Raw genomic sequence first — 144179 nt, 5'->3', positions numbered from 1 at the left:
GTATAGTGTTTGATGGTTGTATTTCATAATACATAATACTAACATAATTTAAATGATATCATACATGTTCATAAAATACTGTTGCATACCTAATGTTACCATAGATGGTAATCAGTGATGCATTACAATTTTAAAGGAATGGGATATGAATATAATTTCAGGGTCTTTGACAAACTTGAATTGATAAAAATTTCCAAAGATGGCATCGCTTAACTGATAAAGTCCACATTTCTTAAAATAAGTCCCATGGTATTTAAGACACAGAGGCAGAAGCTAGAAAGGCATGATAAGATTTACATTTTAATATTTCTTAAAGACTCAAGTACATACAGCTAGGAGTTACAGGAAAGCACTTTGATTTGAGCTATGATTTATCAAATGATCTTGAGGCCTCTAGTGTTAATAATCATTTTGCATATTGCTCTTCTCTCTCTGAAGTTGTCTTTTTAATCAGCATTTGTACAGCTGCATCATCATAGCAATTTGTTTATTGCTCTTTCAAGCTGGAAAATTACAGGCCTTCTCTCTTTTTATTTTATTTTTTAGAAGCAGCTTTGTGTTGGCACTGTCAAGATTTACATTTTAAAGAGTCAGGCAGGGAAAAGAGAGAAAATGAAAACCTGCTTCTCTGAGACCTCTCATTTTCTACCCTATGAATTTCACAGTGAAAAGAATGTCAGCTGCTGCTCCTTTTCACTTCCAGAAGATTTCAAGGGCATGATTTTAACAATGCCCTGTATTTCTTATATTCTTCTTCAAAAATAAAAACATGAAAATATCTTATAGTAGGGTTAATTATTTCATTCCGTCAAGTAAACATGCAGAACCAATGCCTGGATACAATGTCGCAGTATTTCCTAACAGAGAAATCATCTATATTTCAGTCCATTAGGGCGACCAGGGATGCTTTAGAGGTTGTGCTGTGAATGAATGATGGTGTTGCTTCAAAGGGGTGGCATTTATACCACCAACGGCATGGATTCCTATTTTTATAACAACAGTTTTCCAGCTGGTGGAGAGAGTGTCTCATTCTAACAAAGTTAGTGTATTATGAAAATTTTCCAGTGGATGGAAATAAAGTATCTCACAGGAGAGATGCATCTTTCCTAATCTGAACAGTGAAGGGGTTGATTTTGTTCACCAAAGGTGAAGCTTGTTGGAGGCAGGAAATACTTGTAGAAGAAAGCTCTTGGGTTCAAGTTTTGATTGGTTTAAGTTGCACAGTGGCAAAGCCAAGAGGGCAATTGAGTATGCTCAACTCAAAGGAGGGATTTAGTTTAGAGATGAAGATGTAGGAAGAAACACCATCCAGACAATGATGATGATGTGATAGTCGATAAAACATCTAGGTACAGAGTACCGATCCACAAGAGAAGTCCTAGCATTAGAGAAAATTCAAAATCTAATGTGAAGGAGAGGAGGAATTAGTATACAAACAAGGAAGGCATATGAAGAGACATAAGAGGAAGGGATAACCATGTGATTTCAGGAAAGCCAGGCAAGAGAGAGCTTCAGGAAGGAAAGGATATCATGAGCATGAACTTGCTGAGAGTACAGACAGGTTGAATGAGAATGGCAAAGCGTCCCTTGGAGCAGGAGTCACAGTGAAAGTCACAATGACGTGTAACTGAATTGTGAGCAAGTGCAAATGCTTTGAGACACTTAGCTGTGGAAGAAAAGATAGTGATGATGTAGCAGCTGAAGGAGAAAAGGGACCAGTGAAGTGTTTTCTTTTTTAGTTATGAGAAATCTTTAAGTGTTGGGAGACAAATCTTCATGGGATTCTCACATTTTGGCATCTTGAAAACAAAGGCATTGACTGTCTTTTCAAGAATGTTTGTGTGGTGAATATCCTTGCAAGATAGAGACAATATGTTCCTCTGAGAAAAGAATAGGCTTGTTTACTGTCAAGTAAGCATGACAATGTCTCCCTCTGGGACAAAGCTCAGACAGGCTTTGTGCCTGTTATAAAACATCTGGATTCCCTCAGCTCAGGGTTCCTGAGATGCATCCCATTACAAATGCAGATATGACTTGAGTCTCTTCACATTGTCCTATGAGAATCAGGGCTCAGGGGACAGAGGCCAATAGACTGATGCTTATGCCACTTGCTATGCTGTGAATAATGAATCATTGTTTCTGATCCAAGAGTTTTATGCCTTCTTTTATCAGCCATAAGATTGTGTTGAGCTATTTGTTTGCTTGCAAAGTGGGTCAAACCTTGAACTTTCACAGTTCCTAACGGTGAGCATTGATGGTAAGGAATTTGTAGAAAGGAAGGGGAGGGATCCTTCCCAGGGTTTCTGAAATTTGAAGAATCAATTCCAAAATTTAGAAGACTTCCCACAATTCAGCAAATAGGTTGTAGCGCTTTGCCATATTGTGTTGTCCATATGTCATTTTTCTTTTCTCAGCTAATATGATACTAATCAATTTAACAAGTTTCAAATCCAGGGCAAAAGAGAGCTAAAACCTCATGTACTAGAATCATGTGATTCTTATATTTGCAATATGGTTTTTGTTATCTTAGTTATAGAAAGGGTTTGCCACTTACTGATATTTCTTAAAAGTAATTTTTCCTCAAAGTCTTATATCAGTATGTATATACTTCTTTTCATTTTTCCATCAGTCTGATTACTACAAAGGAGGCCTTCTTTCATATACTGCACACTCTTCTTTAACTCTCCATTGTGTGGAAAATGAACAAGATAAAACACAAAGACACATGGTGTCTGTACATGTCATTTTTTCTCCTTGTAAAACTCCCGAATCAGACTACTCTTGTAAGCCTGATCCTTCAAACTCATTTTTCCCTTACAAAATTTATCATTTCTCTTGAACCAAGGAGTACTATCATTATTTTCAGAAATAAACTTTTTGTTCATTTTCATTCACAAAAATAAATAATTTTGTGTTTTTAATTTTAATTTTTTTTAAAAAAAGATTTTATTTATTTATTCATGAAATACACAGGCAGAGGGAGAAGTGGGCTTCCTGTGGGGAGCCTGATGCAGGACTCGATGGCAGTATCTCGAGATTATGCCCAGAGCCAAAGGCAGACGCTCAACCACTGCGTCACCCAGGCATCCCCAATTTTGTTTTTTAAACATTTACCTTAAATTGACAATTAAATGAAATTTCAAGGATATTTTAACCTAGAAGAAATAATTTCCAAAGATAAAATGTACTTTGAAGTAATGGTTTATCTATATACTTATAGATAGAAAGATAACATAATTCCATGATTATAAAAGCCATCATTCCTCCTGCCAGTTCCTTGGCTGAAGCTCCTGTTGTACTGCTTTAAACTCTATTTTACAGTAACATAACTTCTTCTAATTGAGCATGCTATAAGAGGGTTTTGTGTGCCTACTACAATAAGCCAAGCAGCATTTGCCATTCCCATTATAATCTCAGTGGCACATTAGATTTTAAATTAACCTTGAGAAATTCTACCTTTAAAAGGCATTTCTTAAATGTGAAGATCCATCGTTATGACATCTTTTTCTCTTTTATGAGAAACAATATAGGATTCACAAGTTGAATTCCTATCATTGCTTAACATGGATGTGGTACATGCAAACACAGTGTGATCCTGTTGAAATAAATACACGTGCTGGCTTATATGGGGAGGCTAATGGTTGGAGGGTTCCATGGGCTTTGTTTTTCAATGCGTGAATATATCTTCCATCTCTATCTTTGGGGGCTGGGAACTCCCAGTTATTTCAGAAACCACTTTTGACATTAGAGGATAGAACAGAAGATCTTAACTTTTTGTATTATGACTTTTGTTTGTTTGTTTGTTTTTGGTACCTGACTCTTTTAGCAGTTTGGTGAAGATGACAGATCCCTACTCATAATTTTAAAAATGCATTAAATAAAATATGTATAGTCAACAAGTATAATAAATACAGCTGATGCTCTGCCAAGATCCACTTAGAATCTTTTACCATTGCCATGTGCCTATCTCTCAGACTGTATGCTCTGCTTCTTGACACAAGCTTTGAGATTCTCCAGAGGATTATCCTTGGCCAGTGGGGATTCCTTGTCCACAGAAAGAAAGCTGAGAGTGTCTGACAGTGTCTATTCTTTGAGCTCCCTTAGCTAATGACTGAATGGTATCAGTTTGAAATCTAGGTCTATCTGTTTCTAGTTGAGACATGCTCTGACTCTGATGTTCTCTACAGAGCTCCCACCAGGAGCAGCCAAGGCTGAGACCTCACCTGAAGTCAGATCTTTGCTTGTCTTTTCCCCGTTCCCTGTGCAGCTTCCCCATTCCTTCACCAGTCTCTCTTGGGAGCTCATCCTTTATAAACTACTGACACATACATCTCATCTCAGAGGCTTTTGTCTCGAAACCTAACCTAAAATATAAAAGTAGCTGGGAATCCAGTTGTCACACTTAAAAAAATGTGTCACAGTATGTGGTTCTTTATTACTACAACCAAATTCAATGGGAAGTGTCATAATAATTACAGCAATTTTGATGTATAAATGAATGAATAGCAACAATGGTATTGCTAGTACTATGGTGGTTTGTTGCCTATATCCACAATTGGAGGAAATACCAGATTTCAGTTTGATTCATGAAAATATAAATGTAAATCCCCCCCATGCCAACCGAATAACAGCCCTCAAAAGTGTCCACCTCCTAATCTTCACAATCTTACATGGTAAAAGGAAAATGATTGACATGATGCTCAAGATCTTGAGGTGGAGAGGTTATCCTGGAGCCAGTGTAACACAAAGGTCCTCACAAGAGGAAAAAAGAGAGTCAGAGTCAGAGAAAGTGATATGATGACAGAAGCAGAGATGGAGAGACCCAGCCAGTAGCTGAGGAGGCCAGCAGTCTCTAGCCACTGGGAAAAGGCAATGTAATGGCTCCTGCAGAATTTCCAGAAAGAACACAGCTTTGCCAACACCTCGATTTTAGACTTCTGATCATCAGAGCTGTAGGAGTACAAACTGATATAATTCAAAGCCACAAATCAGTGAGAAATTATAATGGCAACAGTGAGAACATTCCTATGCCACCCAAGTTCACAGACCCTTGCATTGTGCTCACTGCCTTGTAGGTCCATAGACTTCAGGTTAGGAGCCTTTTCATAGAGGTTAATTCCTTGGGGAATTAAGATCTCAGTTCCTCACATTACAAAATAATGGTTGGTCTTTTTTTAACTTAAGATTATTTATTTATTTATTTATTTATTTATTTATTTATAGCACACAAGTGTGGGCAGGGGAAGGGGCAAAGGGAGAGAGAGAGAGAGAGAGAGAGATAATCTCAAGCAGACTCCCTGCTGAGCGTGGACCCCCCCCCCCCAACCTGGGGCTTAATCTCACAACCCTGAGATCATAACCTGAGCTGAAACCAACAGTGGGACACTGAACCAACTGAGTCACCCAGATGCCCCAATAATCGTTGGTTGTAATGATGTGCATGATCTTGCTATTTGATTTATGAATTGTGCTTTTTCAAGCTAGTCTGGGGACATTTGGCACATAGCACTAAAAGGAATATTGAGAAAAATTCCTTCCACTTACCTCTGCTCCCTCCTCTGCAAACTATGGAACACAAATATTATTGGCCAGAAAGGCAGAAGAGGCTAGAAAGGCTGGTAGCTAAGTCTTCGTGTACGGTAGCTAAACACGTGGCCTACCACATAGGGTGGCCTGAGAGAGTGGGTTGTCTGCCAGGTCTTGGGGGCAGTGTCTGGTCCTAGGGAAGCAGGAATAGTCATTGGGTAGAAAAAGACCTCTTACCCATGAAAAGGATACTCAGTCACTCACTAATATTGATTTCTATTCAAGGACCTTATAACACAATTGAAGGGAAAAGAAAAAGATGCAGAAGCACACAAGGAGGCAAAGCAGAGAGTTTTCCTGAGCCAAACTGTGGTTACTAGAGATACACAGGATTTTAGAAGGGAGAAGAATCATAAAGGATGGTTCTAGAAAGCTTAGTGGAGGAGGTGAGCATTGAGCTTGTTCTTAGTGAATGCTTAGAATTTGAACAGCTGGAGAGAACATCAGAAGGGCACTGTAGATAGAAACAAAATGAACCAAAACGTGGAGGTGGGAAGGGGGCTCTGTGCTCATTTCAGCTAATCATGAGCTAAAATAATTAACTCAGAACTGCTCCCTGCGCTCCGCACTGGGGTTACACTGTTATCTACATTCTCAAGGAGTGCTCTGGTGGTGGAGGAGGGCAGACAGAGGTGAGAACGATTTGCTCCCTGGAGCCCCGAGGATGAAGGGCCAAGACTGGAATGGATGGGCTTTGGGGAGGGAGGGACATGTAGGCTGGGTCAGTGCTGTACAGGGGAAGAGTGGAGGTGGCATCATGGGGGAGTGACTATGGAGTATAAGCCACAAGCACTGAGCCCAGCATGTGTGTACACTGAGCTGCATGGCTGGAGAGGTGGGATGAAAGGCTGTGGGGGAAGGTGTGCCTGCAGGCAGGTAGAAAGAGGGCAAGCTAAAGAAGCACATGAAATTCTACGACTTGCCACTATATTTCATTAATCCTTTAGTGCTTCCCTGAAATAGGTCAGATCCCTCGACCACAGTCCGTGGGGTTTATCAATTTTTGTGGTCCAGAATTTTGCTGCATTACTAAAAGTCCATTTCCAATTTATAAGAACTAAAGACGAAGCAGCTATGTATTCAGCCTCTCCTTATTGAACCAGGGAGTGAAAAAAAGCCTTCAGAAAAAGAGGAGAAAAGGAGGAAATTTCATGAATTCCTCAAACCACAGCCCCTATAAACAAATTCTTCTTCCCCTCAGCCCCACTCCACTCCACTTTCCCAGTATTTGGTGGGTGGTTTGGGAGCGGAGGTTTTGTCTGTTTCTATTTCCTTTTCCCCAAGTACAGTTGACTCAGATGTGAGAGATGGGTTGAGTGGATAATTTATGCTTGGAAAAACATCAAAAAGACCATGAGTAGCTCATTCCTCTGAAAGAACCAGTCAGTTAATTGGAATAGTCCCACTACTTTGATGTGAGGCAGGGGGATCTTAAGTAGTTCAGGACTCTTCAATGTGCAGAATTTTTCAGAATGAAGTCTAGTTGAGTGATCCCAAACAGCAAAAGTGGCTAAACCATTGGGAAGTCCCGGATCAGCACCGTTCCAGATGCAGTGCTCCCGTTCCATCTCTAAATCCCCTCAACCGTGTCTTTAGGGCAAGATGGTGGCCAGAGCTGGCCAGCAGAAGGGGCCTGATGGAGCCTTGGGGGCCAGGGCCTCCATTGGAGCCCCTGTTTGGTAGTAACTGAACTCCTCTAATGGACTCAGGCTACCTCTAGAAAGGCCCTCCCTGTGTGAACTGGGCTCCCACCATGCTGGACGGCTGCAGCTCTGGCTTCTGGGGGGGTGGTGGGGGTTGATACAAGATCCTGAATCCACTGATGTGGTGTCATCTGTTCATGCCTCCAGCCCTAGGAGGGACAAACCTCCGTTTTGCCTTCCTGTCCCCTCTTTATGTTCTCAGCATTTTGCCCATCTGCGTAAATGAGCAATAGGATGAAATTCCTCTGTTTAAAATATCTAGAGTGACTTCTACTTTTCTGAATGACCCCTGGATGATTCCCCTGTGTCATTTCTACCCAGTCCCTACTCGCTAGCAGGTGATACTCCACCAGCCTTCGTACTGAGTTTAGACAGGTTAAGGAGTTCTGGGTGGAGGAGAAGAGGGGCGGTTTATAGACAAGGCTGAGATGCAGGCAGAGCTTCAGAAAAAGGGACTTTGCCAACCTGTTTGACCCTCCAGTTGGTTTCTCTGGACTGACTGTTCCCCAGGGAAGGTTTCCTTCTGAAGACACAGTATCGCCACTCTCCTGCCACTTGCCCAGGGAGTCTGCAATTTGAGTGAAAGCTCTAAATTAGCACAGAGCTAATGAGAATCTAGAATGTTCTGAGGAAAGGACTCATTCTTATAATCAGCTCTTATTTCACCACTTTTTGGAGAAATGATGGAGTGGTGGAGACCATGGTGCCCACTCAGAATTGAAAAGGGTCTGGTTAATCTCCCATCTTCTGCCTCTATCCCCTGCTTATGATTATGGAATCATCACAGTTAGGAAGGTTCAGAGAAATAGGCAGTGAAGAGGTATGATCTAGACATTATTTGAATCCACCTGAAAAAAATAATTCATTCTAGGTAAGTAAGCCCACAGAAAGGTCAAGAACCTTCTAATATTGTTTTTCCTTCTGGGTCTCCACAGGGCTCCATTTGTGTGACCATAACATCTCAGTGGGTTCAGAAGCACGTCCAATTTTACTCGGTAATATACAGAAATGTGGTTTCTAAAAATACTCTCATTTACGGAAGGGATAAAGATGATGATGTCAGCTGACTTACATTTCAGGCAACAGGAAGTAGTTCTGCTTACCTCAGCTTTTGAGAACACATTACTCTTACTGGTAAATTCTCTTTGAAAACTAGTATTCTACACACACACACACAATTTTTTTCATATTAGAAATTGCACTTCTCACTTATCTGAATCTTCCCTTTTTTTTTTCTCATTTTTGCTGAATACCTCCACCTCAGTGTCCATAGGAATCCAGATCTTTGAGGAGCACTTGTAGGAGACTTTGTAACTTAATTAGTACAGATCTTTCTCTCTTCTACTCTTCTTCCTGCTGACTGTGCAATAAAGGCTGGGCCTGAATCATCTCTTGTTTTAAAATTATACCTAAGCATGGCTCTCTCCAAGTTAAAGAAAAAAACAGGAGGAAAGAAGAAAAAAAGAGTAATTTTCTGTGATGTTTGAAGTAAGGAAACCTGTATCACGTTAATAATTTTTATTTCTTTCTTGACCAAGGAATCCAACTGTTCTTCTATGTCACTTAGTGACTTAATTGTCTTAAAGACTCCAGGGATTCTCATGTAGCCCTGCCTCATATTAAGTTCACAGAACCTACATTTCTTGCTGTGCTTTTATTAGAAGAACTGGCTGTCTTTTTGAATAGATGTTAGATTGTTCTGTCTTTTATGTTGTTGTTCCATGCAAGTGTTAAAAATGCCAGTTTAAAAGACAGGACTGGCAAATTGTTTAGTTAAATTGTGCGTGGCAGATGCCTATGAATTCTTCACACCCATTACAGTTTCCCTGTAAAGTGCTATCGTCCTGAGGAGATTACACTTTAGATATTTGCAGTGTTTATCCAAAATGATGCAGAAACATTATGTGGTCTGATTGGAAGCCATCCCTCGCTCCCAGCCCTCCACAACAGCTCACGGAGTATGATTAAATGCTTCCTTCCATGGACACTTTGGTTTTATCATCCTTTCATTCTGTGGAACCATCAGGAATATAATGTGCATCTAAACAATGAGAGATGTCACATTTACTCAGGTCTAAATGCTTGATTAGTGTCTAGTGTTATAGAATGATTGACCTATGGTCATCCCATTTTGTGTACAAGGTATTAAATATTTTTGATAAGAAATACAGTATTTAAGAGGCAAAACACTGAAACTTGAGGCTCTATTTGAGGAATTTTTCATAATCTGCAATGACACATTGGTCTTTTGCTATGACCAGAGGAACATAGAGATTTTAATAATATTGCCTCTTTATTATAACCTTTTCAGTTGAGGAATTGCTTGATGATGTAAATAAATCAGTTAATTAATCTTCACCCCAGAGAAAAGACGACCATCATCACATACCATCAGAGTCTAGGATATTGGATCTGGAAGGCCTTTCAAAATTCTATAGTCATTGGATAAGGGATCCATCTTTTTAACCACATACAAGAGAAATGACAGATTCCTGCATGTCACCTTCTCTTGGGCCACTCAAAACTTCCAGCTTTCAATTCACTCTGCAACTCAAAAGCTTTTAGCACAATTAATAACTGGTTGAGGGGGATATGATTGTGGGATGTTCCTAAATTGCTTCTAATTTTTTAATTTCCTTTTTTAGTTTGTTAAAAATTGAGGTAGGGCACCTGGTTGCCTCAGCAGTTGAGTGTCTGCCTTTGGCTCAGGTCGTGGTCCTGGGGTCCTGGGATAGAGTCCCACATTGGGCTCCCACAGGGAGCCTACTTCTGCCTATGTCTCTGCCTCTCCCATGAATAAATAAATAAAATCTTTTAAAAAATTGAGATGAAATTCACCTAAAATGAACCACTAAAATGTACAGTTCTGTGGCATTTTGTACATTCACAATATCATGAAACCACCAGCTATGTTAGTTTCCCAAACATTTTCATCACTCCAAAGGAAAAGCCCATTAAGCAGTTAGAATACATTTTGTTTGTCTGTTAATCTGTTAATCTGTTGTTAATCTGTTAATCTATTTGGGGTTGTTTTCACCTTTTAGGTATTGTGAAGAGTGCTACTATGAACATTTGTGTACAAATATTCACATTTTTTTTTTCATTTTGGGGGGTATATACTTAGGAATGGAGTTGCTGGGTAATACTATGACTAACTTTTTGGTGAATTGCCAGGCTCTTTCACTGTACCTGCATCATTTTATATTCCCACCAGTGATGCATGAGGGCTCCAATTCAATTTCTCCATGTCCTTACCCATATTTGTTATTTTTTACCCATATTTTTCCTTCCTTTTTCCTTCCTTCCTTCCTTCCCTCCTTCTTCCTTCATTCCTTCCTCCCTCCTCCTCCTCCTCCTCCTCCTCCTCCTCCTTCTTCTTCTTCTTCCTATCCTAGTGTAAAGTCGTATTTCATTGTGATTTTGATTTGCATTTCCCTAATGGCTAATGATATTGAACATCTTTTCATGTACTTGTTGGGAATTTGCATATCTTTGAAGAGATATCTATTCAGATTCTTTCCCAGTTTTCTAATAGGCTGTTTGTCTTTTTGTTGCTGAGTTGTACATATTCTTTATATATTTTGAATATTGGACCCTTATCAGATATTTGCAAATATTTTCTCTCATTCTGAAGATTGGCTTTTTTACTTCCTTGATAGTGTTCTTTGATGTACAAAAGTTTTAATTTTGTGCAGTCAGATCTATCTACTTTTTCCTTTTGTTCATGCTTTTGGTGTCATATTTAAGAATTCACTGGTAAATCTAAGGCCATGATTACTAATATTTTCCCCCTTAGGGAAAATGGAAGGATTAAACTTTTCTTCCTCTTAAAATTAGGTATTGCCAGGTAACTTGCTTTGTCTAATCAAATATGAAGTGTGTCCCTTTTGGATGGAAGTTTTAATAACAAGTAGAGAATCTACCATATTTCCCATTTCTTGCTTTGGTAGTTATGGGAACACATGTGTCAAGAAAACCTCCATTGAGGAGTATTACTCAGCCATAAAAAAGAATGAAATCTTGCCATTTACAATAGCATGGACAGAGTTAGAAAGTTCTTTTCTAAGCAAAATAAGTCAGTCAGAGGAAGACAAATACCATATGATTTCATTCATATGTAGAATTTAAGAAAACAAATGAGCAAATGGGAAAAAAACAGACAGGCAAAATAAGAAACAGACTCTTAACCCTAGAGAACATAATGATGGTTCCCAGGGGGTGTATGGGGGGTAGGTGGGTGAAAGAAGTGATGGGGATTAATGAGGGCACTTGTGATGCACACAGGGTATTGTATGGAAGTGCTGAATTGCTATATTGTACAACCCAAAACTAATATAACACCTATGTTAATTATACTGGAATTTAAATAAAAACTTAACACCTGGGTGTTAAGACACCTGGGTGGCTCCATGGTTGAGCATCTGCCTTTGGCTCAGGTGTGATCCTGGGGTCCTGGGATCAAGTCCTGCATCAGGTCCCCCACAGGGAGCCTGCTTCTCTCTCTGCCTATGTTTCTGCTTCTCTCTCCATGTCTCTCATGAATAAATGGATAAAATCTTTTAAAAAAAACTTACAAAGAAGAAAATAAAAGAAAGCTTGCATTGAAAGGAAATGGTTTAAGGCATGAGGAACAAGGACAAGAACATAGTTCTCTTCATTTCTCTGAGGGGATTGGGATGCCCCAAGGCCTAGATACCCTTATGGAGGACTTGGAATTTTGCCTTTGGAACTCATTTTTTCAAGGTGTGAATTATTGAATTAGTTGGGTTTTTAATTTCATGTTTCTATAAATACAGGACCACATGGATGACAGATCTTCATCTGCCAACCAGTGTTCAATAACACTTGTCAATATGTCAAGCACATGTAATAAGCTTCGTAAGATTACTGCCAACATAAGTTGTAGGGGAAAATCAACTCTCAATGTTCCAATAGAAGCAGAAAATATTGTCTCATAAAGTATATATGTTTTAAAATTTAGAAGAATTTTAGGAATTAACTTAAGTAGGGCATTTGGAAACTTTATGAAAGCTAGTGTTGAAAACATAAAATACAGGGGCGTCTGGGTGGCTCAGTGGTTGAGAGTCTGCCTTTGGCTCAGGGCATAATCCCGGGGTCCTGGGATCGAGTCCCACATCAGGCTCCCTGCAGGGAGCCTGCTTCTCCCTCTGCCTGTGTCTCTGCCTCTCTTTTTGTGTCTCTCATGAATAAATAAATAAAATCTTTAAAAAAAGAAAACATAAAATATAATTTGCTCCAAAATTTTAGGGTAGACTGATGGACAGCTGAAATTTCTGGAATGTTGTAAAATAAGAAATGGATAAAATAAACTATACGTATATGTGTGTTTGTGTACAAATATGTGTGTGTTTTGGTTTTCCTTGTACTTTGTTTTGAACTTCAGAATCAGGTTTATTATGTCTGCTCAGTTTAAATTATGACACTTGGGGACACCTGGGTGGCTCAGTGGTTGAGCATCTGCCTTTGCCTTAGGTCATGATCCTGGGGTTCCAGGATCGAGTGCCATATCAGGCTCTCCTTGGGGAGCCTGCTTCTCTCTCTACCTACCTCTCTGCCTCTCTCTGTGTCTCTCATGAATAAATAAATAAAATCTTAAAAAAATAAATTATGACATTTGGTTTAATTGTAATGTCTTTGTAAATGATTTCTCAGATTCCTTTTCCATATATGAAAATTTCCAAAAGGTATATTTTGAGTTGCTGGGCTCTAATTATGGTTACAGGTCACTGGAGGGCCACTGTGAGTCTAACAGACTGCTATATTTTTTGTTGATGTAACTATTTATAGTTTTTAACATGCTTTGAAATAAATCTTGCCATGTAATCACAAGCGTGTGTTGCTATATATTCACATAATATTTTAAATGATTTTAATAGCTTACACAACTTAAGTCAATAAGCCTGATTTTAATAATGAAGATATATTTGAGCAATATATAACAACCAGAATACTATGTTACGTGCTCTGAGGAATGTAAATTATTAGAATTTATAGACCTCATGGAGCCATTTGATATTTCTAGATTTTATGTATGTATAGGAGTGAAAATTAAGAGAAATTCAGCAAGAATTTATTGATCATAAAACACAGCTGCACTGAAATTGACTGTTCAAACTTTTAAAAATTAGTTTTCAGTATTTCTGTCTCCCCTTCACTTCTCCTTTCTGTCAATGATGTGGTCTGCACCATTGTTCACCCCTGATTCCTACATTCATATGTTGAAGTCTTCTTCCCCAGTATTTCAGAATGTGACTGTATTTGGTGTAGGACCATTAAAGAGGTAACAAGGTAAGATGAGGTCATTGGGGTGAGCTCTAACCCAGTATGACTGGGGTTCTTATAAAAGATGAGGACACACACATGCTTAGAAGAAGGAAGAGATTGTATGAGGACATAGCAAGAAGGTGGCCATCTACAAGCCAAGGAAATGATCCTCAAGAGGAGCCAAACTTGCTGACACCCTGATCAAGGACTTCAGCCTCTAGGACTGTGAGGAAATGAATTCCTGATGTTTAAGCCAACCATTTTTTAGTGCTTTGTTATAGCAGTCCTAGCACATTAGTACAGTCCTCTTACCTCTAGGAAAAATGTTAACTATTCACATAATATATAGAGCTACCCATGAATTAAATTTTGCCCAATATTCTGGTTTTATTTTCCTTTATTGCCTTTCTCCTAACCTGTGCTCCAGCGGCTTCAAACATTCTCCAGTTCCCTGATGCAAGATGTGAAATGTCCCCAAGTCTTTACATATGCTTGTCCCCTCTGCTTGAAAAAATACTTTATTTTTCCAGATGCAGTTCAGGTTGCTTTTCACCTTTCTTTAGGGGATCCCTGTGACCCCAGTGTGGTGTTGATAACTTTTCTTCTGAGGTATACTTAAATCTTGCAAGTACACATAATAGTTCAACCATTCTCAAGTGTGGATGCTATTCGACACTTCTGTTCTTGGAATCTATGCAACGATTAATAAAAGTATACACAGCACTTGGATTGTGAAAAAACTTCCATGTTTTTTTGTCAATCTTCTAACATTCTTTTTTTTTTTTTCTTTGAGAGAGAGAGAGTGAGGATCTTAAGCAGGGGCCTGGGTGTGGAGTCTGATGTGGGGCTCGACCTCACAACTCTGAGATAATGACCTGAGTTGAAATCAAGACACTTAATTGACGCTAACCCAGGCACCCCTCAATTTTCTAACATTCTTAAGTCAGGACTCATTTGGTTGTATTTGAGAAAAAATATATCAAATATTCATTTAATCATAAGGCCAAATGATATTACCAAGCTACTTCAATAGTTGTGGTTAAAAAAAATTGTTACTGGAAAAGGATGTCATTTTTAAAGAGTGCTCTGTATAAAGACAAATTTCATGGTGTATTAGCAGAGATTCCTGGGTGCAGATGAGAGAAACTGAGTTAGGTATGGTAAGGAGAAGAGGAAAGAAGAGGAAAGAAGTTGAGTGGCTTAAAACAATAGCAAGAAGGTTAAAAAATCAGTCTTGAGAGAAGCAGAGGCTGGGCAACCAGACAGAACCACGCCTACTTCCAAGGGCAGTCTGGCTAGGATGCTGTTGGGGTTCATGTCTTAATGATCTCGGAGACCCTGTGCCACAAATGCAGGTTGAGTCTTGGGTGAGAATATATTATTGGTCAAGTGTAGGCCATGTGCCTATGCTCCATGTTTCAGGCAACCAGTGATAAAGAAGTTTCTGTCTTGAGGGATACAGAGGGGAGGGCTCTGTCTTCTGTAAAGACTCATAATGAAGTGTTCTTTCAAGAATGAGAGTCTTTGAATTAGAGTAGCACTCCCCTGGCAAGAAAAAAAAAATTTACTACAGCCCATGCCTTTGACTACTCAATAGCTATATATACCTTTCTTCTGTCCTTGCACTATGGAAGTAAGTTGTCCTGCCTAAAATAATACCTTATATAACTAGAATTCAGCACTTCCCAGTGGGATGCAATCTAAGTTATCATCATTTACTTCAACCAACTCCAAGTTTCTTGGGTGATACACAGTCTTCTATGTTCATTGCAATGCTCTCTGAATATTTTACAACTTATGATCTTAGTTTCAACATTAATATCACCACAACACCTTATTTACAATGTGGAGAAAAAGAATAGGAAAGGAAAAGTAGATCACTTAAAAAAATATGAACATAACCGTGACCCAGCAGGGAAGGAAATATAAGTAGAGACTATATTCTCCACAATCCATTCTGTGTTCCGCCTGTTTTCAGCCAGTACCTCAGCTATTGCTCACTGATTGGGATAAATCAACTTTTCTTCACCAAGGATCCTCAATGCTTGGTGAACTGGCCTACACACAGGTAGAGCACAGGGCATGGTTGTGTGAGGACCTGGGGGATCATCTGGATTCAGTCCCCTTCTTCTTCCCATTGTGTAACAGCATTCCCATATTTCCCCCAGCCAGCACTAAAACTTTTCCTCCCCTGCTGTCTTTTCTGTTTCTGCCAAATGGCATGAGATACACAAATGGCCAAGAACTTGGAGACATTGCTGTCTTCTGCCAGCAGCATTCCTCTCTTAGTAAGCCTCCAAGCAAGAGGAGCACTACACTGCAGCGACCAGAAATACAAATATTTCATTGGGACTTCAGGGGAGAAAAAGCCTTACCTCTACCATCTTAGGGTCTCCAACTGAGCTTGAAAATTAAATTGACATAAAGTAGGTTAACAGGAGAAAAGCACACAGATTTTTACATGTACATGGGAACCTCCATAGGAAAGTGAAGCCTCAAAGAGGTGCTGAGCTAAAGTGTCTCTATACTGTATTGAACAAAGAGAAGTAACTGTGGAAAAGTAGCAAATGTACCAGAAGCCTAAAGGAAGATAAAGTCAGAATAGATTTCTCTGGGCCTCAACGCCCCATCTGGTGATGAAAGTGTTCCTTTCCTCCTGGCACAGGAAGAACACCTTTCACAAGGGGGTGCATCTCCTGCTTTCAGGAAGAAAACAGATCAGAGCATTCTTCTCGCACTTGCTATTTTTCAAGTGCCTTGGGCTTAAAATAATCCTTATGCCAAAGTGGCACTTTTGAATGGCCTAATGGGCTACCCTTTAGATGCTAAGTCTAATCATGAGATGTGCCACCTTATTCTTATCTGAAACCTATGCATTTTGGCTAACAGTGAGAAAGCGCCACATACTGAGAGCTGGTTTAGTGCATATGTTGTACCCACAGGATAGTATCCCAAACTCGAAAAATGTTTTCTCCCACCTGGGGTCAGAACTAGTCTTTAATATGTGGTTTACCAATCTACAGAATGTCTGTATCTGGATGATAACACACCTGATAAAACCAGAGTCATACACACATCAGTGCATTGTCTATTGTCTTTTATTTGTAAAATTGATTTGTCAGAAACAATATAAGATAAATCATCATGACAATGGGTAAGAGATTTATAAAGCCCAGGGACGGTGATGAGAAAAGAATTATGAATGCAAACTGAAGCACAAAATAAGTAATAATTCTAGTGCAGGAAAATGGCTTTGTTCCCTGATGGAAGGTGTTCCGAGTAGTCAGTTTGCCACTGGGAAGCTGGCTGTTTCCCAAGGTGTGATAACTATTAGAATCTCAGTTTGGTAAACAATGCCAGCTACTTGGGTACTTCGCATGGTGAAACTGTCATTGAATCTGTGCATAACCTCTCTTCCTGCCACTTCAGTCCCTCGCCAGGGTCACATTGAGCAAATGATGGGGTGGTTGGAGAAGAATACTGATCAGTAGCCATTGAGTAAGACTTCTCATCCAGCTGGTGAGCAACTGCACAGAGTGCAAGTATTCTGACACTCTTGAACTCTTGTGTAAAGACAATTCAGTCTCTTTTCTAAACATTTTGTCCCTAGTTCTACTGTGCTTCTTCTAAACCCCTGGCTATTTGGCCAGTACAGTAATCAGTGATGAACCAGTCCATCCCTATGTGAGGCCACTTCTCATTCAGGAAGTATGCAGCCTAAAGTTCTCTTCACTGAGGGGATGTTCCTCCTCTACTGCTGTTGAGAGCCACCAGGGAATGGTGCTGCAGTGCTCGTTGGGGCTGTGATTCTATGCAGAGCCATCTATTTCCTCCGAAATCAGTTGTTCATCTGGAATTCCCCCTGAAGATGAAGGTGAAGATTAAAGAACAGGTAATAAGGTGGTAGGACCAGGCCCTACTGGCCTGGAAGTGGGTCCTCCAGGTTTGTTAGGTATAAAGCTTACTTAAGGTGCATTAGATATTCTTAGTCGTAGGAAGCTCAGGCCACATACCTGCTGATGTATCAGTCAGGAACGCCTCAGTATGAGAAAGTACAGAGTCCAACCAAAGGTGACTTAAGCCCATAGGACTTTGTTTCTCTGTGGAGAAAGAAGTTCAGTGGGAGACAGGCCCTGGCTTAGTTTGGTGACTCTGTAATTAAGACCAGTGGGTGTTTCTGCGGGTTTTTTTTTTTTTTTGGTTTTGGTTTTGTTTATTTTGGCTTTTTCCTTTTGGTTTTAGAATGGTTCCTTCATCCAGAATGAAGTGTAGGATGTCTTCACTCAGGCCCACATTCTAGGCAGGAAGAAGTAGAGAAGGAGGAGCACCAGTTCAGCATCCTCTTGTATCAGGAGAGGAAAATCTTCACCAGATGCCTCCAGAGATTTTTGCTTTGGTCTCATTGGCTAGAACTATGACAGAGGCCACCCATATCCCCATCTCCAGTGGCAAAAGTGGCTCCGAATTTTACAATGTAGCTTTTCAGTCTTGGTAATGGCACAGGTATGGGAGTAAGAGCGTGAGCGTGGGAATTGGCAGCCAAGTGTTTAGTGCGCTTGGTGATGACACTCAGGCATTCTGTTTCCACAGGGCCTCATGACAAACCGAGAGCTGTTCCTTGGAAGGAAAGTAATTACTAGTGCTGGGGACTCAGAGCTTCTCACTCTCCACTGGGACTTGCCTCAGGCTTCAGACAGCTGCCCAATCTGCTGCAGATACTTTACCCTCATATTGGCTCCGCCAGTTTGCAGATGTTGATTGACCTAGTTGCTTGCATTGAACACTTGTCTTTTCCTCTGGGAACCTCTCAAAAATGGAAGTAATTTGGGAGAAGAGTAAATGAGTCAGTGCAGGACACTCAAAAATTATGGAATATGTTGCTTTCAAAGTTCAGATGTGCCTGCTTTGTGGCAGTAGGGAGGCTAGGTTAGGCTAGGTTTGGCAGCTCTTGCCCTTCACATGGGAGACGTATCCTGGCACACTCCAGAACACGAGACTCTAGTGCTTGACTGGGGCAGCACTGTGTATGTTTGTGGCATTTGTCTCCTACCCTGTGGCACAGCTGTTCCCTCAGGTCACTGAGAGCATCTGCTGCTTCACATTGGCAGGTGCAAAATGTGGTTTCATTACCATAACAGGTTCAATGGGTCCAGGAGCCAATATGCCAATATGGGAATCATTCCAGGTACGAGGATAACTAATCCAAGGATACATATTCTCCCAGGGAACTCCCAGGGAACTAAGAGAATAATCATATGAGGGGCTAGGGAGCCCATTTCGATGGCTGCCAAGGGAACTCAGATATACCCTCCACTGATTCATCGCCCTCATAATGCCCCGCTCTGACCCACGGATGACAGTGGTGCTCCAGGTTCCTGGGAGCAATTTTTTTTTCACTTTATTGAGACATATTTTACACATCATATAATCATCCATTTCAAGTGTACTATTCAATGATTTTTAGTAAATTTACCAAGTTGTGCAACTGCCACCATAAATTAGTTTTAGAACATTTCCCATCATCCCTGTAAGGTCTCTCTGGCACACAGGTACATCGCTTACTAGAGCGATGAAAATAACAGATCGTCTTTGAAAATATTTTAAAATAATCTCATAATATTCCATCTTATTGATGAACAACCATTCCTTACTTACCCACACTTAACTTTAAGATTGTTAACATTTTGTGATAATATACACAATGATATAATGAACATCACGACCTGCATATATATGTGTGCATTTCTTTTTTTTTTTTTTTTTTTAAAGATTTTATTTATTTATTCATGATAGTCACACAGAGAGAGACAGAGAGGCAGAGACACAGGTAGAGGGAGAAGCAGGCTCCATGCAGGGAGCCTGACGTGGGATTCGATCCCGGGTCTCCAGGATCACGCCCCGGGCCAAAGGCAGGCGCCAAACCGCTGCGCCACCCAGGGATCCCTGTGCATTTCTTAATATACACCTAGGATGAGTTTCTAAAAGTGGAATTGGTGGGTATTACTGTTTTTAAGAAAGAGCATCCCCAAATTATAAAAACTATAGAAGTCTGAATGAAGGATAAACACAGTGGAATGGCTTTTTCTAACTCTGTGGTTGGCAAAAATGTCAGAACAATTATTTTTGGAGACAGCCAACACCTACTGTGATAAAGAGGGGGCAGTCTATCCATAGGCCCTAAAGTATACCACAGGCAGTTCTAGAAGCTTCCTTCTGTGCTGGTTCCTCTGCTGTCAGGAAATCAATTCCTCAGAAACTGCCTGTTAAAATTTAACACCTGACTGTTCCTAAAATGTTAAAGCAAAAAGCCACATAAATGATCTAAGGTCTGGGTCAGAATGGGCAGCTACGATGTGTTTTCCTTACTTTTTGTGTGTATCTAGTATTCTATTTTTATTTTATTTTATTTTTTTAAATAATAAATTTATTTTTTATTTGTGTTCAATTTGCTAACATACAGAGTAACACCCAGTGCTCATCCGGTCAAGTATTCTATTTTTAGAAGGCAAGGCTGTAGGGACTCTAACCAGAGTTACTCTGAGCACAATCTGGACACACCTGGGCCGGCAGAGGCATTCTGAAGGTGATGGTGACATTCATCACTCATTGGAGCCCTCCCATTAGTAAAGCTGAGAAAACACATTTAAGTTTCTCACTGTAAGTCAAGGAAACACCAAGCCTGAAATTCAGACCCTGCAATTCTCCAATTGCTTCCTAACTACTAATTTGTAATCCTTACTTCACAACACTTTCCCATCACCACCCTCAGGTAGATAGCTTTGATAAACTTTCAAGGTAAAAAGAACCTAACCCACAGCAAAGAAATTCTAAATGACATTTATTATTTCGAGGTACTTTTCCTATGTTTTGCTATATTCCAGAAAATTCAGAGCAAGACAATAAATGGTTTTGCACTCCTGGCAATAAATCACAGTGTTGAATGATTCCATTCAATTTTCACTGCTTGAGTATAAGTGCCTTGGTTTACCTTTTCCTGAAATAAGAAGGGAAAGAACAATCCTTGCTTTTCCAGGTTTTCGAAGGAGTCCATGGGGTTTGTGGGTCAAAATAGGTCTTACTCAGTCTACTTCTGATTTCCTAGCACCACACCTGGTACTACCATGTTCTGTAAGCTGACGTCTTTGGGCTTCACTGAGGTTCTGGGTTCTAAGGTTCCACTGGCCTTCTTTTGCTTGTTAATAAAGGATGAAGACAAACAAGTAAATTAGAGGCTAGAATAAACCCTATGATATCAGGAGACATTAGTCAACTTATACAGTTCTTATTGTATATGCTGAGAGATTAAAAAATAAATAACATGCTAAACTAATTTTTTAATTTTAAATTATTATTGAAAAGAAAAATGTGTATATACCTGGATCAGTATGCATGCATATGTTTCCTAGCCTTGACTGCTAAAAGGGCCTAGAACAATGATACCCCAAAAGTAATAGGCACACCTAATGCCCAGATCTTGGTTTCTAAATGTCATTCTCTAATCAAATAAGCCAGGATCCTTTGGAGAAATGGTTGATTCTAAGGCTAGAACAGGGACAATATAAGGGACTGGAGTTCAGTGCCAGAAAGTAAGGAATTGTTAAAAAGAAAGAAAGAGAAAGAAGAAGAAAGAAAGAAAGAAAGAAAGAAAGAAAGAAAGAAAGAAAGAAAGAAAGAAAGAAATAGGGAAGAAGAAGAAAATACGTTAGGAGGACAGAGGAGCTGATCTCCTAGTGGGCAAAACTGGAAAAATTTGACAACAAAATAAAAATGATATCTTTGGATTATTATCCAATGAATAAAATAAATATCCATGAGTCCACATTACAGAAGTTACTGAATTGAGAAAAAGAGACAACTTTTCATTACAGAACAATTCCAGTTAATACATGTCATAGGAATGAGGGAAATCAGTAATTATCATTAGAACATCACAGTAATAACTGCTGAAGGGAAGAACCACTGATGATGGATGCTAGAAGCAGTGGTTTTTTTGTTTTTTTGTTTTTTTTTAAATGGGTTCTTTTTTTTTTTTTTTTTTTTTTTAAGATTTTATTTATCCATTCATAGAGACACAGAGAGAGAGAGAGAGGCAGAGACACAGGCAGAGGGAGAAGCAGGCTCCATGCAGGGAGCCCGACGTGGGACTCGATCCCGGGACCCCAGGATCATGCCCTGGGCTGAAGGCGGCGCTAAACCGCTGAGCCACCCGGGCTGCCCTAGAAGCAGTGGTTTTAGAAAGGTTTACACTACTTAGAATTCCTATGGTTACAAAATCCTACATCTTGCAAGTTTACAAGAAGGACAGGGTAACACAAGAGCAAGAAGGATAACCGAGCATCCAGATGACATGGATCCGGAGACTCCAATGCTATTGTGAATACCTTGTCTCTGCTTTTCTCTTGTTCATTCTACAGATTGGCTACCAATCTGTGTAGAAATATGAACTCATGCATATTTATGTAATATATATGCTTTCATGATATGTATCTTTTATAATAGAAAATAAATGATTTATTGATATTTCATTGTGCAAAAACAATGGCACCTATGTTTCCAGACTTTATGACCTCCTTAAATGGTCATAGGTGGTCATAGACTGGGTAAATATGACTTACTTGGATCACATGATTGAGACAGAGGGTGAGTTAAGAGCCAGTAGGGGAAAAATCTAATGTTTCATACTCTTATATATTACAGACCAGTTGCTCCAGATAGACTGACTTTTGTCTCAGGTCCCTTTTCATGATTCCTAGGGGAAAATGCCAGTTGGCCAGCTTGGCTCAGATGTTTGCTGCCACCTAGACTGGTCAACTTTGGCCATGAGGTCACTGCAGCTCCTATAACCCTGTAACTGCCCCCGTGTATGTGAAGAGCTGGCTTGACAATCTAGTAGCTGTCTTCCAGTACTGAGGACAATCTCTCACCTGGGATCAGCCATGGGGCAGGTACTGTTCTAAGAACTGTACATGTCTATGTCACTCACAGTCAGGACGATGACTCTATGCAATCTCATTTTGGATTTCACGCTTAACTGCTAGCTCTATTGTCCATATTTTAAAGAACTGTCTTTTTTCTGATTATAACATTATAGATGTTTAGTCTGAATAAACTGAAAAATATAGACAACATGAAGAATAAAATAAAATACCTGTAGCATCGCCATGCAGAGAAAAGTACTGTTAGCATATTATTTTCTTACAGTTTTCTATGTGTGTGTATTTATTCACAGTTGAATCCATATTATATATTTACCTTGTCCCTTGTTTGTTTTGTTTTTTTTTAGATTTGCACTATAAGAACTTTCCTATGTCATTAAATAATCTTTAGAAATTTCTTTTTCCAAATCCTACTGTATAATGTTCAATTTTACAAGTTATTGAGTAGATATTTTGTTTCCTACATTTTTCTGTAAACAATTCCATCATAAATATGTTTGCATAAGTATTTGCATATGTCTCCAGTTCCTTCATAAGTAAATAAATTTATGTTGTGAATTTCTATCAAATTTTAATTTTAGGAAATTTATTCCATGGATTTCTGTATCAAAGGAAGATCTGTGACTTTAAGGGCTTTGAAATTTGTTGCCTGCCCTTTTTGAACTTGGCCAGAGCAAATTCTTGCAAGATACATCCATGAGGGCAAGAGAAACAAAAGCAAAAATGAATTATTGGGACTTCATCAAGATCAAAAGCTTCGGCACAGCAAAAGAAACAGTCAACAAAACTAAAAGACAACCTACAGAATGGGAGAAGATATTTGCAAATGACCTATCAGATAAAGGGCTAGTTTCCAAGATCTATAAAGAACTTATTAAACTCAACAGCAAAGAAACAAACAATCCAATCATGAAATGGGCAAAAGACATGAACAGAGATTTCACAGAGGAAGACACAGACATGGCCAACAAGCACATGAGAAAATGCTCTGCATCACTTGCCATCAGGGACATACAAATCAAAACCACAGTGAGACACCACCTCACACCAGTGAGAATGGGGAAAATTAACAAGGCAGGAAACCACAAATGTTGGAGAGGATGTGGAGAAAGGGGAACCCTCTTGCACTGTTGGTGGGAATGTGACCTGCTGCAGCCACTCTGGAAAACTGTGTGGAGGTTCCTCAAGGAGTTAAAAATAGACCTGCCCTACGACCCAGCAACTGCACTGCTGGGGATTTACCTCAAAAATAGAGACGCAGTGAAATGCCGGGACACCTGCACCCTGATGTTTCTAGCAGCAATGTCCACAGTAGCCAAACTGTGGAAGGAGCCTCGGTGTCCATCGAAAGATGAATGGATAAAGGAGATGTGGTCTATGTATACAATGGAATGTTGCTCAACTATTAGAAACGACAAATACCCACCATTTGCTTTGATGTGGATGGAACTGGAGGGTATTATGCTGAGTGAAGTAAGTCAATCGGAGAAGGACAAGCATTATATGGTCTCATTCATTTGGGGAATATAAAAAATAGTGAAAGGGAATAAAGGGGAGAGGAGAGGAAATGAGTGAAAATATCAATGAGGGAGACAGAACATGAGAGACTCCTAACTCTGGGAAACGAACAAGGGGTAGTGGAAGGGGAGGTGGGCAGGAGGTTGGGGTGACTGGATGACAGGCACTGAGGGGGGCACTTGATGGGATGAGCACTGGGTGTTATGCTATATGCTGGCAAATTGAACTCCAATAAAAAAATAAAAAAAAAAAGAAATTTGTTGCCTGGTTGCTTTCCTGAAAAAGTTGTCAACCCATGTTCACACTACACTGAAAGTTTGAGAGGAGACCCTGAGCTTGTGGGAGATCAAACTTTCTAAACAGAAGATAGATACTCAGTCTCAGGGGAATTAGAATCTTGGAGAAAAGTGAAGTTTTATGATCTGAGAGAAGTGCATGTCTTGACATTTTACATGAAAGCCGTGGCTGATGGAAAGAAGAACAGGGAAGGCAGAATCAGTTACTATTTCTGCGAAAGTGAAAAGCGGGGGGATTAGTCGGGGTAAAGCTCCTTCAGGAGAAATAGATTTGGGTAGCAGAGAAGATGTTCAGACATAGAAGGAGTGTTTCTTACTTGAAGTTAATCAGATAAAGACTTGATCTTAGAAGAAAAGATAACAGGTTATATTTCACATACACACACACAGGCACACACATGCACACACGCACACACACATGTGCACACACACGCAGACATGCACACATCCTAGCTAGAACTAAGAAAACCAATACCAAAGTGATCAATATTAAGAAAGCAAAGGAGAGACAAGATCCATTAGTGGCACTAATGAGAAAAGTGAGATATCAGGTAAGGGATATGCTTTTGTTAAATCCACATGGAAAGAAAAGGATTGGTTAACTCCCACAGGCCAGAACAGGTCTTGAAAGGGAGACGTAAAGAGAACAAGTTGTGCTTGAAGCAAGGAGACAAAGGTGATGCTATGGCCCCTTGCAAGAGCAGGCGGCTGCCTCCAGAGTGTATATTGCTCACAGAAGGGGGTGTGGGGAGAAAGACACAGGGAAGTTCCCTTAGGAGAGGAGGCCATGCGAGGCTGGTTCAGGGGTGACATCAGAGCACAGAACTTAGAGGTTTTCACTGAAGTGTAGGTAGAAAACATAGGGAGAAAGAACATAATATCAGACATGAAAGGGCAAATGACAATAGCATGAAAAGAATTTAAGGGATAATTGAGGAAATTAAAGACGCTGTGTTGCTCTAACTTGGTGGCTTAAGGATACAAATCTACAATCTTACATTTCTGGAGTCAGAAGTCCAAAATGGGTCTCATTGGGCTGAAATCAAGGTGTCAGCAGGCCTATGCTCCTTTGGAAGCTGTGGGGGAGGAACCTTTCCCTTCCTTTTTCAGCTTCAGAAGCAGCCATGCTTGGCTTTAGCTCTGTATCACTTCAACCTCTGCTTCTGTCCTCAAATCTCCTCTGACTCTGACTCTCACTCTCCTGCCTCCCTCTTTTAAGAACCCTTATATTGGGCTCACTCAGATAATCCAGAATAATCTCCCCATCTCATGTCCCTTAAATTAATCACATCTGCAAAATCCCTTTTATCATGTAAAGTGAGGTAGTCACAGGTTCCAGGGGTGAGGATATGGACATCTTTGGGGCACCAGCAAACATATCCAAGGTTCTTATACTCAAGCAGTTGGAAATGATCTTACAGGTTATCCAGGCCACCTTTCAAACCATGGAGCCTCCTCTTTGTCTATAGGCAGAAAAGATGATGAAGGCCCCAGAAATGGGGTCTTAGTTTAAATTTTTAAAAAAATTTTTAAAAAGTAGATAAATGAAAATAACAAGAAAAAGTATGGGAAGTTAGAGAGAATTTACCTGAGATGAACAGGAAGCAAAGAAAGTTAGTTTCTTTCCCCCATAAAATGTAACTGGAGCCATTTAGAATAAAAATCCAGTGCCTTGTGGAGGGTTTTGTAACAAAGCACTGAGCCAGAAGACCATCCTGGACTGTGAATGTGTGTTCTCTGACTGGTTGCCACAATGTGTGAGAGAATTTTCAATGTCATTTTGGAGAAAGAGAAGTGATTATAGTTCTTTGATTCATTTTGACAAGTCTATATTATCTTGGGCTAACAAAGAATCAAGCGTGTGGATATTAAATATAGAACCACGAGCTCTGGAACATAAGACCTGCCCGGGGAGAAGATATGCAGGATCCTGTTGGATGTGTGGACCTGGGGACTTCGAAGCCCAAAGGTTAGCAGGGATTGTCCCCAAAGAGCCTGGGCAAGAATGGAGGCAAGAAGCACAAACTCGTTGAAGGGAGAAGACTCGAGAGCACCACAAGGTGGCTGCTGGGGGAGCAACAGCTTGCATACAGGTTGCTTCCACCCGCAACAACCATCATAGGACTGTGGTTAAAGCATGATGGGACAGACACAGATCTGGATTTTTAAGGTAAAATAAACATAATCACATGATTATAAAATAGACCTATGGGCTAAGATTTGGAGAAAATCATGTAATGCAAAGAACCTAAGAAAATAGGAAAAAATGGAGGACAAGTGAATTTTTTCCCATTTTTGTTATTGAAAAAAGTGAGAATAAATGATTGGCCCTTACACAAAGGAAAATAATGATTTAATTGATATCATGGAGTCAGGATCTGTCCTTACAGTATACTTAATGTAATTCAAAGACCACATCTGTCAAAGAGGGAAACCTAGAGTCCACCAAAAAAAGGGAGGAGAGGCAGATGAGATAAATAATGGGAAACTTTTTAAATAAATGAAAGAATTTTAAAAATAGAAATAAAATGACCCTTTATTTTGGAATGATTCCTTTCTTATTATCTGTGCAAAGTAATAAATATTCCCTTTTAGAAAAAAAAACATATTTTTGAAATTGTGTTTACTTTTATTGGTGAAATTCAAAAGAGTAATCCCCCTCAAAAGACGCATTTTTACTAAATCTTTAGTGTCAAAATGGCATGTATATCTTTTAGCTGAACCAGGAAATACGTAAGTGCCAAACGTAACACTCAACTGCTCACTAATGAGAAAAAAGGCTGGATGACTGCCATTTTAATTGAAGAAAATGAAATCTTATTTTGCACTAAATCCTGAAAGGCCTTAACTCTGGCACCAATAATATCAGACCCAAGGGTTGGTTTCCTGGTGGTATAAAATGTCTGTAGAGAAGACAGATTTTACTTATGAATTCAGAGTGCTCGCTTCGTTGGAAGTAAAACCTTGGGATGTAGGAAAATCACTGGTACAAGAGTTTGCAACTCTGCCACTCAGTTCCAAATTGAGCCCTTTGTTGGATTAGAAGTGAAGCATTTTGACCTTCATACTCGTGAGCATCCTTGTCAAGGACTCAGTCCAGTATGTTGTATAAACCCGGACTTCCTGTGCACTCTTCCTCTTGTTTGCACTTGTTGATGTGGTGGCCGTTACCACAGTGAAAGGACATATCTGTCAGTACAGGTGTGAGAAGTAGGGAGGGAGGTTAATGCCTTTGTGTGCATGCATGCAACATTATCAGATAATGGGCTAGGAGTATGGATGGCCAAATGCCCACTTCATTGGGATGTTCTGGAAAGTCCAAGGATGTGTCACATGGCCTCTACGAACCACCTTTGATGTAATTCTTGACTTCGCCAAACTTTCAAATAGGAAAAATAATGATATTGTGGTGGTCACATCTATCTCTTTGCAAAGGGAGAAGGTTCTAGTAAATTGGTTATGATTTGTGTAATCATGGCATCCCCCCCTCTTTTTTTAACCTCAGGTGATTTATTTCATTTGCTATGGTTACTGAATTCCGCGGTTCGTGCCTGGGGCCCCACTCCCAACCAGGATGGCATCATGGAGGAGCGTAAGCTCTGGGATCAAAGCAGTGCAGTCACTCCTCAGACTTGCCGCTGGCCAGCCCACAACCTTGTCGAGGGCATTGAACAACTCTGAGCTCACTTCCTTGTCTGGAAACTGAGGAGGCAATAGCTTACCCTTGGCGCTGATGTGAGAGTCACATGAGCATATGGCAGATAAGAGGGAACCAAGAAAGGCAGCTTCCCTTTCTAAGCAAGGTTCCCTTTGGTTTGGGCAGATAGAGCTTATGCTAAGATTCCTGTGTTGCTTGGAAGGTGCCCACACTCCTAGGCAGAGGATTGAAGCTTGACATGATTCTTTTATTCCATCCTAGCCCTCAGTGCTTCCATCATTTTATATTATATTATATTATATTATATTATATTATATTATATTATATTTATTATATTATATTATTATATTATATATTATATTATTTTTCTCTTTTTGTCACCTCCCACTGGCATAACCCGCCCAATTTTTTAAAAACTCCGAATGCCACAGCAGCACATATAACTACCCCACAAGACAGCTTGACCTGAAGTCCCATAGGAATTCAAATTAATTTGTTCAAAACTGAACTCTAAACCTGAACACCAGCAAGAACATTTCACAATACATATTTTTTAAGTTTTTTTTTGTAAATTAGTGAAACTTTCCCAGAAAGACGCTCTGGTCTCACCCCTTCCCCCAGTGTTACTCCGGTCTTCTGGTTTTCAGTTTTTGAGACTATCCTGAGCCTTTCTTAGAAAATTATTTTCTTAATATCATATTAACACACGAGACTGAACATATCTCACTTGTTATCAGAGTCACGTTCCATGTAAAGTCTTTCCTACCTGTAATGCCCCCTTTGTTATGAGAGTTATCCCCTTTTTTTGTGTGGAGGTAGAGTCCTTGGTCGAGGGCAGCACTGTGACCCCTATGTGATTTTTCAAACCAGTTTCCTGAAAATCAAGAGTTTTCTTGTCTTCACATGCAATTAATATCAAGGTTAAGGTCACCAACTGGTATTTGAAGCATTGCTCATTCTCCCAGCAATTCACAGTTTGAAGAGTGTTTATCAGCTTTGACATTGACATTATGATGCTGCTGCCATCATCTGGGGACCCAGTGGGTCTTATAATCACAAGGCAGTAAACACATACATCACCCCAACTGATCCTCAGAACTCTTTGAGGAAAACTTCTAAAAAGTCAGCAGGAGAACTTGTCTGAGCTGTTAATTATATATCGAGGGACTTGGGTTAAAAGTTTGATTGCAAAGAATTGTAAAATATTTTGCTCACCAACATTTGCTCTACCCTGACTTAAGTTGTTGAACACAATTATAAATGAATTAGACATGACAGCTTTAACCTTCTGTTAACTTGACAGTTGTAAAAGACCAGATGCAGTAAATTGGCAATAGAATAGACGCACATAGACTTTAATTTTAAAACTGAATTTGCTACTCTATTTTGCTTGGCTATGACCAAACCTGAAGAATTCTATCCCTTTGTGAAGCTGTAGATGGTTTTGCTCTGGAGAGTGCCAGAAAACTCTCTCCTTCACTGCCTAGAAGAACTTTCATAAACTAGAACTGGCATGAAATCTCCCCCTTGTGAACTTTAGTTCTCGTACAGACTGATGGGCAACTGAGCCCTGATACACACCAGATCCCCACTGTAGATCAATAATCTTCAAATCCAGTGTAAACAAATCTGAGGTGTCCCTATTCATGGCATATTTAACTTAACTGTGTTTGGCTCCTTAGCCTCATAGTTCTTCACATATACTTATCTGAACATTCATTTGGAAAGAGGATAAGAAGCTTTTGATTTTGGAGACCAAGGTCAAGAACACTATAGTTAAATTTTCTCAATTTATTTCCTCAAATTGATGGAACATGTAACTCTTTTTTTTTTCTTTCGTCCCGTGTAGAATTCACATAGGATAGTAAGAGCTAATATTTATTGAGAACTTTCCAAGCACCAGGAACCATTCCAGATGTTCTGTATCTGTTCACTCAGAAACCCCTAACAGCCCTATGAGTTAGGTGCACAGAAATACAAAAGGTATTGGACACCTTAAAAAACAGATTTCTTGGAAAACAGCTCGCATATGAAAATTGTCAAAAGCTGCTGGATATGGATCTTACACTATAGGTCACCCCCTGCCCAGCTTTCAGACAAGGAACCAGGACGTGGCTGCCATTTCAATCATTAACCAGGATGTATCACAAAAGTTCACAAGGAATCAGCGCAGACAGTCTCAGACTTTAATAGCCATCCACCTCACCTAGTGATACTGTTAAAATGCAGACAACGAAAATCTCTGGGTCTGAGAGGGGGTCTGGGAAGGTGTAGGTAAAGCTGGCACCGCTTCTCTTCGGAGCACACATTAACCACCATGGAACCAGACCCTGGGCTTGAGGTGAGCCCTGCCCCACAAGGGGTGCCCGCTGACCATTTGCAGGATCATGGGACTAACTGACTAGCCTTGAGGACAGGCTAGGGTGGCTCAAGGTAGGGGCCGGACAGGTGCCCGGATGCAAAATTGAAGTAGGTCCTCACTCCAGCTGCCCACCTACATTTGCATGGTGCTGTGGGTGAGTGACTCCTTCAGCCCTCCCCTGTCACCTTGCTTAAATGTCTTCCCTCTAACCCCTGGCTCTGATTTACTTGTCACATCAGCCACAACCAAATGAGAGATCTTGTACCAAGCTTTACCAATAATTTCTGGGCTACAGACAACTCAGTGCCACAGATGAAGCAGAGAGAGAGAGAGAGAGAGAGAGAGAGAGAATGATCTGGAACATCCCATGTAGCTCCCAGGGGCTTTCTTCCCTTATCAGACCCACACTGTCTGGCAGAGAATAATAGATGGGCTCCAAGTGAAGTTCTGTGGGGATCCACAGAGCAGAGAGGGTTCCGATGCCAAAACATCCCGTGCTATGCCCCAGAGAGTTAAGCTTATGTGACATTCTCTCCAGGAAGCCTTGCTTCATAGATTCTGGGTTTATTTACTGAGAGTTATTCATTAGGACATCCTGTTAATGGCATTCACTAAATAAAGTCCCCTCCTCCCAGGAGACACCATTAGTGCCCTCACCCATTTGTTTAGCTGACAAGGATTTAGGCCAGGGTATCTCTTAGTACAAGGAGTGAATGGACCCCAGGCCAGCCGCTTCAACTCTTTCCTCCCTCCTAGTTGCTGAGGAACATTTTTTGGAAACGTTTGATTATTTTTGGCTCACTCTGTAATACTAGCATCGGCAGTTTACAGAAAGTTGGCGTAACTCACATAACTCATAAGAGTGGAAGAGCCAGGATTGGTTGCAGTCCAACAGCAGAACTCCTGTGTTTAACCACACAGTGGGCTTCACAGTTGGCGCGACCATGGAGCCCTCCTTCCTTGTCCGCGAGGCTGGCCTGCATGGAAGGCGACACTGGGCTTCCCGACCCTCTGCCCCCTGTGGATTTGGGCCATTGGGCATCAGCCGTAGGAGGTGGAATAGGAGACAGAGGAGGCTGGGGCATTTACTCTTCCTGCTCCCTTGTCCAGTGTCACCTCCGGCTGGACCGTGCCCCTGGACCATGCCACAGCTTCTCTCCAGTGGCCCCCACTGTGAATCACCCTCCCTTTCCTTGGTCCTTCAGTCCCAGAGGTGCCCCCGGGTGCTGTTCTATCCTTTGCGATCCTCCACACTGTGCCACATCTTTACAAATAATCATTCCATTAAACTTTCTTCTATGACACAATTTGAGTGTGATGCCTGTTTCCGGCTAGGACTGGATTGGCTCAAAGTCGGGATACCCGTGGACCTCGAGTGCTCATTCGTGTTTGTTTTCAATGTACTTCCTGCAAACCAGATCAAATGGCTCAGTGTGAGGCTAAAGCAATGCCATCTTGTCTCAAAGTCCCCTAAGTGGTATGCTAAACTTCGAGGCATTAAAAATTCTCTCCATGTTGTTGTTGTTGTCGTCTAGGAAGGTCATCCACACCCTGTGTAGCACATGGACCTCATTGCCTGGGATGTCATAAACAGTGGCATGCAGGATATTTTGAGCCCTTCCTCCCCCTCAGTGCTCCTGGAACATAGATTAAAACTGTCACCTTCAATTAGTGGAGAAACCCGCGCCTGCAGAAAGAGCGACTTTCTCAAGGTCACTACCAGCTGATGACCAGGGCAGCAGTCAAGCTCTGATTCCCCACATTCCCCATCATTTTCTGAGACTTTTGCAGCAACCGTGGAGTGTGTCCACTCTGTGCCTGCTATGATTAGTGTCTGAGATGAGCTATATGGAAAAAAGACAGCAATAACTGCACTTTCACTTCCGTCACTGTTTATTGAGGAGCTGAAACAGATCGAAGGAGACCTAACTCTGCACTTACAGTATGTGCCAATGTTGAAAGTCTGTGGGAGCACTGAGCAGCCTGCTGAAACATTTCGGGCAGTCCCCTGCTGTAGCTTCTCTACTCCCACCGTAATTTTAGAATTTCCATAAACTTAAAATTTCCATTTAAAATGCCTAAGTGCCAATTTTATTACTTGTAAATTGCTCTGGATACTGATTGGATCCTAACCTGCATCCACTTGATTTTGCTAAAAGCTGTTTATCTCTACTCCTTGGGATGGCTTGGGGTTTGTTTCTATTTTTGCAGAGGCGATACAGGACAGAAGTCCCACCGGCTGATCCTTAGGAGATTCGTGCTCCCCCCACCCCAACACACTCATATGCTTTGGCGGCTGCTGCATGTGAATTGCCACCACTTAGTGGCACACTCTCCTCTCAGGTCTTCCCAGTTGCAGCCTACTTTCTGTCCTGGAATGTTGGTAGATGTTGTTGGAGGTTTGAGAGCAAGCTGAGTCCTATTGAGCAGTTTTCACTCTAAATTATGGCACTGAGGTCCCAGGCTATGATAGCGACTGACATTGTCTGTGTTTACCATCCAGAGATTTTAAGACACTTAACCAAGTGTTATGAGATTTTTTAGCAGCCATTGTAAATGAAGTGCTGCAGCCTACCTTCTAATCTCTGCCCAGGGAGAAGGGCTGACACGCAGCATGTTAATCTATGGAGGTCCAGCTTCTCTTGGTTTAGGGATTATGATCTCTCCTCCTTGGCGAGACTGCTCAGAAGAGTTGTAAACAAGAAACATATTTGCCTGATTTAAACATTTTTTGTCATTTAATTCTAAAAAGGTGGAAACACAAGGCAAGGTTGAAAGAATTTTAGAGTAACACCCATGTTATGGGCTCAGTGTGTCTTCTTCATCTGAAGAACTTGTAACCCTCAGTAACCACAGAATGGGGCTGTATTTGGAGACAGGGTCTTTAAAGAGGTGATTAAGTTAAAACGAGGTCATGAGCATGGGCCCTAATCCAGGCTGCCTGCTGTCCTTATAAGAAGAGGAAGTTTGGGGGATCCCTGGGTGGCTCAGCAGTTTGGCGCCTGCCTTTGGCCCAGGGCGCGATCCTGGAGTCCTGGGATCGAGTCCCGCGTCGGGCTCCTGGCATGGAGGCTGCTTCTCCCTCTGCCTGTGTCTCTGCCTCTCTCTCTGTCTCTCTGTGTCTATCATAAATAAATACATAAATCTTAAAAAAAAAAAAAGGAGAGGAAGTTTGGACACAGGCATGTGCATAGGGAAGACACAGGAGAAGACGGCCATCGATAAGCCAAGGAGAGAGGTGTGGAATTGATCCTTCTCCCTCAGTCCTCAGAAGCAGTGAACCCTGCTGGCACCTTATCTTGGATTTCTAGTCTCCAGAACTGTGAGAGAACAAATGTTCTTTTAAAGGCACTGAGTTTGTGGTTGGGGATTGCAGCCCTAGCTGCAATTCATACGAGCCATATGCTCATCTCCTAGGTTCTCTGACCATGTTCCTATTCTGCTTGATTATGCACCTTCTGAGATGTCCATTCCTCTATCACCATCAATCCAACTTGATTTAAATGTTATCTCTTATTTGTTTGTAATCCCATGGCCTAAAAGGATACAAAGGAATGTTTCCCACTTGTGGAGCAATCAGCCCTTAGATAATTGAGGGGTGTCTATGGTGGCATGATCAAAAGTATACATGGGCTTTTGTAGTTGTATTCAGAAAAATCCCACACTTCAAATGTATTTGGCTTCTTGCATATAAAACAAGTCTTGTAGAACTATCAGCACATTTGGGTAGTGGTGACTTCTGTCTGCACCCTGAGCTCATGTGATTTCCTTAGGAGGAGAGATGCACAAGAACCTCCACTGGGCATGTGGCTGGTGGGGGAGGTGGGAAGCAGGGTGGGCAGACAGGATGCTTCTGTGCATGCACAGAGCAGCACTGGGCAGAGCTGCCCTGGTCCCCTCATTGGGAGATTGGTCCCCCATGGTCAGGGACAATGAAGATGTCCCCGTGCCTGTGGAGAGGGCAGCCTTGCCCCAAGCCCCAGAGACAGAACTAAAAGAGAGAACCCTGACCTGAAAATCATCCCTGGTCACCATCTCCATCCTGAGGGAACCAGGATCTGAACTTCTGGTCACTGAAATCATTTAAGATGGAGCCTCTGATGGGACGTTAGACAAAGTGGCAATGTTGTAGTGTGTTACTGATAAACCCTTCTTTCCAAACATGGATAGGTGGGCTCACCCTGGACCCTGAGATTAGGATGACCAAATTAGTTTTAGAGTCCCCTCTGGCTCAGAAGAGGATCTTTCTCAAAGCGCTAAGCTGAACTGCTGGCTACAGGCCCTGTCTTCTCCAGGAAAGATACCTGGTGGGAGAGATTACTTTCATTTCTGTCTTTTGAGGGAGACTCAGTTTGACAGCCTTGTGATCTTTTTTCTTAATCAATCTGCACTTGACATTTAATACGAGCTCGATGTTGATAGCAATGATAATCACGCATTTCTGCTGCATCGGTAATTGCATGCCTGAGGAAGAAACAGTGAATATATGAATAAAGATGATTACATTTCTTTTTCTTCTTGGATAGTAGGTGGGTCTCAATTCTAATGATGTGCCTCATGGATCTCTCCTGAAACATTCCTGTGGTACCCATACCTCCATCACATATATGGGACTTTCACACCTGTCCAGTGTTGCTCTACCTGTAGCTTTACTCAGCACTTGGTTGCAAGCTCCCACAGTCAGAAGGAGTCTAGCACTTTCTAGCTCCTGCCTGCCCTCCCCACACCTCTCCCTATGCTCTGCTCACAGTGGGTCCTCAATACATGCATTTTGAATGAAGAGCTGAATGGAAGCATTTCTGCCTCCCTTTCGTGTGAACCAAAGCCTGAGGCTTCCTTTACCCCCCAAAAGTCCATCTTTCAGAAGGTACAGGCTCTGGGGTGTCCATAAGGGACAGACACAGAGTCCTCTGGAGAGATGGCTGCAGGAAGCTGAGGGTCCCCTCTCTGACACACGACCTTTGCTCTTGATCTCTTGCTGCTCTTCTCCTTCATCACTCTGCCCGTCTCCATTGTGTCCATCCTTCAATGCTCACCATTCACACCTACGATTCTGCCCTAATACCCAAGCCATGGCCTTCCATGGGGCAATGGACAACCAGCCAGTCTCTGATAATATAGATAATAGATATGATATAAATATACATTCATACATATTTTTGATCTTCAGCATTCTTATTTTTAATATTTTGGATTTAAGTGTAGAACGGTATGATTGCTGGTGAGGTAACGAAGATGTCCTGTAACATCAACGGCTTAGGGTGCACATCAGATCACATTCCTGTCACTCATCAAATTTAACCCTAGGAGCCCCTACCCTGCCAAACCCAATAGAGCTTTTCCCTCCCTGATCCCCTGTGTTAAATGAAACCCAGAGGTCAGCTCTGGTGTTGAGTGTCCTCTAGAGAAAAGTGGAAAACACACCAAAGCAATCTCTTAAACATCCATGCGTGTGAAGCATGGAGGACCTGACTGAGCGCAGGTGGTGTGAGTGAGACCCGAGACTCTGTACTCTGACACCCCCACCCCAGGGACGGTCACGTGCTGTCTGCAGACAGAGTGGTATGCCCACAAGCTCCTGTCCTGGCAGGCTGGTGTCCCTGTCCCTGGGACCGGCTTCCTGGCACCCCAGGGCCTTCCCTGTCCATGGGTGGGTTTGTCCTGGTGGCCGAGTCCTGTGCTGCTGCCATTGGCCTGTCAGTGATTCCTCAAGGCTTTGCTAAAGGAAGCCTCTGGCCTGCAGTGCTGCACCCACTCACTGACCCCGGGGATGTCATCACCTCCACAGCTTTATAGCTTGTGGTCTCTTCAGTACGTGCACGCACATGTGTACACGCACATGCACACAGTTCCATCAAAGGAAGCTCATACTAGTAGTGTCTCCAACATCATCAAGTGCTGTTTGCAGAAGGACTCTTTATTCTTTACAGTCTAGGCCTTGACATTGAGCCAAGGAACATTCCAGACCTTCCTTCTGTGCTATAGGGAAATTTAGGCGTTCCTGATGTCCTTGTAGGTCGGATTTCTTACATCAAGTCATCTCAGTCCATCAGAGGCATGGTGATAATATTGAACCTTAAATGTTGCCCCCCATCCCTCTGGGAGGCTTCTATGCATACAGTGTACCCCTCCCAGGATGCTGTGAACTGAGCTATGAAGGGAATTCTTCCTAAAACCAAAAGGAAGCCTCGTTACTTTTTTCCCTGGACAATAGCTGCCAACTTATTCTATAAGTACATGTCACAGGAAACACGTGCACTTTTTTTTCCCTCTCTCTCTCTGTCTAAAAGCCAGAGGCAGAATTCTTCTAGATTTGTACTCTATAATTTGGTGGCCGCTGTCATGTGCTAACAAGCACTTGAAATGTGGTCACTTAGAATCGAGATGAGCTGTAACAGTAAAATACATTCTGGTTTAAAGACCTACTAAGGTGGTAAAAAGAATTTTTAAAATATTTTTTATATTGTTTACAGGTGGAAATTTCCAATACTTCAGGTTAAATAAAATATATTATGAAAATTTATTCCCCTGTTTCTCTATTTTTGGATTTAAGCCCACCTTACTGAGGTATACTTGACATATGATAAGCTGTACATACTTAACGTAGACAACTTGATGAATTTGTAGATAAGTATATACCCGTGAAACCACTGCCACAATCCATGCCACATAAACATACCCTTCACTGCCACAAGTTTCCTCTTATCTTATTTATTTATTGAATGGTAATAACACTTAACATATAAAACTACCTTCTTAGCAATTTTTTAAAGTAGATTCCACACCCAACATGGAGCCCAACATGGGGTTTGAACTCACAACCCTGAGATCAAGACCTGAGCTGAGATCAAAAGCCAGATGCTTAACAGTCTGAGCCACCCATGCACCCCAGCAAATTTTTGAGTAGACGGTAGTCATCCTTTATTTGGGAAGCATACATTCCAAGACCCCCAGTGGGTGCCTGAAACCATGGATAATACCAAACCTCATATGTACTCTGTTTTTTCCTAGATGTATATACTTATGATAAAGTTTAATTTTTAAATTAGGCACAGTAAGAGATTCACAACAATAGTAAGAAAATAGAACAATCATAACAATATACTGTAATAAAAGATACGGTCTCTCTCACACGAAATACCTTACTGTGCTGTGCTCGCCCTTCTTCTTGTGGCGATGGGTGATGATAAGATGCCCGCACGGTGAGATGCAATGAGGTGAATGACGTAGGTGTGGCGATGGAGCGTTAGGCTACTAGTGACCTTCTGACAATTCACCAGAAACAGGACCATCTGCTTCTGGACCCAGCTGATCGCAAGTAATGTAGAAAGTCAGCAGATAAGGGAGAAGTACTGTAAATACAGGCCCTGTGCTGAGCAGTGGACCCTAGGACTTGCTCATCTCTGCTAACTGTGACTTGGCAGCCTTTTGACAGTACCTCCCCATTTCCCCTTCTCTTAGTCCCTGGGAACTGCCTTCTTACCCTGCTTCTGCTCAAATTCCATTCCTCATATAAGTGGGATTATATGGCATTGGTTCTTCTGGGTCTGCCTGTGTCACGCGGCACCATGGGCCCCAGGTTCAGCCACGCTGTTCCCAACAGCAGAGTTTCTCTTTAGGTTTTTAATGTGGCAAATGGCAAATTGAAAATTACAGATGTGGCTCACGTTCTCTTTCCATTGGACAGAGCTACTCTGGGGAAAGAACAGTTTTTTGTTAGGCAAATTATTTTTATGACCCTTGGCAGTGAGACAATAGGTGCCAGGGTTAAGTCTGAAGAAGGAGAGGTGAGCGAGCTGCGGGGCTGGAGGCAGCAGAGGGTCTGGCAGCAAGAGCAGGAATTCTGAATATTCCAATGGCGCTTTTTGCAAGTTAGCAGTGCCAACCTTCTCTGTCCCTCCTGATTTTCAGTAAAATTTCTGCTCAGGGGGCTTCCAAGGAGAGTCAAGGGCAGCGGGCTAGTTCCAGCTCTCTGCGACATGAAGGTACAAAGCCACAGGTTATGAAGTAGAGATGGGAATTCATCAGAAGCACATAGTCCAAGTCAGATCACTAAGGACCATGTGAGCCTCCAGTAAAGTCCAGAATCCCTGGAGACACAACTGGACTCAGGGAAGTTGTGGGATGGGCTTGTGGGTCTTGCAGCAGTGCAGTCTTACCAAGGGGGTTCAGTGAGACGCCATTCCCTGGACAGTGGACACAACATGATTACTGACTCTTTATTATGAAAATTTGCAAATATTTGGCAAAGTTGAAATAATTCTATAAATGAACACCTCTATACCTACTATCTAGATTCTACCATTAACATTTTATTGTACTTCAAAATTATGTATCCGTTTGACTATTTAATCCTCCATATATTCATCAATCCATCTTATCTTTGATGTATTTCAAAGTAAATTTCTCTTATCAGTATACTTCCCTCTAAATGCTTTAGTATGCATTTTGAAGCAGATCAGGATATGTTACCCCAAAATATGCCACTTTAGAATAAGGATTATTTTGAGCTGAAGGCAATTGAGAATCAACAAATGTATGAAGAGTTATCTTCTCTCCCTTTTTTTTTTTTTGCCCAAAAGCAGGGCATAAATTTCCCTTTCCCAGGGTGACCCTGTCTCTTGTACCAGCAATAAAAGAGATGAAGAGTCAGCATTGAGATAAGTCTGCATAAACAGACCTTATCAAAATATCCCTTAACTTTCATTAGTTTCCCCCAAATATTTATTTTCTTATATCTATCATCCCTCATATCTAAACTCTCTTTCCTTTTTAAAAAGGCATGTAAGTCCCTGAGTCTAACTGCTCCTTTGAGTTTCACTTATTTCCTCATGTGTGAAACGTTAATAAAATGTGTATCCCCACCCCATTAATCTATATTTTGTCAGTTTAGTTTGCTGGCCCCAGTCCCAGAACATAAGAGGGTAGAGGAAAAGTTTTTCCTCTCTCACAGATATCATGAACTGGAATCCAATATAAGGTGAAATTTACATAGAATGAATGCATAGTTTTGATAAAAATATGCACTTGTATAACACAAATCCCTATCAACATTGCAAATTGCTTCACCTAGAATGTCCCTCATACCCTTCCCCTGTCAATCGTCACTGTTACCCCCTAGAAGCATCTATTTTTCAGGTTTTTTCTGAAGGTAGATTAGTTTTATCTTTTCCAGAACTCCATGTAAATGGAATCATACAGTGCATACTATTTTGCTAAGACTACTTTTACCTAGCAAAAATTTTTGAGATTCATCCATGTTGTTGCAAAACACAGTATTCTAAGGCAGCTTCTATCACTAAAACAAGCCCAAACTGTTTTATTTCTACCATGCTAAGCATGCAGTATGGAATCTAACATAAAGATCAGGATACCACCATAGTCCTTCATACTCAACAGTGTGTTACTGACATTAACAATGGTACTTACACCCCCAGATAAGCCACTTTGTCATAATACTTACTTTAAACTGAAGGAAATTAAGAAAAAACAGTTATGAGGATGGCCTTCTGACTTCCTCCTTTCTACCTAAAAGCAGGGCATACATTTTTCCTGAGAAAGGTGCCCTCCCACACCAGGTAGAGGAGACTATCTTAATCACTGGGGACGAGGAGTTGACATGGAGGTGAATCTGTACCAAAAAACCTACTAAAATAACTGTGCCTGAGCCTGGATGGCTCAGCAGTTGTCTGCCTTTGGCTCAGGTCCTGATCCCAGGATCTGGGATGGAGTCCCACATCAGGCTCCTTGTGGGGAGCCTGCTTCTCCCTCTGTCTCTGCCTCTCTCTCTCTCTCTTTCTTTCTTTCTCTCTCTCTGTGTCTCTCATGAATAAATAAATAAAATCTTTAAAAAAAATAACTGTACCTTTCCTTAAGTTTCCCTGTACATTTCCTAGTCACCTTCCCACAACTTGTCCTCCCTACCTCAAACCCCTTATCACCTTGTCCTGGGATGTCTGCACAGTTTTCATTCTTTGTAACAAGGGCATATGAACTCTCAAGCCTACCTGCTTCTTTGGGTTTTCATTCCTTATATATGGAGGCCTCCATGTTTATCACAAACATCACATCAAATGTGGTCTGTATGCTTTTCTCCTGTTTGTCTTTTATCACTGTGATTCTGAGGCCAGCCACAGAACCCGAAAGAAGAGGGGGAAAGTCTTTTGCCCTCTACAGTTCCAAGAAATATCTGTGACCAACACAATCTCACTTCAGAAGGTATATAAAGTACAAGAATACCCAAACATCATGTATTCCTTTTGAGAACATTTTATAAATTCCTCAGTCATAAACAGATTGTAATGCTTCTTTAACGTATGTATTTTATTTTTATCAGATATTTATATCATTTCAGAAGTTTGCTATCCTCTATGCTGAGTAGAACTGTATCGAAAGCTGCCCATTCATCTAATATTCTAAAACAAAATGTACCTTGTCCAAATCCTCTGAAGCTATATGAATGGTGCAGATCCATTAACGACTTCCATCTTTCAGAATGGATTCATTTCAGCCTTCTATTACCTTGGTTGCCCCATTTGATTGCCCCTCTATAGATAGATTTGCTAGAGTTTTATTATGCCTTGAGCCAACATGGCAATCAATTAATGGATATTTATCATGGGCTTCTTATGATTTACATGCTGTGGACATGGTGAATAAGACAAATATGGTCCCTGCCTATGTAAATCTTGATTGATTCTTTTTTTTTTTTTTTTTTTTTAAGATTTATTTATTCATTCATTCAGAGAGAGTGAGAGGCAGAGACACAGGCAGAGGGAGAAGCAGGCCCCATGCAGGAAGCCCGATGTGGGACTTGATCCCGGGTCTCCAGGATCACAACCCAGGCTGCAGGTGGCACTAAACCGCTGCGCCACCGGGGCTGCCCTGATTGATTCATTTTTAAGTGGGCAAGGTGGTATGAAAGAACAGTTAAGATGCTATGAAAATGTAAAGCAAGTGCCCTAACTTAGTCTTTCTGAGAAGAGGCATCCTGCAGGGATGACAATGATCAAAGTTAGGTAGTCAATGCAAGCATCCATCAGGCTTCTGGAAGTTGTCTCCCACAGCTGCAGAACTGAGGAGCAAGCACTTGGCTCACACTTGACCACATGGCATGAATCAGTCTGCTGAGTTTTTGGCTGCCACAATTCTTTGCCACTACTAATTTGGTGGTCAGTGATTTCCAATTCTCAATATTGCTCCTGGAACATACTAGGCGTGAATTTATCAAATGACTTTGAATGCTCTGATAGTTGCAAAAATAAAAAAATGCTGTTTTCCGTATCCACGAGGCTCTAATCTGAATGTGAATAAATATGGATGAGCAATAACATGCATATATTGAAAATATGCCTTCTTAGAAATCTATTACCTTTTTTTTTTCTCATTCTAGAAGTTTCTTCAAAGACCATGGAATGCAGTAGATTTTAAGGATATGCATTTTACAAAAGGTATCAAAGTTCTTACTAAACTTTAATCCCTTACTTGAAGAAAGAATGTTGTCAAAAAAAAAAAAAAATCTTGTGAATTGGCTCCTGGAAAGTTCGGAAATGATCTCCTTCTTTCTTTTTCTTCTGTGTCCTTACATAAAGTAGCCAAGTGTTATTCCTATAAACTATAAATTCTAAGAGAAAGCAAATCACATGTACTTATTAACCTTCCTAAATTCTCAACATGGTTTGCTAATCCCTTAAAAACAGTTCCCTCTTGGTCTAAAGGTAATGGCAGCAATAAAAACGCACATTACAGCATCATTTAGAATTGTTTGTTTTGTCTTGAGTCTCTCCTGAAGTTCCTCCACTGAATTAGGTGATAATGATAGCATTCAAAAACACACAGCATGGAGGCAGGGGACAAAAGAATCCTAGGCAAGACACAGATGATATTCAGTTGGGATTTAAAATTAGATGGGGGAACCAATGAGCCAGAAAACTGACAAGGGGAGAGAGGCTGCTTGGCAATCTGCAGCAGCAGCAGGAGTGAGCATCCACAGAGTAGGGGTCTCAGCTGGGGGAATGTCTGTGCCAGAGTAAATGAGTGACAGACCAAGACAGGATGGAATGGCCTCCTTTCTGGAAGTGGGTGATGTTCCTGCGTGGCCCTGTCTCGTTTTGAGGGGAATGGTCCCACTCCTTTAAGGAAGGAACACTGTAGGCAGAGTTAATAAATGTCATACTGAAGCTCTGCAGAATTTAAGTACAAACCGTGGTGTGATTTTCTTGGCTGACCTACCATGTATAGAAGTCCTGGAAAGAAACTACCAACTGGTTGTAGCACCAGGTTACTAAAACTACATGAAATGCATGCTGCCTGCTGAATTATGAGGGAGTTCCAGCATTCTGTATTCCATAAACAAACAGATTGAATGCTTATCTTTTGTCAGGTTTGAGACCTTTTTTTTTTTTTTTTTTTTTTTTTTGTCCAAGTTGTTAAACAGAAGGGAGGCAAGAAAGCAAACAGGAAGACCAGGTAAAGGCTCCTAAGTATTCCTCAGAAGAGAGGATGATGTTCAGGACCTTACAACATGAGAATAGGAACATTTGCTCATGGGTTGGATATGGAGTGTGAGAGAAAGTAGAATTAGGGAAGATTCTGTTGTTCTTATGCTGGGCAGCAGAAGAAGGGAGATTGAATCTATCAAGGTTGGAGATCTATAGGAGGTATTGAGGGAAAGCTAGAGAGCTCACTTTGAACATATTAACTTTGAGAACTCCATTAGATGTCTAAGTAGAGATGTCAAGAAAGCTTTTGGATATACAAGTCTAGAACCCAAGGGCTGAACGGTTACTTTGGGGGTTATTGGTGTCTAGGTAGTATTTCAAGCTATGAGACTGGATATGTTGCCCAAAAAAGTTATTCAGCTTAGTATTTGAAATGCCTGTTAAGTTGGTCCAATTAAAATGAAAAGACATATTAACTTAGAATATCGTTACCCAAGGAATAATAAAGATAGAACTTATAACTGGGCTCCTAAGAGAGGTGGACAGATCATAGAAGACTGGAGCTGGGAAATATCTAACCCCAAGGCATACAGCAATTGTCTCATTTATGCCTGTACCTCAAAGTGTTGCAGAGGACCCAGAACATAGTCAATGCCCATCAATATCTATGAGTAAACGGATGGATGGATGGATGGATGGATGGATGGATGTGTGAAGCTTGCAGGAGAGGCGATCAGGCTTCTCAGAGACCAGGCTGGGATGCCTGGGTCTTCCTCACACTTCTTTACTGGCTTTTTTCTTAGCTATTTCTGACCATTTCTTAGGATGTAAATTCCTTGTTTTTTCTTATTCATGGTGTGAAAATTAACCCTACTATTTCCTTTTCTTTCATAATAGGAATCCACACATGAGTGCTCAGGAGTCACCAGGCAGAGAAAAAGAAGGGTGAGTGAGCCACAGAACCCTTAGAACAGCTCCAGGGAAGCAGCACTATAGAGTCTTATTTCTAGAGTCACCTTTTATTCTGCAGCCAGTAGTTCTCAGTCAGGAATACCAACGAGCTGAGGCACGCTGCAAATTTGTGAGATCCAGATAACCTCTAGGGAGAAAAGCAAAAAGGCATTCTTATTAACTTCAGCATTGGGATAATTTGAATTTCCTTCTAAGATGTCTTGTCTCTTTTTTGGTTAATTACTGTGGCAAACCTTATTTTCTCTTTAAATTAAGCCTTGGAACTCCCTTAATTCAACTGGGCTGGTACTGAAGTGCAGTCTTCATGGGAATGAACTGGGAGTCTTTCATCTGAGCAAAAGTACACCTTCTTGGCTTCTGTAGCTTTGCCACTAATCTCAGAGAAGATGGTGTAGTGTCGGCCAGCCACACCTGTGGAGGGGCAGCCCCCCACCCTTTCCTGTCCTGCTTCCAATAAAAAGGATGCTTCTGTGTACAGTCACTACTCACTTCTGTTCCTCCTGAAAACCATAATCTTCCCTGTGAATGTGAAGCAAACACTGTTCAGGACACTTTTCGCTTTGTGTTGGTTGGGGATAGCTCTTGCTTGCTGAGCATGCACTGTGTGCCGAGCACCTTCCCAGCACCCTACCCAGAGGTTCTCATTGAATAAAACCATCCAAGAGGTCAGTACTATGGAAGAGCTTGACTGCAGAAAAAGAGAGGGAGGGGGCTTACACAGTTTACAGCTGACAGGCAGCCAGTAGTTGGGAGTAGACAAGGCTGCAGGATCCAGACAGTAAACTCAGAATCACATCCAACTTGTCCTTACTTGCTCTCTAACTGGACATGTCATTTGTTTGTTATTCAAGTGGACTGTAAGCTTCTAGAGGTCAGGGACGCCTTCACAGCACTCCCTCTAAAGCTGGGGGAAGCCACCTCTGCTAAAGCAGAGCACATGGCTGGCTCTGAGCAGGTACCAACCAGGCACCCTGCGCCCCCCTCCCCGCCCCTTGGCTTTGCCCCATGCATAGACTGTACTTCCCTTGGAAACTCCTGGCACTGCAATCCCCACCCCTCTGGAGAGTGGGTTTCCCGAGAGCACAACCTACAGCTTTCTATCTACCAGCCTGCTTCCTCTCCTATCTGCTCAGGGCAGTAGCTAACAGAGCATGTCACTCTGCAGAGCGCTGGATGTCCCCTGCCCTCTTACTCATGCTGGATCCACACACTGACTGATGCGGGGTTCCCTGGAGGGGGTGAGGAAACAAGAGGTAGTATCCCCTGAACAACCTTTTGTTTACACGGATTTATATCTCTCCTATAAGATATCCAAAGGAGAGCAAATTTGTGTTTCACTTTTTCGAACGCCCTATTAGCTAGAGTAATACCTAGAACATAGTGCATGCTTAATACTTTTTTTTTCTTGTATGAATACATCACACAAAAATGCAATTTTTTGGTCTCTTCAATATGGATGATTCTTTTCTTTTTCTTTTCTGATATGTTCCCTCTCCATGGTGAGATGATGCAAACCAGTATTCTATTCAAGAATTTTTTTTTTTTTTTTACAGAGTGTGGTAAGAATAAAATGATCAAAAATGAATTCAAGACCAGTGATCTTAATTGGGACACACTTCATAAACAATAGTAAATAATGCCTCACCAATAATTTAAATATTTGATCACCTATTGTTATAAATTGTGGTATTTCTTAATACATATGCATATGTGCAGTTAGTGCTTGTATGAATGCAAAGCTTGGCCTTCTTATTACATATTACTGAGTCATCATATCATGATTAATGAAATGCATGGAAAGAACACCAAGAACAATGCTATTTCATAATAGAGACTGAAGCTGCTTAACTTTCTCTATAGAACTTCTGATGAATGATGTGAATAGAATTTTACCAAGAAACTAAGCTGAGATTCTAGTTTGAGTCTTATTTTAAAACTTAATACACCATAATAAGCCCTCATTGTAGAACTTTTGTGTGCTGGGCCTGAAAATACAGTCAGTAACACACACACACACACACACACACACACACACACACACACATAAACCCTCAGGAAGCTTAGACTTTACACTTTCCAACATTATTTACAGATCAGGGTTACGTAAAAGAAGAGATAACTGTTTGAACATACATCTTTTGAAACACAACCAGGGCAGAAGAATTTGCATGCAAATAAAGGAATCAATTTTAATTTCTTTCTGATATGCAGCTTTGTGGGAGCCAGGGGATAATTTACCAGGTGCAAGGATCTTTTCAATGTCTTTCACCAGCACAGAGAAAGAAAATTAATAGTTACTGAGCAACTATTAGCTCACGAATGATAGTGATAAGTATCACAGACTTTTAAACAATGCAGATTCCTGGGCTCTGCCTCCAGAGGATATGATTCAGGAGGTCCTGCAAGCTGGCCTGGAACCTAAGTGTGATGTGAGTGGCCTGAAAATATTATGAAAAACACTTTGTCCCTCCACAGCCATTGACCGAACTGACTCTGGCCTTGCCCTGAGAGACTAGCTCCTAATTCTCTGCCTGCCCTCAGCTTAGTTTCTCCTCAAACTGCTGCTTCTTCCCATACTCCTGTAAGACTCCTTTTATTTCAAAACCTAGTATCCTCATTCCCTCAGCTGCCAGCTCTTTGCATTATGTGAAGCCGAGCTGTCGTGAGTGACCATGGCATCACAGCTGGCCTGGGCTGCAATGGGATCCTAACATAGATGCCCTCACTTGTGTGTCCCCTGGCCCCCTTAAGGGTCACAGGTCCAGCTCCTAGCCTACTCCCTCACCTGCCCCGTCTCTCTGCTAGTACTAAGCTGCTCCATTCAGGCACTGGGGATTACACCTTCTTTTCTCCTTTGGAAGGTGTTTGAAGAATTCAGATCAAGAAGATTTTCACAAGAATACGGATCTCTTTAAGATAATAATAATATTATCATATCATAAATATAATACCAACAACAATAATGGGAGCCTTTACTGAACACGCATTGTGTCAGGCATTGTGACATTACCATGTTCCTTCTTCACTTGGTCATGTGAAGTAGCTCTGTTGCTGTCCCCATATCACAACTCAGGGCTTTGGGGTTCAGAGAATTTCTTTGTCTTGTCCAACGTCAAGGAACTAGCAAACTGAAGGGAGTATCTCCAGCAGAGTCGTTTTAGGCACTGGAACACAAGGGGGCGATTTGGAGGCAGAGGAGGCTTCCAAGTGTCAGCAAAATTGTCATTGACGGCTGACTCCAAAGTTCAACCTTGATTAGTAACCCAGGAAATCAGGAAAACATTTGGATACAATCAGTATACTATTTAAGGTACTGTTAGCTGGGATTAAAAAATCAACCCCCCAGATACATAATGGCTTCCAACAACCCAAGTTTATGTCTTGCTCAGGCTTCAGTTCTGAGTGGTTTTGGTCACCAGGGAGCTTGGCTCTGTGCAGCCCCTCAGGGGCCCAGGCTGAGTGAGGCTCTGCTTTGTTTAACTTTCAAAGTTGCCCTGGTCATCTCTATCCAGTCATGGGAAGAGGACACAATCTGGAGCACCATACAAGAGAAATGTTGGGCCAGCCCAGGAAGTGGGTCCCATCACTTCTGGTCCCATTCCACTGGCTGCAACTCAGCCACATTGCCCTATCTAATTGCAAAGGAAACTGGCAAATCTAGATTGGCATTACAAGGTCCTTCTGCTCTATCATGGGGCAAAGTTCCTTGATTCAACATCTTTTCTCCTCTCTAGCCTAGAAAGAACTGCCTTGCCCATTGAGTTCCGTGATTCTGCCTCTGGATGGGTTTTTCTTGTTCCCCATATCATGTGTTCACAGTGGAAGGGACTCCAGAGTATTAGACAGTGGAGGAGAGGAAAACACCTTTTTCTTTCCTCTCTTCTCTTTAAGTGACTGGGGTCTATACTTAAAACTGACAGGAGGCAGATTAAGAGGAGGAAAGGTGTATTATGTATGCATACGGAGGCTTTCATAGAAAAAGAATGTAGACTAAGAGAAGCAGTTAGACCCAAGGGCTTATGAGCCATTTTAACAAAGAGTGATGAGTTCTGGAAAAGCAACAAGACAAAGGAGAGGGACCTGGGCTTTAAGGAGTGGTACATTGTGGAAAGGTGGATATGTGGGTGAAATTAATGGAAGTTGAGGATTATTTTAGGAAAGTTTGCTATGCAGACTCAAGTTGGTACCAACTTTCTGCCTCCAGGGATAGTGGTTATTTGCCTCCTTGTACGGGAGAGGGGAGGAGGAACCTCTTCATGAATGGAAATTTATGCCCTGCTTTTAAGCAGACAGAGAGATAGCAGAGATCTTTTTCTGTATTCACTGCCTCTTAATTGCCTTCAGCTCAAACAATTTTTATGCCACAATGGCATATTTTAGGGGGTATGTTCTGATCTCTTTCAATAGGGCTGTGAGCTTCCATGGCTCAATTTCTCTAAGTTGGGAGACCAAGATTTCTTTAAGAATCAAAGCTTTTTGGTTTGGGAGCTTTGTTATTTTGTCTATCCTCCTCAGCAGGATAATTCTTCTAATCCTTCCAATCCTGTGAGCCCACTCTGTTCCACATGTCAGGAGCCCAAGGACATTTTCTAGATGTAATTCTCAAGACTGCATTGTTTTTTAATTTCTGAGTTCCGTACCTCTTTCAATGTCTGGGCAAGGCCATTGAAGCAATTGCTTGGGGCAAGGCAACATCCTTGATCTGATACTTGCCACAGTGATGACTCACTTTATTTAACTAAGGCTTAATGAATCATTATTACCCAAAACTTTTCTTTCTTCTAAAAGTTTGGAGTCTAGATGTTATTAGCTGTTTTTAATCCCACTGAGATCCTATGTTTATGGACATACCCTCCTCCCTTTTAATTTGGTTTGCAAACTGGCCAGACTTTTCTAAATTAATCTCTTTCTTGCAACATATTGCTAAATGCGATGAGGAGCAAGCGGTACACTCCAGTGTTTTAGCTCTCTCCCACCACTTTCCATAGGGTCACAGGCTCTGCAAGTCTTCAGCTAATTTATCAAGTCACGTTAGGCAATAATTTTACCAAATATTTTGTCTTGATCTGACAGGATCTGTATCAGTGCAGAGGTCAGGCTGATGGCAGCTCTGCTGTTTTCACAGGCCTTCTTCATCTCGTAAAAGGGAGAGGAGGGGTACTTATGGAAGGCTTATAATGACCCAGCTGGGATGTGGTGGGCATCGCCATTGCTCACATCCCGTTGGCTACCCTCAACCCGTGACCACACACAATGCCAGGGAATTGGGAGATGAGAGTTAGCCAAGCACTTTGTGTCAAAGCCCCTGGAAAATGACTCACACTCAGTGACTTCCCAATCAATTCACTAACATCTGAGTCTGACCACCTTTTAGCCTCAGGAGCACATCCTCTTTCTGTGGCAGAATTCAGGTCAACCTTGCCCATTTTCCCTTCCCCAAAGGGATGTATTCCTGAGTTGTGGCCACAGACATGGGAAGCTGCATGCAGGCTCTGACTTCCCCAGCCCTGAGGGCCAGGGCCCCATGAACTCCCCTCTGCACAGGGGACTAGAGCAACCCCTTCTCACCTGACAGATAGAGACTGAAGTTTGTGTTTTAGTCTCAGAGTAAAATTTTTAAATGCCTGGAGAAGAACGTGGATTTTGGAGAACATCTAACAATGTCTGCTACAATTAGAAGAGGGAAGCTTGTCCTCATCACCTTTGGACAGGCTTCAGGACATCAGAGAATCAACTTTTTATTTCCCTAGAGCTTTGGGTGTTTTTTGTTTGTGGCTTTGTGGAGTAAGGGCTAGGAAGAGGAGTATTTTCTCTGCCAGAGGCTCCTCACATAAATCCCAAATGCTACCTTTTGGAAATTTCTTGGTCGGTTGACAGTGTCACTGTCCTGATGACCTCCCTGGGAGCTGTGGTGGCACACTGAACCCTTTAACCCCCTAGAGCTCCACTCCCCTCCTCCATCTCATTAACACCTCTATCATCCTTGAAAAGCAATTTATTAAGTACAATAAATGTTTTAGCACTGAATTGTGAAAGACTGTGCACTTGTGGGTTCCTGTAAGACATCTGGAGGGGGAAGGAACATGGGTTGTGGTCACCAGCCTTGAAGGATTTGAAGTCATTTGAAGTCATTTCTCAGTGACATGCCAGGTCACTGCCAAGACCCTAATCTAAAGAAAGAACATCAAATTCAAAAGTAGATTCAGGCAAATCATCTATGCTTCTTTTGGACAGAAGAGTAACTTTTCAGGAATAAGAATTTAAATTCTGGCCCATCTTTTAAAAGTAGAATTGCTCTAATCAAAGAAATGAGGTTAGAAAAATGCACATAGGTTCATGTTTCATTGGTCTAAATGAGTCACGTGACCAAAGACCTCAGTCGATGATCTGGAAAGGGGGAGCCAGTATTTTGCCTGTGGTTTATGAAAGGTTCCTGGATCCACCTGTGCTAGTTTTGGGTCAGAGCATATGCCACATCACTGTTACTTTGTTGATGCTGCCATCCGTACGTAGCCATAGGGAATCCGGTGAAACCAGTGGATTCTGAGTGTAAGCTATTATCGCGCTTCCTGCACATAAAATGAGTTACTGGGTCAGAAGCCTTGCCCTGTGAAGTGGTATTGAGACAGGGAAACTAAAAGGACCCTATGAAAAACTGCTTTTTCTGCTCCTTTTCATACTTCCATTGTTGGTAGGACCACACCCCTGCCTTATACACACCTTATAGATCAGATAATATATGTCCTCCTTGTAAAGGTGGAGGAGTTAATGATTTCTTTGGAATTTTCCAGCACAACAGATAACATCTAAGGAGTGACCAGGTGGGGTCATCATGAATGTTTCCTAAGACCCTTGGCTTATCAAGTCCTCTGACTCCAGGATATGAGTGACCTATGGAGGACACCTAAACACCTTTGTTCCCAGTTTACTTGGAAGCCACAAGCACCAGGCCACCAGACCACCATCCTCAATAAAAAATTGAGGTTTCAAGCAAAAAGGAGATTCAGAAAGGAGATGAGAGTGAGTCTTGTTTCTGAGAGAGTCTTGTTTCACTCTCCTCTTCTTTCCGAGTCTCCCAGATGCTCTGTCTGTATCTGTACTCTCTCTATTTCTCTAATAAACTCTGCTCTTACTTTCTCTCCACTTGCATTTGATTTCTGTCTGCGAGAAGTCAAAAACCCTCTGGGCTGGTCCTCTGGAACACCACTCTGGGTCCTTGGACCCAGCTAGCCAGCATCAGAAAGACAGCTGATGAGATCTTCAAAAGTTCATGGATAGAGGCACTGGCAACTATTGCAGCAAGGAATGCAAGTCCTTATTTATTGTAAAGTAAGAATTCCAGAGAAGAATCCTACATCCCTTCCTTCTTCATGATGGAGTTGGGCATCTGATGCATCCAACCAAGCGGCTAGTTGGCTAGCTACCAAGAAGACAGAAACAAGAAAAACAGTTTAAAAACATATTTTCCTGTTGTTTTTTTTTCTCATTTCGTGAAAAAGGATTCCTGCAGTTTTATTTAGATCACCTTGAAAACAAATCACCGCCACTAAGAACTAGCTTTGTTTGACTTCTGAAACTTAAACAGATGAAACCTCTCTGATAAAGTGCCATCTTCAATGTTCAATGCATCCATCGGTGTTCTCTTTTATTAATTATTTAGATGTGTTAGACTGAAGAGATCAAAATATAATAATAATACCACCATCACCAATTCACATTCACTAGGTGTTAGGCCCTATGCTAAATAATTTACATTTACTGTCTAAATTAATAACTGCAATAATTCAATGAGTAGGTACTGTTATCTCTATTTTACACGTGAGGGAACTGAGCTTTTTATGCGAGTAAGTAATTTATGCAAGGTCACCTAGCTAGTGTGGGAGGCAGGGACTGAACTTTGCCTTTCTAATCAATAATGTGATTCCAGGTGCTTTCCACAAGGGGTGACTGTTGTTGCTGGTGACATTGCTGGAGAGCTGGGTGCAGTGCTAGCTGGATGGCTATGGATATTTGAGGGCTCTAATTTCCATCACACTTGGGTCATAAAAATGAAAAAACAAAATGCAGGATGTGGATTTTCCTTTCTGACAACCTACACCATCAAAACCTATGTTCTTTCCGCTAAACCACACACACACACACACACACACACACAGTGTAATATATAGATATGCATACATATGTACACATATATACATGTACATATAGATGTACACATAATGCATGTACAGATACTCTGGATTGAAAATTGAAGTAATTGCTTAGATTCCCTCACCCTTATGTTCTTATCTTTTGCCTACAATCTTCTTGTGTAGTTTTTTTTCAAACTGGGATCACAGACTCATCAGCCTCCTCAAATGTATTTTCAGGGTTTTGTGTTTGCTGTATTTGTAATTTAAGTTGTGTGCTTTCATTTCAGTGATAGTTAAGAAGTAGGTGTGGTAGATGGAACGTGGCTAAAAATTCTTTGTGTTCCTCCCACTAAGAAGTGAGGTCTAATTCTCCTCCCCTTCAACCTGCTTTAGTGACTTGCTTGGCCAGTAGAATTGTGGCAGAAGTGACATGCTGAGGCTTCTGAAGATGGAGCATAAGAGGCCCTCACCTTCCAACCCTGTCCTCTTGATGTATTCTCTCTGGGGGCTGTAGTTGGCCTTTGATGAAGTCTGACAACCCTGAAACTGCTATGCTGGAGACACCCCATGTAGACCCTCAGGTCAACAGTCCCAGCTGAGCTCGGCCTTCCAACCATCCTTGCAAAGTGCCAGATATGTGAAGTCACCTTGGAGTCCTCAGAGCAGCCCATCCATAAGCTAAGTACACAGAGCAGAAGAATCATCAGCCAAGTGCTGCATGAAAATGTAAATGATGAAATTATAAGATATAATAAAATGGCTGCTGCTTAGCTCTCTGAAAGTTAATTTCTTAGGCAGCAATAGATAAGTAGCCCAATATTGTGCATTTATTCCAAATCATCTCAATCTGGATGTACAATTATTTTTGGTAAGTATCAAGATAGTAAATAGTTTAGACTTTGAGAGTCATATAGTCTCTGATGTAATTTTTTAATTCTACTATTGTATCATTAAAGCAGCCATAGGCAATATGTAAATGGATGAGCCTGGCCATGTACCAATAAAACTTTATTTACAAAAACAAACAGTAAGCTAGATTTAGCTGCAGAACATCATTTATTGGCCATGCACTGTCATATTTCAGTGTTTGCTCTTTTTTTTAACTATTCAAGTTGGCATCATATAGTACCAACTGAATGGGGGTTATCAAGACAAGAACACAAATTTAATGCTAAATGATGTAAGGATACACTATATAAACAAATTTTATGTAGAAGAGAGTATCAGAAGACTTGGTCTGTAATAGGATGGATACAGGAATTTTAAAGGAATCTGCTGTATTGTGGTCCATATCCAATTTGTGTGATTCAGCTTAAACAAACCAATATTACATCCCATTAATGCTACTAATATGGATTTCATTCATTTAATAAACATACAAAAATTTGCCTAGTTTCATATTGAAATACATCACAGCATTATTATACTAAGGATAAATTGAGCTGATGGTGGGAGTCCAGGAAAATTTTCTTCTATATGAGAGCTCTGTACCTTCTCTGTGTGAAAAATACAAGAAATACTGCCCTTAGACCTCATGTCTGTGATGTTGGTCACCATGGCAATCATTCATTGAACTGTGTTTGGCTAGCACATGTTGCTGCATTTTCAATGCCAGTATACAGTATCTCCACCTAAGGTGTTTCCAGAATGTTCATTTGATCCAGAACTTCCTATTTGGTACCCATTTCAATTGGCCTCCATAGTTCTAATGAATCTTTATAGTTTCTTTTATGTCTGGGTCTGGTTAACATTTTTGGTGTAAGTGGTTTCTCAAATTACATTCTCTAAAACACCAATCTGAATTAACAGCTGTTGAGCCAGAGACATTACAAGGCCGTCATCTTCCCAGGAGCACACAGCTAGACTACATCCCCAACACTGGCAATCAGGCATGGCGCATGTGATCAATTCGGGGTATGGGCAGATGTAAGACGCACCATGTTGAGGCCCCTAACATGTTTCATGGCAGACTGCCAGCACTGTCTTCTCTCATCCTGGGGGGACATGGAGAGAATGTGTAGAGGGCTCCAAAGCCCTCAGGGGATGAAAGAACTTCAAATCAGAGCAGACTGTGTTTCTTTCACCATGAGGAAGAATGTCTGCCAAACAGCCTGTTGAACTCCCACCTAAGCAAAATTCAAATATGATATTGGGAGTTGCTTTAGCAACAAATAGAGCAGTCATCCGTAATTTACAGGGGGAAACAATGATTACTGGTGGCACCATCCACATTCTTCTCTTCAATCTTTGGTGCTGAGTATTGCTCATCAGCTAATGATGACAGCAGATGAGCAAACAAATAAACGAGAAGTGTAGGAAGATAAACTGTAAACCTGAGGTATACATTTTCATTCATAGCTCAGTAATTTGTTTTATTGTTCTTCAGGTAGGCCCATGGTTATAATTTTCTACTGAACATATATGAGAGACAGCTTTTCTGCAGAAAGAAAGCTTTTCTAGTATATTAGACGGATGCAGCATACTGACACTCGAAGGTTTCACAAAGACCTTCAGGTGTGGTGGAAATCATTCAGTTAAAGCTCTTCTTGAACAGGGACCAAGTCCCTAAGCCATGACTATTTCTGATTGGTGTTTCATTCAGAACTTGGTCATTTTGCAAATTTGGTATGTGGTGATAATAGTATGAAACAGTAATTTAAGCTGCCCCCTCCCCCACAATACCTAGTACCCATGGCTCTTTCTCCAGCTCAGGGGTTAAGGCATGTTGACATCATTCCTCAAAGATGGAAAGTGACAGTAAAATACAAAGAAATGAAGAGTCAGATATTTGGCTTTTGATTTTCTTTAGCCACAGTTGGTTTTAAGACAGAAGATTTGGAAGACTATGCCACATGAATAGCTAGTTCTTATCTATATCTAGATTGGCTAAAGGTTCTCTAAAGTATGGGTGAAAGAGAAGCCAGAGTAGAACCCAGAAAGGTAGACACTTGTGGCCCAGAACCAAGAGCTGTTTCGCTGCTCCCCCCACCCCAGGCTGACTCCAAAATGAAGTCAGTGAAAGCATCCCCAAGGTGGGTTTAAAGATCTCCAAAGGCAGAGAACACACGACATGGTTGTCCTGGGGAGTCATGGGATGAGGCAAGATATAGGGCACCTCCCACAACCAGGATGGCATAGAATAGCAAATGGACTCCACAAGCAACAAGCCAGAGAGATTCCGAGGTGTCCCCTCACTCCAGCAAGACACAGCTGTGACTTGTGAGCCTGCCTGAAGTGGGAAAGAAGTAGCTTGTGAGAGGAACAGTCTTCAGTGGCCTTGAGACTGCAGGGAGAGGAGAGGTGGTGGGTCTTCTTGGATGCACCTGTGGTTGGACTCTAGATTGCAATGAGGACACTTCAGAATGGATAGATGGTGACCAAGAACCAGATACTTCCTCCGGAGCCTCATGCCATGAGCAGCTGTTCCCTCACGGGGTCATGAGTTTTACTTCAATGAAATTTTAGTTTTATTTTTGAGTATAAATACATTTTAGCGTAAACAAAAAAGACATTTATTTTTCATTTGTTGAGATATAGTTCACATACCACGCAGTTCACCCTTTAAAGGGTACAATTCAGTAGTTTTGAGCATATTCACAGACTCATGGGACCATCACCACTAATTCTAGAACATTCCATCACCCCAAAACGAAAGCTCATACCCATCTGCAGTCACTTTCTATGCCTCTCTCACCCCAATCTCCAGGAACCACTAATCTACTTTCTGTCTCCGTGGATTTGCCTAATTCTGGACATTTCATATAAAAGGAAACAAAATATTTGTCCTTCTGTGGCTAATTTCTTTCACTTAATATGAGATTTTTAGTATCATCCATGTTGTAGTATATATGACTACTTCATCCTTTTTATGGCAAAAACTCCAGCATTCCCCTGTATGGATATACCACATTTTCTTTATCCATTCATCAAAATGGATATTTGATTTTTTTCTATTTTCTAGCTATTATGAATAAGGCTGCTATGGATATTCATGTATAAATTTTTGTGTGGGTATATACATTTACAATTTTTTGAGGATTTTATTTGTTTTTTATGGTTACTATAACAAATTACCACTAATAGTGGCTTATAACAAACATTTATTATTTTATAGTTTAGAAGTCTGATATTCATCTCACTAGACTAAAATCAAGGTGCCAGCAGAGCTTCACTCTCTCTTGGAGACTCTCCCTTCCTTGCCCTTCTCAGCTTCAAGAAGTTACCCAGTCTTTGGCTCAGGGCTTTCTTCTTTCATCAAAAATAGAAGCTTGGAGTGGAGATGGCACATTGCCATCTCTCTGGGTCTATTTGTATCTTTTAATTCTTTACTTTTAAGATTATATTGGGACCATCATCCAGAATAATCTCCTTATTTTGAGGTCAGCTGATTAATTCCTATTTATAATCTTACTATCCTTTGCCATGTGGGAATTCTTTGTAGTTTTTGTTGTTATTTACTTTTTTTTAAAGATTTTATTTATCCATTCATGAGAGAGACACACACAGACACACAGAGAGACAGAGACAGAGACAGAGGTAGAGGGAGAAGCAGGCTCCATGCAGGGAGCCCGATGTGGGACTCGATCCCCGGTCTCCAGGTTTAGCCAGGTGGCACTAAACCTCTGAGCCACCTGGGCTGCCTACTTTTTTTTCTTAATGTAAACTCTATGCCCAACATGGGGCTGGAACTCACAACACCAAGATCAAGAGTTGCAATGTCTCCTGACTAAGCCAGCCAGGCACCACAATACCCTTTGCCATGTAACATAACATATTCACAGGTTCCAGAGATTAGGATGGGATGGCTGAAACATTTGGTTACTGTATCTCTAGTTTTTTGAGGAACTGCCAAACTGTTTTCCTAAGCAGACACACCATTTTACATCCCCCACAAGCAACTTATCAATGTTCCTATTTCTCCACATTCTCATCAATACTGGTAACATCTGGATTTTTATTATCAATATTCTTGTGTGTGAAGTGGTATCGTGCTTTTGGTTTACATTTCCCTAATAACTTGATGTTGAGTGTTTTTTTCATGAGCTTCATGTCTTCTCTATAGAAATATCTCTTCAAATCCTCTTCCCATTTAATTGTACTTCTATACTTTTTTATTGTGTAGTTGTAAAAGTTCTTTATATATTCCAGAACTAGACCTTTATCAGATATGATTTGCAAATATTTTCTCCCATTTTATGGCTTGTCTTTTCACTTTCTTGATGGTGCCCTTTGAAACACAAAGGTTTTTACTTTGGTGAAGTGCAGTTTATGCACCTTCAAATTCATTAATGATTTTTTCTGCTTGTTAAAATCTGCTTTTAGGCCCCTTTAGCAAAATTTTAATTTCCAAGATCATACTTTTCAACTCTAAAATTTCTATTTCAATATTTTTATAATATCTATAACTTTATTGATATTCTCTGCTTTGTGAATGGTTGTTCTTGCACTTTAAAAAAATTATTTAGACATAGTTATCTTTAGTTCTTTGAACACATTTATAATAGATGATTTAAACTCTTTGTCTAGTAAATCTAACATCTTTCTTCCTCATAGATTTTTTTCTGTCTTTGGGTTGTACTTTCTTGTTTGACTTACGTCTCATAATCTCTTGCTGAAAGCTGGACATTTTAAATTATATAACATGGCAATTCTGGACATCAGATTTTCCTCCCTTCTCTATGGTTATTTACTTTTGCTATTTGTGTGTTTACTGACTTCCCTGGACTAATTATGTAAATTCTATATTCTTTGTTGCATGCAGGATTGAGGTCCTTGCTCAGCTTTAGTGTTCAGCTAGTGATTGGACATTGATTTTCTTCAATGCCTTGAACCCATAAGTCACCTAGCCTTTGCCAAGGGGTCTATGTGTGTATTGAAGCATGTCTTCAACACTTGAATCTTGTTTTTTTTCTGGGCATACACATATCCCTGCATATGTGGATAGCCTTCCAGATTCACAGGAAGATGATGGAGCTTTTCCAAAGCCTGCTACAGACGTCTCATTCTCAGTTTTTTATTATCAGGTTTTGGTCAACTTGTTAGCCTCAACTGGTATCACTGTCTCAGCTGCCATGTTAAAGAATTGCTGGTGGTTGTTTTCAACAAACATGTTAGTAATCAGGCTATTAGCCCCAGACAGACAGCTCTGAGCCTCAAAGTAAAAGAACTACAATCTCTAAGAAAGGTGTTTTGCTGTGAGTTGCAAGAAAGGTCAAATAATGATGATTCTGTGGGGGCTTCTGGAAAGCTCAAAAGCTATTCTGACCCTCCAGTGGCTGCTAATATTCTGTTTTTCACAGCTATCACAGCTGTGAGGCTGTTGTTCAAGACTCTCATGGACCTGGAAAGGAAGGGAAGAGAATAGGGCAAGTTAAAAATGCCACAAAGCTCACTGTTCTTATTGAGATTTAGACATTTTTCTAGAATAAACACTCCTTAGATTGTTGTATGCTCTCAGTTACTGTCTTAATGTCTGAAAAATTTGATTTCCATGATTTCTTCCAGGGTTCTTTCTGCTTTTATGGAAGGAGTGGATTTCTGGAAGGCCTTACTCTGCCATATGAGAAGTGTTTTTCTGCAGTCCAGAATTTAAACACAACCTTGAGGGGAAAGACTAGGATTAAATCCAAGCTAGATTAGAAATATAATTTTTCATAATAATAATATTTTTTCCCCTCATATTTTAACATCTCAGAAGTTGAAATGCAGTTTCCAATCACTATTTGCCAGTCTGCAGTCCTAAGAATTTGTTCTTGTCTCCTTGTGGACATTAAGATTGCAGAATGCATCAGTAGCTCAGAAGAAAATTCTAAAGATGATAGTAGAGCACCCTTTAAAAAGTCGTGCATCCTCATTGCTTCTGATGGGTGCAGAGGAAAACTATGAGTCATAGAATTAATGACTCTTATCCAAAAAAGTGATTTAGGAGATAGAGCCTGTGAATATGAATGTTTTAAGAATACCTTAAATAGAGACCCTTGGGTGGCTCAGCGGTTGAACGCCTGCCTTTGGCTCAGGTCATGATCCCAGGGTTCTGGGATGGAGTCCCACATCGGGCTCCCTGCGGGGAGCCTGCTTTTCCCTCTGTCTATGTCTCTGCCTCTCTCTGTGTCTCTCATGAATAAATAAATACAATCTTAAAAAAAATAGCCTTAAATAATTTTGCATATATTTTGTTTTTCTGTATATACAAGCATGATAATGAAATAAAAATATGTCTAAATAAACCTAAAAGCCTTTTCAACCAGTATATAAGTTCAAAGTAACTATTGTTTAGCAGAGATACAATGTGAGCATAGATACGAAGATCTTCTAATAAGCACATTAAATATGTAAAAAGGACAAGTAAAATTAAATTTCACGTATTTTTCTTTAACCCAAATGTCTAAAATATCGTTTCAATTTCATCAATATAACACAATGATTGAGATATTTTGCATTCATCTTTTCACAGTAAGTCTTAGAAATTCGGCATGGGGATCCCTGGGTGGCGCAGCGGTTTAGCGCCTGCCTTTGGCCCAGGGCATGATCCTGGAGACCCAGGATCGAATCCCATGTCGGGCTCCCGGTGCATGGAGCCTGCTTCTCCCTCTGCTTGTGTCTCTGCCTCTCTCTCTCTCTCTCTCTGTGTGACTATCATAAATAAATAAATGAAAATAGCTATTAAAAAAAAAAAAGAAATTCGGCATGTACTTTACACTTCACATCTCAAGACTGATAAGCCCCATTTCAGCATTCAATATCCTTATGTGGCTTGTGGCTACTGTGTTTGGCATCAAACATTTGAGTTTTCACTAATTTAATCACAGCATTCTTCTCTGCAGTGGTTCATCTTATACTTAATGATGTCTTAGATGACATGAAATATGGTAGTTTTTACCTTGGGCTGGGAAGGTGATTCAAGACAGAAATTAAGTTTAGAGATGGAAAAAATAAAGTTACGTTTCTTATACACACCTGCCATGTAGGTTGGATGGGAGCTGTTCGGAACACCACCGTTTGCTCTGGATTCCTAGGTCAGCTGAGTGGGCCTCTCAGAGCCCCTGTGGTGAGGCAGCCAGGGTGGGTACCATGGCTTCTGGTTCTTCATTTACTGCTGTGCAATATGGCTGCCAAGGTGTCTGCGTGTCTTCTAGATGCCTTGTGCCAGGACTCACTCAAACAGGCTTCATGAATGAGAAGAAGAGCAGTTCAAAAGTACCCTCCCCAATGGCTTCAGACAAGCATCCTTTGTAAAATAGCCAAGGGGTATGCTATTGTTCTAATCCTCTTTTATCTGCCCCCCTGTGAGGATCAGGAAGTGAGCAATGACAGGAATGTATTTTTCAAAGTCAGCGATTATTCTTTTTCTTTTACTTTTGTGATCAGCTTCTCAGCTGACATCTCATTTTTCAAGTTAAGTACTGTTTGTTTCTCCAGTATGATAAAAGTTGTACTTGACGGACACATGGAGTTCAGATGCATTTTGTGTCCTAGGGATTTAGAAACCTTGAAAAGCCTGGATCTTCTGTGTTAATCTCTGTAACTTGCATAGCACAGTTTCTCAAAATATTCAAAATATAATTATCCTCCAAAGCTGAGCCTGTGGAGTATTAGGGTACGGGATACTTGAGTATTAAAGCAGTATCTTTAGATACTAGAGGCTGCTTTAAAAAGCCTACCATAGTGGTTCCAAATATAGGCTTTGAAATCAGACAAGGATTGCAAGCCAGCCTCTGTCATTTCCTGGCTGTGCAATTATAGGCTGATGAAGTAACCTCTCTGAGTTTGAACTTTCCTGGGACTAATAAGATATCTACCTTAGAAAGTGATTTTGTGAGGCCTACATGCAATCATCTACCAGAAGCCTTGCCTAAACAGTTGTTCTTGGTTTATTGTACAGTGGCTTCCCCTTATCCCCAGGGGATACATTCCAAGACCCCAATGGCTGCCTAAAACCAAAGATAGTACTCAACTCTCTATATTTTTTTATACCTATGATAAAACTTAATTTATAAATTCGGCATGGTAAAAGATTAACAATAATTAATAAGAAAATAGAACAATTATAACAATATATTGCAATAAAAGCTATATGAATGTGGTCGGTCTCCATGTATTATTGTGCAGTACTCACACCTTCTTGTGATGATGTGAGATGATAAAATGCCTATGTGATGAGATGAAGTGAGGTGACTCACTGTGACATGGCGATACACTACCATTGACCTCCTGGTGATAGGTCAGAAGGAGGACCGTCTAGTTCTGGACGGCGGCTGACCTTGGGTAACTGAACCATGGAAAGCAAAACCACAGATAGTGCTGGGGACCACTGTATTATAATGGGAGCTGGGCAAACCTTTTCTGTAAAGGGGCAGATAATGTTTTAGGCTTGGTGAGTGGATGATAAGGATTCTGCTGCAACTCTTGGTATGTGGCAGCACGGACAAGAAGTAAAGAAGTGAGCATGGATGTGTGCCAATAGAACTTTATAAGCTGTGGGCCACAGTTTGCCAACCCCTGCTCCCGGAGGGGCCAGCAGAGGTTTAGGGCAGGAGGGGCTTCTTCCCCAGGGTTTCTTGAACATAACACTTCAGTTCCTAGAGCTCCACTAACCCTTTGGGCCTTTAGCCAGGAGGTAGGTTTGTTTGGGAGTTGATGCCTTTGCTATGAGAATAGTGTTAAAGATCCTGGGCACTTTTATTACCCTTCCCCTTCCCCACCTTGTTCTTCACCCTCACCCCCAGCCCTGCCCTTCCCCTCGTTCCTCCATCTCAGTGCAGGTGCAGGCTACCTGAACTATTCCTGGTCTTCCCCCTAGGAAGCAGCCAGACATGAGAGGCCTCCAGTCAGCCCCTGTGGAGGCACCTCTGCTGCAAGGCAGCTCATCCCCCACTGCTCTCTGAATGTAGGGGAACATCCTTCCCATCAGGGCCCTCAGAGCCAGGCCTGTGTTTTAATTATCTGGAAGCAGGCAGTCATTTTGTAGGGGAAGAAAAATGACAGTAACACAAAGGTGGTGGGAGCCCTCTCCAATTCAGCACAACTGTCGGTGGTGATTTATGGGCTCCCGAATTCCCCAGCTGCTCACATCAGTACTCACATCAGACATCACCAGCACCTCCTTTCAAGACTCCTCTTGCATTGTAGCCAGAAAGCCCAAATATCTGGGAACTTCTTTCTAGGAGTCTAATGAACCAATTTCCCCTTCACACGGTGAACACGAAGATACCAAGGCTAATCTGACATTGTAGCAGGTTAAGGTGATTTCACCATCCCTAAGCCTCCCTTTAATAATTTACGTATATTTTCTAAGACCTAAAACCCTGTCAAAGCCGGGGAAGAGTCTCCCAAGGCAATAAATTAGCCAAAATGCCAGGCCACTAACTCAACATTGTGATACGTTAGCCTAAATATGCCTTTCCTGCTTGTTTTTGCCACAGTGGATCTTTGTGTTTGGCAATTAGCCGTTGGGTGGAGAAGACCCAGCCTGCCTCTGGTCTGAGGCCTGGGCTGTGTCCATCCTCACAGCTGGAGGGCCTGCTGTTGTTACCTCGTTTACAACTTTATAATTAGCTTTCAGCTTTGTGCCATGTCCTCCTAAGGGATGGCTCCTTTTCTGCCACTCGCTCATTTGTAGCTGCGACTTTTACAAATTAAAACAGAGAAACTAAAATAAATAAATAAATAAACAAATAAAACAGAGAAACTTCTAGACAAATGAAAACATGTTTTATTTACAAGAAAAAAGTCTGTACACTGTGTATACATAAAAATATACAAAACCAAAATAGAAAATATCAAAGGTGTTAAAATGCATACAAACACTTTTAAAATGTGACTCCTGGAAAAACTTCAGGCCTTAATTAATTGGAAGAGTACACATTTCAGTTTAAAAATTATCATACAAAAAAATTCCCTGTTAAAAAAGTTCACTGGTTCCCACCGGGGAAATTTCTTAAGTATTTTAGCGAGAATAAAACAGGATGTGTGGTATCATAAATGTTAGGTTTTAGCACTACAGTGCGGCTAATTTGTTTGAAACCTACCAGGTAAGAAGAAGACTGTTTTCCACAGAACCAATATTCATTTTTCCCCTCAACCTTGTAAAAGCCATGAACTATAATAAGTATCCTTCCCATCAACGTTCAGCGTTACATTAGGCTTCTGATGAGGTTACAACGTTCAGGTAGTGGTTCTACCTGCATAGTGCCTTTTAAATATTCCTGCCATACTTTAAAACATGTCCAGGGTGTGTTAGAATATCAGTGTGTTGGAAGACTGATTTTTTTTTTAAATAGAAGGACATATATCATTTGTTTTCTTCTATTAAAAAACTGGCACTTGCATAATTAAAATAAAATTTATTGTAAAGGTTTCAGGAATAAAGTTTGATGAAAAAAGACAATATAAAACCAACCATGTGTGTAGATATGTATATATACAATTATATAACTATATCTACATGCACACTTTTATAACAAAAGTAAGAACTATAGCAATGTCTTTAATTCTTTAAATTCTATCATTCCAAGCCTGTAGGAGGAGTATTCTGGATTATTATTTCTTGCTAAAAGGCTTCATTCATTTAATAAAACAAGAATCAGAACTTACATTTTATCCTTGAATTCACAGAGAGATACCTTTCATTTACCAATTGCGTAAATAATGCCCAAGTGACAAGAACATGCAGAGTATTTTTGCAATGGAGATGTCCAGAATATAAAAAAGAAAAACCAAGTCTGAACTCAGGCACATTTTACCTAAGTGATCAATTTCTAAATGCAGCTGCCTTCATTGGCTATTAACAACTGAGCAAGAGCTCAAACCTATCAGAAAGTGGAAAGTCAAATCAGATAATACAAGACATAGAGACTGTTTGGCCTGTCACGGATTTCTTGAGAATTCCCCATGTTCCTCTCTCTGTCTCTTCCCATAGCTAAGCAGAAATGGGACCAGGTCACTTTGTCCACCAACCTCAAACACGCACTGTGTGTCGATCTCTAAGAAAGGCTGGAGAGAGAGCTGTAATCATGTCATTTGTGCCTAGAAAATGCTTCCATCACATGCCATTACTCACATGAGACTGATCCCACTTAATGCAGCCAAACAGGACCTAATTAATTCAGTGGATGTAAGTGTTCCTGCCCGGAAGGGTCAGCCAACAACATAAGGTATTAATCTGTTCCACTAGAGTGAACTGGCTCATAAACACGTAATGGAGCAACCCCATGGTGGCTTTAAACAGTTACTTTCATTTCCCAATTTTGAAAATACTAACGATTATTTCAGAACCGTTTTGTCCAGACGCTATGGCTACAATGACAGATGATGACTGGTGAGTTCAGGATTGATTAAATGTCTGGCTCAGAGACCTAGGGCATGAGACACTCGAAGTGCCGTGACTGAAGCAGGGCTCCCGGAGCTCTGCATCCAGGCAGAAAGGAAAGACTCAGTAATTGAAACATGTGCAAAAGTCCCTCACTTGGCTTAATACATGTCCTTGATGTTGCATGATGCATATATGCAACTTTAATTGACCACCTTGTGACCGAGGCATGAAGTTCCTGATAAAAGCAGCTCTGTAAGGACTTAGTGGGGAAGGTGAGGTACACAGGGCCAACACTGGTATTCCCTGGGGCCTGGGGACCATTGGACACCTACTGAACCCCACCCTCATACCTAGTAGAGGGACCAGGGAAACTAGTCAGTGAGAACCTACATAAAGATGAGTTGTCCTTCTTGGTCAACATTGGTATCTTTGTGATAATAGCCACCACTACAACAAACGATGGAGTGAAATTACCTTGAATTGTAAAGCAATGTGACCTTTGCTAGTCTTCTGCGTGCAAGAAGGACACCTAATGGCTTCAGGTTGCACGTTAGGGTTTTTATCAGTATCCCTTCCAGAAGCGGATGGAGCGTTCAGTGAGGGACAGAGCCTGCGACAAATGTACTAGGACAGCATTCATTGTTATCCACTCCATGGAAGAGCTGTGTGTTTACTGCAATTCCATAAATGTAGCCTTAGAAGGTCTTAATCATTGTCTGGCAAAATACTGCCACTTAGGACCAATTTAGCTAATACTAGATGCAGTCATCATGTTAACGATAACTGCCTGATATTTTTGGAAGGCAAAAGAATTTAAACTCTCTCAAAGAGAAGACTGCCCAGCCACACTATATTAATATGTGTACCACATTTTCTGAATGCTTAACAGACCCTGATTCCCAAGAGTCTTTAAGGCCATAATAAATTCAAAAAATTTTAATTAAATTTCCTTTATGCTCTTCAGTCTTTCTTGTAACCTCAGTGAGACTGAAAGGACTTTTTAAAAGTATACACGTTACAACAAAATGCTACTTAAAAATCTCTAAAGTAAAAAAAAAAAAAAAATCTCTAAAGTGTTTTCTGGGGCTTTTGAACTTGAATATTTATATGGACCTCCAATGAATTTTCCTCTAACCAAGCTCTTATGTCACCAAAGGGAGTTGTCCTGGGTAATGAGGTCGGAAGGAAATCCACTGGGAAGACTATGAAATGTCATGGACATTTGAAGGCAGAGTCTGGAAGGTCCAGGGAGAAGAAAGGCCATGGGAGGACTGCTCAGCATGATCAGAGCTACGTTACAAGCCTCCAGTCACTGAACTCCTTACTCACTACACATGGAGACAAGACAAAGTTCTTTCAGGAAATCAGAGAGAAAAATGGCTTGACCATGTCAGCTCACATATAAGCTCATGTGTAGGATAAGATTACTGATTTCTTTTCAGAGATCTGGGAAGAAAGCTCACAAAATGGGCTTTTAGTGGATGCTGTCATGAAGGAAACTGCTCAATTACTCCTCTGCTTCACTATTATAATAAGACAGGGGAGATGCCTATTGCCCAACCCCATTTCTGGAGAGTGAGACTAGCCAAATAGAAGCGGTAAGTTTCTCTAAACCATTCTTGCTCAAGAAAGGAGTTTTGAGAGCACTCAGGAAAAAACCAATCCTGCAACAGAAAAACCTTTCTCACCAAGCTCTCCTGACATTCATGCACTTGCAAGGGAGAACATTTTTAATTAAAAAAGCCTTACCTGTACTGCTGAGATATGTTTTGGTTATATAGTGAGATACTGTGTTTAATTAATGGATTCCAAAATGTTTCTGTTTCACTACATTCATAGAAAAAGATTGTTTTTCAATGTATCAGTCATTAAAGTTGAGATTAAAAACAAGACAAGACAGATCTGAATATAGCTAATGTATGGGGGTGACTACTTCCTCCCCTCTAGCTGCCTTTGCCTCTCAAACATATAAGTGTTTTCCGTGTGGTTAAAGGTCAACGTTTTCACACAATTTTATTTAACTATATGGCTTGTATGTTGCTAACATAAAATATATTTGTGAAAACAGACAGGATTCCTCAAGGTCTGTCTGCCGGGAGAATTAGGGAAAATCCAGTACACCACTGCTGGGTTTCCAGCAGCTGATGTTGACCTGAAAGAAATCTCCATGAAAGAGACAGGCATGCATCCCCAGAAGCACAGAGTGAAGGCTCCGTATTCCCTCCTTCTAGACTAGAAGGAGCCCTCCCCCATAGCGGGGGGGTGGGGGCAAGGGTCCACGGGCGTAACAGTGTGAGGGCTGTGGGAAGGACTGGCAGCTGAGGAGGTACAATGCAGGAAAGCTGGAGCTGTGAACATTCTGGCCCTGGGCCACCCTGCAGCCCCCTGATTCTGGATTTACTTGCCAGAGTAATAAAATATTGCAGCAAAACAAAGTGTCTCCACTGTAGTGTTATTCCAGTGTTGGCTTTTTCTTGGACTGCTTGAGATGGATGCTTTATGGTTATAGAAATCTATCCTAATACACAAAAAGCAAAGCTTGGGTGGGGAATGGGAGGCAGAGCTGGGGAATGCAACCGTGTATCAACATGCACATCTCTCAACATATATGGGGGATTTTGCTATTAAAATAAACACATCTGAGTGATAATTCAGATGCACGTCATAAATGCTCGGATCTTTAATAATGAGTGAATGTACAAGTGACACGTTAAGTGATCCTGCACCTCAACATGGGCGTATAAACCATTTCGTAATATCAGGTACATCACTGAAACCTGTAGCTGAAACCAAACCAGATAAGGGGTGTCTACGGCGTAAGTAAAGCAAAGGTTTACGTTTCTGGAGGTATAGTACCCATTGGTCATACGTTTGCTTCTTCCTTCCTTCTTCTTCTTCTTCTTCTTTTTTTTTTTTTTTTTTTTTTGCATCTTTCTTGAGCTTTTTTTTTTTCCTTTTAAATTCCATTTCTGTATTCAAAACAGTAATAAATACTCAATGGCTTAGAAAAAGAACAATTCTCGTGGCCACCACTAAGTTAGAGTCTAAAGAGCGCAGACTACACTGCCTAACACGTATCTTCAAGTATTCTCCCGGACGTCGGGTAGGACAGTAGTACCTTATTGCACGTGGCCTCTCCGGAGCGCGGGTTCAGGAGGGCGCACCTGCGGGGTTGGGCGCGGGGCAGCGCACGGCCCGGAGCCCCGGCAGGACCACCTTCCCCTTGCGGTGTAGGTCCCCCTGGGCGCCCGTGTTCAGCCGCTGCACCAGCAGCTTCTCGTAGAGCAACGGGTGGTAGGCGCCCAGCGTGCAGGCCGCGTCGTAGTACAGCTCGTGGTAGTGGCACAGCTCTGTCTGCCGGATGGACGGGATGTATTCGTACACGTGCACTTCGCTGCACATGGACATCATGATGAGGATGCCTGCCTCGGAAAAGAAAAGTAGCCGATCAACAACTCCAAGCAGGAGGGAGGATGTTTTGGAGCGAGGCGGGGGGAATGACTGCACCTGCTCTGCGCCCGCTTTCTTGTCACTTAGACATTTGCAGGGTCAGAACCTCAAGGAGTGGCCTCTCTGCAGTCCGTGGGGTGCGGGCACACACAGAGACATGACACCATTAGACCTTCACACATCTGGTTGATCACTGTGTGCGGGGCAGCGAGGGAGGAGGAGACGGGGGTGCCCGGTTTAACAAGAAGACAATCCAGTGAGCCACAGATTTGCCTTCCCCCAAGTTAGAGTATGATGAGTCACCGTCCTCACGCAGGCAGCTTCTGTTCTCATTTGCAAGAGCAGTTTCCAAAGAAACACGTTAGAAAAAACTGCCTATAAAATAGTTGCTTGATTATAACTGATTACAGGATAGTTGTCTGAATGGAAAGAGATGGAATTGGGGACGCAGAGTTTAAGATTCAGATTATCAAAATTATTTATCTCCCTGGAACTGTCAATATTAAAGTTGCTTTAATTTTTCCTCTTTTTAAAAATGTTTCAAATAGAGAGCTATCAAACCTCTTCGTCAGTGAGCTAATCTAGCTTTTTTTAAAAAAGATTTTATTTATTTAGAGAGAGACAGAGAGCACAAGCAGAGGGCAGGGGTAGAAGGAGACGCAGACTCCCTACTGAGCAGGGGGCCCAGCAAATCCAGTTCTTGATTTAGAAGGGCTAATGGGTTTTCTTTTCCCAGCACCACCACCACCTTTGTTAACATCCTTTAAACTTTAAAAAAACATATATGCTCATCCCTTTCACAAAAGAGCTATCTTTCTTATAAAAAACATAGTCACAACAATTAGTTCCTGTTAAATGGCAGTATCTGTCTGCAGAGGACAATCGTGTTTCTAATTAATCAATCATGAAAATTCTCACAACCAGAGAAAGTTATGCATAAGGGCCACTGGGACAGAAGAGAGAAGGGGCCTCAATTTGCCCGGAGTCCAGAGGAGCTTCCTGGCAGACAACGGGAAGAACAGAAGCAGAAGAAGGGGTGCTGGTCCACAGGTGACAATGGCATTCTGTATAGAAACCTTTAAAGGTGTCACTCAGGAGCCATGACACAGTACTACGGCTGAGAATAAAACATACTCCTAACAGAGAGAAGGAGGTATTTCAGTTCAAATTCTAAGAAGCAAAAATGTCCTCCACAGCTCTGTCAGAACAAGTTACTGGTCTGTTCCTTTCTTTTTCCTCCCACAACCCATTTCTTCCTCCTTATCAGCTGACCTACTGCCAGGTTGCGGCCCCTTCCTTGGGATGCCTGAAGGGGATGGTGATTCAGGGGGAGCCAAGGACCAGCATCTCCCTCCCAAAGTCACCAAGGTGAGTGGGTATCATCACCTGAACATGTAGCACAGGCGATAAAGAAGTCTTTCTCTTCTGATGAGCATTGACTGCTCTAGAAATACTTTTTCCCTCCTCCTGATAAAATCATCTATTGATTGACATGGTGAATGAGAAAGCCATGTGCCCAGGGAGCATCAAATTCTCCCTTTGATCCTGGTTACTTTATACTTGCAGCAAACAAGAGCCCCTCTGATGTGTATGTTTTTTCTCGATGAGGGGCACAAGGCCTGTGTCTATGGAGCTGAGGATGGCTCCAGTGTTTTCTAATCAGGAGCTCTAGAACAAGTTCTTGTACCACATCACGGAGCTAGCTGCTCTCCCTCCCCTGGGCATGGCGCATGGCTATGCCAGCTGTGCAGAAAGGAACCACATCAAAGGATCCTAGCCATCATTCACACACCTAGACGCCTTCCATTAATACAATTAATACAACAAGTTTCCCGCAGATGGCAGTGCAGAGGCTTCAAGGGTGTCCTGCACAAAGGCATCTCAAAACCTAGCAATGGAACTATACCTAGAAACCACAGGTCTCTTTTAGCTGGAGTGTGTTGTGAGCCAATGACACAACCTCCCCCATGAGGGCTGAAGTCAAATGGGTACAAGTTATCACCTTTGCAACTAAGGTCCTTGGGGTGGCTGGCTTTCAAAAGTTAATCTCTTACTTGAGAAATGTATTATTGGAGAGCCAATAACATGGCTCTCTTCCTAAAGCAGTTCTCAAACTCTGGCATGAAAAAGAATGACCGGGCAGCTTGCTAAATGTCCATTCTTGGGACTTGTACCCAGTTCCAGAGATTTGGGTTCCACTGGTTTATGTTGGGGTCCAGGAAACTGCATTTTTAACAAACATTCCTAAGCTATTTGTGGGGAAGGGCCATGGAAAAAAGAAAAAGTTCAATGAATCACAGACCATTACTTCCATAAAATATAACCCAATGATTTGCTAGAAAAATGAACACATATTTGGATGCCATGCTATGTTAAGTTACTACACAAGTCTGTAAATAGTTTCAATTTCTATAATGATCTGCTTGTAGAACAATGACTAATGTTTCCGGACCAATGCTGGTTCACTTCCCATGCTTTGAGGACCATTCTTTGGGGACCATGATGGTATTAACACACATATTCTTTGAAAAAGTAGACTGTAAGGAATTCCTCTGCTGCCTCCTAAGTAGCCTGACATTCCACATTAGATTAAATCTAGAGCGGAACTGCAATCCACACCTAAGTGAGAAGATCTGTAGGTAGTCTCTCTAGTCTTTACTATTGTCTTGGTCCCAAAAAGCACGGACAAAGGGCACCTGGATGGCTCAGTTGGTTAAGCATTCAACTCTTAATTTGGGCTCACGTCATGATCTCAGGACGGTGAGATGGAACCTCACATCGGACTCCATATACCCACTTAAGATTCTCTTTCTCCCTCTCCATCTGTCCCTCTCTCCCTCTCTTCTTGCACTCTCTCTCTAAAAAGAGAAGAAAAAGAAGAAGAAGGAGAAGAAAAGAAAAAAAGCATCTACTAAGATGTTTGAATCTGACTTTTTTTTCTAGAAAGTTTCCCAGATAAAATTTTCACTCTTACATTTTAAATAATGCATTTGCTATATACACAATATAGATTTTGTCAGGAGACTAGGCAAGAAGTTAGTTTCACTGTGAGTAAATAGGTACATTTTAGCATTCTCATATATAAATACCTTGTATTTTACAATAACTTCTAGAGCTTCAGAAATGCAGAAACTTGATGTTGAGTTCATGAGAGTCCAAAATGGAAGCCAAAAGAAATTAAGAGTGTGGGTTCTTGCCTTGAGTTATCTGCACAATCCCTCCTGATCTTTCCCTATATGATACAGACTTATAACAGCTGTTTTCCATCCCACCTGTACTCATGTGAACTTGTGGCTTCTGTAACCATGGGCCTAGAGCATCCTAAAACTTACATAATAGCAGAATCTGCTCTAAGTGTTTAAGTGGCAGCCAGCTGTCATGCTGATATCATAATTGGTAGGGCAATACCTTCAAAGGGAAGGGAAAAATTAATTTACCATTTGTTGGGTACATGTAAAAGGTGGACAAGATTTACGGTACCAAAGCTGGAGAATACTCTTCTCATTTTGAACTTTTTTCAGACAGCATGGTCAATTCATTTGGCATATGCACACTCTGCTTTTCAATTTATTAAAGTCGTTATTACACATGGTTTTGAATCAGACTCTGTCATATAATAAATGCTGAAAATCACTATTACTAAATGTGGTCAAATCTACACATCAGTTACCCTTAGAGTTAACAGTACTTAGCCACACACAAAATCCTAAAGATGAAATTTCTTCTTGTTTTGCAAAAAGAAACTAGGTAAACATCAATATTTGGAGTTCTATAATGACCCTGGCACAGTTCACAGAGTGTTTGTTAGGGAATGGGGGTGTGGGTGTAGGCACTGCAGGGAGGCAGAGTAGGGATGGGGCTGGCAAAGATCAAAGCCTTCATGTTCTGCTGGAGGCCTCTTCAATTAAATTCAACATTTATTAAACTGGGCACAGTGCTAATCATTGGGGATTAAGAGAAAGTCTAAGAAAAGAAAGAAAGTAAATTAAAGAACTAACCTTTAAATTTAAAAACAGGTAGTAAGCCCATAACCTACAATTTTGTGGACCACTTGAAGAAAGTGTTTTACATAACGCACCAAGAAAAAAATGTTTGAGTACTACCACCAGAATTGCTTTTGTAAATGTTGTGATGCTGAGCCTATTATCCACAAATGATGTAAATACCAACAACACATGGTTCCCAGATGTCCTGTGAATTACCACCAATTAGAGTACCATGTTAAGAGTACCCAACTCATCCCCAGGTTTGCTGATTCACTAGGAGGACCTACAGGACCCAGTATTTAGTGATACTCAGCTATGATTTATTAAAGCAAAAGGATACAAGGCAAAATCAGCAAAAGTCCAGAGGAAACTAAGGCCAAGTTTCTACTCCCAAATGAGTCACACAGGATTTGCTTGATACCCCTAGCGACACATGTAAAATGCTGCCAATCAGGGAAGCTTTGGAGAGACTCAGTACTCAAGTTTTTACTGGGAACTGGTCATGTTGGCAGTCTCTGCCTGGCACATACCAAAATTCCAGGCTTCCAGAATGAAAGCAGGTGTGCAACATAAACGATACTACTTACATAAACAGTCTAGGCATGGTGAACTACTCTTATCAGTTATAGGGTTGGAAACATTCCCAAATCAAAGATCCCAGATGCCAGCGAAAGGCCAACTTTGTAAGCATGCCTTCCTAAAGATCAGCAGTCAGGCCTGCCAGGTTAAATCTTTTCTGCAAAGATACCATATATGGATAAATTCAAAGTATCATGTTACTTCATAATTAATTCTCCATGCCAGACCAATATGGGGAATTCACATCTGGTTATGCTAAAAATGTTTTTATTCTTTTTTTCATTTCCTGTCTTAGGACTGCTCAGGATTACCTAAAATAAAAAAAAAAAGTACAAATAATTTAATTCTATTTGGTAAAGAATTTCTTATTTTTTTTTTCGGTAAAGAATTTCTTAAAAGAAAAAATTACTTAAACCTTTATGTTACGTAATTTTGTTTATGGACTACCACAAAGTAACTGCTTTCATCACTAATAAAATTTTACCGCTTTCACCCAGCATTCAAAGAGGAATTAATACCAATCCTTCTCAAACTCTTCCAAAACACAGAGGAAATGGGAACACTTCCAAATTCATTTTGCGAAGCTAGCATTACCCTGATACTCAAACCAGACAAGGACACCAAAATAAAAGAAATTATAGGCCAATATCCCTGATAAACATATGTGCAAACATGCTCAACAAAATATCAGCAAACCAAATCCAACAATATATTAAAAGGATCACATACCACAATCAAGTAGGATTTGTCCTGGGATGTAAGGATGATTCAGCATTGATAAATCAATTGATGTGATAGATCACTTTAACAAAATTAAGGATAGGGCAGCCCGGGTGGCTCAGCAGTTTAGCGCCATCCAGGGCGTGATCCTAGAGACCTGGAATCGAGTCCCAAGACGGGCTCCCAGCATGGAGCCTGCTTTTCCCTCTGCCTGTGCTCTGCCTCTCTCTGTGTGTCTCTCATGATTAAATAAATAAAATCTTAAAAAAAATTAAGGATAAAAATTACAGTAGATGTAGAAAAGCACGACTAACTTCAACATCCATTTATGATAAAAGTTCTCAACAAAATAGGCATAGAGGGAATGTACCTCAACATAATAAATGTAGCCCACAGCTACATTATATCCAATGATGAAAAGCTAAAAGTTTTCCCTGCGAGATCAGGAACAAGACAAGAGGGTCCACTTTTGCCACTTTTATCCAACATAGTATTGAAATCCTTGCCAGAATAATTAGGCAAGAAAAAGAAATAAAAGTCATTCAGATTGGAAAGGAAGAAGTAAAACTGTCACTATTTGCAGATGACATGATATTAGATATACAAAACTATAAAGACTAGACCAAAAACTGTTAGAATTAAAAAATGAATTAACTAAAGCTGTGGAATACAAAATCAATACATAAAAATCTCTACACTAATAACAAACTATCAGAAAGAAAAACTAAGATAACAATCCTATTTACAACTGCATTATAAACAATACCTAAAAATAAATTTAATTAAGGATGTGAAAGATCTGCACACTGAAAACTGTAAGATACTGATGAAAGAAGCTGAAGAAGACACAAATAAATATAAAGATATTCCATGCTCCTGGACTGAAAGAATTAATATTTTAAAAATGCCACAGTACCCAAAGCAACCTACAGAGTCAATGCAGTCCCTATCAAAGTCCCAATGGCATTTTCCCCCACAGAAATAGAACAAACAATCCAATTAAAAAATTGGCAGAAGACTGAATAGACATTTGTCTAAAGAAAACATACAGATGACCAAGAGGTAAATGAAAAGATGGTCAACATCACTCATCAGGTAAATGCAACTCAAATGCACCTCACACCTGTTAGGATGGCTATCATCAAAGAGATAAGAAATAAAAGTGTTGGCAAGGGTGTGGAGAAAAAGAAACCCTTGTGCAGTGCCAATGGTATTGTAAATTGGTGCAGCCACTATGGAAAACAGTATGGCTATTCCTCAAAAAAATTAAAAATAGAATTACCTTATGATCCAGCAATTCCACTTTTCAGTATTTACCCAAAGAAAATGAAACCACCTGGAAAGATATCTGCATCCCTATGTTCACTGCAGCATTATTTACAATAGCCAAGATATGGAAACAGCCTAAGTGTCCTTGAAGTCACTGCTAAGTGATAAGGTAGATCTAGAAGGTCTTATGCTAAGTGAAATAAGTTAGACAGAGAAAGACAAATGTCATGTGATCTCATTTATATGTGGAATAAAAAAAAAGGAAAGAAAACCAAGAAACAAAAAACATAGATACAGAGAACAGATTAGTGGCTGCCAAAGTGGGGGTCATGGGAAAAACAGGCGAAGGGGGTCAAAAGGTACAAACTTCCAGTTATACAGTAAATATGTCACAGGATATAACATGCAGCATTGAGACTATAGTTAAAAATGCTGAATTACATATTGGAAAGTTGCTAAGAGAATAGATCTTAAAAGTTCTCAATCACAGGAAAGAAAATTCTGCAAACCAAGTGTGGTCACAGATGTTAACCAAACTTACTGTGGTGATCCTTTTGCAATATATGTAAATATCAAATAACCATACTATATGGCTGAAACTAATGTAATGTTGCACATCAGTTAAACCTCAATAAAAAATATTCTTGCTTTTCACATGAAGCCAGACTTTCAGATAGGCAGATCAGTATTTAGACATTTTTTAGTGTATTTTTGTAACCCAATCAAATGGGCATGTGGCTAGCTTTTAATTTAAAGACTTTAAATCTTTAAATATGATTCAATTAACATTCAGTTTCTTTGGCCAGTTTTTACAAGTGAGTCCATACTAGGGATTCTTTGAAAGAAAAAGAAAAGGTGCACATTTTTCCAGACAATTATGACTCAAGAAGCATTCATTTGCCAAATTGCATATCTTTAATTATTAATGCAATGTAATTATCAAACCAATTAAAAAGCATTTCAACCAGTCTTAATAAAATGTCATATTATATGACTCAGCATACTAGAAGTATATACACTTATTTATTTACTCTAAAATCAGGATAAAAAGCAAGCTGCAAACCATGTGCAGAGTATCACAAATTCTGAATGAATGAGGTTTCCTCTATAAAACTGTACTTTGCATACCTAGCTTTGTATTTAATGTGTTTTCAGACCTAGTATAGCGTAATCATTTATAGTCTTGATTTTAATTGTGATTAAAATTATCTTGCTGTCACCTGGCAAAATATTTAAAGTAACATCCAAAATATTCAGATTGATAGAATTTTCTCTTTAATGAATATATTCTTTCAATACAAAGCACAAGAAGCTGTGGATATAAACAACATAATGCAAGTGACAGACAAAATACTGGCTTACATCAATCACTTCCAGTTAACATGTGAACATAAGTCATAGGAAAGGTAAATTAGGAATTTCTGAGAATGACCAATACAACATACAAAACACATTTCTGGGGGATCCCTGGGTGGCGCAGCAGTTTGGCACCTGCCTTTGGCCCAGGGCACGATCCTGGAGACCCGGGATCGAATCCCACATCGGGCTCCCGGTGCATGGAGCCTGCTTCTCCCTCTGCCTGTGTCTCTGCCTTTCTCTCTCTCTCTCTCTCTGTGTGACTATCATAAATAAATAAAAAATTAAAAAAAAAAAAACAAAACACATTTCTGAAGGAGTGGTCAGAGTGAAACAAAACCCAAGTGTCTGGAATATGCCAGTCTAATGGAAATCTAGCAGCTCTGTCAGGTTTCTCCTAAATTCATCATGAAATAGGAAAGCATGAGAACTATTCGCAGGATTATTTAAAAGCAAAAGGACAATTCCATTTCAAAGGACAATTCCAGAAAATATTTGTAATTAAAAAGTGGTTTGGAGATTTGAACTTGATGTAATATAATAATAATTTAAGAAGCATCTACCTTATTAGATAAAATCATATAATGCAAAGGCAATACTCAATGGTCAATTTTTCACTGATTAATATTGTATTATTTGATGATAACACACATTCAGGATTCATTATTCACAAGGAAATGCAAAAAGCTGTTCCTAATCAATGTAACTGTGACACACTTTACACAATCCTAAAGATGAATGTTAAATGGCTTATTATTTTGCGTTAAACAACTGAGTTTGGGTGATATATTGGGAAATTAGAACCCCCAAAAGAAATACAAAATGGATAAGAAAGTTATGACTTGCCTTTAAGTCTATTATTTTTGTGCATATTCAAATAGCCTGAAATTATAGTGCCTGCATTTATGAATTCCAGAAATATTAATCATAATATAATCAGTAGCGTCTGCCTTTTAAAAAGTGGCAGGATGTGTTGGTGGTTTCTACAATAAAAATATTGTCAATTGGTCAACTGTAGATTTAAGTAGAGAATCTCCTCTCTGTGCTGCTGGTTGGGACCTGTACTCCCAGGCCTGCCTGCCTGCTGGTCCTTGGGCAGTGAGCTAGGGATGGTGAAGCTGGTGCCTCCTGGCTTGGCTGGATGCCCCACTGTCTGTAGGTGACAAACCAATCCAGCCATGCTCTATGATCCTAGGTGAGTTCACTGACCTTCTATAAAAATACATCTTTATGAGAACAAAATGGAAGCTGTGGGATTCCAAGTAAATTATTCCTTATCTTCAGCCAGGCTAAGGTACAGTCAAAATGACTTCAAAGTACCAAATAACAAGATAAATCTCTAGTATCCAACTAGGGAGGAAAGAAAGAAATGCTACTCCTCTGTGCATGAATAGCTCCCCAGTGGGCTGAGGGTGAGGACCCTAATAAGATGACAAAGTTGTTCCAGGGACACAGTCCTAATGGATCATCAAAATTACCTTGATCCATGTGACTTCCTTTTAATTTACAAAATCCATGTGCATCCACCAGGTGTAAGAATCCCTTTGCTGCTTCTCTAGAGAAGAGCACGGTACACGTAGCACATTTCCAGGGTATCTACTAGTGTTCCTCTTTCTGTGAACTGTAAGGGCAAATATGGCTCTGATTAGAAATTCAAAGAAAAAGCAGTGTGTCAACACTTAACCAACAGGCATCAAAATGCCATACATACCCTTTGCTCAGCACTAATATTCCTGGGAATTTATTTTAAGGACATGGTTTAAAGGAAAGAAAAGTCTATGTGCTCACATACAGAATAAACTATAGTATTGTTCGTACATAGATATAGTGAGGACTCATCAATATAATTGTTTGATGTGCTGATATGGTCTCTGTAATATCAAAGAGAACAAGTCTATTTTGTTGATTATGTATCTTAATGAAAGAACAGCGTTTTTATATTCACGAATATGGTTGTATTTGACCAAGCATAAAGTTTTAGATGAGGAACATTACAGTAATAGTGAACAGTAAACGTCAGCTATTGTGCTAAGCACATGGTAATACAAACACAAAGGCACTACTAGTATCTTCATTTTCTAGTTGAAAGAAGTGAGGTTCGGAGGATTAGAGTAATTTGTTCAAGATCACATATTTAGTTGACTGGTAGAACCAAGGTTTGATTTTGGTCTCCATAGAGCCCAGGGTCTTAACCACAGCACACACATATAGTGATATGGGAAGAGGTGGGCATCTTTCTAAATGTGAGACCAGTTGAATCAGAGGTGAGAGTCTATAAGGTGACATAAATCACAATTCCCCATTCGTCTGTTCATCTCATTCATTCAGCAAACATTTATTGTGCACCTGTTGCGCAGTGCCACACACTGAGGGAAGCTCATTCATTACAACAATGGTCTTAGTTTTAAAGATTTATTTACTTACTTGAGAGAGAGAGAGAGCACAGGTGGAGGGAGGGGCAGAGGGAGAGGGTCAGTGAGAATCTCAAGCAGACTACCTGTTGAGTGTGGAGCCCGATGGGGGGCTTGATCCCACACCCTGAGATCATGACCTGAGCTGAAATCAAGAGTCAGACTCAACCAACGCAGGTGCCCTTCTTTACAACAATGTTAAAAAAACAGAACTCAAGATGTGGTCGAGATTTGGAAGAATATAGACTAAAATACAATCAGATGGCAATTCTGGGGGTGGTGGTGGGATTATTTGGTGCTTTAAAAAGAGGTTTAAATATTTAGTTATAATGTTATTTTCCCCTTTGCATAAGGCCTACAAAGGAGACTTCAAAAACGTTACAAAGAAAAATCATATAAAGCAAGACAGTCTCTTCCTTAAGGTTTGATGAAAACTTTGGACCAATATCTATGTTGGGATAAATAATCCCTAAATCTCCTTAAACTTCCATATGTTAATAATGATATTTCTTACAAAGTTAGTCAAGTTTTCACTAATTTTCCCATAATGACTTTGTTAACAAAAGTCAGAATATATTTATACAGTTATTTTAAGATATTTTGAAAGATAATTATCACTAATTGATGTCAAACTTTGAGTCAGTTTTTATGTTTAATTGCAGTGAATATTCATCATTTTAACAGTGATTCTTCAGAATATTTTGTTTGGTAGAGTAGTTTGATAGTAATACAGGCTTGACGATATAAAAAAAGAAGAAAACATAGTTTAAAAATATTCGGTTAGAAATATGAGAGTACTAGCTTGAGTATACATCATAGATATTAAATCTTCAATAAGTATCTTATTAATATTAAATAAAGCTTGTAATGAAAGTATAGTTTAATTCACTTGATGTTAAAACGTATTTACATTGTGTCAATATTAGAAAAATTGTTCATTATGTTCTCTAGTTTTATTATAAAAAAGCATACTAAATTAATAGCTTTGGTAAGTCCTTTACATATGTGAATTAGACACTTCTGGGGGCTCCTAGGTGGTTGAGTGCCTCTTGTTTCAGCTCAAGTCATGATCTCAGGGTCCTGAGATTGAGCTCCACATCTGGCTCTGCACTCAGCAGATTTCTCTCTCCCCCTCTCCCTCTCCCTCCTTCCACCTGCACACACACACACTCTCTCTCAAATAAATAAATCTTTTAAAAAAACAAATAAAAAAGAAACTTCTGGAATGTGTTTTCAGTAATAAAATGAGTTTCAGTGAAGAAGCTCTCAGAGTTTGTTTTCTTCAATGCTGGGTCAACATGTTCCTCAGATCCCAACTTACTGTTCTTTCTTTATAATCAGAGAAGGCAACTCCTGTTATTTGTAGATAAAACAAGAAGAATTTATTTAGGTGCAAATCAAATCTTTGTGCTCAGATCTGATCTTACTAGGACGTCTTGCCCATAAGAAAGAACCCAGGAAATAGTACAATGCATACTCGGGTATTGTGATCCAGGACAAAGAAAGCTGATGCAGAAATACTCTGAAGCCTACTCTAGGGAACATTCAGAATGGTGCAGTGGACAGAAGTTGCTTCTAGACTCTTCTCTACTTCAACACAGTAGTCTCTCCTCATCCTGCAGGTTCAGTTACCCAGAGCCACCTGCAGTCGGGAAGCAGACAATCTTCCTGGCATATCATCAGAGGATCAATAGTGTCTAATCCCAAATCCCAGTGCCCACATCATTCCCCTCACTTCATCTCATCATGTGGGTATTTTATCATCCTCCACCATCACATGAAGAAAGGTGCATACAGTGCAGTAAGAGTTTGATAGACACTGTATTCACAAAACTCTTCTTGTGCTACATTGTTATAATTGTTCTATTTTATTATCAGTTATTGTTATTCACCTCTTACTGTGCCTAATTTATGAATTAAACTTTTTCATCAGTATGTATGTACAGGAAAGAACACAGTTGGAATAGGGTTTGGTACTATCTGAGGTTTTAGGCATCTGCTGAGGGTCTTGGAATGTATCCTCTACAGATGAGGGGGAGACTGTATTTATGACTTCTCTCTTCCCCACAGAAAACATTCATACCCACCAGAGCTCCAATCTACCAGGCAAGCCCTCATGATTTGTATGCCATGAAGGAGATGTCTGGGAAGGGCTGGGGTTCCTAATGAAGGTCCAAAGAGGATGTCATGCTTCTAGAATTAGAGATGTTGGCTGAACTATCTGCTTGAATATTACTGAGGATAGTTTCCTGCGATCAATGAGAGTTGTAACCTTGCTTATTGGTGCCCAAACTTACATCCAAACCATCAGTATATCTAAAGAATCTGGGTCCCAAGATGATAGAATCAACCAACCAAACCAACAAAAATCCACTTTTAAGAACATTTATAGCCAGCTACCATGTTTGACATTTTGCAAGCTTTCGGAACATGAAAGGAGTCCATCAGGAATGAGGAGTAAATTTTTTAGCTATGTCTTCAAAGAAACAAAACGAATAATGTAATTGGTAACATCCAGTGTTCTCCTACTTAGCCAAATGCTTATTACCTTGATGGTACCACGTCTATCAAGACAGGATCTGCAGACTAGATATGTAAAGTTCTCTCTATCTTTAAGATTCTAAAATGCTAGAATGGTAGTTCTCAACGCACAGAACAAGGACCAGCAGTATTAATATCACTTAAGAACCCGTTAGAAATGCAAATTCTTGCCACCTCCACTTCCTCAGAAACTCTAGGGTGGGTGTTGTTGTCTGTTTTTGAAGGTGTGGTAGCCAGCCTCCAGCATGGCCCCCAAAGATCCCTACCTGTTGTTCGCATATTTGGTAGTTCCAACCCACAACAAAGGTACTGAATGATATAATAACCAGAATGTAGCCACAGTGATAGTTCATGACACTATACTAAGTACTGTGGCCTCCTCCTTGCTCTCTCACCTGGATTGCTTGCTGTAGGGAAGCCAGCTGCCATGTTGTAAGGACTTCCAAGTAGACCTAGAGAGGTCCATGTGATGAGGAACTGAGGCCTCTGGCGAACAGCCATCTTGTAATTGAGCCATTCAGAAAACAGATCGGCCAACCTGTGTCCAGACAGCTGCAGTGCAACCTCTATAAAGATACCACGTGAGCCATCCAGCCAGTCTGTTCCCACAACACTGACTACAGACACTGCACAAGATAAATGCTTATTCCTTCCAGTAGCTATGTTCTGGGGGTAATTTGCTTCATGGCATTAGATAACTAATACACAAGCCCTCTGAATGATTCTGATACATACTAAACCACTGAGCTAAAACCTTCATTCATTCTCCAAATAATTATTCCTTCCATTCTCCAAATAATTATTCCCATTCTTAGCTTAGCACACAGCAGGCTAAGAGCTAGGCTAAGAGTGGGAACAGAATAGACAAAACATGCTTCCTCGCCCTCAATACAGTTCGTTCTTTTCCTTCTTTGCAGTTTGTGATTATATTTTATTTAGAGAACACACACCTATGTAATGTCAGTCACCCACTGTACTGTGAGTTCCTGATGAGGGGGACCTTTGCCTGGTTTCCCTCCCACGATCCCTGGGCCTGGCACATAGGAGGTGCGTAATCAATATCCACTTTTCTCTTCCATCTTTCCCACCTTCCTCCTATATGATGAATTGAGGCCCCAGGAACAGGCTTCTGAATAGCAACCAATAACCTTACATTTAAGGAGTTCAAGGTGTGTTTCCCTGGGAATTGGCCATCGACTATAAATTTCCATACAAAGAAATGTCTTGTGTGTTCAAAACAGTCAACTTTTACTGTCCCTCTATTTTACACATGCAGATTCATAAGCACATATAAAGAAAATATATGCAGTGGGTTTTGAAATATAAGCAATTAAATGTGACACTATTTTCTTGTATAGATGAACATCATTAAAGCACAGAGACTCACCTTGCTTTACCTGCAGGTGGAGCCCTATGCTAATAAGGAAAGCAGAATATCAGGATACTGCTCTTCTCAGAGCAATTTATCTTCTCTGATAGAGGAAGTCCAAGAAACAAGAAATCCCCCACACCTGGGTGGAACCCTCCACAGAGCACTCAGAAATGTCCCAATCTTGCTGACCAGCTCTACAAGGGGTTCTTTTGTTCAGTAAGGAGATTAGTGTCTGGAAATGATAAGGTGGTGAGATAAGAAGTCAACAGTTTTTTTTCAACGTGACCTTGGAACATGAAGGAGTATTTGGAGAATGTTCTTATTTATTTATGTTTTAATGTAGGCTCCCCAGCTTGCATGGACCCCAGCGCATGGTTTGAATTCACAACCCCGAGACTGGGATCTGAGCTGAGATCAAGAATCAAATGCTTAACCGACTGAGCCACTCAGGCACTCCCGGAGAACATTTTTTTGATAAGAGAAAATAACTCGCTGATTTTTAAAAACTCTTATGGCAGATACTTTGAGATGTGAGCAACATCATTTTACCAATATTTAGGAACATCAGAGAAGTTATAAAATGGACTCTGGCTGCCTATTTCTGAGCAAGATCAAAGAGGAGGGAGTCACACTGCAACATCTTCGGGGGATTCAGAGGGTGAGGGGTGCTCCGCTGGGCCCAGCTTCCGCGGCTGCAGCTCCTGCCCATCCTTCAGTGGGGCTCACCCTTACAGCCGGCTGGGGATGGGAGCAGCAAATACATTTATTGATGGCAGGCCACAGTCTTCTGTGACATCGGTGTCATTTCCCCTTCTTCATGTAAAAGAAGTCCCAAAGGCAAGCATCAGCCTCTGAAAATTCCGAATTCTCAGTAAATAGCTATGAAAGGAAGCTAGGCATATGTGGCAGGATTCCTTCCAACAAAAGCACCAGGGAAAATATTTCTCTCCAGCTACGAGGATCTAACCTGAGTCTTCCAAACGCCACATCGCGGTAAGTATACCTGACAGCCTCCAGCTGGACTCTAAAACCTCTGCTCCAAGCAAACAGTAGTCCCATGAATTCATGAGAAGGCAACAATATGAAAAAGATTTTATTAAACTTCTGCCACACTGTATTATGCTGTCTAAGTGTTATTCTATCCCACTTAACCTTTGCTGACAAACTAGATTACATTTTCTCTCCTAAATCAACGGGATCCCATGAAATTGCATGAAAGATAAAGAACCTAGGATCATAAGACTGATTTGGAAATAGAGTGTCAGAGGCATGAGTTTAACAGGGGGGTTAGCTATGCTTAAGGAAAATCATCTGCAGAGTCAGACTGTAAATCCTGTCTTGAATTCTATGTAAAATATTTCTCATTATTGCAATACCGGAGAATCACTCCAAAATCCACAAGCCCCAACTCAGATACTTGTGTGTTCTGTATCCATAACCAAACCACTACTATCTCCATAAATCTCTCCTTTAATCACAGGGACCCACTGTGCAGCCTGAATTAAGATGTAAGGTTGTAAATTCATTGAAATTAGGGTAGAGAATGTCACAGGTTTTTCTGGACAAAATTAATATCCTTTGTTCTATCACAGCTTTCATATTGTCAGGGGGATCGAAGATATTCGATCAGGTAATATTAACTTACCCTACTCGGGTAAAGAGATAATAGGGATGATTAGCTGAAAGATAGGTAAAAACAATGGGGCAACACCATAAATTTTGAGGATCAAAGCCTGGCTGCAAAAAATATAAATAATAAGCCAAGGGTGATGATCCTATTAGACAAAAAAAAAAAAACTATTTTTTAGATTAGAGCTAGTGCATTCCAGTAGCAAGAGCTGTTTAAGGTCCTAGAATTAGTCTCATCAAAGCCTGCACCTGCTATTTTGCAACACATGACACTACTGTATGGTCTCGATCTGGCATCACATAAACAATTGTGAATGGGTGAGTGGGAGTGGATCATAGACAACCCAGGTGGTATCAATGTGTCCTCCCCTTGAACCCCTGGGGCCTCGACTGCTCTAACCCACAGAATACAATGCAAGTGACACTGTGTAGGTCTCTAGGCCTCAGCCTTAAGAAATTCGCCAGGAGCCCTGAGCATCCATTTAAGAAGCCTAACTACCCTGTGACCACCATGCAAGAGACTATGTGCAGGCACAGAATCAACAGTCCTGGCTGAGCCCACCCTCCCAGCCACCCCCACCAAGGGGGCCAACCATGGCAGTGAGGCCATCCTGTGAAGCAAGTGAATACCACCAAGTGCCGCCCATCGATGCCTGTGGAACAGAAGAATCACCCAGCCAAGCCCGTCCTGATGCACAAAATCATGACAGAAAATAAAACAGTGTTTGCTTTATACCTTGAAATGTTGGGGGTCGTTTGTTATGCAGCTATAGACAATTGAAGAGTATTTCTACAATCTTCAGCCAATCTAGGCTTCTTCTGAAACCACCTTTTAATTGCTCCGATTAAATAACATAACTATACATTTACTAAATACTAAGCCTAACCCCTCCTGTCACCCGTTTTCCTATACACCTACCAATGAAGCCAGAAGATGGTGGGTTGGGCTGAATCTTCTCCTTGGTGTTCTCCTGGATAATGTCCCAAAGCTGCCATATAAATTTAGGATGAAGAATGTAAAATGGTTGATTTGGGTTTCTCTGACGGTGCTGAACATATGGAGTGAACAGGTTGTAATCTGGCTTCTTGTACCACTAAGGAAAAAAAAAAATCAACAAAATCAAGTACAGAGAACCACACTGTGAGAAGGGAACCGCAGCGCCCGGGTTGGGGTGGAAGCTTTTTCCAGGCTGAGGGAACAGGAGGGGAGGGGAGGGGAGGCGGTGACTGTCACTTCTGCAGGCACTGCCTCACTGGATGAGGGAAACGGAACAGAGAGGTACAGGGTTCCAGCCCTTTGGCACCGATGCTCTGTTTTTCATGAAATATGGGAGACAAGGCTGAACTTCTCTGTAAACAGACAGGCAACACTTCAAGCCTTGTGGGCCACACGGTCTTCTGCAACCAGGCAATTTGTCCACTGTATGGAGAAGGCCACGGATGATATATCACTAGTGGGCGTGGCTGCATTCCAATAAAACTTCATTTACAAAACAGGGCCACATCTGGGCCTGCTTGCTGAACCCTGGGCTCAAGCATTGCATTTCAAAAACATATTTTCCCTATCAAATGTATACCAAATGACAGCATACCAGTTATTGCCCAAGTCTGGGGCCGGGAAGACTGACAGGTGGGCACAAGGAACTGTGTGGAGTGATGAAAATATTCCATTTCTTAACTGGCGTGGTGGATACATGACTATATAATTGTGTTAATACTCATTAAAATGTATACTTCTATTGATTATATATGTTATTGTATGAAAAGATGCACAATAAGGTTGATTTTCTTTTAAATGTCTTTAGAATGTCTCCAGTGCCACCATGAGATGGAATTGCGAGGTATGTGGGGGAGAGACTGCTCATAAGGCTCCGAGGGGCCCATTCTCCCTTCAAACAGACACCTTAGGGAGATAGGAGGTATTTATTAAGATTCCAAGTAATATTCCCTATTTGAATGGGTTCTGTGGCTTTAACAGTTTTAAGAAGGACGAGGCCCAATCATTTCCAGTAGATTTTGCCCCCAAGCCAAAAGGCAGCAGGGAGGAAGCTAGAGGAGTATGGGCTTCAGTTTCCTCACCCCCTCCTCATCCAGAGCACCACCACTCAGAAATCCAGCCCTGTCGCCTGGATTTTGGCACTGTCACTACCCATGTCCATTGGGTTGGACAGCTCGGTGCCCTGGGCTTGGATGCTTCCACAGGAGGAAGAAACAAAGTTCAAAAGCCAGAGTTCTCAATCTGTCCACAAACAGCAAGAAATCCATCAGAATTTAAACCAGAAAACTTCAGACTGGAAAGAAAGCTCAAGAGTTCCAACATGCATTACACTCTTGACTCTTGGGAGAGGTACTCTTTGGAGAGCTTTCTAAAAAAATACACACCCAGGCTGCAGGCTACAGGTCTAGAAATGGGGCTCTGACAGATACATCTGAAAAATACTATCCAGGTGCTTCTGGCTTGTACTCCTAGTCAAGAACCTGTTAGCAATCGTGCTGGGTAAATGGCCAGCCTTGGTTTCAGGACTTACCAGGTTAAGATTTGCAGAATAAGGAGCAGGATCCCAGGCCACCAAAATGACGTCTTTATACAACGAACTGTCAATGAAGTGATGGCTAGGGTTGGTCAGAATCTGCAAATACATACCCAAATCATTTCAAAACAAGTGTTTGGTTTTTCAAAATCACATTTTAAAAAAAAGACAAAAATTTAAAAAATGAATCAGAGCAAGAAGAAACAATTTTGTTCAGACTTTGTATTTTTCTCTGGGAGAGAGAGGGAGGCGGGCATTGCGGACATTGCGTGCTAATGCGAGGTAAGCAATGAGGTAAGCAATGAGGTAATCCTCATTTCTGGGGAAATGAGGGTTAAAAATAAAATCCACCAGATCCTACATTTGCACCAGCAGTGTACTTACTACTCATAGCTGGTGGGATCGAATCAGCTCCTGAAAGCTATGATGGCCTCGCGAACTCAGCACCCCTAACCTCTTCTCCAATTACCTTCACGGGTGATTGGAGAGGGAGGTACAGCTGTGGATGATCCGCCTCACGAAGGCACCTCTAGAGTGCAGCCCCAGGACACACGGAACACGGACAGCCAGAGGACAGGCGGCAGCCCCCGTGTGACTTCCTCCCTCTTTGGCCCTATCTGGTTCCTGCATGAGTCCTTCGATCTCACCTGCCAATCACCTTTTTTAAACTACAGTTTTGGAGGCAAAAAAAGTATTTTCATCAGTTTTAAGGAGCAACCTTTCAGTTTTCAAGATGCACTTTCTCTCTTCACATTTGAGGATTTCTTAAGCCAGGATGTACCTTACAGGTGACACGGATTTTAATTTGGTGGGGTTGAGAACCCGAGAAGCTAGGAAGCTGGGGTTAAAGGAATGGGGCTCCTACGATCGATGGCATCTAGGAAGTAAGGAAATATGGCCCTTGTTTCTTCCGTGCTGCAGGCTGCCTGGCTCAGGGTACCATGCAGAAAGCTAATCTTCCCTTCTGCAGGCAACCTGTCATAAATCATCTGTCACCTCATGTGCTTTCTACATAGTCTGAAACTCCAGAAACTGCTGTGGTTTTGAGAATGGTTTTGAGAATGGTTTTGCTTTGAACTTGGAAAACATTCTTATGAAGAACACCAGGAAGAGAAATACAATCGTTTTTAATGAAACAATCCATTTTCCTTTTTAAAATTTTCAAATAATGGACTAAAGTTTGCGAGCCACCCCACTGACCCTTGGGTTCTGTCACCTTTGCTTTGCTCCCTTCATCCCCTTTCTCGCCACCGTGATTTCTTCTAAATTTAACTATTTTCCTCCATTCATAAAATGTGACACGCTAAGTCTATGATTATATCATACACGTGTATATGGATATACACACATATTTCCATATCTACGCTGATTTTCCCTTAAATCTTTCTTCCTATTCCTGTCACACATAAATTCCCACTTATCTGCATTTTTTTCTCATTAATTCTTTTTCATTACGAGACCCATTGACATAAGCAAGACCGTGGTCATGAATAACTGGGTAATTTCTCTTCACTCATCCAGTTAAACTACTTACCTGTAAGATGTACATCCATGAAAACACACCATCCATCTTACCTGGGAATTAATGATGCGCACAGTCGTTTTATTTCCAACATCTTTCTCATAGCCGCGTGTAGGGGCAGAGTTAAATCTCAAAACTGCATCGTGAGAATCTAAGGACACATAAATGACAAACTGACTTTATTTTTTGCTGTAGAATCAACACAATTGAGAAAAAGCATTGAAGCAAATGTCTCAATACCCAAAGTGAATTAGAAACAACCAAGAAAGTTAAGATACTCACGTACGGAATTTTCAGTACAGTGTTTATTTAGAGTGAGATGCTGGCTAGGGGACAAATCAACATGGGAACATATGAATCCACTACCAGTGGTCCTGTATCATCTCAGCTATATTTAGATACTTGTTGTATGTTCATATTCTTTAAAGATGACATGCTTTATGCAGCCATTCTCTCAAAGATCCCAGAATATTTCAAAGATGGAATCTGTGGGAGGCAAGGACGCTGTAAGACACGAGCTGTTTTCACGGCTTCTTCCTGCTGGGAGCACAGAGGCTGTTCACAGTGCTGCTAATGCTCCTGCCTGCATCAAGACCAAGGGCATCTCTCACATAGAAGAGCCAGCCTTTAATATAACGTCTATAACTTGGGGTATCGGTTTGTGCTTAGAAAGAAAACCAGCCCTATATAACACTGTACGTTAACTATACTAGAAGTAAAACTGAACACTGATGCCCAGAACACCTACGTGAGAGCAACTGAGGGCATTCTGTATGCCCAGCAATGGTAGGACTTACTGCCGTAGCCCTAGATGATGGGAAGCTGGACCACCAGTGGTACTGGCTGCCAATGCTCTTTATATTCTGTAAGGCATACCTTGGTTCACCGAGCCTCAACTACAGCATAAATCCATGTCCCTCTTCATTCAATTTGACAGGCTTTTTCAAGTTCTCAGAGGTCCTGGGTGAAAAACCAAGCTTCCCGTATCCTAGAGGCTGACAAGGACACAAAGATCTAGAGGTAGAAGAGAATGGGCTAGGCTGATTAAGTGATGGGAATGAGGGTATGTTCCCTTCCCATAAAGGAGTCTAGATGCATACATATGTCTTGAAATTTCCTGAGCCAGCTACTGTGTTGCTCAGAAACCAGAGTTAATCAGCAATAAGGGAATTTCTATGGGCTATCTTTAGCTTCAAAAATTCTATGCGCATCTCAGGTTAAACTTAGAGTAACAATAATGCCTGTGTGTGTGTGAGAAAGGGAAGATGACCTCTTTCTGATTTGCCAAAGAGCCTATGGATGTACCCTGCGTTTACTGTGATGGTACCCCACATGCAAGTCCCGTAAGCAGCCCATAATATTCCCTTGAGTCCTACTATCCTCTCCTGAGCAGATTCCCTGAGAGAGACCTTCCTATTCCCAAAGTAGCAGAGACTCGGGACACATGCCACCAAAGGTACCATCGGGTACCTTTCCTGACGAGCTCTAAGTTCAGAAGAATTTGTATTCCAGTTTCAAGCACCAAAATCAAATAGAACACAAAGAATGCATAAAGGATACCTGGCTAGACCATTAAAAAATTCTATACCGTCCTTTTAGGGGAAATGTTACAGGGCTCAGCAAGCTATGACCTGCTACCCGTTTTAGCAAATAAACCTGTACCATGACACAGACACACTCATTTGTTTATCTATTGTCTATAATAGCAGAGGTGAGTTCTGACAGTGATCCCATGGCTCACAAAGCCTAAAATATCTACTACTTGGCTCTTAAAAAAAGAAAAAAGATGTTTGCCAATCTTTACATTCTAGGCGATCCATGCTTTGCATAAATGATGCCAAAAAACACTAACACACTAACACTTTCTATCTTCTTTACAATATAAGCACTTGTTTGTACAATTTTTTGAATGAACTGTCTTAGTATTTATTTTTATTGAATAGTATTTGGTCATAAAAAAACAAATGCCATTTGAGCTAGAAAAATTAGATTACCCTAAGCAGTGATTTTCACTTTTGGGTCTCCGAACACTCCTACACTCTTGAAAATTATCAAAAACTCAAAGTTCTTTTGTTTATTTGGATTGCATCTTTCAACATATGCCATCCTAGGAAGCAAAACTTAAAGATGTCTGTTTATTTATTTATTCATTTATTCATTTATTTATTTATTTATTTTAAATTAAAACATTTTAATGAAAAATAACCATCTTTTCAAAAAAACAGCAAGAAGACTGGCACTGGTTTAAATGTTTACAAATCTCGTTAATGCCTGGCTTTTCAGAAGACCATTGGTTTTTATCTGCTTCTGCATTCTATCTGCCGCAATATATTGCTGTAGTTGAATTATGTCAAGACTCAGATATATTGTTGAAAATGTAAGGAGTACTTTAAGTCTTTCCAGATTACTGAGAATATTCTTCTTTGGTACTTCATCAAAACTTGGCAAGGGCTAGTTTCTTAAAAAAAACAAACAAACAAAAAAAACTTTTGTAATACGGAATGTGAAACAATATCAAGGAACTTTCCATGCTCCGTTGCATTGGAATACATCCAAATACTTCATCTTGCTTTTAAAATGGATTCACCCATGCACGGTTTTGTAGCATTGTGCAATGATCATTTGGAACTACCAGTTCCATCAGTTATATGTAGATCTTCCAAATATTGATGCATTTCATTATGAAGTATCCTTCCAAATCCCATCAGTTAGTATTACCATACATCTAAGCATGGAAGTGTCCAAGTCTGAAACCATGTGTCATGGGGTTGATGAGGTTGAAACTAGCAGAGTTGAAAGCTTGTTTTTCAGAGAACTGTTTCCCCCTAAGCAGCTACTGTGTCTTTTCAGACCCCACAAACAAGCCCACTGGCTGCTTCTGCAGAAGCCTGGACTCAAGATCAACTGATACGGTTCCAGGCTATGAGCAAAGGAGGCCCTGCATTCCTTACTCGTGGTAACAAGCCCAAGACCCCATCGAGTTTATAATGGCTTGGAGCAAACCCAAACCCTTTCTCCTCGTCTGAAGAAAACCTCCTGACATCAGGGGCTGAATGCCGCCTCATTCTGATGTTAAGTCTCCACCCCAAAGTGAACACAGGATGTATGTTTGCTCAATGTGCAGGTTCCATTTTTCCTCACGAGCTGTCATAAGTTTCCCTACCCTTTTCATCAGTATATATGCAATCTCAACCCCTATGATTATTAAAAACTCATTCTCTCCCCCTTTGGGGAGGCAGATTTGAGGCTTGTCCCCTTGTCTCCCAGTTTAGCTTCATAAATAAACCCTTCCTTTGCCGCACACCTGATGTCTTAGTGACCGCCTTTGCTGTGCATCGGGGACATGAACTTGGGTTTGGTTACAAGTTCATGGTTGAAAGCTTGAATTTTATCACTGGCAAAAATATTGCCAGTTATTTTCCTAAAAGTGACAGGCTCACTCAATTCCTTTTTGAGACAACATCTACCAAATATCAAAGTCTGAATAAAACAGGTCTATCAGTCATGTGTTTCAAGTAAAAATTGTGTTTCATGACACAAGTGGCTAGTTCTGCTCACAACTCAAACCACACGGAGGCCTTTCCATCGTGCACTGGTATGCAGAAGTGTGTTTTCACTTTACTGCCCACTTTGTCTTAAAAACACAAGTAAGTAGTCAGGGCAGCCTAGGTGGATCAGTGGTTTAGCGCCGCCTTCAGCTCAGGGTGTGATCCTGGAAACCCAGGATCGAGTCCCACATCGGGCTCCCAGCATGGGGCCTGCTTCTCCCTCTGCCTGTGTCTGCCTCTCTCTCTCTGTGTCGCTCATGAATAAATAAGTAAAATCTAAAAAACAAAAAACAAAAAACAAACCCACACACATGTAGTCAAAGATTGATATTTAATAAAACCAGTATTTTTTCCTGCTTCAGCAAGGACATCCATAAGTGAAACTGGTACTCTCTTCTCTTCCTGCTGAGCATGACTCCGAAAACCACCACAGCAACTAGTCCTGTTGGGCAGGACACTAACCAACAGTGTTACCTACCACTGCCTCTGCATCATCAGTGGGAACATCAACCGTTCAAAAGACCCCTGCCTACTATTATGGAAACATTTTTCACCTCCTGAGCCCCTGAAGGGATCTCGGGGACCCCAAATGTGAACCACACCCACCATGTGAATTGCTGATCTGGGGCAGCTCTCTCCCGAGGCAGAGAAGAGGCTCCAGTGAGCTGACCTCCAGGAACTAAGATAATCAGGACAATCTGAAGACGGGAAGCCTGAGGCCAACACTCCTGAACCAAAATTCTGCCACTACACCATGCTGCCCTTGGTCACGGCCTCAATCTAAAGGAAAGCTGAAGAAGTCAAGGCTCCCAAGCAGTGGGTGCATTTCAGAGCCATCAGGTAGAAATTCCAATTCACCATACGGCCCCTGAAAATGTCACAGCTTTGAAATGCCGGTATCCTACAACGAGGTGTGCGTCCACCCTTCCAGCAACTGCACAGGGCACAGGGCACAGAAATGGAATCTGGCTTAACTCCTTTGGAAGTGGTAGGAGTCTGAAGAGTTAAGAGGCCAGTTTTTGTGGAGGAGGCAGGGAGGTAGGGTCGGAGGCTGCTATGGATGGAGAGTGAACCTCCTTAAAGCCTCCAGGAGGATCAGGATGGGAGGGGGAGCGGGGGGGGGGGGGGAGGCCAAGCCCAGTGTGTCCATCAGGCAGACACGTTCTGTAAATGTATGCCTGGCTGTGCACCTCCCTGATAATGCGCCTGAAAAACTAAGCTGTCCATTCCTATTTACAGAAGGAGGAATGGATCAGACAGCAAGCACACGGGGAATAAAGGAAAGCCTCATTTCTGGAGAAGGCATTTCCAGAGTAGAGCCATTTCGTGTTGACCTTGAGAAGCGAGCCAGGCTACATACATTCACTGAAGGAAGATTAAAAAACCCTTTAAGGAGCAGCCAGACGAGTGATGCGCACGCACTAAGTCACCGCTTGCCTCGGGCACCGGCTCCCATGTCCCCCTCCTCCTCTCCTGTGCTCCTCCAGAAAACAAAATCTGAACCAGCAAGGGTGCAAAGCCTCCAGTCTTTAGGAAGGGCCTGCCAACGAGATGATTCATCCCTCTGGAGACTCCGTCACCCTGGGACTGCTGCATTGTGAGTTACTTCCTTTGTGCCTCCAGATCCGGGCTCTGGAACAGTCTCTCTCAAAAGAAAAGCTGACCCATCTGCTTCCCTGCTTCAAAGATTGCAAGGCTGGGACGCCCCGGGGGCTCAGTGGTGGAGTGTCTGCCTTTGGCTCAGGGTGTGATCCCAGGGTCCTGGGATCGAGTCCCACATTGGGAGTCCCCGCAAGGAGCCTGCTTCTCCTTCTGCCTGTGTCTCTGCCTCTGTCTTTCTCAGTGTCTCTCATGAATAAATAAATAAAATCTTAAAAAAAAAAAAAAAAAGATTGCAATGCCTCTCTCAGCACCGTGGGCCCAGGGGTCAGAGTTGGTTTCTGGAGACAAGAGACTGGGGTTTAATGGAGTCTAGGCTCTACCCCCTGTGCCTTTAGGTACCTCCATAAAGCAGACACCATTGGAGCCCTGGTTCTCAACAGTTAACATAAAAGCACCTAGAAGAGGACTTTGTCTGCAGCAGACACCCTGCAAGCAGCACCTTGTATTACAATTATTAAGTGAAGTCTATTTTCTGGAGGATGATGCCCAAGAACATCGTGAGCTGCCTGCCTGCCTGCTTATCAACTTAGGTTTGTCCCCACTCCTGGCCCCTGGTGCTCCCTGTAGCTCTCACTACCCATCCTCCATCTCCCACCCTGTACCCTCTTGGAAAGCCCCCACACCCACTCCTGGCATTCCTTACACTGTGTCTCGTCTCCCTGTGACCATGGCCTCTGGCCTGGATTTCCCTCTTCTGGGCAGTCCTGGCTCACCTTCCCTCTACCTGGCCACCAGCCCTCATGGTGGGTTAGGTTTCCGTTGTCATTTCTTCCCTGTCAGTCTGCGTATCTCTCTGTCCTTCAAACCATGAGACTGGAATTGCCTGTTACAGGCGGTCCCTTCTACTAGGCTGCAGAGGATTTGAAGTTTAGCTCTGTGCCTTATTCATCTTTGCATCCCTAGTGCCTCACACAGTATCAGGCCTCAGTGAGTTTGGGATCAATACATAATCGATGCCTGTTAAATGACTATATGATCTCCTTTCTCACCTTCCAAAGTATCAGGATATGCCAAATCCCCAAGCTTTTACCACCAAGTACTCTATGCCTGCTTCCTACACCCTCCCATTCCCCATACACTTCCCAGAATTTGATTTTCAGGCACACGGATCCTGATTTCCCACACCAAGGCTACTCCTGTTAGATATCTAGCAGATATCACAGAGGAGACTCTGTCCTGTGTTTGCACAGGACCGTGGGTAGCTGATCTCACCACCAATTTATTATTGTTTGTATGTTGGCTAAAAAGAAATCATCTCTAAGTTCTAGGAAAGGCTGTTCCATGTTTCCAAAAACAGTTCAGTTGGCTTTTCAATAATATATTCAAAGTGGAGGTGTTTACAACTGCTGCACTGTTCTCAAAAACCACCACACCCCTGGACTCCAGCATCTCGGAGCGGGAAACGGGGCTGCGCTGCCAGCAGAGCAACCAGCAGGGGGAGCGAGATGGCAGCTGATGCTCAAGGCTGAGGCCCGACTGGGTGTAGGGACTCGCAAGAGACCCTGGAGGGACCTCCTCCAGCCCAGGGTTGACCTGGGGCTAGCCTCGGGTACTTTCCTAGCTGCTTCCCCAGTTTTTCATGAGCCCATGACCTTCGGTAAGTCCTCTGATCTTCACTTAGCCAATGTCACAAGCAGCGATGTGGGGGCCAAGATGCCTTTAGCTAACTAGCAGAGCATGCCCCAATATTGCAAGCTGCCTGAAGGAGTCCTCTGCGTGAATCTGTTTTCAGCAAGAGAGCCATTAACAACTATGTGTTAATAAGCACACATTCGTCAGGGGAGTAGGAAGGAGAAATGTCAGCACCTGGCATGCCCAAGTGTTGAGACTGAGAGACACTAGCTTATAAAAATGAAAGGCTTTCTTGTTTTTACACATTGAACTATGCTCTGATTATGTATTCTTTTTTAAATTTTTTTAATTTTTAATTTTTTTTATTTATTTATAATAGTCACAGAGAGAGAGACAGAGAGAGAGAGAGAGGCAGAGACATAGGCAGAGGGAGAAGCAGGCTCTATGCACCGGGAGCCCGACGTGGGATTCGATCCCGGGTCTCCAGGATCACGCCCTGGGCCAAAGGCAGGCGCCAAACCGCTGCGCCACCCAGGGATCCCGTATTCTTTTTTAAAAAAAAATATTTATTTTAGAGAGAGAGCATGCACAAGTGGGGGGAGGGGCAAAGGAGGGGAGAGAGAGACAGAGACAGAGACAGAGAGATAATCCTGAAGCTAACTCCCCATTGAACATGGTGCCAGAGCAGGGCTCGACCCCAGGACCCTGAGATCATGACCTGAGCCAATATCAAGAGTCGACCGCTTAACCGACTGAGCCACCCACGTGCCCTTGATTATGTATTCTTAAAATCTTAGTACAAAGTTTGATTCAAAGGAACCTAGGCAAAACAATAAAGAGAATTTCTTTTAATTTCTGAGTGTGTTCTTCCGTGATGAGTCTATAATCCTAATCACGAAGCTTCATATAAGTGCCGGCAATATAAATTAAATTTGGATGCTAGAAACTAACAAAGATATAAGTGACATTTCACGTTCTCCAGAAATGTGTAATTCCTGGTATCTTTCACGCTGTCTTCCAAATTCTGAGTAGAGTTTACAAGACTCTGGTCAGGGATACATATGCCAGAATAAAGAGCAAGAGAAATCTCCCTGACACGCAAGAGCAATCCAAATACGCAACTACTGTGCAGAGGTGTTTAAAATGAAGCAAAACAAAACCAGAAGCAAGTTACTGCCTGCTTTAAAGCATAATACTTAAATTCCTTCTTACATTATTAATAATGGTCCTCGGGAATGGTTAAGAACTTCACCCCAGGGAGCTCTAACCCACTGTTCTTCCCTAATCAATTGCAGACTGCTCTGCTCCAGCTTTGGCGGCATGTGACACATGGACAGTGTTGTGAGCCTGCTATAATGTCAGCATGGGGACACTGGGACCCTAGACCTCAAGCGCATGCTTGGGCCTTGGTTTTCTGACCTTTTAAAAATTTCACATTCAGCTCCATTCCCAAGAATGTCTGAGATGGGGCTTGGGTTGTGGAGCCTGATTACAATGGCACCGGACAGCTCTGGCATATTGGCCGGTCCTCAGGAACACGGCACACTGGTGGGCCCTGGAAACAATGGCTCTTCCTGTCTTACAAGTGGGCAAATGCCCCTGCACTGTCACTTCCAGGTTGAGTTACGGGCTGTCACCAACACCATCTACTGTGAGAATGTATCACCCACAGCTGTTTGACACCTGGACGTGAGGCCCAGGCCATGTCTGAATCACACTTTTTTCTTGGCACCTAGTACAGAAACCTGCACACAGTAGGGACCAAACTCGTGTTTGTTAACTGAGTGAATAAGTCTGAAGGATCAAACGGATGACTCACTGCCATGCCAATGGGATGAGCCTGGGCACAAAGGGAAGTCTAAGGCCTTACAGCAGAAACTGAAGTTTCCTGAGGAAGAAGGAATTGTGCTTCCAGATGCAACAGAGAAACCCTGCCTCAGTTTCCCACCTGCTAGCCTGCCCTATGGACTTTGGGTTCCAGACTGCGGTCTCAACTCTTACCTTAGTTTCCAGCCTACTCACCTGCCCTACAAATCTCAGACTTGCCAGTCCCCACAATGCAGGGGCAAGTGCTTAAAATAAATCTCTCTATCTCTCTATCTCTCTATCTAATCTCCCATCAGTCCGTTTCTCTGGAGAGGCCTGATACAGGAACTACGACCCAGGAGTGCTCCTGGGCTCCTGACACGGCTTCGAAGGCCGAGTTCAGAAGGAAAGAAGGAGGCCCAAGCTGTGGTCCCGTTACTACCGTTTTGGAGAGAGGCCCCTTCTAGGTGCACGACCGTGACCCAAAGGCTGGACGCGCACCGACGGCCTGAGGTCGGTGCTCCTTGCTCCGACCCGAAGGGCTCTGCTCTGAGCCCACAACATCCACTTAGTCCCGGGGCTAATGAACACGATCATCATGCCTGCTTCTCTTTGGAGGCGACCCCGATCTCTGTCGCTGCCCCGCGGGAGCTCTGCTTTCCTTTCTGTCCCCTTGCTCGGCCGCCGTGACCCTGGCACCTCGGGGTCGGCCAGGCCTCCGCAAGCTACCGTGGGGCCCGTCCCGGTAGAACCGTTTCCGCAGGAGAGGAATGGAGAGCGGCTGCGGGGGGCGGGGCCCCCCCTCTGCCCTAGATCGCCCCCCCCCTCCCCGAGACCCGCGCTGGCACAGAGCCCGGGCGCCCGGCCCCCCGCCCCGCGGCGGGACCCACCTATCTCCTCGCCCAGGGAGGAGTTGAGGATGGCGCCGGCCGACATGACCACGGCGCAGCTCCGCAGGCCGCGCGGGTGCAGCCGGCTCAGCGGCACGGCGGGGACCAGCTTCCGCCAGCCGAGCGCGGCGAACGGCGCCTCCCGGCCGTCCAGCGTGCGCACCCGCACCCGGCGCCGCAGCGCGCACAGCAGCTCGGCGCGGCTCAGCCCGGCCGCCCGCCGCCCGCGGAAGCGCACGCCGTGCTTGTTGGCGCTCAGGTAGTCCTGCATGGCCTTCTGCAGCCGCGGGGCGAGCATCTTGGACGAGACGTCCCCCCTCCAGAGCCGGTGCAGGAAGGCCCTGGACATGGACGAGTACAGCCTGTCCCCGTCGCCGCCGCCGCCGCCCGCCGGCGCCCGGCTCCCGCCCGCGCTGCGCGGCCGCTTCCTCGCCCGCCTCCTGGGCTCCGGGCCGCCCGCCGCGCCCCCCTCCCGCCGGCCCGGGGCTCCCGGGGAGGGGCCCCCCGGCGTGCCCTGAGCGCGGCCGCGCAGCCCGGGCTGACCCGCGGCAAAAAGGTAGTCGTCGTCCTCCGGGTAGAAGGCGCTCTGCGATTTTCTCCCGATCTGGGAGGAGAAGAACTCCTCGTCATTTTCCAAGCCGCCCTGCGCCTGGGCCCACCGAGGCAGGGCGGCCGGGCGTCCTTCCAGCGGCCCCTGCTGGGCGCCCAGGCTCCCGGGCCAGGCGGGCTCCTGCAGGGCGCCCATGATGGCCCTGTGCTTCCCCTGCACCGGCAGGAGCCTCCTGGTCTCCAGGAAGGAGAAGGCGCTGGGCGCGGGCTCAGCGGGGGTGCTGTCGGTGAAGTAAATGAAGATCACCACGAAGAGGAGCCCCCACGCGAATATCCCGCAAAGCATTCGTTGTCTCCATTGCTTCAAGTGTGGTTTCATGGCAGGGCTCTGGGGCCAGCACGTGGGGCCTTACAGCTGGGGGAGGCCCAACGAACCTGAAAAACAGCCAAGGTCTACAGTTAGCCGCCGGAAGACACCTGCTCCTCGGGCCCTGGCGCTGGGGTCAGTCTGGCCTGAGTAGTGGTCCTGCAGGGAAGAGTTAAAGGGGGCTTCGGAAACCAGGATCTTTGGGGAATTTTGACTAAATTCAAGTGTCATATGCCCTGCTTTCTCAGACCCAGCCTCTGCAAGACAAGGGGTCCCACTGAGAGTCCTGGGAGAGACGAGGAGGAGTGGCTGTGTATTTGGAAAACCTCTGGAGGCATGACCGCCTCCCTGCCCTGACAGCTCCTTAACTGGGGCCCAGCCCAACAACCTCTCCCTGCGACTGCCTTTACAGAACTCTATTTGGTAAAGCAAAGCAGCTGAGTTAAGCAGAGTTGGCCCTCTCTTCTCTGCTTTATCAGAACACCAAAGGCTCAGTCTCTAAGGGGGTGACAACCATATCAGATTCTTCACAGTCCCTCCCAGGGCCTGGAGGCTGCCTGGAACATACCAGAAGTCCACCGATGGTCCCGAATAAGCAATGCTTCAGAGACCGTGGCCGTGGACCGATGTTATGCCAGAGTGTCTGTGGACTTCAAAAATGCACTCAAATAAATGCCCTCCTACTTCATCCCCATCATGAGTCCCTGATGGAATAGGAGGGAAGTATGTTAACCTTTCAAATAAGGCAGGAGATGAGGAGAGAGCTTGCTGTTTCTAGATGAGCCTCCAACCGGGAAAGGGATAAAAAGTGTAAGATAAAATGTAAGACGGGGGGAACCTCTCCTTGATACGGTACTGTAACCCATGTTTCTTGCTACATTGCTGCGTGGGATAAAACATTAATAAGAAATGCACCTAACCTTCAGGAATGTAAGCAAAGCCCACAAAAGGAAAAAAATATAAGGCATATGTAATAATACTGGAGCTTACTGGAGCCTAACAATAAGCACAGCGTCCAACACAGGCAGGCACTGAATAAATATTGGCTAAAAGGATGACGCCAGCCTGCATGTGCGTGTTGGTGGTGGGGGCTATATGTTTGGGTAATGGGGTTGGAAGTAGAGACTGAACTGGATAGTGATGTGATCCCCATCCAGCCATGGGGGACCTTGAGGGCCTACTTGGATATCTGAGCCACAGGCTCTGTGAGAAATGGGGAGGAGTGAAGTTGTCTGAGCAAGAGGGTACCATGTTGGTTGCATGGGCTTTCGGATTTCTCTGTAGCAGGGAAGAGGGACAGGGCAGAGTGTAGGAGGGGGCTTCTAGAGGGTCCTTAGTAGAAATCGGGACATTCAGAGTAGAATGGGAGGTACTCAGAGGGGAACTTCCCTAGCATAGACTAGGGAAGACATAGACTTAGACTAGGAAACATAACTCAAAGGCATTGACCGTAATGCAACAGCTGGGTTCTTACTCAGATAACTCATATCAAAGTGAGTGATACATAAATGTAGTTACTGTGGAAGCTACACACTTTGGTGGTTAAAAGATATGCCAATGTAAGAAAACCACATTTGCTTTGTGGCTCTGTAGCTGATTAAATATGGACACAGATTCATTGACCCTCTTCCCATGGAGAGGTGGGGTCTATGTCTCCTTTCCTGCATTCTGGGGAGGGCTCTGTAACTGCTCTCATCTGCTGGACTCAGGTCCAGCAGCTTCCACTTCCTGCTTCTTAAAACTCTCATTCAGGGGGAAGCTGGCCACCAACAAAGACATCTCTCTGACCTGAGTCCACCCAGCAGCCAGGATATCCAAGCTATGGAAAGGCCCTGTGGACTGAGAGACACCCAGAAAGCCCCGATCTGTTCCAGCTGTCGCAGCCCGGCATCAAACATGAAGACCGAAGACACCGTGCTGCATGTCCAGGTAAGTTGAGCTTTCAGATGATCCGGCCCTGGCCAACCTCCGACTGCAACTGCAGGGAAAACCTCAAGTGAGAACCCAACCAAGCCCAGTCTACCCACAGAACCAGAGTGATAAGGATAGATTGTGGTTCTGAGCCATTAGGTTTTGAGGCAGTTTCTTACATCAGAATAGATCACTGGAACAGGCACTAGCGGAAATGTGAAATAAGAGATGCCCCAAATGCTTCCAACATCTGGGCATCCTTGAAATGAGAGTCTAGCCTCCCAGGGATTGTATGAAGAGCAATATTCATTGAAATGTTTAAGTTTTGGCTCTTCAAAAGTACCTTGTATTCACATAAAGGCAAGGCTGTCGATTTCATTTACAGTCGTAAATCAAACACGCATACACAGAGCACGCTTTCACCAAGCCACACACGGATGCCAAGAAATTGAGATCGAAGAAACAATGCCACCAGCTAACCTGCTATGTGCCACAGCCTGTGCTTAGCACTCTTCCTGGATTATCTCATTTGGTCTTCCCAGCACCTCGTAAGGTAGGAGATACTGCTAATCCATTTTATAAATCTCAGAGATTGAGTAACTTGCCCAAAGCCACAGAGGTAGCAAGCAGCAGAAACTGCGTACCACCCCATCTGCTTGATTCCAGGCCTCACACTTTGAACACTAAGTTCTGACTCCATTCGATCATACCAACTGAAGCTATATATTCTAAATAAGGCTCCTTAAACTCTCTGTGGTGAAGGATCACTTTTTCCCTCCAAGTTGTCACACTCCGATACATGTATATTTCCATTCCTGAATGTCTTGGCAAGGCCCGACTGCTGTAAAAAATTCAAAATGCTTACTACCAAGTTCCGTACACATCTCATCAGGAGCTGGTAATGAACAGTTTGCAGACGTGCACAGTCTGGGGACCACACTTTGACTAAGAATCTACTAAATGATCTTTCTAAACCTGTTCTACCCCAGGGCGAGTGCTTCAAACTGTAATGCCCGGCCAGAAGATGTAGAGCCTATTTCCAGTATTTCGACATTTCTATTAGAAATCAGAAAATCGCCCTTAATGACAGTAATTCTGCCTTTACCCCCACTGAGCACACTGCAGTACAGCTCTGATGCTAATCTCTGGAGTTAGCACTGTGCCCAGGAGTTAAGGACTCAGTCCTCACCTCTGCTTTGGACAACAGCCTTAAGTGGGAACCCCAGGCTTACCTGCACTTTTGAGCATTTGGCCAGCAATCTGGAAGGTTCCCAGAATATCCCTGGGGTTTCATCATTAGCAAGAATGATCTAAGAAGAACCTTATACTAACAATGGCCAGGTTTTGTGTAAGGTATATATGTAGTTCGAAGTCTTGGGAAGTGGATCCCAAACACAGATTCTCTGCCCTCTGTGGGGTCAGAGAACATCACCTTCTCCCAACATAACTGTGTTCTCATGAACCACGAACCGCCACCAAGCCTTGGCATCCAGGATTTCTCCCAAGGTTTCATTTCCTAGGCATGACTGACTGAATCCCTGATTCAGTCCCCAGTCCCCTTCCCCCCACCCCCAGAGGTCAGGCTGGCCACAGGTCTTTCTGGTGACCAGCCCCCGTCCTGAAGCTAGGCAGGGACCCACCAAGAGTCACCTCCAGGACATAACAAAGACACTCCTGTCACACAGGAAACCGCCAGGGTTTTAGAAGCCCCATATCAGGAACTGAGGACAAAGACCAGACAAATGACCACACCACAGCAAGGCAGTAGTTGCTAATCTAAAAGGCAGTCTTCCTGCGTCTGGCTGGAAATCCTCGTTACTTGGTTAGTTGGTTGCCCCACACTGAGCAACAGCTCTGGGTGCATTCGTGGTGGATTATTAAAGAATGGGGAGTGGAGGTTCTTTGTTTAGCATTTGCTTGAGAGACTATTTTTAAGACGCAAAGTCAGAAGGGGAGGGGTTTGCAGAGGGCAGCTGTGGGTGATATGATGAAGAGGAAGCCTTGATCCTTTGGGAGGCCCTGGAAACCTCTGGCCTTGGGGTTCAGAACCGAGGGTCCCACCCCCTGCACCAGATGACAGGTGACCCTTAGCTGCCTGGGGGCAGCAGAATGGGAGTAGCAGACACACAGGCTCCATCATACGGCAATGCCTGGTTCCCCAGCAAAGCAGGGAGACTTTTTTTCTGTGGGGAGATGACAGACATGGAAGGGAGGGAGTGAGGAGCTCTGGAAAGCCTATGAGGGAAAAAAGGCAGGAGAGAAGGTGCAGCAGAGAGGCCAGGAGCCTAGGGCAGGTTGTGTTCTCCCTGCCCACTTTGTTGGGAGGTAGAAAGGTGGGATTTGTGAAGCCCTCTGAGTATCTTGAAAGCACTAGGGATCCCAATGCAATAATGAGGATTTTTCATTAGGTAAGATTTTGTGGCTTTTGATGCACAGTAATAATAGAAAGGAGTGGGATCACTGTCTCAACTCATGATTAGGCTGAACTTTTAATAATCCAAAGCCTTCCCCACTACCTCTGTCGCTGCAAACCTTCTGCTGCCAATTAAGGGAACATTCTCCAAAATGATTAAATTGCAAGGCAAGAGCAAATCCTCTATCAGCAAAATGCTACAGAAATCATTTTATGTATCCTGGGTCCTGTCATCAGCATCTTTATAAAAATCCAGGTTAGACAGAGGAAGAGGACATTGTCAAGTTATATGCCATTGGTCATTCTTGTCCTTAAGAGGACCATGCAGCCTCATGGGAAGAAATGTTCAGCTAAGCAACATAAAAAGAAAAACAACAACAATATTTTTTCCCTCTAATGTAGTATATCTGAAATATTATAATGATATAGCTTAAAAAAGTAAAGTATACTCGATGCTATATCCTTTCATTAGCTGGTGTGATATAAATTGCATGGGGGAGACAGAAGAGGCGCATCAGGCAAATCATCTGTCCCCAGGTGTCAGTGACAAAGTGCTCCCTAATCTTATGTTCACATGTGCTTCATTGGGGAGAGTTTAAGTGATTGAGGTGGTTGAGTTCCTGCCGGTTTCCCCTTGGGAAGAGAACTGGCAACATTACAAGCACAGTGTGTGTGGTGTGGCCTTCTCTTCGCTCCGTAGCGATTCTAACATTATTACCCAGACGAGCTAAGGTTTGCATTCCAAGTACACAGATGTTTTCTGCCCACTTGAACTACTATTTGTCCGTTCTCACTTTCCTCCCATTTTGTTGCCTTTCGAGGCAAACCTCTAGGGAACCTGTACGGGAATGCTACAGCAATGATCACAGACTAAAGGGGAAAATGACCCACTGCAAGATATTACTTTGATTGTTCCCCCTGCTTAGGAATTTTGGTGGCTCTTAGATACTAATTCTCAAAGCAACGAGTCACATTTCTGCACAGATGTCCAAAATAATACAAAAGGGTATCAATTCTCCTTGAAATCGTTCAGAGAGAGATCACATTTTCCAAAAGGCACCATTCATTACAAGTAATCAGATGAAATTAGGAAGTGCAAGCCACAGATGATGCAGCTAAGGGTTAATATGACCAGCTTCTCATTTTGTTCAAGGGGAAAGAGAAGCTAATTCTGGCCTTTGCCTCTTGAACGACATCCCTCTTATGCCTGGAGGTTGACAGGCTGGCTCACCCTTTTTCCTGAATGGAGAGTATTTTTTTAACCCACTTTGATGGATGTGTGTATTACAGCTGCCATCTGGCCGGGTTTTCTGTTGGTCTGAGAAACACTCGTGTCTCTTTTTGTGTAAAAGTTGTCTAAAGGATCATAAATCTAAGTATTTACGTGAACACTGATATAATAAAGAAGATTTAGTCTGTGAGCTTTAGTGAGACACTCATGTGTCTTAATAGCCTTCAGGAGTCATTTTCTTCCAAGATTCATTTTTCTAAAATTAGCTCTTGTCACACACCCAAGAAAACACTCAAGTCTGCAGAAGAGGGAGGTGCCACCCCCAGCTGGAATGCTTCTCTCTCTTCACAACCCCATCGGCTCCTTTCACAAATAATCCCTTTTCTTTCCTTTCTTTCATTTTCTGTAAATGTAAGAAAGCCTCCAGACTACTGCGTGCAGGACACCCAGGGCCCCCTCCCTAATTCTTTCTAGCTTCTGTCTCAGTCCATTCTTAAGCTAATGTCCAGAAGAAGAGAAAGAAGGTCAGCCCGGTCAGTAGGGTTGGAGTGCAAAGGCTGCCCACCCGCTAACAGGTCCTGGCAGAAATGCTGCTTCATTGTCCTACAAAGGCGACCTCACTGTCAGGCTATGAGCTCCAAGGGTGAGGCAGCGAGGCTCAGGCCGAGTCACCTGCGACCAGAAGCTGCTGGACTCCAGAACGGAACAGTTATGTTAGGTCTGGCCAACTCAAATGAGCTTGCTTGGTAAAGGCCTGAGTTTAAAACATGGGTGCCACGGCTTCTGGTTGATTTAAAAATTTGGATGCTTGAGTCATCTCAGTAGGGCCTAAGTGGGAGCTCTCTGAGGGTGGGACCACCTCATATTCAGTCTTGTATTCCCAGCAAACAGCACAGGTGGTCCCATGGAAGGTTCCTGATTGATACTCTAAATAAACTAATATTTTAAATATGAAAATTAATATTTTAAATGACTGCAATTCATAAAACAAAATAAAGTGAGATGGCCCGATGGGACTCCTGGCTGGGTTCAAACGGGGGCAACACACTGCTGGCTATCCTTCCCAGGCCAGCGGGAGTGTGAGCATGGCTCCCTGCAAAGTAATCAGGTGTCATATGGCTAGGAACAGCAGTCAGGAGTGGTCAGGGAGATGGAACGAATCAGCAGCAGTGGTACCAGATGCTTCCATGTGCCAGGCACTGTATCAAGCACCATATCTGTACTGTCTCATTTTAATTCATTCCCACTGTAATTTTTATATCAAGCTCCATAGTAAACACTACTATTCTTGTTCGGTATATGGAGAAACCGAAGCTCTAAGTGGTCTCCTTCATGCACACTGTTCCAAAACCCCAGTCTTGTTGCACTAACTATATCACAAAACCAGGGGATGTTGCATCGTGCTTGAAATTTCAATCAACATTTTTTCCCCTCTGCCATAAAGTACTGTGCCGAATTTCAGGCTAGTTCCCTACACTGACCGGACCATGGGATCCCCTAGCATCCCGTCTTCCCTAACATGTGTTTGTCTGCGGGAGAAACTGATCTTCCAGTTAGGCCTTGGGATCTGCACCTCCCAGAATCCACCTGCTCGGCAATCACCGGAGACAGCGTAGACTTGGCATGCCAACTGAGTGGGTTTTGCCCAGTCAGAATGGGATGCCCTAACATTCCCAGTGAGGCTACAGGTGTGAAGGTCCAAGATCTCAAGGAATCTATTATCTAGGCAGGAAGACCCCAATCCTGGCTTCTCATTCTCTGCCCTAGGACAGGTGAATGTACAGAGGAGTGATATAGAGGACAGTAATCATGGAGTACTTTAAAGAGAAGGGGGACTAGGGTTGGATGCTGAAGCCCACATTGGTACAGAAGGAAACCAGTCATTTCCAGCCAGTGGAACAACTGGGTTAAGTGTGCCTGGGATGAGAATTTGCATGGTGCAAAGACAGGTGACCAGGAATGGCAGGCTCAGGCTGGACAAGGAGGGCCCATTGTATTAAGATGATGGTATTCTCTTTCCGGGTGAATAATTTCAGCACTAAAGATTTTTCCTCACATGGCAGGGCAGATGGGAAATAGTTTAAAAGGCAAGGACGACCATATGTGAGCCACTCCGGGCAGCTTTTTAGCTTTCAGAACTTTCTGCAATGAGGTAGCAGGTGCTGTTGGGGCAGAGGGAGGTGGAAATGATTCCAGACGTCTATTACTGGTTGTACAGAGACAACACAAGCTGCCTACTAGCTAGGGTCTGCTGGCTTCCCAAAACAGCACTCATCTGCTCTGGACACAGTGGCCTGTTTGTTTTACGATAATTAGCATTCAAATATTTACACTTTATACCAATAATATGCCAAGGCTCATGATTGAAGCTGTAAATTAGCTTCAGCCATGATGTTTAATAGTTAAGAAGATGAAATATTGCCTACCTGCCACTGAGATTGCAAGGTTCTACTCTGTTCCCTTAAATATAAGTGGGCATCTGGGTAAAAATATAGGTGGTCTGCAGGTGGCTCTCACAGGGAGGCTTCTGTACCAGCTGGAGCCACTCTTTATTGGGAAAAGCATGCCCTCCTGTCCCAGCCCGAGAGGGGTCCAAAGCATCAGTGTGGGCTGACAGTGGATGTGTGTGATGGCAAGGGACTGCTGGCACCACACAGGGGACAGGCCAGTGCCACCATCTCTGGCCTACCCAATGTTGCAGAGAGATACTGACGACTCTACCCACAAAGAGGAAAGGCAATGTATGGCTGACTGGGAAGCCCTGTGGTCAGATGGCGTGTTCAGGGGCTTGCCAGCTGTGTTATTCTGGATAAATCCTCAGTTTCTTCATCCAATGTGAGTCACGGCTCTGTGAAATGAATGAGTAAGGCACTGCGTGTGACTTGACTGGCACAGTGCCTGGCCTGAGGTGAAAGCTACACAAATAGGATTTTTCAAATCCAGTTTTGAGAGTCTGTAAAAATAAAAAAGTGGTATAACCAGCATGGATTTCACTGTGAGTACTGGCCCCATATGTATATACTGGAAGGTTCATCCAGTGAACCTCTCTTTAAAGGGTCCCAAACTGATGTGCCCTCGTTCAGATAAACTCTAACACCTGATTCAAGCTAATAAGTGTAGACTAAACCCTGCCTCAATAAAGCCCTCTCTCTGGTGTCTCGGTCACAAACCGCAGAACCTGTCAGAGACTGAAGGCCTGCGAAGTATCTTCTAATGGGTTCGCCCTGTCAGCTTTAGTTTATGTTGCTATACTTCAAGAAATATTTATTAAACCTGATGTCAGGCTGAATATTTATATCCCAGGACATTCTGCCCTTGGGGGACCTGAAGTTCTTGGGGGAAAATAAGATTTAAATTCTTGAACACCAAGGGTGAACGAATGAAAAGCCCGCGGTGGATTCAAATTCCAGTGTCTCTTCAGTCCAGACAATGAGGCTCTCACAAGAGCCCAGGAAGAAAGAGTGCTTAGAAGAACCCCCTTTCAGGAAACTTCAAAGGCCCCACGGGGCACTTGTTTTGCCCATCAGGGGAAAGAAAGTGGTTTTCTGTGGCAAGAGCCACATCTTAACAAATCACAAAAATAAAAAAGGCTGACTGCTTTAGATCCATCTCCATAGATCAGCACCAGCAGATCTCAAGTGTAAAGCTGGGGGAAAAACAAGCTGCAGACGCAAACTCACAAGAGTTGTACCATTTATGTAAGATTTTAAAATGCCAGTACCAACCTCAGCTAGGGGCTACCTCTGAGGAAGATGGGCCGAGATCTGGATGAGTGCGTGCGGGTTGGACACTTGCCTCATTGCTCAGAAGTGTCCCTTTAAAGAAAGGATCCAAATTAGTAAGGCAGAGTAGTGATAGGCATTAAATCTGAGTATATAAGCTCACTTCTTACGTATTCCCTGTTTTCTTCCTTAAGATTTTATTTACTTTAGAGAGTACGAGAGAGAGACAGAGAGAGAGAAAATGAATGGGGAAGGAGCAGAGGGAGAGGGAGACGATCTCCAGCAGACTCTGTGCCTAGTGCAGAGCCTGACACGGGGCTCGATCTCACAACCCTGAGATCATGACTTGAACCGAAACCAAGAGTTGGACACTCAACTGAATGAACCACCCAGGAGCCCCTGTTTTCTCTTTCTCTCTCTCTTTTTAAAGGTTTTATTTTTTCATGAGACACACAGAGAGAGGCAGAGACACAGGCAGAGGGAGAAGAGCAGGCTCCCTACAGGGAGCCCGATGTGGGACTTGATCCCAGGACTCCTGGGATCACAACCTGAGCTGAAGGCAGATGCTCAACCACTAAGCCACCCAAGTGCCTCTTCTCTCTGTTTTGAACAGATTTAAACATAATAATTTTACACATAACAAAGGTTGTAAAAATAAAAGTTGTTATTAAGACTTTTAAAAATAAGAAAGAGAAATCAATTAGTTGTGTTTATATTTATATCCTTATTTCCTAATCTCTGGCTGATAGTTCCTGCTTACTCTGTTAGCACAAAATATAAACCTAACATTTAGATTCCACACTGGATTCCAGCTTGGTTAAGACTCAAGTGATACCATCGTCAATCCAGAAAAGAATAACTTACAGCTATAATGATTTATGAAAACACAGAAAAGCACTGAGATTCTGGCCCTCACTCTTTCTAGGTATGCGATTTGAGGCAAGTTACTTGACCTTTTGAAGCTTCATCATATGACTATGAAAATAATCCCAAGGCTAACAAGTTGACACGAAATAACATATTTTAATGATAAAATGCAAATAAAGTTTCTCTTGTTGCCACCTTAGTTATCTAAAAATAGCTATTCCATGTGGCCGCTGGCACTGTTATGCACTCATGGTACCATCTTGTTTACTTCTCATTGCCTAAGAGATGGAATCTCTCACAGTCCTGTGTTGGCTAAACTGACCGATTATCTACAGAGCAACATCTTTGGTCTCTGTTCCACCTCTTAATTCTTCCACATAGAAGGTGTTCCCAGTCCATTGAGAAATAAGGATCATGGTATGAACCTCTGAATTGAGTTGGCCCTAAGTCTAGTTTTGATAGTTGCAGCAAGTAAGGTGGGGAATTGGTAATCCAACGTGTTCCCACACCCCAAGCCACAAGTTAGGAATGACTATCAGTCATGAATGTAATAATTTAACCTCCATCTCTCTGACATTTGTGTATCTTCTAAAGCACTGAACAGTTATTACTTCAGTGCCTCTCAAATCCTATGGTGAAGCCCATTTTATGGATGAGAAGTATGAATCACAGTCACTTAAAAGTCCCACTGTTAGCATGTGTTGGAGATAGGACAAAATTGGAAAAATTGTAGGCAGTTCAAAATGAGGACAGTAATCATGTTTGCTCTCCTTACCTTCCAGGGTTGTTGAAAATACCCAAGAAAAATGCATTAGTTGGAACACTTGAAATCTGATGTCCTACAAATTCATCCAGTTTTCAGGATATAAGGAATCATAAATATTTACATTTCATTATCATGTCAAAGTTATCTCAGTTGATTTTTTTGTCGCACAAAGTATGTATAAATAAAAAAGATGGTCCCATTATGTGTTAAAAAATCACCTTGGCAGATGTAGAGGTGCCAGTGAAAATCATCAACGGTGAACATGTTTCTGGGCAAGTAAAAATGGCAATTGTTTGCTTTGTAAGGCTATTCAGTGGCTTCGGCCTTAACACTCCAGAAGTTTGATTTTAAGTTTGGAACTTTTAAAACATCATTAAGAGAAAGTGCCAAGTTGTTAACGCCCTAACACCAAGTTCCTTATGATAAGACACATTTTCCACAGAAGTAAGAGGACTAATGCATTAATTTTATATAAAGACACATATACACACATATTGTGGAGTCAAATATAAAATCAACTTGAAGATTTCATATAAAACATGAGACTTCAAAGAAATATCTCAGTGCAGAGCTTTGAACTTTGAACTCCGCCCTACAAACTTCCAAAGCTAAATGTCCTCCCTAAAGGAAAAGTCTGAGCAGCTGGGATGAGATGAGTATCAGGGCCCCAGCACACTTAAGACCAACCTAAGAAAAGTTCACAAATGTTTTCTCTCTAGTATGCTTCTCTAGTTTTTTATTTTTCAAAGCCAGTAAAAAAAAAAAAAAAATCCAGATTATGAAATAATTTCTGCAGTTTCTAATTCTGAGGATTAGCTCACCCTTAGAATATCTTCTAATTGCCCGCACACCCCTGTCAGGACCACTGAGTCAAGGTTACCCTGTGAACAGCAGCACAAATGTGTTTTGTATCTGTGCGCACATGTTCATACGAGCACAGCACTGGTCTTCCATCACTTCACTCATTCGTCCGGCCTAAACATAACCGGGCACCTCCATTCTACTATGTCTACCACACTGAGCAAATCAAATATAACCTGTCCCCTCATTGAGCTTGCCGTAAGGGAAAGACAGAAATCAGGCCTACTAATCTTGCGGGATATTGTGCTTGTGCATTTTAGCTGAATTTTTTAGCACATTCCCTTTTACCCCATGACCTTCCTCCATTCACCGAGATAAACCTAAGACCTCCCATGGCCTAAGGAAAACCGTCACAAAGGAACCAGAAGCAGTGATGTTAATTCTTGTCTTCACAGTTCAAAAGCTGGGGCACCTGGGGGCTCCGGTGGTTAAGCCTGGTTTGGGTTCAAGGTCAGAATCCCAGGGTTGTGAGGCAGTGCCCCGCATCCGGCTCTGCACTGGATGTGAGGCCTGCTTAACATTCTCTGTCCGCCTCTCCCTCTGCTCCTCCCCTGCTCTCAGTCTCTAAAATAAATAAATAAGAATAATAACAAATAAGTAAATAAATAAAAATAATGTTCCAAAGCTGTGTTTCAAGCAATGGGAAGTGCAGGACAAAACCTGGGAGGAATACTTGCAAAGCCAGTTTTCTCTTACCCAAATGGAGACTGAAAAGATTTCTTGCCTGATGGCAGCCATCAGAAAGAATGAATATCCACCATTTACATCAACATTGATGGAACTGGAGTGTATGATGCTGAGTGAAGTAAGTCAATGGGAGAAAGACAATTATCATAGGGTCTCACTCATACGTGGAATATGAGAAATAGTGAAAGGGGCCATAAGGGAAGAAAGGGAAACTGAGTGGGGAAAAATTAGAGAGGAAGACAAACCATGAGAGACTCTTAACCCTGGGGAATAAAGGGTTGTAGACGGGGAGGAAGGTAGGGGATGGGGTGAGTGGGTGACAAGCATTAAGGGAGGGCATGTGATGGGATAAGCACTGGGTGTTATACCATACTTGGGCAAATTGAATTTAAATTTAAAAAAATTTTTTTTAAAAAGCAGAGTGGGAAGTGAAGCAGAACAGCTGGACACTGGCCAGGGCCCCTGACGATGGTTCTCCTACCAACTAAGAGGGCAAGGACAGAGAACTCTAGGAAAGTTTGTAGATGGGATCTTGCCCCACTCTGTACCTCACACCTCAGGGTGTGAAGGCAGCACAGGGATGGCTGTAGGAACCCGGGTTTTCTGTACCCAGAATGGCAGGGAGGAACAACCACCTGAGGCCCCCAAAGTAGAGAGAATCCACAGGCCCAGAGGGGGCATGCAGCATGGACAGGGGGATGAAGGGGAGTGGGTGGAGGGGGCACTGGACTGTAATGTGCTACAAGGCGGAAGGCCAGGCCAGCAACCCCATGCCCGGACAGTCCCTGGATGCTACAGGCTAGACGGTTTCCCTGAGGTCATGAGGCGATCTAAGTTAGAGGAAGGAAAAAAGAACCTAAATTAAGAACCAAGACTTTAATGGCAACTTTGGTTAATTTAATCAGCTGGAACAGGTTGGCTGAATTGGCAGTTACATTTTCCAACGCTGAGTGGAATCGGGTCTCAAAATATAGCTTACATTGAATTGAGATAGTTGCATTTCTTGAAGACTCCTGGATGTGGGCTGTAAACATACACCTGCTAGTGTCCGGGCCAAAGCGTGCTACATTTTCTCCCCTCCAGCGCTGCCCACATTTACATCCACCATGTTGGTTTGTCCTGCGAACTGCACCCCTATAACCAAGTGCTGTGTGACGGCTCCCCTTTAGTGTTTCCTAGCAATCTCAAGCTTCACATGTCCAAACCAAACAGTCCTTACTCTCTTTTCCTCCCTTAGCCTTTCCCCATCCAGTAAGTGGCGCTGTCTTTCACCCAGGTGCCTGGGTCAGAGACAGGCAGAGGGAGAAGCAAGCTCCCTGTGGGGAGCCTGATGTGGGACTCGATCCCAGGACCCCGGGATCATGACCTGAGCTGAAGGCAGATGCTCAACTGTTGAGCCACCCAGGCGCCCCTGGGTCAAAGACTTTGGTGTTATTCTCGCTTTTTCTTTCCACTTAAACCCACATCCCATCCTGACCATCAGCCCTAATCTGACTTTGACAACCCTTAACCCTAAAACATGCATGGACTCGCACGGCTGGCTGTCTTCTCTACTGCCCCAAAGGGGTCCGAGCCACCTGACTGCACTGGTGCAATGACCCTTACCTGACCTCCCTGCTTCCATCCCGTCTGTCCTCTGTGGACGCTCCAGGAGGCACAGGGACACTCTCAAAGTGGAGATTTAATGTAGCCGGGTTTCAGCTATCAATTCTCCCTCCCCTTTCTTTCCCTCATGTATGCGATGTGTCCCCTGGTCTCACTGACCCCATTTCCCACCACCGTCCCCTTGCCCTCCTCCCTCCTCCCGGTCCCTGCAGCTTCCTGCACACTCAGCTCCCACCGCATCTGCTGCAGGGCCTTTGCTCAGGCCCTTCCTGCTGCCTGGGGCCATCCTCTAGAATCTGACCTGTCTTCCTCCGGCCTTTATTAAAGCCGGCTCTATTCAGAAGGGCTTTCCCTGCAACACGCATCCTCTTGACCCCTCTCAGCAGCTCTCTCCTCACCTTTGGTACCACTCACCACCTGGTATGTTGTATGCTTAAAGCTCTTCTCCACCAAGCCATAAGCTCCAGGAGGGGGACCTGTGTTTCCTCATTCCCTAGGCAGGGCCTGGCACAAGTAAGTGCTCAGCTACTCCAGGAACCAGGTGGGGAAGGAAATGAGAGACCATACAACAAAAGACTGCGGGGACCTAGGCTTTTAGGCTAGGGGGGACCAGGCAGGTCATGTAAAGGCAGTAATATTTAAGCTGAGATGGTGAGAAGTTTGGTACTTGAGGGCCAGGTGCATTTCAAGTAGAACAACAGGGGCTGTGGGGCCGGGCAGGTGAAAATCTACGTGCCTGCCTGGACTATAATTTGGGTGAGCGCACAGGCATACGATGGATCTTCTTTGCAAAGACCAAACCACTTGTTACTTAATTTGCAAACACACCATGAGATGGAAACACCAGGTTCTATGAAATATACTATCAAGAACTTTTGAGAAACACTATAATTTTATTGTCTTTATCACATCTAATGACATAAATAAAAAGCAGTGGGTTTCAGCCTCCCCATCAGAGCTCAGTGAAAACCTTCCCTCACAGATAGTTTTTGCTAAAAGTCAGCCACATGCAGTTGGGGTATAGGTTCTGGATGTTTATTTTGTGAGGGAGAGAACTAGGAAGAAGAGAGAAACACGAAAATAATAATATATCCACATTCCCCCAGCCTTGATGGATTGCACAGAACTTTTGCTGAAGAGTAGGCACAAACGTTTACTGACAGGACACGCAGCCCAGGTACCACGTCCGTGATGCTGGAAACTTGGATCTGCTCTGGAGAGGGGACAGCCCCACTCTTAAAATGTCAGGGAAAAGGAAGGAGGGATGGAAGGGTGAGTCCAGAGTCTTGATGAAATCATCAGAACGTGAACTTAATGCAACCAGGATGACACAGGAATACAGCGCATCAAAGTAGATGAAAGATGTCATCTGAAGACTGTGTCTCTGGGACGACACCACGAATCATAAATCATTCTGATGAATTCTGGTCCAATATCTATGCTAAACAAGCACTCTGGCATCTAATCCCATGCCCTCCCCAGCCCTTTTTCCATCCAGCTGTAATTTTTCTCTGGTCTGCAAAAAAAGCTCTTTTATCTAATTTGTAAATAAGCCATGGCATATTAGCTGCCCACCTATCCTTGGTGGGAACACACACACACACACACACACACACACACACAATGCACGTGTTAAGCCTTTATTACATGTCCCAGCACTGTGCTACATGGTGGGGATTAAAAGAACAATGCAACTCATCCTTATCCTTCCCGATTCTATAATTTAATGGAAATAACTACTAAAGTTGTCTTCATGGTACCTGTATCAGCCAAGAACATTTCACTATTAGAATTTATACTCATTTATTTTTTCTTATTCTTATGAAAATATACGAATAGCACTACACTTAGAGTATCTGTATCTAATTTCTATGCCGAGGAAATGAAAGTTCTGTAACAGAAAAAAAAAAAAAAAAGATTGATCCAACATTTATTCACTCAACAAACATCTCTGTAAGGCATACACTCCGACATAAAGTTATTATGATTAGCGATCATACCATATATTCCATCCAGCTTAAATGAGATACTGACACCAGAGCACCACAGTAATAAAACCGTATGGGTCTTTATGTTTTCTCTCACTCCACTGTGCATTTGCTCATTTTATTTCTGCTCTTGGCAAGATTTAAATAAAGGCGTTTTTTCCTTTGCTCTACAAATGTTTGCAGCAACTATATTACACTGACTTAACACAGCATTAACTACAGTACAAATATACTTTTATCAGATTGCTTTTTGAAAAAGGAAAATGTTTATGATCTCTGTCACAGAAACACTGAATTCATCAGTCTAAAATTTATTTAAAATGTCAGATGCATTTGATAAAAATCTATAGCAAGAATTCATTTCTGAACAGTGTGGAGTGATTACTTTGAATTGAAAAGAAAAGAATATACCCTAATGTATGATCTCGGTCTCTCAGAATATAAAGTTCAGGTCAAGCCACATGGGCTACCATGGGCTTACACCACAGCGTGTGCTAGAAAAGCATTTCTGACTTGGTTTCCCTTCTCATTTTAGTAAAAATTTTAGTCTCAATTCTATAAGCAAACAAAATATCGGCTCCAAGTAAAGACAACTGAGAGGCATGTGCGAGGAGGAGTGTAATTTCATCCTGCTTTATGGAGCAGGCCCTAAAAAGAGGCAGGACATATAAGAAAACCACATTTCTAGATGGAGGCAGGGAAGTTGAGACTTCTCTTTTAAGTCTAATTAATGCAACGCATAAAAATACATTTCTATTTTCCCCAAATCCCATGATAAGTGAATATAATAATAGAATCATGAGTTCATGGCTCACGATGTAAATGTTATTTGTCTTGCAAGAGCCAAAGAAGTAAAATCAGTGGTGATATTTGTCTTGCTCCATCCTAGAGACTCAAGAACTTTCACAAGAGTTGGGACAAATCTTAAAAGGACATGATATTTCTCTTCTTTCTGATGAAGAATGCATGGTGTGGGGAAACGAAGCGCGTTAACCGTGTCGCAAAGCTGGCTGGAGGCAGACTACTCAGGGTACATTCCTTGTCATCTAATGATATGGAATAGATCAGATCATGGATTTAACTTCTAGAGTGTTTCAAAGTTCTGTAGCCCAACAGAATGCTGCAGAAATTGGGAATGAAGAATCCGAAGAACACGATTAGTACATTGTAGTGTTTGTAGAATTGCTCCACTGGAGTCCAAAATAGCCTGGAGAGCCCAGACAGTCAATTCCAGTCTCAACTGTGGAATAAGAAGAGCAATTAACTGCTTGGAACACCTCATCGGGTAAAGGTGGGGACAGACAGAGACTGAGTATAAGAGCAGTGGGAAGCTAGGAAGAGCTGTTACCATTAACATGTGTGTGAGCTTTCTCTTCCTGGTGGACACAGCACAGAAGCTGTAGAACAAAGGCCCGGGGCCGTCTGGAGTCTCTACGTTGCATGTTAAAAAGGATATTCCCATGTTCCACTGCCAACTTGCTGAACCAAAATCAGAGGGGCAGTGCCCTGGAGCCTTCATTGTAGACACTTCCCCTTGGGCCATGTGCCCTTGCCGTTGGCCTTGCCAGGGCTGCAGCGAGGAGGCAGTGAGCCAGGGAGGCTAGAGGAATGGGCTCTGCCTTCCAAGTGCACCGTGGGCAGGGGGGTTGGGGTTTGGAAGAAATCATGCCCCCTCCCCCCCACCCCCTGGTGCCCTCTGACCACAATCTCATAATCTTGTCACCTATAACAAAACCAACCTGCACCACGACACCTCACACCCAGGAGCCACATACTACACCAGCGAGGCACACATCTATATGTCTTTTAAGAACATCGCCTTTTCCGGACACCTCGGTGGTTCAGGGGTTGAGCGTCTGTCTTGGGCTCAGGGTATGATCCCGGGGTCCTGGGATCGAGTCCTACATCGGGGTCCCCGCAGGGAGCCTGCTTCTCCCTCTGCCTGTGCCTCTGTATCTCCTATGAATAAATAAGTAAAACCTTTAAAAAAGAAAGAAAAGAACATCACCTTTCCAGAGCCAGCCCCGGCATCCCACTCTGACATTCCCTCGTGATTTCCTGCGTTGCCCCAGGACTTCACACATATCTACTCCTCCCTGGGGCAGAGCCTCCGCATGACCATATCTGACTTTCAATGCTTGATGTGCATACAAATGAATGAAAGAAAAAAATCTGGTATTCATGACGGTTACAAAAATCTTACCTCAGCATTAGCAACACTATTTCCTTTTACAAAAGGCATTCAAATTTCCATTCTATAGGGAAAAGATAATGAGTTGAATTATAAATACCTACATTCAAATACTTCTTCAATATAAGTTCCTTCCCTTATTAACCCTATCAACGTGGGCAAGTTATTAAACCACTGACCAGTTTCTTCAATTGCAAGACTGAGGTAACATCACTCAGCTTAGCCGTCCTTTAAGAGGATTTTAATTGACCTCTATATGAAAGTCAATCAATGTACTGCCGGGCACAGAGGCTTGCCTTCCCCCTTTTCCCTTTGCACACTTTCTAATTGGTTCTGTGATGGGCTGCAGTAGCCTACAGAGCTTGTAACAAACCTTCCAAAAGAAACTTCTATGCCAATTTCATTCCTACTTAATAATATGCTGATAAATATTTGACAATTGGCTCTTGGGAAAGAGAAGTGGGAAGCGGAGAGGTGATTTTTGGCATCTGCCCATTTCCGTGGTCATACTTCTGCCACAGCCAGTTTTAAACTATTCGGGTGATGTCACTGAACACAGAGCTGGGAAGAGACACAAAGAAGCGCATCATTGCCAAGTATTCGCACCATGCAGACACAGCAGATGTAAACAACCTCAAGAGCATCGATGACAGTAAAATGTAACTGAAAATTAGGAAATGATGAGTGCTGAGAATGGACTACCTTTGTTTTTAATGTAGTTTAACAATTGGCTCACAAAATTCTGGAATATGCACGAGCCAGCTCTAGCACACCACTGTATCTCACCTCATCAAGGAAAAGCTGATTATAGGGGTGTTAATTCCAGAGCATTAGGTTTTTCAGACTATACAGAGGGCTTTATTTTTTTATTTTTTAAAGATTATTTATTTGAGAGAAAGAGTGTGCATGGGGTGGGGGGGGAGGGCAGAGGGAAAGAGAGAATCTCAAGCAGACTCTCTGCTGAGTGGGGAGCCCAGATGTGGGGCTTGGTCTCAGGACGCTGAGATCATGACTGGAGCCAAAAACAAGAGTCAGACACTTAATGGTCTGAGCCACCTAGGTGCCCCTAGAGGGCTTTATTTATGTAGACCCTCTAAAGAGACATGGAAAATATATGCTTGTAGAAACAAGGATGAAATATGGTTACAAAACAGTCCTAAACATCTGTATGGTACCCATGGGTACACCTGTGCATTAGATCTGCTGGACAAAGCCTTGGCTGTAGAGAGGGAAGCTCCACAGCGTACCGCACGTTGCCAGCACCCAGCCAACATGGGGGCAATAGTAAAACGGATTATCACTCCTCTTTCCATCACGTTCTTATTACATACATTTGGAAGTCTGTTTTCATCTTTGGTCCCTTCCAGTCATAAGACCCTATGCCATGATGTGACAAGTTCTAGTATCCATGTCAGACACCTGACACTCTCAATTTACGCAGGAGAAAACTAAGGCACAGGGGAAGGAAGGAAGTTGCCCACAGGTAATGAGGTGTGGGACTAGAAGCCATGTTTCAATTTTTATAAAATCACTTTACCCTTCAAAGCCCTCAAGGCACATCTTACTTTCTTATGCATCTGTACAAACACTGAATCATTTCAAAAGAAATAAAATATATTTGTGACTTATAGTTTTTTATATATTTTTTTCCACCTGCTCAATTCTAGAAGTGGCATTTCATGACTCCTGCTTGCCTCCACATTAGGCTATCTTTCCAACAATAGAATTGTTTTGTTTGAAGACTCGCTCCATAGCTCAAAGTTGATTAAGAATGAACTTTTAGTAAAGGCATACTATGTACCAAGTGTGGTACTTCATAAACCACAAACAGGGTTTCATCTAAACATAAAAGCAACCTACAAGTTAGGTCACATTATTGATTGATTTTATCATGAGGAAACAGGTTCCTCGAGATTAAGAATCCATTCGATATAAGCAGGGCCAGCTTCGTGGATCTGTGACTTGTGCAGTGTCCTAGGTCCCCACATTCAGAAGGACCATGCTAACTTCACTGTTCTCTGGCCGCTGCCTGAATGTGCTTAATAATTTTGTCTTTGAGTCTGCTTCCCAAGAAAAAGCCAATGGGAACATGGGACAATGGGGCAATGAAGTGTGTGTATGAGTAGAGCAGGTGTGTAGAACGTGCATTGAGTATGTGTCCACCCTTTTCTGCCGCCCCGTTCACTTACAGCCTGTGTGATGCCCCATGAGCCCACAATGCACAGGAAGTTAGCTCCACTCAGAGTGAAGAACATGGTAAACATGTTACCTCTGTGACCAAGTAGGGGAAACTGACAGCCCCCAGAAGCCATTCTTTGTTAGAGCTAGGACTGGCTTCAGAAGCAAAACAAGAAACACAATGGACCAAGGGCCCTATCAGGTCTTTTCCTACCTTCCTGGATTAATCATCCACACATGCTAAAAATGATCATGTATAGAAAAGTCCTTCCTTCCTTATTGGAGAGCTAAAGTTGGTAGAATGAGGATGTGTCACTAAGCGAAATAAGAAGCTGAGTCGGGGCACCTGGGTGGCTCAGCTGGTTAAGTGTCTGCCTTGGGCTCGGGTCATGATCCCCAGGTCCTGGGACCAAGCCCCATACTTGGCTCCCTGCTCAGTGGGGAGTCTGCTTCTCCCTCCCTCTCTGCCCCTTGCCCCTGCTTGTGCTCTCTCTCACAAATAAATAAAATCTTTATATATAAAGAACAGCTGAGTTAGTTTTGAGCTGTGTTTCCACTGTTCTGGTAAGAATGAAACATGTAAGCATGTGCCAGCTATGAAGTACAAATGGTGTAATCCCGGTGATTCCACACAGGCACTGAATGCTCTTACATTTGCACTCAAAACTGGCATTGGACAATGAAAAGATGAACAGTAAAATCATGCTAACTATTAAATTTTAATTTTTCTTTACTTAGAACACTAAAAACACCATGACAAGTCAAGACAGAGGAATAAAGGGAAGGAAAAAAGTGTTTTGTTTTAATGGTGTTAAGGGCATTTCCCTGCCGCTTTTTGTACAAGGGGCCCCACATTTTAATTTTTCATGGAGTCCGTCAGCCAGCCCTGGTCTGGGGGCGGGGGGCACATAGAGTGTAAGTGGCATTGTCAGGATCTGAACCCAGGCTGACTCCAAAGCTCAGCTGCTTTGACACCATCTTCGTCAGTCTCTCATTAAAAGCAACAGGGTTCCCCACAGTTTCAGAACATTTTTGTCATTATTCCACTGTTAGCAATCTGGACATCTGACAGTTAACTGTTTATTCCCTTTGGCTTTCCTTTTTTTTTCCTTCTTGTTTTCTCTAAATCACTTAGGTTGTCTTTTCTCTATTCACCAAGTAAGTATTCACTCTGAGCCAGGAACACGGAACTGTTATCCAACAACAGAGTCTCAGCAAAGCATACAATTTTAGAGACGAAGATGGTGAAGTCATTTCTAGAACCTTAATAAAAACAAATAAATGAGGAGTTTTATGTAACCTCAAAGTCTTTCTGCTTCTTTCCCCCAATACTTAATTATCTCCATAACCAATGGCTGCATTTTATGGTAGGTGTAATGCTTTAGGGGTCTGGGCTGGTGAGGACGGAGGAGGGATGGGCAATGAGCACTTGGCAGCTAAACAGGCATTCCAGTGCAGAGATGGTGTGTTTGGTTGAACAGCAAATGTGGATGAGAAGCAGCAGGTTAAAATTTTGTGTACTTGAATCCCACAGCAAACTTTCAGTCAAGGGGATTTTCATCTTAGGACCTTGTTGAATCCTCAAGACCCTCAAACCACTTACTGGGTTAAGCTACCTCAGCCAAAACCCACTTCAAAGATTAAAGTATTATATAAGAAGGAAATGCAATAGCTAAACCACCACCACCACAAAAACTCCAAAACCTTGTCGAGGGCTGATTAAGCAAAGGCCAAAGAAATTTGCTAGACATGCAGAAAGTCCATTGCCTTTGACTGTGGTGGCACGGTTCTACTAATAATAGCCACAGGTGACCCTCCTGAGCCCAGGGCAGGTGAGCTGGTTGGTGCGTAAGCATCCTGTTTATCAAAAGAGACCCAGATGATTTACTCTCATTTTACAAGGGAAGAGTCTTAGTGATGAGAAGTAAAAGAAATCATAGGCCTAAACCCCAAAGGCAAAACTATAAAAATGCCTAAAAGAGAACACAGGGGAAAACCTTGAGGACTTTGTGTATTGGGTATGGTGAGGACTTGTTAAATCCAACACCGAAGGCACAATATATGAGAGGAAGAGTGGAAGAGCTGAGCTTCATTAAAATAAATAGCTGCTACTCCCTGACAATCGCAAGAGGATGAGAAGACAAGCCACAGATTGGGAGAAAATATTTGCAAAGACACACCTGATACAGGACTGTGATAAAAAATTATACAAAGAATGCCTAAAAGTCAACAGCAAGAAAATAAACCTGATTAAAAGATGAGTGAAGGACCTTAACCGACAAGTCATCAAAGAAGATACCCAGGCACCTGGGTTGCTTCGTCAGTTAAGTATCTGCCTTCGGCTTAGGTCATGAACCCAGGGTCCTGGGATCAAGTCCCACATCCAGCTCCCTGCTCAGCGGGGAGTCTGCTTCTCCCTTTCCCTCTGCCCCTCCTGCACCTGCTCTCTCTCTCTCTCAATTAAATAAATTAAAAAATCTTTAAAAAAAGATATACAGATGGTAATTAAGTGCATGCAAAGATGCTCTATATCTAAGTCGTCACGGAAATGCAAGTTAAAACAACCATGAAATAGATACCCCTACACACCTATCAGAATGGCCGAAATCCAGAATGACACCACCAAGGATGTAGAGCAACACAAGCTCTCATTCATAGCTGGTGGGAATGCAAAAATGGGACACCCACTTTGGAAGAGTTTGTTGGTTTCTTAGAAAACTAAACATACTCTTCCCATACGATCCAGTAATCACATTCCTTGGTATTTACTAGAAGAAACTCAAAACTCATATCCACACAAAAACCCACATGTGATGTTTACAGCAGTTTCGTTCACAGTTGTGAAAACTTAGAAGCCACCAAGGTGCCCCTCAGTTGGCCAAATGGATAAAATAATTCATTGGATAACACGAACAGATAAATAAATGGTGGTAACCAGCCAATGGAATGCTATTCAGCACTAAAAAGAAAGAAGCCATAAAAAGACAGGGAGGAATCTTCAAAGCACTAATACTAAGAAAGAAGCCAGCCTGAGGGACACCTGGGTGGCTTAGTGTTTGGGTGTCTGCCTTCGGTTCAGGTCATGATCCCCTGGTCCTGGGGTCCCTGGGTCCTGGGATCAAGTCCCACACTGGGCTCCCCACAGGGAGCCTGCTTCTCCCTCTGCCTGTGTCTCTGCCTCCCTCTATGTGTCTCTCATGAATAAATAAAGTCCTTAAAAGCAAGCAAGCAAGCAAGCAAGCAAGCCAGTCTGAAAAGGATGCAAACTGGGATTCCAATTATATGCCATCCTGGAAAAGGTGAGGGAACTACAGAAACAGTAGATCAGTGGTTGTGGGAGTGGGGGAGGATTTTTCGGGCAGTACAAATACTCTGTGTGGTACCAATGGTGGATACATGTGAACACACCGTTGACAAACCCCCAGAATGTACAACCCCAAGAGTGCACTCTATGTGAACTACAGACTCGGGCTGACAGTGATGGGTCAGCGCAGATTCATAACCGTGACATGTGTACGGCTGCATGTGGGCCGCTGGTCAGGGAGGCTCTGCACCTGCGGGGTCGGGGCAGGTGGGAAATCTCTGTGTTCTGTTTGGTTTTGCTATGAACCTAAAACTCCTCTGGAAGTCCTAATGGAAAAAAATGTAGAAATAAAAGAAGAAAAGGAGAAGAACTCACAGACAACCCCCTAGAGAGGAGGTCCTGGAACCTGAGACCCAGTCTATTGAGTCCAGGCCCATCTCTCTCCTCAGGCCATCCTCTATGGTTTGCAAAGCACTTTCATACACTGAGCAACTCAGCACCATATGGATTTTGGATTAAATGTCCAATTCTGACCTCAGTTACACTGAAAATAAACTTTTCACAGGTCATAAATTTTTAGAACCTGCCATAATAAACGGAATATCTGTGTACAAGTCCCAAAGCAATGATAACTGTCCTGAAAACCTCCAGCAGTGGTTCAATAGTGCTTGCTGTTAATGTGCAAGTTCTGACATCCTGTGTCACACCAAGAGACAGGGACCAGAAGCTGAAGAAAGATGGGGAGAGAATCCAACACAGAAAAGAATTGTCATCAATCTATCATCAAGATAGAGAAGGGGGCTGAAGAGATAATTAGAATAAGCCAACGTGTTCTCTCTCTTTTTAGGAACTTTCTAACCTCAGAATGTACCTTCTATAAATTTCTGTTCCCACTTGTGTTCACTATGGCTGAAGAGCATGAATCAGAGAATGCAAAAAAAAAAAAAAAAAAGAAAGAAAGAAATAAAAATAAATAAATAAATAAATAAATAAATAAATACACTGTTCATGGGAGGAAAGCCACCACGTTCCATGCCAGGTTGGTAGTAAGGCCAAAAATAGATGGGTGGGTGATTTATTGTTAGGTTGCAATAAGGCTGTGTTTACCATGAAAGAAGCTTCTTTTATTCAACAAGTATCTACGGAAGGAATTTGCTAGGCCCTGGCTACACAAAGGTTAAGTGAGGAAAACCATCCGTATTTAAGAATTTTCGGGGTGGAGGAGGGTGGAGATTTGTGGGTGGACAGCCACCCCAGGAGATGTAAGCCATGGGGAGGGAGTGGTGCCCCATAGAGTCAGGGACTGCAAGGGCTCCTCTCCAGCAGGTGTGGCCAGGGAGCAAGGGAAGCACATCTGCATCTCTGGCAGCTTCCCCTGCACACAGGGTTTACCTCTTCCACTCACGTATTCCAGGAAATACCAAACCCAGACAACTCTGTTAATTTCCTTCAGCAAACATAAAACATATTTTGTGTTATCTTTTTACCTTGCCCTCCAGAAGCCCCCAAGCAATGGCTGGCCTTTGAACTCAATGATAACCCTTGCTGTCCTAGGAAACCTGCCCGAGGTTAAGGGCCGAGGACCCCCTCTCCCACCTGTTATATATGGCCAGGAGGAGAGAGGCTGACAGTTCACATAGTGCAGAAGCTCCCTCCTGCTGCCTCAGCTCTCTGGGCAGGAGTGGGGCCTTCAAAGCTGTCAGTCAGACCCTTCCAGAACACTGATGAACCCTGGGGAGGAAAGAAAGGATTTGTTGGCTTTTAAGCCTTCTCATTAACTTGGCTGAGAGCAGAGGCCTCACTTGGCATCCAGGTATGCAGGGGTCCAGCCATGCTGGGATCTGAGGCTGAAGCCCCCTCCCTTGGCTCCCCCTTACACCGGCACCTCACACCTCACAGACTCAAGGCAGGACTGAGCAGTGGCCCCAGCCCTGGAGGCACTGTGAAGACTACCATTGAGCTGACTTCTGTGCTGAGCCACAGAGGTGCTACTTCACCTTGTGCGGCCCATGCGATGTGCCCCTGCCAACTGCGAGGCAGCCCATCTGCAAAATGGCCAGTGAGGGGAGTTCAGGGAGAGCCAGGTTTGTACAGGTAGTCACCTGGGGGATCCCCGCCCTCAGCTACTGTTTGGACAGGAATTCTCTCAATCACTGCCTGGCCACATCTCCACCCTTCCCTTAGCAGAGAGAGCTGAAGGCATTATTCATATCACCCTGCAGGATGCTAGTCTTCCCTTCCTGAGAGAAGGCTTTGCTTTCCTAAATAAAGAAAGAAAGAAAGAAAGAAAGAAAGAATAAAGACAATTATTTTGGTGTGCAAACTGAATGTTTAATAGTAACTCAGTAAGAGAACCCGAAAAGTTGAAATTTTGAAACTACTTTAGATATGCATGAAATGTAAACAAGGTAAATGTAGTATGTCTTGTTAGATCCATTTATTCATCATCAGTTTCTAGGAAGCCACAAAATTGCGTTTACTTTGAGGCTTACTGCCTGAGAGTAAACCTTCTTAAGGAGTCTAAAGCCATTGTGAGGGGAAAAGAAAAAGAAAAAGAAAACCAAACCAATAAATAAGCAAAACACCAAACTCATCACTGAAGGCACAGACCAAGTTCACTGCCTCCCACAAAAGCCTGGGATCCATTTGAAAAGAGTTCCAATACCCAATGATTATTATGAATTTCCTGGAGGGTTCAACAAAAGTTGGTGGGTTGGGTTTTATTGCAGGAAGAGGCCTTCCTGGCTGGCACTAGATTTCCAGAACACAATGATAGAATTTTCTAACCACATCCAGTTATCAAAAACCATGTCTGGGACAACATAATTAAAAAGTGCAGAGAAACCCACTGGCATAGCAAGCCTTATTAAGCTGGCATAGCATGACTCATAAGGAAAATTAAAAGGGCTTGGGGGTGCGTAGAGATTTAAGGTCATTAAGAAAAATGAAATAATTTAAAAAGATATTCAGATTTGAATACATTACTTTAAATAACAGTAATGCCCTGATGCTCTGGGACCTAAACCAGACTTCCATCAGTAGATCGAGCTGTCTCACTTAAAGAGCTTCCTTTGCCTGGTCTGTGAATCCAGGGACAGCAGTGAGTCTGTGCTGAGATGTGATCTACCCACAGGCAATGGTGGGGTCTCCAGAATGAACTGCCCGAGTGCCACAGTCAGCAGCATGACAACTGCTAATAGCCAACACATAAGAAGTCATTAAAACCCACTTAACTTGACTATGAAAGCGATTTAAAGCTATTTCCGTGGGTGAGAGAAAATCCACACTTAGGTTCTTCTTTACTCCCAAGTGGTCCCTTGTATCTTAAGCATATGTAAATGGAGCAAGGAAATAGTTTATTCAAATGCTCCATGCATTTTTTTTTTTTTTAATTCCCTGTGCTTTTGTTAAATTCCTGCCATGGTCTATTTACCACTGAGAACCGCCAAAGGTCCCTAACTTCAACTACTGGTAACATTTTTTATTTTATTTTATTTTTTTAAGATTTTATTTATTTATTCATGAGAGAGAAAGAGAGGCAGAGGCACAGGCAGAGGGAGAAGCAGGCTCCATGCAGGGAGCCCAACGCGGGACTCGATCCCGCGTCTCCAGGATCACGCCCTGGGCTGAAGGCGGTGCTAAACCACTGAGCCACCCGGGCTGCCCACATTTTTTATTTTAATTCTAGTATGGGTTCAGAGCAAGGGAAAGAGTCCCTTTAATTAAATGACTTATCCCAGGAATGCCCTAGCTCTAACTCAACCTTCTGGGAGATTGCAAACTTTAAAACAAAACTGTCTTACATAGTGGGGAGAGAAATGCATAGTGTTTGGCACTTGAGGACATGCATTGGGGAAGATACTGTGAAAAAACACTATATTCGACATAAACTTTAAGGACCTCAGAGGCACACTGGCCCTCGCATGACCCTCTGTTGGGGGAAGGCATCCCTCAGCCCCCGGGGGCTGCTGGCTCCTGCAGGGAGCACTGGCAGGTCAGGGCCACGTATCTGACCAACACAGGAAGAAGGCACAGCACCGTGCCTTTCCCAGGCTGTCAACTAAAGGAGTGTGTACCTTTCTACTCACACTGGGTTGAACCGATCTCAGATCAAGGGACTGCATTTATAATTCTTCATGGACAGATGATATTTTACACTGTCCCCAGTCTAGCTGTACCTTTCCAAGTTTTAATACCCATCCATAGATGATTTGTGGGCAGCCAGAAAAAAAAAATGCAGTGCAACAACAAAATGCTGCTGAGCCCATTTGCTCCAGAGCAGCCTTTATTATCACACTAGGTGCTGATAATGTACGTAGCTCTAATTGTTAGAATTTGATACAACATTTATGAATCCTAGACAAAGTGCTTTTATGAAACCTCCCTGGGCAGATCCTACTCAATTTATTTACTAATCACTTACCAATTACACATGTCCTGTACTTGTGAATGCTTTGTTAAGGAGGGGAACAAAGATGCCCAACCACATTTGTAACACTTATGAAAAGAAATGTGAATTCCCAGTTTTCTCTGTGTGATTCACAAAAGGCATAAAAATTATAAGGGTGAAGGGTGTGATTCTAATTTCCTAATATTGCAAATAAATGTATTTTTCCAGAGTGATCAACAGTAATTCTAAAGATAAATATGTAAAGAACAGTCCACCTGGTCCATGACTGCTTATCTTTAGAATGTCTTGTTTACAAATGGATGGCTAGGTTTGGGGGAGCTATATACATGGGGATTCAGCTTGGGAAAAAAGGCAGAAAAGATCCCCCTCTGTCCCCTTCATTTATAGAAATCATCTTTTTTCTTTTCTTTCTTTCTTTTTTTTTTTTTTAGAAGTCATCTTTACAGAGAGGACACTAGACAGGAAACAACGGATGTTGGAGAGCATGTGGAGAAAAGAGAACCCTCTTACACTGTTGGTGGGAAAGCAAACTGGTACAGCCACTCTAGAAAACAGTGTGGAGGTTTCCCAAGGAGTTAAAAATAGAGCTGCCCTACAACCCAGCAACTGCACTACTGGGTATTTACCTCAAAGATACAGATGTAGTGAAAGAAGAGGCACGTGGACCTCAACGTTCATAGCAGCAATGTCCACAATAGCCAAACTATGGAAAGAGCCCAGATGTCCATCGACAGATGAATGGACAAAGAAGTTGTGGTCTATATAGATGTGGTATATATATATATATATATTCCACATGTGGTATATATATATATATATATTCCACAATGGAATATGGCTCAGCCACAAGGACAAATACCTACCACTTACATCGACATGGATGCAACTGGAAGGTATTATGCGGAGTGAAATAAGTCAATCAAAGAAAGACAATTATCATAGGGTTATATTCCTCATATGTGGAATATAAGAAATAGTGAAAGGGATTATAAGGGAAGGAGGGAAACTAAGTGGGAAGAAATCAGAGAAGGAGACAAACCATGAGAGGCTCTTAACTCTGGGAAACAAACAGGGTTGCGGAAAGGGAAGCGGGCGGGAGATGGGGTACCTGGGTGACGGGCACTAAAGAAGGCACCTGCTGTGATGAGCACTGGGTGTTATATGCAACTGATGATTTACTGAAAACTATATCAGAAACAAATGATGTACTATATTTTGGTTAATTGTATTTAAATTTTTTTTTAAAGTCCTTTCCAATCGAATAGTACTTTTAGGTCCATTCCTTCAGCCAACATTGATCAAGCACCTACTGAGCCCAGTATCTCTGTGACACAGAGATACAAAGACAGGGAGAAAGAAGCAGGTCCATCCTTAGACTCAGGCTGACATGGTCAGAGAGACCCTAAAAGTAGGAAAGTGGAGACCAAACGCCAGGGGCCAATTCAGAATCACATGATGTTCTAAAAATTCCAGGCTGTGTCCTGTATGCAATGAGAGGACGGAGTGGGCACTGAAGCATCTAGGGAGGGCCACATGACCAAAGTCAGGGTCAGGAAAAATGCCTCTTTGCCAATATGGACCACGGACGGGGGTTCCAGAGGTGAGCAAGAGTGGATGGAGCCATCTGTGAAATGAATTCCTCATAAAAAATGCTCTGCTAACAGGGCAGGGCTTCTCTCCATATTTTTCTGTGAAGAACACGATCAACAATAGCAGCTGAAGCCCAAAAAACACTTTGCCCTCCAGAAACGGTAAATGTCAGGAAAGAGACTCTGGACAGTCACATGAAGTATAATCACAGATTTCTGAGCCACTTAAGCAGCACATGCCCAGGGGCATGCTGTACACAAGCCAGCATTTTAAGAGGCAGGTAAGAGATACAGCTTTCCCTTCAGGAGACAGAAACCAAATCATGAGACTTTTGACGCTGCGTAAGCCTGGCTGCTCTCTACCAACTGGTTCCATTGGCATCTGGCTTTGGGTCTAAGCCAATCTTTTTGGCTTTGGGCAAATCCTGAATTTAGACAACATAATCTGAGTACATCGGATCATTATGAAGCAACCTGCCTGTAAACCTTTTCACAACTATTTAAATCACATTTCCAATTCTTATTCTTTTCCTTTCTGGTAAACTTGGAGGTATCATTCTACTTTTTCTTTATATCCCTTTGAACATTAGTTGTTTAGTATAGTGAAAGCCTCTCCCCAAGCTGGTCATTTACCTCAAGTATAGGCCAGGCAGTGGACAGCCTGGAACTGAGTTTTTAGATTTTTTAGGTTTTTTTTTTTTTTCCAGTTTGTGGATTTTTATTATTTCAAAATTGCAATGTAGAATATCTCTATGAAGACAAAAACTTTAAAGAATCTATGTGACTTTAATTTTCTATTTCTTGCTGAATTTTTCTGAGCTAGCTCCTTAAAAAACATCTCCTAAAAAGTCTATGTTATGTTAAATATCTCATAGAATTATCCATTTTTCAGCGTCCACTTGCAGTATTAAAGTAGGCCAAATTCACAAGTCAGAAGCTAAAAGTTGCCAAATGAAATTAAATTTAGTTAGTAAAGAAAGTTTCATTTTAAAGTTTCTTTCCCCACAGGACTGTCATATGTTCAGTTTTATTTTTAATAAACTAAAATATATTCAAATGTATCTCCAAGATTTAGAACGTAATGTTACTAACCTTTAATACACTTTAAAATTTATTTCTGATCCTGTGATGGAGCGAACACAAAGGAAGACCTATAGCATCCAACAAATGGCAAAACTAAGATCCTGTAATACTAACAACTGTGAGGTTGTTAATAACAAAATGCACTTTATGCAGTATGGAAGTTGAAATGACTAGAACAAACATGAAACTTCTCTACTTTAAAGCACCGATCACTGCTGGTTAATGCTGCTTTAACCCTAAAAAAAATAATACTGAATTATTAAAATGTTATTTTGTTTAAAACTGAATGTCAGCAGGTGACACAAAGCTAGTCTGTCCCGTGAGAAATCAGGAGAGATTATCTGCCACAGAACAGTGACCCGAAGGGCCTACAGGAAGCTCAGGATGTGGGTAATATTTGATTCTTGATATAGTTGGTTACATGCATGTATTCAGTGTAGAAAAATTCAGCAAACTTTTCACTTACGACCTGTGCACAGTAACACTGGCTAAAGATTCAATAAGTAACTTTTCTGTGCCACCAATTATCTGTTTAGGAATATGCCAAAGAAAATCACACAGGTAAAGCTGTTGCCCAAAAGTCAGAGTAGAATTGAACTTGGGAGAAGTAACACAGCTTCCCTCCCACACCCCACGGACACAAGAAGCACGTGACACACACAGACACGTTTAGAGAACAATAAAGAAAATAAGAGATCAGAAGTCTCTGGAGAAATAAATAAGGTGCCCGGGGGTGGGGTGGGGATGGGGGTGGAAATGACCGGTTTCTTTGTACTTCTTTTCTTCTCCTGGATTCCATCTGATGCCTTCCATTGCTGGTTTCAAGACATTCATAACACAAGCCAGTTCTTACTAATGAGTGTCTACCAACCCTGGATGTTTTAGCCAAATCTCTGATGGTCTGTTTGATTTGCAAAGGAATAGCGAAGTTTGCTTCTCTGTATCCTCCTGAGACCCCAGAAGGTGGTTTGGGGGCATGGCTCCACCTCCATTGTATTTGAGTTTGATGAAAGGTGATATGTGAGCAAAAAGGTAGCTGACAAGAATAATGTCACACGAGAGCAAATGTAGTCCTCTGAATTGGAAAACAAACAAACTCAACAAAATAGGCTCTAGAACCTGTTTTGTTCAATGAGATCACTCTTCCAAGCTAAGCTCCCAGAGTCGAACAAATGCTGGCGGCATTAGCCTCTGTTGGTACAACGTGAACACGTATTTTCCATCCTACCAATGCAAGCAGTGGGGTTCCTGACTCAGTCACTGCTTTTTCTCCCGCTACAAACTGTCAGCACCAAGTGAAGGAAACTTTATTTTGAGGTACACACGTGAGTACACAGTCCAAGGGACTTCACCTTATCTCAGAAATAAAAAGATCTGCTTAGCAGCTACAAAGAACAAACAAGGGGTTTAAATACCTAATTGCAATCATCAATCCTTGTTTTCTATCCACAACATAAAGAAAACAACAATAATATAAAGCAAATAAGCAAAACGCACATGACCTTCCTCCTATAATTCTGTTCTATGTCTACCTTTCCTCACATACAGAACTTGATTTTTTTTCCCTGAGAGCTAAGACTCTGTGGGTTCAAAGGAAATATGTACCCGGGAAAGCAAATTAATGGATCTATGGATGTATTTCAACAAGGAACGATTCTAAGGAACGGCCCTCCTACCAAGCTGTTCCCCTCTAGGTTGAACAGGGACCTGCAGACAGCAAGCCCGGGCACCTCGTTTGTTGCTTGCTGCACCAACTGCCCCAAGCACTTGAGGATGCTGCTTGGCACCATGTGGATCGGTAATTCTCAGATCAAATGTGTGGGCCATCATGCAGGGTAACTTTGTATATTATAAACTCACCTTTCATTTTCAATACCATGCAATAAGTTCAAGATAGATCTAATTTGAGCAACTGAGAAGCATGGGCCCACTAGGGGAGCTCTGGGGTCAGCTGAGTTTAGTTTTGTCAGTAAAACATGCACATCACACATCCGATTATACTTACAGAGCTCTCATGCTATAATTGGGTTATATATACCATCTACAGCTATAGTACTCATGCTGTAATTGGGTTATATATACCAACCAGAAACAACGAATGTTCCTTATTCCCAGCATCTTTTGACTACCTCTCACGAAGCACATGATTTAATACAATTTAAAGCTTTTTCTTTTACCCACTTCTGGTTTTACATCTAATGCTATGCTTACTAGTCATGAAAATATTGAAAAACCCCCAAGCCAAAAATTAATTCTGCTCTTTCTGTGTATGTATTAAACAGTAATATGGGGGGTATTACTGGCGTAGGATTATAATACATTAATGATATGTTTTAATTATGTGAAAATTACAGAGTGTGGCCAGTAGAGACATGGTCATGTTTAACTTATGGAAGCACTTCCACTATTTCAGTCACATTATAGACATTTTCCTATTACTATCAACTCAGTTTCTGAATCTCTTCCACCTCAAATAGTTAATGAGGCAATCTGTTTAATGGCATTCTCAGAATGTTATCATAAAGTATCAAGTATTTAGTTGGGCAAATTACTTAATTAGTTCAACTCTCCTAGCTACTAATTTTGAAACAGAGGGCAGAGGAATACAGTTTGTAACTACACTGTGATTCCAAGGAAGGAAACTTCCCTGTGAGAAATGTAAATCAAATACCTACATACATGCTATATACACACAGATACATGCATATGAGTATAAAGTAAACCACGTTGCACTAGTCAGCCTCCCATTATTCATAAATTGCTCCAAAAAATACCTTGAGCACTAGAGGGTATCAAATGTTTTCTTAAAAAAATTAAACATGTGAGCTTGCTATTGCCTTAATTATTTTACCTAAAGCTCAAAGACCAGAGGACTCTACAATTCAGGGTAACTTCAAATAATTATCTATTGTCTCAGAGGGAGACTAAGTCACAAACACTGTTTGGCCAACTTTAGGTTGACCCGAAATTCCTAAAATGATTCCACTTCTTTCATTCCAGCAAACAGCTAACTAATGTATAGGACGCCAGCCTTGGTTCTCCCGGCTGCCCTGGCTGAGAGGTAGCCCTTGTGAGTTAGTGTCAAGAGTCAAAAACATTCTGCAAATCACCAAAGGTACCTTGAAAATGCTGCTGTTGTTAATACTTACAGATACACCCTCTCATATACATATACACACATAAATGTGTTTTCCCATATCTATCCTATTAATAATAAATAAAACATTTTGAAAACCTTCATGTAAGCCATTGGTAATTTGGAACACGCAATTCTCTCAGAGATATGTAATATAGGAAAAAGAATGTTCTTCACTTGGTCAGAAGGTCAGGGCTCTGAGTCCTGACTTTTTTACTCACACAGTTGTGAATCCCAACAATTAAAGCCTAAGTATCCGCATTCAGGTTCCCATTCCCAATTACCAATGGCAAATCAAGTGAATACAGGGATGTATTCATCCTGTATTTGCATATGTGTGTGTGCGTGTGCATGCATGTTCTTTTCTGTATGAGATAGTTTTCCTAATTTTAAAATATAATTTACAGAGCAAGGTCCTTCTTCTCATCGTACAACCAAATCCATTCATTCCATCATGCACTTATAGTCCTTTACCTTAACTATGCCATTTAAGAAACAAATCCAATATTAACTGTATCTTTTTCTACCGGTTTATTGTCAGAGGCGCAAATACAGGTTTTTAGCACATAATAATATTGTTCAGAAAAGTCATAACTACACTTTCGAGGAGGCTACTTTTCAAATTTATCCCTGAATAAAGAAAGCTCTCAGATTATCTAAGAGATTTATCCTTTTTCAAATTTAATTTAAAGCCAAGTTATTTTAGAGACCACAATTGCCAACATGCAAGAACCTCCATTTGAAAAATGTGAAGAATTTGAACATGGAAAACCAATTGTCTTAAATTTAATAATACATTTCCATCTCAGGCTCAAATGTTAGGAGCAGCCTAGAGAAGAACTTAATGTGTGAATTATAAACTTCTGAAAACAGCAGCTTGTGATCAAGATATCGTAGGATTTTTCTTGATGGTGTATTCTCTCCTGCTTTAGTCGATATATTTCTAAATGTCCCAAGAGACTACTTTTCTGAGCTTGCTCTCTTCACTGACCTAATAACTCAGAGAGCCGGGATGATTTCCTTAAATCTTAGCTTACATTTTTTCCTTGAAAATTTCACCCTGCCTATGAGCCTGATTTTCATTCTAATACTGATTGCCTGGATAGTCTCACCCGTAAGGGCCATTGTTAGGTTGCATTTTATGTCCCCTTTCAGCCCCCACATTCCGGTGAGTCCATGGGCTTAGTCTGATGAGTGCCCCTGCCACCCCCTTCCATCCTAGACAACCTTCCTGATCCAGCAAGTTAGGCCATGGTTTGAGACCTGAAAGCTCATGGTCACAGCCCTCCTCTGGCTCCAACATGATGACTACGGGGGGAGTCAAGCCTGCTCCTCCACAGAGTCTGAACACAGTCCACAGCACAGACTTCCAAACACATAAAACCAGGGCTAAATCCCAGCACTGCCACTTTCTCACTATAGGACACTTGAGGAAGGCACTTCATCTTTCTGGGGCTCAGTCTCCGCACCTGTAAAATGGGAATAACCGGACATCCCGGGGCTGTGGCTGAGGTGTACTTTGATAAGCTATGCAGAGCAAGCGGCCCAGTATGGTCCTCAGTAAGTGTGAAGCAATCACAGTTATTATTCTTTGTGTTGTAACTCTCCCCTGGGCTACATGGTATATGAAGGGATGTCCAGCATGTTGACTAAAGGCAAATTCGCCCCTGATCATGGGAATTTGCTCTTAAGTATGCGAGAATATGCAATTCTCAATTGCATGGAATCCCAGCAAGAGAAGCCACCCTGGGGAGGATTTAATCTGTGTATGGCTTCATTTCGCAGCCTTGGTAAGGCTCAGACTTGCTCCAGTGACCTGCTGTACAGTGCCAGCACTCCCTAGGACTCAGATTTGAGGGCTCTGGCCAAGAGTTTTCCTTGCTCTTCTCCGCTTGCTGAGAAAGTCCAGTGCAAAACTGCAAACCCAACCCACACACCTTTCCAAGCAGCTCCTTAGAGCCCCATGTCTACCTGGAATTCAGAGTTCTTTCCTAGGGAAGACCACAGGGGGCAGCAGAACCCAGAAGGGACAGAAAGCAGTTCCATGCAGACAAATCCCGGAGAGAGGGGTAGCATTTTTCTGATGTCATTTCCAGCCATAGAGCAATTCCTCCCCAAATCAGAAGGGCCTCGGCACTGCAGGATGGCCCGGGACCTGCAAGCGGCCAAGGAAAGACAGCGGCCAAGCAGCTGCTGGTAACCTGCTTTTACCAGACCCATTCTAGTAGTGCTGGACCAAACTACTGATGTCTGGAAAGCTTTAGGACTGCCAGTTCACACCTCACATCCTTGAACGGCCACCACTTTGCCCCGAGGTTGGGTGGGTTCCAAGCACAGCAATTCAGAGGAGAGGACTTGGAATTTCAGATCAGGATGGCATTTGGTAAGTGGCATAATAAATCCATATCTCTCTGATATTTCTGTGTCCTGTGTACTTAATAATGTTTACAGATAAATCTCTCAAAAGAAGGAGGGCTTAAAAAAAAAAAAAGAAGGAGGGCTTTCAGATAAATGGTAGATACATAAACTGAGGGTCTGAAGTTTATGTACTAACAGTAGCTGGTCCATTGCCATAGCACACTCAGTCCTTGACCTTGACCTTAACCTGTTGAGAACATTGAAAATTGCTATGTAAAGGTACACCTGGCACTTTCCTGGTTCCAAAATTAGCATCTGATTCTATGTAATTATTTCTCTTAGAGTCAGTGGTGAACTTCACCCCATAGTTTTTTTTTTTGAGGAGGAGGAGCTTTCAATGCTTAAAAACTTCAAACTTAACGTACACGTAGCATGAGGGCACTACTTTTTGCTTAGCAAGTTGAATGAAGTATTTCATTTAACGTAACCAATCAAAATTTAAGGTTATATAACAGAAGATTGGGGGTGGGGGGGTGGACAACGACATATTACAATTAAAGACGTGAATATTTAAAAGACTGTCCCCATTAACAACACATAAGATATTTTTATTCAGGAGTATCGGAAATGAGGCATTAAGTCTGAAAATCAACTCGGTTTCTCAAAAGGCAAATATTTCTGTTTGTGGAACAGAACTCATCATTTATTTGATGTAAGCAGTAGATGCAGAAACCTCAGGATGGGTTTGTCAAGTTAGGAAAGACTTAAACAGCAGTTGGCAAACCAACACTTGGGTACATTCTGGACTTACGGTATGCAACTGCAGCTCATATAAGCAGTAGGTCAGAGAGTCACACACTTAAATCATCTCAGAAAGAGGAGAAACTCGGGGAAAAAAACCTCTAAAAACAAGCACCTCCAGGACTTTTTCAGCAACGACTTCACTATTTAACCTGTATCTCGCCAGCTGACCACAAATCTTCCCCTAGCCCCAGTTTAAGTCTTCAACCCCAGAGTAAACCCTTCCTTTCCTTTCTAACTGTCCTCACCAGAAAGTGAGCATAGTTGATTGATTGCGCTTACCTGCCTAATAAATCCATTCACATATATGTATTTTTTAAAAGATTTATTTATTTAAGAGAGAGAGAGCACGCACGCGCACTGGCACAATTAGAGGAGCAGAGGCAGAGGGACAAGCAGACTCTCCACTGAGCACAAAGCCTATACAGGGGTCCCTCCCAGGACCCTGAGATCATGACCTGAGCCAAAGTCAAGTCAGGCTTAACAGACTGCATCACCCAGGCACCCCCCGTTCACTTATTTTTAAACATTAAATTATCTCAGCCTCGAACCCTCCAGTCTGCATATCCTCATTTCATGATCTTTACTTCCTAGATAGCCTGCACCACATAAGAAACCCACCAAACGTTGGGCTCTGCTCTGACTGCTCACCAAAACTCTCCACCTTCTGTCTAAACTGTGGGGCTCAGAAATCCACTAAGAGCGAAGGCTCACATCACACTGTTCCCAAGAGATTTCCCTTAAAACTCCAGAAGCTCCAACTGCACCAGGCAAAAAGGTAAAATGCAAGAATTTACATCAATCACAATAAAAACTGGATCAAGAATCCAACAAGTCTGAGTGCCTCCATTTTTAAACGTAGGTGGAAAATTTTTTTTTAAGATTTTATTTATTTATTTATTCATGAAAGACTGAGAGACAGAGAGAGAGAGAGCGCCAGAGACAAAGGCAGAGGGAGAAGCAGGCTTCATGCACCGGGAGCCCGATGTGGGACTCGATCCCGGGTCTCCAGGATCGCGCCCTGGGCCAAAGGCAGGCGCCAAACCGCTGCGCCACCCAGGGATCCCCGTAGCTGGAAAATTTAAGGCAATTCACCTATTATTTTAGGTTGTTCTCCATTTTGATTATAATATTCATTCACCACTGCAGTTTTTCTCAGTCTTTAGTAGGAAATGCAAGCCTTGGAGTGTTGCAAACATCCTGGCTGTCAGTTTCAGAAAAATAATGGGAGAAGGAAAGTGGGTAAAAGTAAGTTCAAGGCCACACATCATTTTTTTTTCTTTTAAAGGAAGAAGTCTGCAACAATTGGCAACATAGAGCACTTCAATTTTTGAAATTCGTCATCAGTCACAATTATTTCAAAACGGCAAGATATGTTGAGCAAAATTCCCCCAAATACAAATATCGAGTAACCCGCATGAGGCTTTTTAAACATGCACAAAGCACTTAACACAAAATCTGCTACAAGTGCTCCAATAATACCTTCACCCAGGCAGCCAGTCCCCCGCACAGGGGATCTGCAAGCCCCTTCACTGTTAGAAGGCGAAAGGCACGGAAAACAAAGATTTCAACCAAATATGGTTTGCCTCTCGTCGAGTTTTCAGCAAGACCCTGTAAAAATAAGTTCACAAAAAACCAGCCAAGCATTACTTTTCTCCCAAAGTGCTTCTTGGATTATAAAACAGCTTTGAAAGTTCAGCCTGACAAAACAAATATGGTACTAGGAGAGCCCTGGAAGGCAACCACAAAAAGTCTCATTTAAATTCCTGGAAAGCAGGGCTTCCCCAAATACAGCTCTAGCTTTGGAAGGCACCACTTGCTGCGAGCCACAAGTTTAACTTCGCTCCGTGCCCCAGCGCCGTCAAATCCGAAAGAGACGGATATAGACGCTGCTTATCCAAAAGAATGCATCGCGGATCTTCTCTGCACGGTGAAAAGTACAACTTAAAAAGCAAGAGTTTCCCTCGTGCGAATGCGTAGGAATGAACACCGGGGACGTGGGATGCGAAGGATCCCTTCTGTCCCTAAACATCACAGCTACAGCGAACCGGAGATCAAGGGAACACACTTTAGGCTTTAAGAAGTGCAGTTCTGCATGGCGGTGGGGTCGAGGAAGGCAGTTAAAAGCCCCGATGCCCTCCCAAAGCCAAATTAAATAGAATAAAAGATCGCCGTTGTAGTGACCGAACGGCGGGAGCACAACGGCGTCCACCGGTCCCCAAAGCGCAAGCCCTGGGTTCGCTCACCCTCCCGAAGAACGCCTTGCCTCTCGCCCAAGCCCTCGGCGTCCGCCCGTCCGCAAGCCCGGGTGCCGCTCGCCAGCCCAAGTCCCTGCGGAGCGGCGCCCCGGCTGCAGCGGCCCGAGGCCCCCGCCGCCCGCCGCCCGCCGCCCGCCGCCCGAGCAGCGCGGCCGCCGGACCCACCTTCCCGCGAGGCGCGGCGTCCGACCCCGGGACTCGGCGCTGCCCGGGCGCGCGGCGCTGGAGGCGGAGGCGGGGGCGGGGGCGGGGGCGGAGGCGGGGGCGGGGGCGTGCCTGTCACGCCGACTCCCCGGCAGCCGCTCGGGCGCGCGCGCCACGCGCTCCCACCGCCTTGGCTGCCCGCGGAGCCAGGACCCGGGGCCGGGGCGCCCGACGCGCGCCGCGCAACTTGGGGGCTGCGGGGGCCGAGCGCGGCTCAGAGCCTCTGCGCGCGGCCGCCCCCGCCCCGCCCCGCCCCGCCCCGCGCAGCCACCTCCCCGCGCCGCCTCCCGAGCCCCCGGCGGCCCGCGCCCGCGTCCCGGGAGGCCTGCGGGATCGCCTCCCCCGGGCCGGAGCCTCGGCGCCGGGCGGCAGCTGCAGGCGCGGCGGGGGGCTCGGCCTCGGGGCGGCGCGGCGCTGCGCTCAGCTCCCCGCCGCGCGCCTCATTGTTCCCGGCAGCGGCGGCGGCGGCGGCGCGGGCGGCGGGGGGAGCGGCGGCCCGGAGCCCCGGGGCGAGGCGGCGGCTCCCGGCCCCCCCGGCCCCCGGCCCCGCGGCCCCCGCGCCCAGCTCCCGCCGCGCCCCGCCCCCGGGCCCCGCGCCTCCCCTGCGCGCGCCCCGGGCCCCCCTCCCTCCGCCGGCGCCTCGGTCCTCCGCCTTCCCGGCCTTGGCTCACCTAGCGGCCGGGCGCCGGGCTGGGAAGTTGCACAGTCCGCTCCCCGCGCCCCCGACCCGCCGGCGGGGTGCACGGCGGGGCGCTCCCCGGCTCGGCGCGGATCCGTGCCCCCGGCGGAGAGCCACTGCAGACTCGGGCGGCGTGGGGCGCGCGGGCGGCGCGGCTGCCTAAAAAGGCTTGCCTCTCCCGGCCGTCGCCTGCAGCCAGCCCTCGCCCCTCCGAGGGTGACCTGCACCGGCCCCGCGCGGGGCAGCCGGCGGGCACCGGGGGCGCGGGGGCGGCAGGGATGCAGGAGTGCGGACGCGCGGCGAGCGGCGGGCAGAGGAGTCCGGGCGCCCGGCTCCGCGGAAGTGAGTCTTTGTGTTCCCCACTTGAACACACCCTCCCGCCGCGCCGCAGGCCGGGCTACCTGCGCAGGAGGCAGCGCCCGCCCGCCGGCCGGGTGGGGCGCAGGGCAGCGCCGCATCCTCCCCGGCCCGCCGGTCCCTTTGTTCCTCCCGCGCGGCCGCCGGCTCCTCGCCCCGAGGGCTGCTCCCGGGCGCCCTGGGTCGGGCTTGGACTTGGGGACCAGCCACCTTCCACTTGCAGAGGGCCTCCCGCCACGTCCGGGGCAGGAATTCTGTAAAGGCCCCCGCCTCCCCGCCTCCCCACCTCCCCACCTCCCCGCCCCTCCCCACCGCCGGCCCCTGTCCCCAAGAGGACGGGAAAGTTCTCGGGACGGCGGCGCCCGAGGCCGCTCGTTGGGCGCTGGGAGCACCGGCCGCGGGCGCGGGTGGGTGGGGCCGCCGGGAGCCGCAGATCGGGTGTCCGTCTGCCCGCGTGCGGAATGTCCATCTGTCGCCGCGGCCCTCCTGCCCTTCCCCGGGGCCGCAGCCGGCCGCGGGACTCGAGACCGCGCCGCCCTTTGTTTGCTGACAAACACGCGCCTTTGAATGAACTTCGACGTGGCTCGCCGCGGGCGTGCGGGTGGCGCTGGGTCCCCGCCGCGGGGTCGGCTCCCGGCCGAGGACCGCGCAGGTGTGGGAGAGCCCGCAGGTAGAACAGGTTGAGGTGGGTGGGATTACCACCTGGAGGGCCAAGTTCCCCTCTGTCCTCTCCAGCGCAGGTCCCTGCAGAGGTTAATAACATTTCGGAGACAAGTCCTTCACTAAACACACCACTTTAAAATTTGTACGACGTTCATTTGACTAATTAAGGCTTTTTAAACTAAAACAGTTACCGAGGCACCCAAGTCATTCAGCATCACGGAGTGCCTACTGTGTGCTGGGGCCCCGGGTTCAGCAGTAGGCGTGTAAAGGTGATGGAAATCCCTTTCCTACCGTCCAAAGGCTTGCAGAAATTTAAAACATCACGGGGTCAACTAAAACTGACTGGGCAAAATGCACTGTGCTCCATCAAGAGCATGTGTCCGGAAAGCTTACTCAGTATTTCCCGGGTTATGCTAATGGTTTCTGACACCTGGAATTGGCCAGAACTGCATGGAGGGATAATGTGTCACACGGATTTAACAACAAGGACGACTGTATTCCACTAGTGTGAAATACTATAGTGGGGCTAAAAGAAAGTTCTGGGAAAAAAAAAAAAAAAAAAAAGGAACGTGATAGGGTCCAGTGGCTGGTGGAGGTGGAGGAAGGAAGTGATGCAAGGCGGGAAGTAACCCCCTTATCAACTGGAGCAGGTCACCAACTGTGGACCCTGCTTTTCCATTCTGTGTAATGCATGTAATGGTACCTACCTTCAAGGTTTGCTGTAAGAAGTAGAGAGCGGGTGTTAACAGTGTCTCTTAGGGCCTGGAATCTGATACTTAATAAATTCTACTACTTAATAAATAATGCTGTTAAAACACTTTAACAGTGAAGTAAAAACATAATTTGTATACATTTCTTGTATATTCTCATATTTGTATTTATTTCTTGTTTCTTTGCATGCATGCTGAAAAAGCTGACATGTTGACTACCATAAAGAAATCTTAATGAGAAGTTAAAGAAGAGTGGCCCAACTTGATGCTTGTAGAAAAATTACCACTTGAAGGCAAATATGCAAATTATTGTTGTAAAATTCAAAGTGAATTGAATTTATTATTTACGATTATTTATGGGGGTACTAAGTGAAGTGGCACTAAAGTGGCATAATCTATTGCTTCCTGAAGAAATCAGAAAGCCAGTTGATGTACATAAAGCTATCAACTGATGATTCTTTCTGTCGAAGTGTAATGGTAAATAAAATGTTTTGACATCCTTTGGTTTAATTGCTTACAGGAATGCCAAATGGGAGTAGATTATTTAATGTTTTTATGAGTCTACCAATTGGTGAGACATTCCTGGGCTGTTCTGGCACTTAAATATCCCTTTCCTTAAACAGAACAAACCACAACAAAAAACCAAAATAAACTTACTCCTCCAAATAAGAAAAATTCCAGAAACTTGCTTGCTCTTACTCATTTGCTCATAATAACTTTAATTTCCTTTTCTGTTTTTAAACTCAGGGCTCCCTCCACTGTCCCACCCACTATTGACCCATGATGGGCTATATTGCACAGGAAATGTTCCTTCTGTTTTCAGGAACTTGTTACTGGGTAGCAGTCAAATCAGGAGGCTCAGTGAATCTCCCAGCTGGGAAGGATTTGAGTTTGGGTAGGAACTGAATTGCTGAATCTGGAGTATTTCTTTTCGCTTAAGTACTGTTTATAGAAAATACTTCTCTCTTATTTATTGTGCCATTCAGCTGTCACAGTAAACCCACAGATTCTTTTACAGGTGGGGAAACTGAGGCTGAGAACTTGTTTTATTTTTTATTTTTTTTAAGTATCATTTTTCTCTAAGCATTTTCTCTTCTGGTCTTGACTCACCTGTGATCACCATTCTGTAAAATGCATTTAGCACCTCAGGGAGGGAAATCGCCTATAGATGTGTTCTTCATATTTAATCAGTGAAACAAATCTGTATGTGGTCAGTGTAAAAAAATGAATTTCAGATACTCATTTGTTTGGAGCCCATTATGCGATACTAAGATCAGGAGGAAGCATTTGTTTTCTAGCCAACCTATATAGATTTTTAAAAATTTAATTAATTTACTCTTTAGAAATGTTAATAAGGATACAGACCCTTATGAAGAAGAAACAACTCTGGGAATTTGGACGTGTGTGGAGGTCAGAATCCTGGGCATGCAGGGGGAGCTCCTACTCTCAAGCACGCGTGCGCACACCCCCCCACACACACACCCCCACCCCCCCACACCATTCTTTCCAATATTTCCAGGTGGAGAGAAAGACAAAAATTTTTCTAGCTTAAGAAAGATGTCATTTCAGCATCAGATACAGAAGGAAGGTTACAAATGCAAATAGTTGCCTCATCTGCAGTGAGCATCACTCCCAGCCCAGCTTGGGGCTCCAGGCTAGGTGACTGAGCTGGCCTCAGGGCGAGGTTAAGGGGTCACCACCTGACCTCTCCTAGCCAATCTGTTCCTTTCAGACAAAGCAGCATGAAAAAGTCGGCGTGGGAACGTTTTTCTTTTCCCTAAACTTTTCCTTGCTATCGAAAGGACAGGACTGAAAGCCACGCCTTTAGTTCTGAGCTTGTCACCTTGGTGAAGTCACTTGAGCTTGCTGTTCCTCAATTACCTCACCAACAATACGGAGTAACCCATTGCAGTTACTTACAAGCATCTAAGCTCACCACAAGCTGAGGAACATGTGCAAGGGTACAGCACTTCACTGTTTATGTCAGGGTTTCCTGTCAATTATCGGAAACACACACACACACACACACACACACAATTATCAGAAACATTGGCGAGCGTACAGCACTTCACAATTTATGTAAAGGGTTTCCTGTCAATTATCTCACTGGATTTTCCACAACTCTGAATGATGAAGGGAAGGTAGGAAGGCACACAGAGAGGTGGCCCTGTCACTTCTTGATGAAGTAATAAGAATATGTAGTCATTAAAATTTTTTGAAACTATTTCTAAGCTCTTTATAAGTATCAACTCATTTAATCCTTGTAGCAAAGGTTTTTAAAATTTTTTTCATTTTCAACCTTTTATTTTGAAATAATTTCAGTCTTACAGGAAAATTGGATAAAAAAAATGTATCTCTAGTAATTGTCACTCAGGCAAGATAGCGCCTCTGATTCTCTTTCTTCATCTATAAAATCAAAACAATAACCCATGTTATGGGGCTGTTTAGAGAACTAAATGAGATAGTGACTTCAAAGTGCCTACCCAAGGACACAATCAAACTCCTTTTCCCTATTCATTTGTTTGATATGATAATTGTTTGATAAACAATAACTGTCATTAAAGTGATGGAGAATGCCCATTTTGTAGATAAGAAAATCTATATTACATAGATTTTATATAGAGGGCAAGAGAAATGCATGACTATTTGGTACCAAGAAACAGTACGACACCGAGTCCATTCCATCAACAACTATTTTGAGTGCTAGCTATCCACCAGGTTCAGTTCTAGGAACTAGTGCTTTAGAAGTTGACGACAGAACAGGGAATTGCTCTCACTACCTTCTATTTTTTCCAAGTGAGACTAAACATACAAACCTACAATAGCCAGATTATATTGTAACAATAAAACTCTGACTAACAATCAGCGACAAACAAACCAGGAAGCAAAACCTTTGCACAATCCACCCCACACAGTCAGGGTGTAATAGCTGCCAGTTTCTCCAATATTTGTCCCCACTTACAACTTAAGATCATATATAGAAAGCCAAATATGCTTCCCTAACCAATCACATGGGATGATGCCCTGTGTCTAGTTACTCCATGCTTATGGGCTGAATTATGTCCCTGCCCATTTTATGCTGAAGTTCTAACATACTGTACCTCAGGGATATGACTATATTTGGAGATAGAGCCTTTCAAGAGATGGTTAAATTAAAATGGAGTCATTTGGGTGATTCCCAATCCATTCTGACTGGTGTCTTTATAAGAATAAGAGGTTAGGACACACAGAGAGACACCAGGGTACCCTCTCACAGAGAAAAGACCATATAGCAACACAGCCAGCAGCTAGCCATCTGCAGGCAGATAGGCCTCAAAGAAATTGCTCCTACCGACACCTTCCTCTGGGACTTCCTGCCTCCAGGACTGTGAGAAAATTAATTTATGTTGCTTAAAGCACCCACTCTGTGGCATCTTGTTATGGCAGCCCTAGCACGACAACACATCATCTGCTGCTTCCCCATTCCAACCATCTCACTCAAGGGACCCCTGAAATCATCCCTTGTCTCCATTCTAAAGCTTTCCCCCTCTTCCATCCTCGCGTCTTTGAGTCTCTGCCAAACGCATATGATGGTGGCTGACTCCCTTGCTAGAGCCAGCTCTGAAGAAATAGCCTCTGTGGGATCTCATTCGGATGGTCTTCATTTATTTCCTCACAGGGCAAGGAAAGACCCATCAGCAAGTTGCCAGAAGGATACTAATCCCGTCCCCATTCCTTGGCAGGATCTGGAGGTGGTCCAAGGCTAGTCAAGAAACCTCTTTTTTAAACACAACGATACAGGAACAAACCGCCCATATGTGATGTTTCTTTGATTACCTGTTCAAAGCCCTCTCTTCTAACAAACTAGCAATATAATTAATTAAAACGTACCTCGACTACTGGGTAATTTTTCCATTGCTTAGCCTTGCAATTTGTTACACATCTCTCACAAAACACAAATCATCTGAAGGTGCAGCAGGCGGTCCCGACATACAATTACAACTGAGGTGAAAATACCATTCCATTTCAGAGCCTAAATCCTACAGCAATTTACTTTTTTTCCAGTCAATGCTAGAAATGGTACAAAATAGCTTCAGTTATAGAAACTAATAGATAATAATGGCACTAATTTAAGAGACGTCAGATGCGTGAATGCAAAGTAGAAATTTCAGACTAAATTTTTCCTTTAAAAAACCTACCTGTTAGCTTTTCAAAAGAAGTGCTAAGTCGTCTGATATTTCTCTTGTTTGGTTCAAGTTATTCTCTCCA

The 144179-nt window shown here is 42.8% G+C and overlaps 1 protein-coding gene and 1 long non-coding RNA gene across 8 annotated transcripts; one reads left to right on the top strand and one right to left on the bottom strand.

Annotated features, from left to right (window-relative positions):
- The first annotated feature begins 5972 nt into the window (after positions 1-5972).
- On the top strand, positions 5973-9274 carry LOC144323040 (uncharacterized). Its single transcript, XR_013388585.1, has 2 exons — positions 5973-6218; positions 8225-9274. It is a non-coding gene; the product is annotated as an uncharacterized LOC144323040 (long non-coding RNA).
- A 53302-nt stretch (positions 9275-62576) lies between these two features.
- ST6GAL2 (ST6 beta-galactoside alpha-2,6-sialyltransferase 2) lies at positions 62577-138797 on the bottom strand. Of its 7 annotated transcripts, none has more exons than XM_077914877.1 (6): positions 138603-138797; positions 97043-98026; positions 87618-87715; positions 86040-86141; positions 84431-84605; positions 62577-67620 (listed from the first exon to the last, which is right to left on the bottom strand). In XM_077914877.1, exons 2-6 carry the CDS (start codon positions 97968-97970, stop codon positions 67349-67351), a joined length of 1575 nt encoding a protein of 524 aa, XP_077771003.1. In that variant the 5' UTR covers positions 97971-98026; positions 138603-138797; the 3' UTR covers positions 62577-67348. The 7 variants fall into 7 exon arrangements, with proteins under 7 accessions (XP_077771003.1, XP_077771002.1, XP_077771001.1 ...); XM_077914876.1 differs by lacking the exon at positions 138603-138797 and adding an exon at positions 138194-138344; XM_077914875.1 differs by lacking the exon at positions 138603-138797 and adding an exon at positions 137484-137573.
- Positions 138798-144179: the final 5382 nt, after the last annotated feature.

Source organism: Canis aureus, chromosome 11, assembly GCF_053574225.1.
Source record: "Canis aureus isolate CA01 chromosome 11, VMU_Caureus_v.1.0, whole genome shotgun sequence".
In the NCBI taxonomy this organism is placed as follows: domain Eukaryota; kingdom Metazoa; phylum Chordata; class Mammalia; order Carnivora; family Canidae; genus Canis; species Canis aureus.
Note: the sequence above shows the minus strand (reverse complement) of the source record. Positions and strands in the feature narration are given on the sequence as shown.

Coding starts and splice junctions, on each gene's coding strand:
- ST6GAL2 (XM_077914877.1), bottom strand. CDS start 97,970: ATGAAACCACACTTGAAGCAATGGAGACAACGAATGCTTTGCGGGATA. Junction 86,142..87,617: donor TGCGCATCATTAATTCCCAG/GTAAGATGGATG, acceptor ATGTATTTGCAG/ATTCTGACCAACCCTAGCCA. Junction 67,621..84,430: donor ACCATCTTCTGGCTTCATTG/GTAGGTGTATAG, acceptor TTTCCGAGGCAG/GCATCCTCATCATGATGTCC.